The sequence below is a fragment of the Panthera uncia genome, chromosome B4, assembly GCF_023721935.1.
Source record: "Panthera uncia isolate 11264 chromosome B4, Puncia_PCG_1.0, whole genome shotgun sequence".
Lineage (NCBI taxonomy): Eukaryota > Metazoa > Chordata > Mammalia > Carnivora > Felidae > Panthera > Panthera uncia.
Window position 1 is genome coordinate 75581363 of NC_064809.1, and position 132524 is coordinate 75713886.

The 132524-nt window shown below is 44.3% G+C and overlaps 4 protein-coding genes across 19 annotated transcripts; 1 reads left to right on the forward strand and 3 right to left on the reverse strand.

Annotated features, from left to right (window-relative positions):
• Window positions 1–8794: 8794 nt before the first annotated feature.
• Window positions 8795–16980, forward strand: LETMD1 (LETM1 domain containing 1). Of its 10 annotated transcripts, none has more exons than XM_049625455.1 (9): window positions 8800–8971; window positions 9498–9670; window positions 11494–11609; window positions 12269–12351; window positions 13881–14067; window positions 14191–14292; window positions 14397–14549; window positions 14973–15069; window positions 16358–16980. In XM_049625455.1, the coding sequence occupies exons 1-9, from the start codon at window positions 8844–8846 to the stop codon at window positions 16426–16428; spliced, it is 1110 nt and encodes a 369-aa protein (XP_049481412.1). In that variant the 5' UTR covers window positions 8800–8843; the 3' UTR covers window positions 16429–16980. The 10 variants fall into 10 exon arrangements, with proteins under 10 accessions (XP_049481421.1, XP_049481416.1, XP_049481419.1 ...); XM_049625456.1 differs by having other exon boundaries at window positions 8801–8971; window positions 9519–9670; XM_049625462.1 differs by lacking the exon at window positions 14973–15069 and having other exon boundaries at window positions 8798–8971.
• A 3352-nt stretch (window positions 16981–20332) lies between these two features.
• CSRNP2 (cysteine and serine rich nuclear protein 2) lies at window positions 20333–34485 on the reverse strand. Of its 3 annotated transcripts, none has more exons than XM_049625451.1 (5): window positions 34194–34485; window positions 29164–29400; window positions 26931–27190; window positions 23145–23441; window positions 20333–21346 (listed from the first exon to the last, which is right to left on the reverse strand). In XM_049625451.1, exons 2-5 carry the CDS (start codon window positions 29312–29314, stop codon window positions 20423–20425), a joined length of 1632 nt encoding a protein of 543 aa, XP_049481408.1. In that variant the 5' UTR covers window positions 29315–29400; window positions 34194–34485; the 3' UTR covers window positions 20333–20422. The 3 variants fall into 3 exon arrangements, with proteins under 3 accessions (XP_049481408.1, XP_049481409.1, XP_049481410.1); XM_049625452.1 differs by having other exon boundaries at window positions 34085–34485; XM_049625453.1 differs by lacking the exon at window positions 34194–34485 and adding an exon at window positions 30130–33113.
• Window positions 34486–42649: 8164 nt separating this feature from the next.
• Window positions 42650–87078, reverse strand: TFCP2 (transcription factor CP2). 5 transcript variants are annotated; one of them, XM_049625477.1, is made up of 15 exons: window positions 86223–87078; window positions 60815–60966; window positions 60171–60247; window positions 57806–57911; window positions 54138–54244; window positions 52779–52931; window positions 51853–51963; window positions 51412–51500; window positions 49003–49051; window positions 48492–48585; window positions 47531–47621; window positions 45895–46013; window positions 45320–45462; window positions 43512–43563; window positions 42650–43088 (listed from the first exon to the last, which is right to left on the reverse strand). In XM_049625477.1, the coding sequence occupies exons 1-15, from the start codon at window positions 86342–86344 to the stop codon at window positions 43054–43056; spliced, it is 1500 nt and encodes a 499-aa protein (XP_049481434.1). In that variant the 5' UTR covers window positions 86345–87078; the 3' UTR covers window positions 42650–43053. The 5 variants fall into 5 exon arrangements, with proteins under 5 accessions (XP_049481434.1, XP_049481432.1, XP_049481431.1 ...); XM_049625475.1 differs by having other exon boundaries at window positions 48985–49051; XM_049625474.1 differs by having other exon boundaries at window positions 42650–43091; window positions 48985–49051.
• Window positions 87079–94940: 7862 nt separating this feature from the next.
• On the reverse strand, window positions 94941–115438 carry POU6F1 (POU class 6 homeobox 1). The gene is made up of 10 exons (XM_049625485.1): window positions 113441–115438; window positions 111008–111203; window positions 106777–106898; window positions 105648–105873; window positions 104858–105111; window positions 104060–104188; window positions 103245–103448; window positions 99964–100105; window positions 99243–99411; window positions 94941–98236 (listed from the first exon to the last, which is right to left on the reverse strand). The coding sequence occupies exons 1-10, from the start codon at window positions 113486–113488 to the stop codon at window positions 97891–97893; spliced, it is 1836 nt and encodes a 611-aa protein (XP_049481442.1). The 5' UTR covers window positions 113489–115438; the 3' UTR covers window positions 94941–97890.
• Between the last annotated feature and the right edge of the window lie 17086 nt (window positions 115439–132524).

A 132524-nucleotide genomic window follows, 5' to 3' on the forward strand; every position in this document is an offset into this window, starting at 1 on the left:
AAAAAAAAAAACTCATAAAAAAAAAAAAAAAATATTTATATATATAAATATATATAAATATATATATATATTTTTTTTTTTTTTTTTGGTAGGTTCCACACCCAATGTGGGGCTTCAACTCATGATCCTGAGATGAAGAGTGACATGCTCCACCAACTGAGCCAGCTGGCAGCCCCTCTAAAAGTATTTTAAACAAGGTCAAAATACAAGTAACGGATGGGGAGATAGGGAGAAGGTATCTGCAATGTACATGCATATCAGAAAAAGATTGGTATTTAGCATCTGTAAAGGCTTCCTATAAACCAATAACAATAAAAAAGAAGATAAACAACCCAGTGGGAAGATAGACATAAGGTATGAATAGACAATTACCAGAAGACATTCAAACAATGGTACATATAAAAATCTATTCTACCTCTCCAGTATCCAGGAAAATGCAAAGTAAACCGACAAAGAGTTTCATTGCACATCTACTGGATTAGCAATAATCTAAAAGTCTGACCATTTTAAGTGTTGGTGAGAAACTAGGACTTGCATATCCTGTAAAACTGATACAACCACTTTGGAGAGCAACAGGGCAATATTTACTCAAGTTGAAAATGCATATATCCTCCGATCCAGAAAGTCTACTGCCTTGGAACAGTGTTTTTCAGTCCATTAGTGGGTCATGAAATCGTTTTAGTTAGTCGTGTCCAGCATTTTACAAAAATGGAATAGAATAGTAAATAGAGTGCAGATAGCCTAAGTATTATTTCACTAAACTTTTATTTTGTATATTAAATGAGTCTTGTTATAAAATGCATTTTTTAAATTGTTCATTTATTTTTGAGACAGCATGTGCGCACTGTCAGCGCAGAGCCTGATGCAGGCTTGAACTCATGAGCTGTGAGATCATGACGTGAGCCGAAGTTCGATGCTTAACGGACTAAGTCACTCAGGCGCCTCATAAATTGTATTCTTACCATGAGTTATGGTTAAAAACAAAAAAAACCACTCTGAAAACACTGCTTAAGAGGAACTCTCATACATAAGAACAAGGAAGCCTGTTCAAGGATGTTCCCCTACAAGGCAGTGTTTGTAATAATGAAACATTGAAAACAACATAAATGTTTATCAGTAACAAACAGAATAACAAACTGGAGTGCATTCATGAGATGGAACACCACACAGCAGCTAAAATTAATGAACTTGGTCTACATGGATGAATTCTGAAAGCAAATTTGAGGGAAATAAAAATAAATGCCACTTGAAACCAATTACAGTTGACCTTTGAACAACACAGGGGTTGGGGTATTGATCCCTCACGTGGTCAAAAATCCATGTATATCGGGGCGCCTGGGTGGCTCAATCAGTTGAGCATCCGACTTCAGCTCAGGTCATGGTCTCGCGGTCTGTGAGTTCGAGCCCCGCATCGGGCTCTGTGCTGACAGCTCAGAGCCTGGAGCTTGCTTCGGATTCTGTGTCTCCCTCGCTCTCTGCCCCTCCCCCACTCATGCTCTGTCTCTCTCTCTCTGTCAAAAATAAATAAACATTAAAAAAAATTTAAAAAATCAATGTATAACTTTTGACTCCCTCCAGACTTAACTATTGACCAGAAGCCTTACCAATAACATAGTCAATTAATACATATTTTGTATGTTCTATGTATTATATCCTGTATTCTTACAATAAAGTGTGCTAGAGAGAAGAAAATGTTATTTGGAAAATCACAAAGAAGAGAAAATACATTTATAGTCCCGTACTGTATTTATTGAAAAAAATCTCCATATAAGTGGGAGTGGACCCGCATTGTGTCCCAGTTCACATTATAAATTAATTTACAAATATAGAATTATGTTAGAAACAATATTTATAAAATTCCATATGATTTTTCACATAGAAAAATATCATAGAAACGGTTTTTTGTACACACAGTCTGGGGGGGGGGTAGGTAGTCTGTTTGGTTGTCTTTCTTCATAATATTTAAAAAGTAACAGTGACGTTATTTATACCTCAATAAACTGAAAATAATTTTCTGTATTGTATATTTCAAAATAAAATTTTAAAGTAATGCTGTGAGTCTCAAAAAAGAATACACAGGGAAAAGTTAAAGTTTTTTTTACAATGTACTTGTGTTCCTTTCTCTAAAAAAAATTAAATCCCCAAACCAGCACTACTCCTATCAAAGACCCAACAACATGGTACAAAGGCAACTCAGGACATGATCTTGACCTTAATGGAATGCTGTTCCACTAAAATCAACAATTATCCACATTTTAATTAGCACTTTTTGAGTAAGTTCAAACAGGGGCTGTGCTGTGCAAACCCATGTTGTTCAAGGGTCAACTGTATATGAATATTGATTTATTAAGTAGGCTCCATGTCCAGCATGGAGCCCAACACAGGATTTGAACTCATGACCCCGAGATCAAGACCTGAGCTGAGATCAAGAGTCAGATGCTTAGGGGTGCCTGGGTGGCTCAGCTGGTTAAGCGTCCTACTTCGGCTCAAGTCATGATCTCACGGTTTGTGGGTTTGAGCCCCGCGTTGGGCTCTGTATGACAGCACAGAGACTGGAGTCTGCTACAGATTCTGTGTCTCCCTCTCTTTCTGCCCCTCCCCTGCTTGTGCTCTGCCTCTCTCTGTCTCTCTCGAAACTAAATAAACATTTAAAGAATCAGATGCTTAACCAGCTCAGCCACCCAGGTGACCCTGTATATGGATTTTTAAAACATTAAAAAAACTCATATAGTATATATTCATATGCATATATATTCAAATATATATATGTAATCCATATTGAATATACATATGCTCATATATAATTCATGTAATTTATATTCAATATATAATTATATATATTATAATATATATATTCAAAGTGTTAAAAGTGGACTGATACAAAGGGGATGCCCAGGAAGGGAGGGAAATGGGACTTGGGAAAAAGTAGGTATGATATTATTTATTCATTTTAGGTGGTGGATATGTAAGTGTACATTATAGTATTCCTTGTTCTCTTCCTTTTAAAATATTAATTTTTTTTTTTTTTTTAGTAATCCCCACCCAAGATGGGGCTCGAACCCATGACCCAGAGATCAAGAGGCACATGCTCTTTGACAGACAGCCAGGCTTCCCAACCTTTTTAACACACAAGAAAAAAATGCAATTAAAAAGTTTTCATCTTGTTCAGATTCTGAAAGAATATCATAAAATTGTATTAAGCACTGGTTATTAAAACTCTTTCATTCTGGGATATTTTTTTTAGTGCCTTGGGATGAATAACCTGCCAAAGGCAGCCTGTCAAACTTAATGAATTAGTATCTAAGATTGGCAAATCACTGCAGTATTTCCACTAGCAAAAGAGATTTCTCTTTTCCTGAAATTTCAATCTTTCCTATCTTTGGACATGCTGTTCCTTCTTTTCACAAAGCCCTTCCTTCCGGTGCTTGTCTGCCAGGCAATCTCCAATTTATCTTCCATGATCTAGTTCCAGCGTGACTTCTCTTCATCTGGATGCTCTGTCCCCCACCACCAGATTTTATCAATGATTACTCCTTCCTTTAACTCTCACTGTGCCCTGAACATATTTCTCTGTTACAGCACCTATCACATGATAGCACAGTAACTTTCAAATGCCAATCTTCACTGCTAAACTTTTGAACTTATTGAGGGAAAGGCCTACCTCTTATTTGCCCTTATTTTCCTAGAACCTAGCAGAATGGCTACAGAGTGGCCCCTCAAATGTTCATAAGATGAACGCCAAATTCTGATGACAAACCACATGATATATGGGTTTGGGGAGCTCAAATCTGATTCCCATTTATTGCACCACAAATCTGGACCGCTTTAAGGTGGTCCTTATTTTAGGGCATTCTATTGGTTCCTCACTATCTCTTGTCCAGGTCCTTATAATAACTCTTTTGTATCCTTAACCTTCAGTCTCTTCCCACTCTGATCCATCCTGGATGCCACCCCAGACTAATTTTTATAAAACATCATCTTTTCTTGTCATTCCTTTGGGCAAAATGCAGCAGGACTCTCTAATCCTTTCATATCAAATCCAAATCTCTAGTCTTCAGTCATGAGGCCTTCAGAAACCCAGCCTCACTTGAGTATTCCAAACCTATCTCCCAATCATTTTATTATGTGAACTATCCTAGGGCTGGAACTACCTGTCTCATCTCTGATTTATTCCGAGCAACAAGAAAATGGCTGGCCTGGGGGAGAGGCTTAATAATTGTGAGATCATTGAATAAATGAACTAATCCTAATATATAACCATTTGTTTCAGCCCAGCTAGTGTCTTCTTGTTTTGTATACATACCAAATTCATATCAGCCCATCTTTGTGTCTGCTAGTACCTAATAAACAACACTTAATAAAATGTATTGCAAAATAAGGCAGTGCCTTATTTTCCCAAAGAGAAGAACTAAAAAAATAGTTTTTGGTCAACCTCATATATATGAAATAGTCAACTGTCTACTTTAAGTAGTACTAATTTAGTGAACATACACTATCTAACATTATTTAGCAACACATTTAAAATCACATACGAAATAGAGATAATGCTTTTTCCCTCGAACTTTATAATACAATTTCATTCAAATTATCAGTGCTTTCATCATCATTCAAGCCAATTTTATCATCAGCTGGCCCAATTTACAGATCACACCATCCTCACATATATCCAAATTATTTGAGGACAGTTGGTTTTTTTAAATTCATGCTATGCTTATATATTCCTGATATCCACAATATAATCTTTCTGCTTTTTAATTTTTTTTTAACATTCATTTATTTTTGAGAGACAGAGTGAGAGCTGGGGAGGGGCAGAGAGAGAAAGAGAGAGAGAGACGAATCTGAAGCAGGCTCCAGGCTCTGAGCTGTCAGCACAGAGCCCGACACGGGGCTCGAGCCCACAACTGCGAGATCATGACCTAAGCTGAAGTCGGACGCTCAACCGACTGAGCCACCCAGGTGCCCCTCTGCTGCTTTTTAAAAGGCTTACTCCGGGACGTCTGGGTGGCTCAGTCGGTTAAGCGTCCGACTTCAGCTCAGGTCATGATCTTGTGATCTGTGGGTTTGAGCCCCGCGTCGGGCTCTGTGCTGACAGCTCAGAGCCTGGAGCCTGTTTCAGATTCTATGTCTCCCTCTTCCTCTGACCCTCCCCTGTTCATGCTCTCTCTCTCTCTCTGTCTCAAAAATAAATAAATGTTAAAAAAAAAATTAAAAAAATAAAAGGTTTACTCCAACAAGATCTAACACTTGAAACTGTGAGGTCCTAAAGCCAGAATAATTCCTTAAATCCGTGTTAACGTTTTTCACCTCCCTTTTAAGTAATTCCATACGGTGATCTCTGTAAGCTTGGAGAACCAGCATCGACTAAGGTCATTTCAGGCTGCATCTTCCCCAAACAGTATTTTGATTCAAAACGAAATATATAAAACAGGCACTGCGGGCTATAAGAGACTTCGTAAGAACACAAGATATAAGGCAACTTCTTTCCTGCAAAATTATTTTCAGAATAAAATAAAAAAATAAATAATAAATAAAACACTACCTTATATTCAGGTATATAAAATACTTATTAATGTAACAAATATTTAATGAGCATGTCTTGTGTCCCAGGTACTGTGCGAGGGACTATAAATACAGTGAGCTTAGAATTCCATGGAATTCATGAAATGCATAATGCCACAGCTGATTAATTATGATCATTTTAAGTACTATTAAGGACAAGTATACCTAGCTACAAGATAGATGAGCAACAGAGGAACCTAAATCTGTGGGATTAAAAAATAGTTTTCTCCAACAGTGCTGTTTATGTACAGTGCAGCAGTAATTCACGTGCCCAGTCTGGGTTCAAATCCTGACTCAAATCTTGAGCAGGTTACTTAACCTCCCTTTCCTCATTTATAAAGTGGAGCTGGGGCACCTGCGTGGCTGAGTCGGTTGAGCATCCGACTTCGGCTCAGGTCAAGATCTCACAATTCCGTGGGTTCCAGCCCGGCGTCGGGCTCTGTGCCGACAGCTCAGAGTCTGGAGCCCGCTTCCGATTCTGTGTCCCTCTTGTGCTCTGCCCCTCCCCCGCTCACTCTGTCACTCTCTCTCTCTCTCTCAAGAATAAATAAACACGAAAAAGAAAATAATAAATAAATAATAAAGTGGGGTTAACAACAGTATCTACCTCATGAAGTTATACTGAGGATTAAATGACATAATACACAGAAAGCATCAAGAACATTGCTGGCACATGGTAGTTGCTTAATAAACGCTAGCTATTATTACCATTTCAGCTGGAACTTGAAAGACAAACTGGGAGGGAGGGAAGACACTCCAAGCAAAGAGCAACATGCAAAAGCCCAGAGCATAAGGTTGCTTGGCCTAAAGTAGAACCGAAAGGCCAACGTTTCTTAGCATAGAAAGCTAAGGGGTTGAAAAGATACGATGCGGCATGAGAGGAGGCTGGGAAGACAGGATGAAGTCAATAATGCAAAGCCTTGTAGGCCGGGTTAAGGAGTCTGAACTTTATCGTAAGAGTCAGAGGAAACTTGAAAGGTTTTATAAAGCGGAGTGACAAGCTTAGATTTGCAATTTTCAAAGCTTTCTCTGGTTATGGAATACAAAACTGGTTGGAAGGAGGCCAAAATAGATGAAAGGGAAACCAGTAAGGAAGCGGATTCAGTCTTCTAGATCAAAGGCGGGTGGTGGCACAGGAGAGAGGAAACTGGATGACTGAAGAAATAGTTAGAAGGCTGAACCAGCAAGACTTATGCGTGTATGTTGTGGTGAGGGGGCATGGAGGGAGAGGCACTAAATAATAAACATGTATTTGAGGAAGGAAGGAAGGACGGAAGGAGGGAAGGAAGGAAGGAAGGAAGGAAGGAAGGAGGGAAAGAATTCCTGTGTTCCTGCCATACTGTTTTACTGCTCCCTCGACTCCATCTTTCCAGGCACAATACCTGCCTATTTCCTCCACAAAAGTGTCTCTGATTGATCTTGCCCCCTTCTTTCCATGAGTGTTCTAGAATTTTAGAGCTGAATATTTTTCTTTTTTTTAAGTAGGCTCCACACCCAGCATGGAGCCCAACATGGGGCTTGAACTCACAACCCTGAGATCAAGACCTGTAGAGCTAAATATTCTTGAGATACATAACAGTTGAGAGAACTTAGACACTGCCTGAAGACTGAAATCATGTTTTAGTCAACTTTCTATCCTGCCCACCTCATCTACCCAACAATTGTAGAGACCATCACTTACAGAACATTTTCTGACTTCATGAGCAGTAGTCATAAACAGTCTATGTTAATACGAAACTCTCTGACCCATTAAGGGTCATATGGAGTTTTCACAACCATTTTTTTCTTGGCTTTTCACAGAACTCTTATCAAATGAGTACTCTTACAGAAGAAATAGAGCTAAAGTAACTTGTCCAAGGTCACATACACTAAAGGAAATGGCAGTGCTAAGATTTGAACCTAGATCCTGTTTACCAATAGGATGCTTTTTACTACTCTCCATGTAGGGTAAATATTCATATGTACTCAAGACAGCAAACTAACTCTGGGCAGCAGCTAAGCACCACCTCTAAGAATCCTTCCCAGTTTCAGTAATTAGTTTAACTCAAAAATATTTATTGAACACCTACTACATCCCAGGCATGGCGCCTATTGTTAGGGGTAGGGTACAGCAGTGAACAAGGCAGGAAGGTGTCTGCCCTCAGTCTAGTTCAGGGAGCCGGCCAAACAAGGAAACAAATGTATAAACAATGTAAGTGGTAAGTTGATGGACGGAGGGAGGTGGGGGATGGGCTAGAAGGGTAAGGGGTACTAAAGAGGGCACTTGTGATGAGCACTGGATTTTGTATATAAGGCATAAATCACTGACTTCTCTTGAAACCAATATTGCACGTGCATGTTAACTACAATTTAAGTTAATGTGTATATATATACATTATACATTATACATATGTATATAATGTATATATGCATGTATACATGTATAACACATATGTATATATGTATAACACGTACGTTTACATGTATAATACATTATATATAACACATGTACGCATATATGTATAATACATGTATAATGTATTACATTATATATATACACATATACATACACACACAAGGTGATGGAAGAAAATGTGTACCCTTTTTGTTGGCATTACTTTGGATAAAGTGGACAGAGGAAGCGTCTCGGAAAAGTGACACTTCAGACCCGATCTTGGTCTTCAGGAGGCTTTTAAGGAAAGATACCTTCCCACAAACCTAGTTTGGAAAAAGCTGGCTAAAGTAAAAAGGTATTTAGTGCGCACAGGGGCCGCTCCCTCATCGCCTAGACTGACACTGGACAGTTCCCGGCCGCCGCCACTAGAGGGCGCCTCGGGCCCCAGCCCCCAGGAGGCGCCTTGGCCCCAGTCACTGCCACCGTGACACCTGGTACCGTCCCCGCCCCCCCAACCCCCCTCCACCGCCTCAAGGCCCCGAAGTCCGGAGTAAGGACAGAGGGCAAGGGAGGCGCTAGGAAGCCCTAGTGAATCGCGAGGGGTCAGCAGGTCCTCAGAGAGAGGACGTCCTCAAGATCGCAAAACCAACCACTGCCGTAAGTCCTCATTCCCTTCGGGACAACCCGCTTCCGGCGCTTTTAAACAAGGAAATACTGGCTGCATCCAATCCTGCTCCTTCTTTCGCCACCTAGTTAGCATCGGTTCCTCGCCAGGGGAGCCTCAGACAGGCCGTCTATGGATACCAATCAGCGCTCAGGAAAGACGCATGCGTTCTGGAACGAACGTGACGTACAGTGAACTTTGACCTGAAGACGACCTCTTTCCTTCTCTCCCGCCCTCGCTGTGAAGATGGCGCTCTCCAGGGTGTGCTGGGCTCGGGCTGGTCTGTGGGGTTCGGCGGTCACCCCCGGACCTTATGTCACCCGGAAGCTGCAACTTGCTCGCCCTCGCGCTGGCCTGGCCTGGGGGGCCCCTCGGTGAGGGACGTGGGAGAAAGGAAAGCGTTTCTGATGTTCAGGCCCTTCCAGTCTCTCAACCTTGTTTGCATGGCTTTTCTTAATTCTTAGCGTTACACGGCCTAGCCCCGGGTTTTTATTCTGCTCAGAATTCGCACCCCGATCCCTACTAGTCATATGGCTTCCTGACCCGCTTCAACTTTCAGGGCTCCATATTGTCCGAATCCCCCACGTATTCCGAGCTTTCAGCCTCCCTTTTTCTACTCCAGCTTTACGGCTGCTTGTCTGGATCCCATCTCTCTGGCCTTAGCCTGCTGTTCAAATGGTCCCTCAGGCCTTGCGCTCCCTGCAGACTCATACCCACACCCAACATTCCTTCCCGTCTGATCTTTCATCTGCCCGATCTGTTTTTCTTTTCTGATCGCTTATCTCTTCCTGAGCCCAAGATCTTCCTTGGATTTCAGAAGTTTCAGGCCTTAGCATACATTCCCTGAGACCTGGTGTTTTACATTAGTGTGAACGGACTCCAGGACTGATGCCCAGATAGTCTCTTTGATCTTCCTTGTAGGTCTTCAAACCTCCACCTTTCTCCAAAGGCAGATGTGAAGAGCTTGATTTCTTATGTGGTGACCAAGACCAAAGTGATTAATGGGAAATACCATCGTTTCTTGGGTCGTCATTTCCCCCGCTTCTATGTCCTGTACACAATCTTCATGAAAGGTAAAACCAGAACAGAAATCCCTTGAATCAGTTCATGAGCAATGTCAAAGAGTTAGAATGAGTAAGAGTGTTTGCATGTTCTGCTATGTGATGAGCTGCGGGGGGGGAGGTTTCTGTGTCATAAATGCTTGAGCGTGAAACGAATTCTTTTAAGTTAGCACTTCTGGAGAATGTTTCTAGAAAAGTATTATGACAACAACTTCTGAGAGCATCCGGAGGGGGATGCCTATAGGTATTTTTGCACTTTTCTTAACCATACGCAGCTGCCTATTATGGAAATTCTTTGACATGCACCAGGCCAGACGTCTATGGCTGCACAGACCTGCCCTGTGATTTATCAGTGGACTTGGCCCATAAGCAGATGTGGTTTAATGGTTATCACAAATCTATAGGTAGCGTATTGTGGAAATTGCACTACATATACTTGTTTTCTGGATGTTTTCATTAAAATCAAAGCTGAGCTAGTTACTAAGAGATGGTATAATGATACATGTCCACTCTGGTGCCAGACTGCCTGTGTTCAAATCCTAGCTTGTCACTGGCTATGTGATTGGACTAGTTACTTAACCTCTCTGTTCCTTGTTTTTTTCATCTGTAAAATACAGCAAATAATAATAGAACCTACCTATTGACCCACATGGTTGTGAAGATTAAATACATCAATATTTGTAAAGTACTCATGGCCTGATCATAGTATGTGCTCAATAAATGTACCTCTATTATTATACTCTGTACTTTTATCATAACACCAATTACAACAAAGTACCATGTTGTCAGCTGTGAATATTATCATGATTATTACTAGCTTCATGGAAAATCTGAAGTAGAAATAGAATGGCTACTTTCTCTGCTCCCGGTTTATAGCTATGATTAAATGAGAAAAAGGTCCGAAAAAATATTTTGGTTGGTTTGTTTTTAAGCTTTTGATTGTGTAAGGTTTTAAATGTACACAAAAGTAGAGAGAATAATGTAATGAATTTCCATATACTCAGTCTCACTTCAACAGCTACCAACTCATGGCTGCCGGTCTTACTTCATTTATACACTTGCCTTCTCCTGTATAATTTTGAAGCCAACCTACACATTATATCATTTCATTCATAAATATGAAAGCATTTTTAAGAACTAAAGCCCTAGATAAAATGTAAGAATAATCATCGAATGAAGAAAAAAATTGAACCATAGAAATCTGTTGAATTATACTATTTCTAAAAGTGTTCTAGAAAGAAGATAAGTTAATATCTGGTTGGGGAAAAGATAAGGTTAATTGAGCAAGACTTCCTGAAGTTAGGGAGCTTTTGAATTTTTTTTATTTCTAAATGTTTATCTCTTTTAAGAGAGAGAGAGGGTGCACACGCGTACAGCAGGTGAAGGGCAGAGAGAGACAGGGAGAGACAACCCCAAGCAGGCTCCACCCTGTCAGTGCAGAGCCTGATGCGAGGCTCAAGCCCATAAGCCGTGAGATCACGGCCTGAGCTGAGATCAAGAGTCGGACGCTCAACTGACAAAGCCACCCAGCACCCCTTGAATTTTCATTTTAAGGAGGGAGCGGGCAATGAACCAGAAGAGGGAGACCATTCTATAGTAGATCACAGAAGGCCGGCTTGGCTGGGAGATAGGTGTTGTGTTGCGGGGGAAAAGAATGAGAAAAGAGATACAAGTTGGCCTCACAAGAGTTTTAAGTGTCCTAGTTTAGAGCTCTGATTTAGAGTAATTTTGGGGAGCGACAAGTACGTGCATTGGGGTTAGACATGGAGTAGGGACCTGTGGTAAGATTCACACTGGGATAACATTACACTCTGTCCTCTACTTTAATGAGGCAGGATTGCAGATGTTTTGGGCTGATGCCAAAAAGGCTAGAAGAATAAAGACATATATGTGGAAGCACAATGTAAAGTTTCATCAACTTTCATACCGGGAGATGGAGCATTTGAGACAGGTATGGGCCAGGGGCAGATACCCAGAAGTTCATGGTGAGGTAATTAAAGTTAACTAAGATCTCAAGTGTTTTTTGTTTTGTTTTGTTTTTTTCCTTTCCTATCTTGTTCACCACTGATCAACCTTTCCCCTCTGCTGTGAGATCAAAGTATCGAACTAAGTAAGAACATCGGGTTATTGGTCAGAATTGGGTTTATTCGGAGTTGTAGCCCTCTATAACAGAGCTCCATAGAGATTCTGGCATCCTTGCTGAATGAAAGTTGTGGACACTAAAATCGAGTTCATTTCTGATACATAAAAATCTGCAAGGATCCCAAAGGCAGCAGGAAAGTAGTATTTGGTAGTGACTTGATGGCGTTCACTTTGGTGGTGACTTTGAAACTGAGAGCGAGAACCTGGGACCCATTTGGCACATCAGGAAGAATTTGTTGAGAGATTTGGTATAATGTCAGGCCCTGTACTAGACATTATTTGGGATACAAAAATGAACAAATCAGGGCTTCTGTCCTCAAGGAATTTACCAACTAGAGGTAGATAGAAATAAGCTTGATCCTTCTCTGGGCTGTAATAGAAATTTACTGCACAGTGTTGGGGAGGGATTGTCCATTGTATTAAGAACTTACTTGGGTTAAAACTGCGTCTGTGTTTATTTCTGCTTAGTTCCGCCGAGACGTCACCAAGTGTCTTTTCCTAGGTATTATTTCCATTCCACCCTTTGCCAACTACCTGGTCTTCTTGCTAATGTGAGTACAGACTTCTATCTTCCCAGCGTATTGAAGATATATAGATTTTTTTTTAATTCAAAATTATTTTAAGAAGAACTTTCCATTTCAGAAATAGGCAGAGATTATCACATTTCCTGCTCCAGTCTTCTAATTAGCCACACTTGGTAACACTTGGATTACTGGGTTAGCTGTAGGTGTAGGTAGCGTAGACTTTTCCTGCCTCTCAGCTGCCCCTGTGTGTTGTGAAATAAGATTATGACCTTTTCCATCATCCCTAGAGGCAGCAACCCACTCCCTGAGAGGCTTAGCAATTTGGGACAGTTTTTTTAGGAGAGAAACGCATTTCATATTCTGATCACATAAATCTTTACTTTGTATCCAAACACGACACTTTTGATGATTGATAGATTGATTTTTTTAAGTTTATTTATCTTGAGAGAGAGGAGAGAGAGAATCTCAAGCTGGCTCTGCACTGTCAGCACAGAGCCCAATGCAGGGCTAGAACTCACAAACTGTGAGCCGTGTGACCTGAGCTGAAGGCAAGAGTTGGATGCTTAATCGACTGAGCTACCCAGGCCCCCCCCGCCCCCCGCAAAGATGACACTTTTAAACTTTGATCTTGTGTGTTTTAGTTATCTGTTGCTACATAACAACCTCAAAGCTTAATAGCTTTTCATGGTTTCGTGGGTCAGGAAATTGGGCAGGGTTCAGGTGTGTGACTGATTTTTCTCTTCCGTGTGATGTTGACAGAAGTCTCTCAGTGATATTTAGCTGATGAATGGACTGGTCTGGATGATCTAAGATCACTCTTATGTCTGGTGCCTTAGCAGGGATGGCCGGAAGGCTGGGACTGTCAGAGTGCCTATATGTGGCCTCTTTAATATGGTGGCCTCAGAGTAATAGGACTTCTTACATGGCAGGCAGCTCAAGGCTCCAAGGGTGAGTGTTTCAGCAAATAAGAATCCAGGTGGCCTTTTATAACCTAGCCTTGGAAGTCACAAAGACTCACTTCTGCTCTGCTTTATTGGTTGAATCAGTCACCCAGATTTAAAAGTAAGGGGGACATAGACCTTCCTCCTCAATGAGAGGGATGCCAGAGAATTTGTGGCCGTGCTTTAAAACCACCACACATGCGGAAAATGAATTAAAAAACAAATTTGACTTTCACATTTTGTATACACATACGGACTGTGCAACAGCTTGAGGTTGTCACCATCACATATAATGACCAGCTCTGTCTGCATCTGTCTCCCGGTCTGTCCAGCATATGTTCTTCAGATGCTTTGGTTCAAAAGGAGTCATTTTATCCAATTACTGCATGCGAGGCTATTCCACCACTGCTTGCTTTCACAAACCTCAGTAATGTTGCTTGAAATTGTGCTTCCGTGTCTCTTAAACCTTGGTCTGAGACTCATTTACAGAACAGTGAGGTAGGGAGTAATGTCTCCATTTCTTCTTCCTAGTATTCATATCTGCCAAATGCTTTCTTAGATCGCTTTGAGGATGCCGGTTTCAGCAAGTGACATTGTGATTCCTTTTCCTTTCAGGTACCTGTTTCCTAGGCAGCTACTGATCCAACATTTCTGGACCCCAAAGCAACAAATTGATTTCTTAGATATCTATCATGCTCTCCGGAAGCAGTCCCACCCAGAAATCCTTGGCTATTTAGAAAGGGTTATCCCTCTCGTTTCTGATGCAGGACTCCGGTGGCATATGACAGAGCTGTGCACCAAGGTATTCCTCTAGCTAACCCTTCCTGCAAACTAGGACTCTTGTTAGATCCAGTTTGCACTAAAACTAGGAAAGAGAGCCAGTCAGGAGCTTCCTAACCTCTACCAATCTCTTGGCTCTCCCAAGATACAGCATGGTACCCACCCAGCAATACATGATATCCTGGCTCTGAGAGAGTGTTTCTCTAACCATCCTCTGGGCATGAACCAACTCCATGCTTTGCAAATGGTGAGCACTCCGAGGCTTTCTCTGTTCCGCAGCCTCGCCTTGCCTCAGATTCTGTGTATGGTAATGCCGTGCTGACTTTCTCCTCCTGTGTCGTTGCGTTACAGAAAGCCTTGAGTCGAGCCATGCTTCTCACACCTTATCTGCCTTCTTTCTTGTTGAGACACCGTTTAAAGACTCATACCACTGTAATTCACCAACTGGACAAAGCTTTGGCAAAGCTGGGGATTGGCCACCTGACCCCTCAGGAAGTGAAATCGGTAAGAATTTGATGGCAATATCAACCCTCAATCCTTGGTGGGCTTTTGAGCTCACAGGACTGGGAGCTTACAGAGACCTCCACCATGTTTTGGTTGTTAGAACAAAGCCCAAACTCTTTATTCTTTCACTTCGTTTCTGTGTCTTTTTTTCTCAGTGAACTCATGGGAGGGAATTGCCCAGAGTAGTTTTGGCTTATGGCCTTTCAAAAACCAGGGACACTGTTCTTTAGACCTACTATTTTTGGTTATATAGTCCTCTTTGCTTGTCTTCTTGTCCATAGTTCAGATTGCCACAGAGAAAGGTTTCTTGTGGGGATGAGATTGGAACTTACTTAGAGGTTTTGAATTATTAGTGGGTTTACAGTTCATGGCCATACTTGCTATGTGATTATTGAGGACTGTTTCTCTTCTGGGTGATAATAGGCTTGTTATCTTCGTGGCCTGAATTCTACCCATATCGCTGAAGAGAGGTGTCGAACTTGGCTGGGAGAATGGCTACAGATTTCCTGCAGCCTGAAAGGTAAGACCCATCCCTGTGGTTATGCCACTCAAATTCAAATAATTTTTATATTTTATTCTGAGATTACTTTGGAGTTGATGAGTGAGTACTGTGAGACCCTTATCCTGTGTATAAACTCATTTGCCTACAGGGGCTAAGCAGGTAGTGAAGTAGACTGTGCAAGACAAGAGGCAGTAGCGGGGACTTGGGGGAACCAAGACTACGTGCATGCCAGTCTGAAGCAGTTTCTCAGCCTCAGCACTACAGATGCTTCGTCCTGGGGGCTACCATGTGCATTAGAGGGTATCTAGCAGTATCCCTGCCGTCTACCCACTAGATGTCAGTAGCGCCCTCCACCCCAGTTCTGATCATCAAAAAACGTCTCCCAACATTGCTGGATGTCCTGTGGGGGAAGGGGGAATAGAATTATCCCGGGTGAGAAGTGCCAGTCTAAAGGCATTCAAACTCAAAACAGAAACACTTGGAGCACCTGGCTGGCTCAGTCGGTAGAGCATACAACTCTTGATCTCAGGGTTGTGAGTTCGAGCTCCACGTTGGGTGTAGAGATGACTTAAAAATAAATCTTGGGGCACCTGGGTGGCTCAGTCGGTTAGGCGTCCGACTTTGGCTCAGGTCACGATCTCATGGTTTGTGAGTTCAAGCCCCGCGTCGGGCTCTGTGCTGACAGCTCAGAGCCTGGAGCCTGTTTCAGATTCTGTGTCTCCCTCTCTCTCTGCCTCTCCCCTGCTCACACTCTGTCTCTGTCTCTCTCAAAAATAAAACGTTTTTTTTTAAGTTTAAAATAAAAACAAATCTTTAAAAAAAAACCCCACAAAATCAAAAACAATTGGCTAAATAAAAAGTATCTGAGGGTGGGTATTAGGCCTGTGAGTCACTTATTGGAACCTTTGGCTGGGCTTTGATGTTTTCTAAGCCTGTGAATAGCAGGGTAGGCCTACTAATCTCCTTGGAGCCAAGAAATGTTTCCAGAGCACCAGCTTCTAGCAGAAGAATCCCAAGGGTGACAATAGTTAGTGTTCACTACCATTAGCATCTCTGAGTTTTCTCCCACCAGCACATGAGAGGCAAGAAGTGAGGATGAGGAGAAAGGAATACCTGGTGGAAGGAAAGGACAGCATACGTGGCAGGGACTGGGGTGAAGCAGGGGACCTTCAAGAACAGTAGCCTCTCGATGTCACACCTCCCTGCACTTGGCTTCCCGACTCCAGGATCAAGCCCTGCCCCCCCCCCCCCCCCCCCCCAGGTGACTGTTCCCTGGCCAAACCATTAACATTGATGGTGTTTTCAGAAGCTGAGCTGTCCCTCTTGCTACACAACGTGGTCCTGCTTTCCATCAACTACACCGGCTCAAGGCGCTGAATGAACGTGGAGCGGGTGGCATCATCCTGCAGTCACACAGTACGGCAGCGTGGTACCAAACAGCACTGGCCGGCAAAGCATCTGTGTGCCCTGGCGGGGGTGTGCGGGAGGCAGAGGAGCAGGTACCCGCGGGCTTCCCAGCGTGGTACCCTCGAGGGAGGGAGCTGGAACCGAAACAGACCCTCTTACCAGAAGTGTCATCCCAACTTCCTCACCATCAGCCAGAGCCGGCAGCAGCCTCCGTACTGGGCTTTAATTGTGACGTTTTGAGTTCAGATCCTAGGAAGTGAGCTTTTGCCCCAGGTGGGGCAAGTCCTAGCAGCCTCGGACTTAACCACTGCCACATTCTTTACAGCTGGGTTTTTGTTTGTTTCCGGCTGGGGAGGGGGGCAGCCCTGTTGAAACTGGAGCATTTACATCTGTGCGTGTCCTTTGATGCTGCCCTCGATCCTTTTTGTGACCAAAAATAGGCTTTTTATTTTTATTTTTATTTTTGGTCCCCTCACTGGGTTAACCACTCCCTTTCCAAGTCCATGAAACATTTTTTTTTTTAAAGCAAATAGTTATTCATATATGGGAACATTCTGATGGCAACGATGCAAGGAAATACAAGTGCCACTTGACCCTTTCCGTGTTTATAGCCTTCACCCCACCCTTGTCTTAATTTCCGGGCTGTGGTGCAGCCTCCACAGATCTTAAACTCTGCTACCTCCGCTGAGTTGCGGCAGTCCGGCTGTAACTGCCAGTGGCCGCCTTTGGGCCCTGGATTAAGCCTCCAAGGCACTAACGACCACCCTGCTTGGGAGCCCGGGAGCGGTCTGCGTCGAGAGTACGTTGGGTTTAGCTTTTGTCCCTGTACACTAGTGACGTGTAATAACTTACTGTTAAATGCATGAAGCACTGTTTTAAAGCCAAGTAAAGACTGCCTGAAACCAGTTGCTGGAAGTGACTTCTGCATACTCGGATGATTTTGCTAAAACTCCTTTGACAAGACGGATGTAACCTAACTAATGGAGACGTAGTCGGTTGGGATAGAAGCTTCTGATGGGATGGAAGTTCTGAGGGAACGGATTTGACACTGATCCTCTGCTCGATTTTAATGCGATAACCAGGAACAGAGAATTTTATATATATTATAGATACATACATAATCTGTAAAAATTATATATATATGATTGTAAAGAAAACAGGATTAGCAGATGAGCCCCCAGGATACGGACTATAGACAGGGAAAAGCTTCAACAGGGGAGCATCAGGCGTGCTCCAGCTTGGGTGCATAAGGACATACGATGCACGTCAAGTTCTTGACGCTCCAAAGAGAATGTTCTGTTTTTCCATCGTAAAACATTTCTGTTGTTAACATTAATATCTAACTGACCTAATTGGTTTTATATACAATGCTGGAGAAGCACCCTTTGTCTAACAAGTAAGTTGTGGCCTGCCAGGATAAAGAATAACACACCATTCTTTGGAATATTTCTTTAATATTACATTTAAATATTCTCTTTAAATACAGCATTATCACAATGTAAAGGACCTAAAAGGCAAAAAAAAAAAAAAAAAAAATTGTTTTCAGAGAACCAGACAAGCTTTGGATTCACATTGAAAATACTACCTGTGTACAGTATATGAGAAAGGAAACTGGAAAATCTTAAGAGTTGCAGTAATAAGAGATTTCTTTTATCTAGGCCTAGACTGAGTGGGACTGAAGCCATACGGTCCTGTGATCAGAGGCCTAGGCTTAGCTTTTCTAGCAACCATGAGCGAGAACTGTGTCCAGCTCAGGTAGCACCAGAAACGAGATGGACTAGGTTGTAGAAAAGGCCCTTTGCTTAACAAGACAGTTAATGCTCAGTGTTAATATTTCAGCATTTAAAAACTTGGGATCGGCGGGAGTCAGAAGTGTTGTTCCTGGAGGGACGGACTTGGATTAAGAAACTAGTTTTTCAGAAAAATCAAATCTCTTGGGGGCTGGCAATGAGTTTAATAATGAGATTCCAATTCTTGGCTTGACCCCAAAGGCTAAAGGGTCTCTTACCAAGCAGGTGGAATCCACTTCCAAAGGTGAGGCTGGAGCCTTCCTAAGGAGGGAATGTTTAGAGCCCACGCTCCCCTCCCGATATAAGCTTTCAGGAAGAAAGTCAGTTTGCAGTTTAAGCTTCAGCCTTGTATTCAAGGGGATGGCCGATCGTGGGGGAGTGTGGCTTGGCTTGGGATAGTGTCTACATCTCGGGTGCTTAAGACTCTCTTGTTTTGTGAGGCTAGAGGATGGGGAGGGACAAGGTCTTGTACTGAAGAACTCCCCTCCAAATGTAAAACCAAGCAAAACCAGGAATGAACTGGAGAGGCAGACTGGGTTAAAAGACGTATCTGTTTAAGTACAAGGCCTCACAGGCTCAGTTTAGAGATTTTCTAGGTGAAATGTTGCTGTGACATACATAAAGAGTGCGTTCACGTCCCACAAGAAAAGGCTCTGTGAGCAAGGTAAGTAGGAAGAGTTCTCTCCCCACCAAAAGCAAACAGTTTTCCACTTGTTCTTTCTTGGTCAATAAACCATACCAGAAGTGAAGTGTGATGTAAAGGATGCTAGTGGAGAGTGTTTTTTGCTCCCTACTGACTCCATTTTAAAATGGACGCAAAGAGAACTAATAAGAATTCAGCGGTGTTTAGCAGAGCGCATCCTAGAACATGAGCTGGACATAAGAAGAACGGGAACCGTGTCCCCCCATGGAGGTAAGACCCGAATTTGAGTCCCACTCTATAGATCTCAAAAGTAACAGTCAGAAGTTGAACTCTTTGGAACCTGGGAGCTGTGTGTAGCAATTAAGAATTCGTTTGGCTTCCAATTTTTATGTATCAAGTTGGAGGGATCCAATAAACATTTGCAGTTGTCAGGGCGGGGGGGCTGGAATAGCAAAACTCTCTTAACCCTGTATATCCAAGGACCACAAGGGTAGTACAGAAAGAAAAGGACAAAAACTAGTTGGTGACTTTAGATTGCCACGTCCTGCATTCCTTTAAAGCTCAAACCTCCCAGAGCGGGGCGGGGGGACCGTGGGTGAAAAAGCAAGCATGGCACAGATCAAGTCCACTTCTTTGCAGACAGCAGCCTTTTCCTGCTGCCTCTTTCGGACACAGGCAATGCTCCATATATGCCTCCTGTGGGACGTGTGAGCCCCGGCCTGAAGCTGCCTGACGGAGCCGGCATTACACAGGCACAAGCCTCAGGCTCTTTAGACCACATCCCCAGCCAATCTAGCTTTTTCTTCAAGGGAAAAAGAAAGGGGGGTGGGGGAGACAAATAGGCAAGTTTAACTCTAGTACCTAAGAACATGTGAAAGAAAGAATTCAAGTTACAGACCAGGAATCCCCAGTGTGGGGAACAGGTCGGAGGACACCAAACGTGTCAAATATTAACTTATTTACCAAACGGGGGGCCAGGGAAGGCAGGTTAAGTTTTTCTAAATTCTGGAGGTTTTCTACAGAAGCAGAGACCCTTCTACCCGTTCCTCTCTAGATCTGGCCAGATGGTACTCCAACTGCGTTACGCACCAAAGCGGGGCATCAGGGTGACCGATGAGAAAACTTGAGCTGCTTCCCCACCTGGAGCTCAGGAAAGGAGAAGGGAGCTTTGCCACGCTGTTCAAATTATTGCGTTCTGGTCCCTACATAAAGAATAGCTGCTCGAATTACCCAGCTTCTCCTGTGAGATCCTCGTTCTTTGTTCCAACGGCCCAGAAAGCTCAGTATTCAGCACTGTGCGGCCTCCTCTGCCCCAAGACTCTCCCCACATCCAGTTGGGACTGGTCTCCTTGGTTCTGTTTACCCTTTAAAAAATACTCATACAAACGATTCTTTCCCACCCATCCCCCCAAGACCCCAATAAAATAACATGGGCGTAGCAGCTGCTTCTACAGTTTTGTTTTGAAACGGTGTTAGATAAAATAAGGGAATAAATAGAGAATGGGTCAGAGGCAGAATCTCCATCCCCGGGTCACACTGCCAGAGGGAGTTCTAGGGAAGAATCTTCGGGGGGCCTGTCCTCACTCTGCTGTGAGGTTTTCTCCACCACACGGCCCTCTTCATGGTCCGTGCGGAAGGGGAGGCTCGAGGGGGACCAAGAGGGGCGGAAGTCTTCGCTCTCAGGCTCGTCAGGGTTACAGCCTTCGGGCACTAGCGCCTCTAGGGTGGACGCTTTCCCCACTTCTGACTTACACAGGGCAGCTGGGTCTGTGGGGCTACAAGCCACCAGTGAGGTAACCGGGAGAGAGAAGACGTTCAGATCCTTCTCCTTGGGGAAAGAAGGCGGGACTTCTTCCGCGCTAGGCTCTCCTTTCACCCCCAGGACTGGCCTCTGCTCCACCTGATAGTAGACCAGGGGCCCACCGTTCAAGTAGGACGGGCTGTTCACTGCCGAGGCGGCCGGGTGGTCTGAGTTCTCGGCGAAACACAGGACCGAGGAGCCCGGGGGCAGCTGAGCCTGGATGAGGATGGGGGCTGTGAGGCCCGGGCACAGCTCTTCGGGCACGGCCAGCGGCTCCTCCAGGATGCACACGCCCAGGCTCTCGATGCTGGAGTCCAGGCTGGCGCTAGAGCCGCTGGAGTCTTCCTCTGCCTTGAGCCGCTCCAGTTCCTCTGCACTCTGCAGGTGCATGACCGCCGTCTCGTTCTCAGCAATGAACTCCTGGAAGTCCTGTGTCTCGGAGCCCTGGGCTCCCGTCAGGCTGCAACCGGCGGCGGGTGAGGGCTCCTCGTCCGGGGCTGGCGGGCGGCTCACCTGCCGCTTGCTCTCCAGCTCCAGCTTCATGATGGTGTGGAGGTAATGAGTCCGGACCCGGATCGGATTAAATTCAATGCGCCCCGCCATGTTCCCGCAGCCATCCCGGGAACAACCGCACGGAAAGGACATGCGATCCACCTGAGGAGGGGACAAGGAGGTTGAGGGAAGATGAGGCCAGCAGATTTAATAACGGAGATAGGAGACGTCAGCTGGCAAACACGGGCAGCTGGGATTTGAGGTCTTCTTACAAGAGGAACAACTAATTCAAAGCGTAACGTGCAACGTGGTGACCTAAGAGCATGAGGTGGTAGTTTTCAGACCACTCGCGTTCTGATTCCAGCACAGCCATTAGTTAGCAGTTGTGACCTCGGGAAGGTCCTGTATCTCTCCAAGGCTTTGTTTCCTCTTCCAAATAAAGTGTAGCCAAAAATCACGTCAAAGGGCCTTTCCAGTTAAAAAGTCCTGAGACCACCTCTCTGAATGCTGACAGTTCTCAGAGTGGAAGAAATTTTTGTGCCTCAGACTTTCCCAGAACTTACCTGGTGTGTCGAGAAGACAAAGGCTGGGGCCCAAGCCTAGTGCCTTCTGCAACGACAGGCGTGGGAAAGGAAGTAGATCTAGCTGGTCCAAAGCAATCATACATTCCAGGGAAACTAGCGAAAGTGCCTTAGTTTGCTAAGGTGCTATCGTGACAGTTCCAACAAAATAATGGCCAGCTTTTCACTGCCTGCTTCATTTTTCCCTGATGGTTGGCCAGTTTAGTTCTGAAACAGTTATAGACCAGGAATATGTAGAAAGGGGATCTACTCTACCTCCTTATTGGATCCCAAAAGGAAAAAAGCACCCCCCCCCCAAAATAAAATAACATCAGCAAATATGTGCAAACACACAATGTCTTCCTATGATACCAACTTCTAGAACTCTCCATTCCAGTCTTAAGAACAGTCCAATTCTTAGGACTATTCTCAGGACTATTCTCAGTATATTAGGGACTTCAGTCTGAAAAGCAGTATTTAGCCAGATCAGCTAGAGCTATTACCTGCCTAAAATTAAGAAACAAAAGGTTGGTTAGGAGCCATTCAACCAGAAGGACTCAGCACCCACATCCTACAAGTTCCAGGTAGATTTCATCCTCTGGGATGGTACTACTCTTTTCAGTTGGGCTAGGCCTTCTAACCTGTCCCTTGTCGGAAGGCCAGGTGGGGAATGAGGTCTTCTATCTTTTAAGATCCTGGACCTAAGGGGTGCCTGGGTGGCTCAGTTGGTTAAGCGTCTGACTTCATGATCTCACAGTTCTTGAGTTCAAACCCCACGTGGGGCTCTTGGCTGTCAGCACAGAGCCTGCTTTGGATCCTGTCCCCCTCTCTCTGCCCCTATCTCACTTGTTCTCTCTCTCAAAATAAATAATTTTTTTTTTTAATTTTAGAAACTTAAAAAAAAAAAAAAAAAACAAAAGATCCTGAACTTAAGATCCTGGACTTAACCTCTGCCAGGCCAAGTTTGATCCTAAATTACAGGATCCGAGAATTACTTTGAGTTTTATAAAATCGGGGTAGAGGTCCTGTGAGTGAAGATAAAATCTAAAGGCCTAACTCAGCTCTCTGCTTCCTTTTATCTCACGAAATCAATATTTAAGGAATAGCTACTAATGGTAAACTTACTAACCCGTTCCCTGTTCCCCCATTTGCGGACAGCTGCCTCTTCATCACCTCTGAGGTGAGAAACACAGAAAAGGTTAACTGCTATCTGTATAGCCTAGGAATCCTGCCATGCTTGGTTTTCTCCTTGGTGGAGGAGGGTTATGGAGCTATGGAGTGTTCACACTCACGGGGAATCCACCCACGGGTGACGGGCGGCCTCCCGTGTTCATGGGTACCCGCATCACGTCCCCCAGACTCTAGAGTAGATATGCTCTCTCAGGTCGACTTGGACTCACCTGGCATTTAATCCCAGCCTGACTACAGGCACAGGCTTCTGGGTCACAGTACAGGCGACAGTCGCAACCACACTCTTCCCGTGACAGGCGGATGGCTCTAAGCTCCTGTTTCTCTTCGGCATCGATGCGGTGGACCCCCGAAGCCCTCAGCAAGGCTCGGCGCCGCTTGGTGGGCAGGGGCTGCAGGAAGAAGTAATCATCCACCTCCACGTTTTCCACGTCAATATCTTCATCTGAAACATCATCCAGGGTCAGGCCGTCGGCCTCCACTGACTCCACCGTCCCATTCTTGGTCAGCTGCCAGGAGACAGGGAGGACAGGTTAGCCTCGAGTATTTGCAGGCACCTCCTCACAGTGGGTGTCTAGAGCAGCACAGTCCAACTGAACCTGGTGCGACGATGGAAATGGCCATGCTGCTCATAGCACGTGTGGCTACTGAGCACTGGAAATGCGGCTAGTGCAAATGAGAAGCTGAACGTTTTCATTTCCTTTCACTTTAATTGAGTGTAGTATAAAGAGCCACATGGGGCGCCTGGGTGGCACGGTCGGTTAAGCGGCCGACTCTTGGTCTCGGCTCAGGTCATGATCTCACAGTGCACGAGTTCAAGCCCCGCACTGAGCTCTGCGTCGATGGTGGGGGTGCTTGCTTGGGATTTTCGCTCTCCTTCTCTCTGCCCCTCCCCCACTTGTGCTCCTTATCTCTCTCCCAAAAATAAATAAACTTAAAAAAAAAAAAAATAGCCATGTGTGGCTAGCAGCTACCATATTGGATAATTTAAGAGAATAAACCTAGAGCAGGAAGGCAGGAAGCCTTATGTAGCTCTGTAGTTCTAACACCTTCCTGTTGACACCGGGTATCACCTTGGTAGATCAAAGTTTCTCAAAACCCGTGTCTCATCCTCCCTCCTAGAAGATAATATTCTTCCACGAATATATTCTCCATTCCCAGACTTGTGTCCCTTAACTTCAGCTAACTTGCCTTCTGACACAGGGAGGAGAAGGTCTATCAATGGCTAGATATTCCTTGGATGGATAGAGAACATTGCAAAACACCCTTCAATATGTACCCCCAAAGGACCCAAAACCACATTCTGGGAAGAAGACGACACTCAAGTGTAGTACAAGGCCACCGGGTCTTTGTCAATGAGCCTAAATCTTCACAGTGTCAACAATGATCTACATACACAGAAGAGCTTCGTTTCATTGGGAGGAGGAAAAAAAGGAGCAAGTTGTTAATGGCTACCCAAGAAAGCTCTCACTTCCGGCCCACGGTCTAGAACATATTCTTTCTCCTGATACTTTTTTGATTGCAAAGAAAAGCAGTATGTGAGGCAGGGTGGCTTATATAGCACTAAGGTACCATCTACAGGCAGAAATCTGGGTTCTCTGGGCTAAGAAGGATAGCCAGCCAGAAAAGGGAGTCTTAGTGGAAGGACAGTGTGAAGACAAGCTGGCTGAATGAGTTTTGAAAACTCACCAGAGAATTCGAGTGAAGAAAATGAGCCCTCATCATCTCCAGAGCTCTGGAAGCTACTAGCAAGCTACTGGAGGGGCTGGCTTACTTCATCAGACAGCCACAGATTGGTGCTGGTAAAGGAACAGCTCCTGGGGGACGTGATGCAATAGGCCTGGCTAATAAGCTCCACACCTGTTGTGTTTGTTTGTGGGAAGGTGGGACAGAGGAGACAAATACAGTGGTGCTTCTGGGGGTTTCCTGGTCTGTTATTTCTGTACCAGGCAGACCAACGATGAGGGGCCTTTCTGCAGACCTTGGGATTGCCCCTGCCTATTTCACTGGGGATGGCTTCCTCCTCATGGCCTCCTCCTCACCCTCCCTCTCGCTGTCCTCTCAAGGGAAAGAAGCTAGAGATGCAATAGAAAGAAACCCACACAAATGTAGGGATGTAACACGACAGAGGTGGCATTTCAAATCAAGTGAGAAGAGTCCTCTGGCATTAAATGGTATTGGGACAACTGGATACTCTTTTGGGGGAAGAAAAAAAAAAAGTTAGATTCCCAATTCATACTACCCATAATAAGGCACTCCAAAGGAACGAAAGGCCAAAATTAAAAAGAAAAATAACTGGGGCACCTGGGTGGCTCAGTTGGTTGAGCATCTGACTTTGGCTCAAGTCATGATCTGATGGTTTCATGGGTTCCAGCCCCATGTCGGGCTCTGTGCACCGACTTCATGGAGGCTGCTTGGGCCTCTCTCTCTGCCCCTTCCCCACGTGTGTGTGTGAGTGTGTGCGCGCGCGCGCACGCGTGCGTGCGCACTCTCAAAATAAATTTAAAATTTTTTAATGAAAATATTAGAAAAATTATATATAATCAAAGCTACAGAGCACCAGCAGTTTTTTTTTTTGTTGGCAGCCTAAAAGGAAAAAATACCAGATGGCACATGGGCCATGCAAAAGATGTATCTTTGAGATCAACAGGGTCTCCCCTGTAGAGCGCTAAATAAAGATAGGAAAACTTTCTAAGAGCAAACTGGACCTGGGGAGGGCAAAGGCAGGGTTTTCTCTTGACACAGAAAGATGTACCAGCTGCCACCAGTGCTGCTGTTCGCGAAGTCTGCTAATAAGGAGGAATCCTCGGCCAGCCTGGAGTTTGCTGAGCTCTGTCCCTAGACATCCTGCAAGGGGGGGCCACAGAACAGGATGGAATCCTGCTGTGACAGGCTATGCCTCTACCGGATTTAGGAGACGGGTTTCTTCCACGGAAAGGGAAGAAAGCCTTCGTCGCAAATGACGGGAACAGTGTTTATTTCCCCAGCTGTTGCTATAGCAGCAGGAAGGTGATAGGGTCAGTGACAGAATTCCTCAGACACAAGAAAGGGACGCCTCAATGTCATTCCAGTTAGACAGACAGGTGTAAGGCTTTGGGAGTCGACTGAGGGAAGGAGACACGGCTCTCACAGGAGGAAAGGGATATCATTAGTCCACATCCCCTGCCGTCAGTTCTCCGACCACACCACAATCTGGTGTGGCTCATCAGGGGGTCACCCGCAGCCCTGGAAATAACGCAGCCACCTGTCTTAATATGGGTCAGCAGGCTTCGGGCCCACAAGAAACTTGGCCGGGCCAGAAGCAGTGTTCTCCAAGTTTGGAACTAGGAACTCGGGGGGACCTTTTTGCGGCCTGGTGGAAAACACGGCTGTGGAGTGCCAGGCAGTGCTGAAAGCAAACGGGTAGCTGTGAAGAGCCATCCTGCGAGAGACGGGTCTTCTTCCAGCGCTGCTCTCCTACACTGCGAGAGCTGGCGTGGCCTCAGCGGCAGGCCCGGGACCATCCACAGTGAAAGAACTATTTGGCTACACTGTCATTTACACATAAAAGACTATCACCTCGAGGTGACGGGGGTTATAGAAACAGCAGGGTCTTATCAGAGAACGTAAAGGATCTAAAACCCATTCTGGGCATTGGGACAACAGACGATCATTTGACAAGAAACTGAAACACTGTGCTTCCTCAGATTCCAAGGGTGGCAGACTCGAATGTTTATAGATATTCACATTTTAAACTTTTAAAAAATCTGCTGAGGGTAGGGAATTCTAGGGCAGCCATTTTGCTACCCTGTGTAGACTCCCCGCCAGAGACCAGAACAATGGTGTCTCAGACTGAGATCGGATTCCAAATCTGGGATGTCTCGTTCAAAAGATCTGGAATTTCTACGTGCCGAGGGCAGCAAATTTAAAACAAATAAATAAAGAATCCAGAGACCCAGATGGTTTTCCATTTTATCTCGGAACGCAGTTAAATACCAGATCCCAGACCCCTTAGGCACCTTCATCTTCTTGGCATGGAGCTTCTCCTCCTTCAGGTGTTCACGAAGAATCTCCCGATGGTTCACCTCCTGCTCCTGAGCAAACTCACAGAGCGTGTAGCTGCGCACGGAGTTATGGCGCTGGGCCATGCCCAGAGAGCTCCCACCCTGGCTGGGCACACTCGTGAAGCCTTGGCGTCGGGCAAAGTAGTAAACGGTCACCTGGTCAAAGCGCACATTCTTCCTCCGCAGCTGCTTCTGCCGCTTGAGGATGGATGTGGCTGAGAAGGGAGCACAGAGCAGTGTTACTAACCCAGGAACGGCCTGCCTGGCGGTCTCGTTCTTTCTCATTCAACTAAGCTCTCAACTGTTGCCCAAAGTGCTCTCTGAACCTTGGGAAACTTCTGATCGTCACATCATAAATGCACGGTTGGGAGGGGCCTTGAACATCAGCTGGTCCGAACCACTGCCTCCAGACCGACTTTACCCACACAGATGACCACAACATCTAATTTTGGACATCAGCTGGGAAGAGGACATCTAGGCCATCTTTTCAGGATGTAACAATCTATATAGCTTCAGTCAGTATGGCAGCAAGTAACCACCTGTGGCGATTTAAATTTCAGTTACTCAAAATAAAATTTAAAATTCAGCTCTTCAATTACACTAATCACATTTCAAGTGCTCACAGCTACGTACGGCTGATGGCTATCATACTGGACAGTGCAGATGTAAAACATTTTTTTTTTTATTTTAAGAAAGAGAGAGTGTAAGTGGGGGAGAGGGGCAGAGGGAGAGAGAGAATCCCAAGCAGGCTCCACACTCAACATGGAGCCCAACATGGGGCTGGATCTCACAATGCCAGGATCATGACCTGAGCCAAAATCAAGAGTCAGACACTCAACGGGCTGAGACACCTAGTACCCCTAGACCATTTCTATCATAAGAGAAAATTCTATTGGACAGTGTGTATAATCTATAGCAGAGGATGCTGTATTTCTTTAAAGGGCCAGATAGTAAATACTTTAGGCTTTGCAACTCGGCCGCAACTACTCAACTCTGCCACTGTAGCATGAAATCAATTACAACGTGTGTGGCTGTATTCCAATAAAACTTTATTTACAAAAACAGGCAGCAGGCCAGATTTGGTCCATAGGCAACCTCTGATCTACAGAATCCGAAGTTCTGGGGCACCTGAGTGGCCCAGTCAGTTAAGTGTTGGACTCTTGATTTCTGCTCAGGTCATGACCAGATGGTTGTGAGATCGAGCCCAGCATGGGACTCTGCACTAGGCATGGAGCCTGCTTAGGATTCTCTCTCTCCCTCTTCCTCTATCCCTCTCCTGCTCTCATGTGGAAGTTCTTTCCAAGAAATTAATTGAGCTATAAGAATTAAGAAATGTGGGGATGCTTGGGTGGCTCAGTTAGTTAAGCGGCCGATTTCGGCTCAGGTCATGATCTCACGGTCCGTGGGTTCAAGTCCCACATCGGGCTCTGTGCTGACAGCTCAGAGCCTGTATCCTGTTTCGGATTCTGTGTCTCCCTCTCTCTCTGCCCCTCCCCCACTCTCTCTCTCTCTCTCTCTCTCTCTCTCAAAAACAAACATTTTAAACAACTAAAAAAAAAAAAAAGAATTAAGAAATCTGGAGTTTCCCCAGTTGTCCAGGCAGTAAGCATTTATGTCCTACTAGTGCTACAATTGTATGGAACTCGGGTGGGCAAGGGTAGTATCCTGGACTTCTTCAATTTATTTTTTTTTATTTTTTATTTAAAAAAAAAATTTTTTTTTTAACGTTTATTTTTGAGACAGAGAGAGACAGAGCATGAACGGGGGAGGGGCAGAGAGAGAGGGAGACACAGAATTGGAAGCAGGCTCCAGGCTCTGAGCCATCAGCCCAGAGCCCGACGCGGGGCTCGAACTCACGGACCGTGAGATCGTGACCTGAGCCGAAGTCGGACGTTTAACCGACTGAGCCACCCAGGCGCCCCTGGACTTATTCAATTTAATTCAGCCCATAGGTTCCTGGGAACCTATAAAACATGGCATAAGGAAAATCAGCTAGAGGAAGTCAGACCTAAGTCTATGATAATAGAGCAGTGAAGTCCTCCAAAGAGCGAGGTTGGGCTAAGGGTAGGAAGATTATGGTTAAGGGAAAATCCCCAAGCTGGACAGAAGAAGCAGTCGCAAGGACTGCAATGGGCTCTGATGCTTGGGGGGGTGTGGGTGCAGGTGGGGGGTAGAGGGGCTCACTCACGTGTGAAGCTGGCAGTTGTAGGAGGATTGAGACTGTCACAGCTGTCAGCACTGTCACTGCTGGAGATCTCATCATCGGAGTTGGAAACTGATGAGCCCACATCCACATCATCAAACTTCCTCTTGAGACCCGAGCCCGTGAATGCATCCATTGGTTTCAAAGGGGTTTCCTTGGGGAGCCCACGGCGTTGGCCCCAAAGCCCCTGCTCACCACCAGTTAGCCAGGCGCATTAGGATTCTGCCCAGAGGAAAAGAGGAATCAGCACTCCTGTCCTGAGACAGACCTCCCTCCCAAGTCTATACACGCGGCTCTCCAAATGAAGAAACAAAGTCCCTGAGCTAGCACTGATGTCTGGTCTCTTGCGACTAGGTCATTTCTCTACCTATTCTGGCCAACGTTCTCCTACTTATGTTTCCCTTCAGTCCCAGGCACTCTTAGAATAATGAGATGAGTAACAGCAGCACCCTTCCCAGCAGAGTGAAGGCCTTTGGTTCCACGCCAGCTGGGCTCTGGGTTTCACTAGCCCGGGGATAACGGTAGCTGCTCTTGCGCTCACACGGGAGAGCTCTCCCAAGGGGCCAGGAGGAGGGACTGGGGATCAAAGGCAGAATTAGGCTGTGCCTAAACCTAAACGAGAGCCAATTATTTCTCCTAGGGAAAATTTGGCCTGGCGTTTCCCAAAGTGTGTACATTAAATAAACTAGTTCCATGGATATTAATAGCCTTACGTGGAAATAGGACTGCCGTGTCCAAACAGTTTAGAAAAGCGCTATGAGAGGATAGCTTGAAGGCCTTGAATATGCCAACGAGCACGGTGAAGCGTGAGAGCCCACAGCTAGTGCAGTGTTCCACACACCCGATTATGGAAGAATCTCAGGGGGCAAATGAGCCTTGGATCGCACATTGGGAAACACTGCTCTCGGCCCCAAATTTCACAGTCTATCAGAAGCCAGGGAAACACTTTACCTAGATCTTCACAAGGGTGAAGATTCTCACCGGCCTCCTACAAAGATCAAATGTGGTTGTAAAGAATGGACTGAAGATTAGAATCTGCACTGCCTTCGAAACCCAGAAGCTTTTCCGATCTCATATATCTCCATAAAATAGGGCTCGGCTGGTCTGCCATCATCCCCTGTGCGAGGAAAACTTAGCTTTACAATCTTAGCCCCCTGTAAAGAAACCAGCGAGGGGAAAACAAATAGCAAAAGAAGTGACAATCGACTCTGGTAAAGTCAATACGGCAGGCAGTGTTCTCAACGTGCCACACAAGGGATAGTCCATTTCCCAGGTACAGATCTCTCTCCTTCTCCACCTTTGGACCTAAGTTCCCAAGAATATGAACCTGCTCGAAACAGAAATGCTGTCAGAGCCGGAGCCACATGTGACGATACGAAGCCTCCCTGCTTTGCCTCAGTAATGCCAGAATCTCCCCAGACTATGATCTCACTAGTTGCTAATTATGCAGCAGGAATAACAACACTGCCCAGAAAGACAGGGCTGCGTTACTGCAGAGCAGCCACCCAGAATATACTGTGGTGTCAAAAGCTGCCTGCTACAGAGCTGTTTTTCTGGACTGAGTCTCTCGGAAGCAATTTGCCTGCTCCTGGATCAGCTCTACTTAGTCAACCAGACCTAATGAGTACTTTAGCGAAGAGATTTCCTGATCTCTCTGTGCAGATCTCATCAAAATTCTGTATTCAAGTCACAAGATGTACCTAGGAAACCTCAGCCATCATAGGTCTAGACAAGCACATTCCTGAAATACACTTGGCCAGGAGGAAAAAAAAAAAATAACCAAGTGCTTGATAAGAATTGTAATGAAATTCAAAAAGGAGCCCAAAGTATCGATTCGGTTCTTCGGGCTACTGATCTTACCATCAGAGGTCACGTTCCTCGCACATATTAAGAACGGAGAGCGCCAAGGACTCTTTAATGGGCTAAGACTTCAGCTGGGTTTAAAGATACCTATTAACTAACAAATTTCTTCCTTGCATTCGACATGGGGAGGTAATCTTTCCGACTGAGAATTTATGTGGGTGATGTTTAAAAAAAAGAGAGAGAGAAAGAATACCGTTGACCACTGAACCGAGTTTTTTCTTCCCCACTTAAAAATCTTATCAACCACATAAAAACTCAGACTGAGCTGAAAGTCTGCTCTTTTGAGAAAGGGCCTCAGTCCAGCTTCAGTTTTAACTGGTATCTTTAGTGTTGCTACTGGGAAGGTGGCCTTTTCCTCAGCCTGGAAGCATGAGGGGGATCTCTGACCAGAAGCAAACTGTGCGCTCCTGGTCTTTCCTCCAGTGTCCCTTTGCTTCCAGTATTGTGGGCTCCCTTTGAATATTTCTCTTTATGCCCTGCACGAGTTTGGGTTTGGTCCAAAATCATCTTTATTATTAAAATTCTCGCTGTCTTAACCCAGCTGCCCTCAGGGGTAGCACTTCCTCTGGTGCAGCGAGGACTGCTGGCTACTTGTTCCATTCTCCTTCGCCCCTTTTTCTAGGTCTTCCCCACTTCCACTTCTGGAAGAGTGGCTTCTGGGCAATCGTAAGAGGCAGGTAAGAAAGAGGGGGGAAAAAAAAAGAAAGAAAGGATGTGAAACCTAGGAGAAAGATATTTTCCTTAAAACACCGGAGAATAATCTGAACCTATGGCTCTATGTGTAAATAATGTGCATACTGATTTAGCTCTCCTAACGCTACCCAGGATCTGTTTGTGTCACTTTTTCACTCCATTTTATACATATATTTATATATACAAATACATACATGTATGTATTTGTATACACACACACACACACACACATATATATACATATACATACACACAAAATCCATCAACTCTGTCCTGACAACCAATAGAAGTTTAAATTTCAACCCAGCCTTCCTTACCCAACTCTGGTGTGAACTCGACTTGTCAGGCAAAGATACTCCCTGGGCATCAAGAACAAACCTCCCATCCACTTCCCACAGTGGCCTGAAGAGACCTTTCTTTGCAACAGAAGCAACTAGAATAGGTTCCACACTTTCCAGTTCATCAAATCAACCTCTTTTCAAACCACAATTAGAAATCAGTCATGCCCACCTCTCTCAACCATTCATTGGCAAAGGATCAATGCCTGTGTATAAGAGAAACACTTGTAAGTTACACTTCAAGCACTTAAACCCAGACAGAAATAATGAAGGTGAGACTGGAAATGCAGGTCATAACTGACAGTTAACTGTCAAAATGACCAACTCAAACAACAAATGCTTTTGGAGAAAACAATGCAAACCTCTATAAAAGCTTTTTAATGACAGTGAAATGAAAGGTCAGCTGATACTTTCTGGCTACATACTTCTGCCTTATGGTCTTTTCTCAAGTGTGTCTGAGTATTTCTCAAAGGTATATGAAATAACTCATATCCAGAGTATATAGAAGATATTAGGCTAGCACCAAATCAAGATCTACAGCATATGTGCATTTTAGTACTAGATCTAAGCCTTTTCACGTCTGTAGGATTCCTATCACTCCCCCCAAAACCAAAACAGCTTATGAGACTAGCAAAAGAGGGACTGTCCAGAAATAATTTTGTGGGTTCAGAGTGTATTCGCCAAGTTTAGGTAACAAAGGCCTCTCTCTTAAATGAGTATAAAATGACGAGACAAGGTATATCTCATGGGAGAAAGCCTCCCCACTCCACTGGAACCCAACCTTCTACTAAAGGTCAAGAGACAAAAATCTCTGGTAAGATCGTCAGGGTTATCTTCCATAGCTGGGTTAGAGGAAGGAAGGCTTGCTGCTAATTGTTAGGATAAACCTGAATAAGACGACCGACCCTGTTTCTCCTTTTACAAGATATTGCAGCTGATTCTCAAATACTATCAATTCCTTGGATCCATGTGTCCTTGTGATTACCAGGATTATGAACATATAAAGTGCTTAAGTGCAAACATACTGTTTAAACTAGGTATTTTAAGGAAGCGTCCCTCCACCCCCCCCCCCATTCGCTGACACAAGGTTAGAATTTGGCTTTCCATGTCTAAACTACCATCGTATGGAGAACACAAGATCTTTGTGGGAGATGAAGAACGTGATGCTGCAGGAACCACTAACCCTCAAGGATATCCAGTCATTGATAACTCTGGCACACACCAACATCCTCCTGGCTTGGAAATTAGCAAGATGTAAAGTCAGTGAAGAAAATGAAAATGTGAATCAACTATGGGTTTCCCTTAAACTGAAAACTGCAGGACAAGAGGACACTGTGTCTCTCGGGGATAACTTCCAACATTTCATATTGAAGAACGGTTTGCGTGTCACGCTGCCACTCTAACCCCTTCAAAAAAAATAATAAATCAAGACCATGGCACTAAAAGGGATGGATGGCAGTCAGCTGCGTGTTTGGGCCTGTGAAAAAACGATCGAGCTAGCAACCAGGGCAAGTGATGCTTTCGTTTTCCCCCACAACGCCAGAAAAATGGGAGACATCAGGAACCAGAGCTGAAAAGGGCATGTCAAGGCATCAGTTCCCTTTAATGGACACCCCTGCTGAACCCTTCAGCTCCCAACCCATTTCTCTGATTCCTGCTAACCTTCCCGCTCATTCCAATCGTCTGCAGCCCCTGCCCAGCCTTCCTCATCCCTTCCTGCCTGCTACTCACAAATTCCCAACCACTCCTCCCACATTTTCCTCTATTCGCCCTCCCCTTCCTTCACTTCCCTCCATCCTACATCATCTCCACTCCATTCCGAACTCAACCCTCATCCGCAATCCTGCCAGCTTCCAAGCCGCCCATCGGTCTCCCCCGAGCTGCCCCCGCAGTTCGGGCCCGCGTCCTCCGTGCCCCTAGCTCCCACGCCTCTCCCGACTCTTTCCCTTCCCAGCGGCGCCCTGGCTCCCCGCCCCCCGACCGCTCCCGTCCGAGCCTCCCTCATTTCTGACCCCTCCATCCGCGCAGCTCTGGGTTGACCACTCCTCCACAGCCGCCCGAGGGCCGATCCCGAGAAAGGACGAGGCGGCACCCTCCGCCCCGCACCCCCAGGCCCATTACCGGCCCCGCCGCAGCTGCCTCCTCCCGTGATGGTCTCTGCCGCCCCCGCTGCCGCCGCCGCCGCCCTAGCCCGGGTGGGAAGGAGAGAGGAGATAGCGAGTCCCGGGCCCGCGGCGACGGTCGGGGAGTTCCCAGGGCGGCAGGGCTGGGAGGGAGGGCGGGTGGGCAGGTCGGCCGGCAGGCGGCGGAGGGCGGGCGGCTCCAGCAAACTCAGGCGCCCCCGGTAGCAGACGCCCAGAACCGCCCCGGCTCCGGCTAACAATAGGCTCCGGCCGCAGCGCTCTGGCTCTTATAGGCGCCGGCACGTCCTGACCGAGCCCCGGGGCATGCTGGGAAATGGAGTCTACGTGTCGGCCCCACTCCCGCGGCATGCCGGGAGTTGAAGGCGGCGACAGACACAGAGCCGAAAGTCGCCGGCAAACAGGCTTTGGAGGCGGTGTCTCTGCTGCAGTGGACCCTGGGAGAGCGAGTTGGGCGCCGCTGCAGCCTTTTAAACAGGAAGAGGGACAGCCTCAGCTACAGATCTTCAATGACTAAACGAATCTCCATCTAAAGCTCCGCTTTTTCTTTCTCCGGGACCACTCTCCTATGCCTAAAGAACATAATCCCCCTTATGCGCACTCATGGGAGCTTAGTCTTAAGCAGCATGACATGCTGCAGCTTACGCAAGGTATAGAGAAGAAAATGCAATGTATTGAGTACTGCAATACGTATTGACTGGTTGATTTAAGTGTTTTATGTCAAAAGTATTCCTACATGGTCTATGATCTTCACAACTTTGCAATTCATTTTTAAGATGGGGAAAACGAAGACCCAGAAGTCAAGTTATATGTCATTTGCCACGGACACTCTGGTTTCCGATCTCACTCAGAATAGACGTTATGTATGTCTCTTTGACTTCTAAGCCAACCTCCCCTCCATCCTGTCATCTTGTTTCCTTCTACGTTTCCCCTCCTGTACTCTGCTTTAACTACCCTGGACCACTGGTGTCCTTGCAGTTCCTTCAACAATCATGCTCTCAGCTCAGGGCCTTTTCCTTAAAACATGTTCGCTAGCAAGCCACATACATATTCCTCCACTTAATATTTGCGCAAATGTCCCCATATCAGACTTTGCTTAACCATTAAGAAAAAAAATGATGCTCGGGGCGCCTGGGTGGCGCAGTCGGTTAAGCGTCCGACTTCAGCCAGGTCACGATCTCGCGGTCCGTGAGTTCGAGTCCCGCGTCAGGCTCTGGGCTGATGGCTCGGAGCCTGGAGCCTGTTTCCGATTCTGTGTCTCCCTCTCTCTCTGCCCCTCCCCCGTTCATGCTCTGTCTCTCTCTGTCCCAAAAATAAATAAAAAACGTTGAAAAAAAATTTAAAAAGAAAAAAAATGATGCTTAGTCTCTATCCCCTTGACTTATATTTCTTCTTAGCATTCACCTCCTGATGTATATTTTTCAGTCTTCTCTCACTTGACTAAATTCCATGAGAGCAAGGAATTGCTTTGTTTACTGTATCCTGAGCACTCAGTACAAAGCCTGGTAGTTGACATTTAGGAACTCACTAGATATTTACTGCATATTTATTGGATATTTATGGCAGGATTTAAACTCAGGTTAGACTGGTTCCATAGCCTAGTGCAGTCTTCACTGCAACCAAAAACTATGGAGCCAGATGGTTACCAAGCCATCTCAGTCTTAGAACTGAGAAGTTGGCTGGTTTGGACAAAATGCCAAAAATTCCAGTCCTCTCACCTTGGTGACATCAGAGGCTCCATGAGGCTAGGAAACAACAGTGCAAGATGAAAGGGCAGATCATAAAAAAGCAGTCTTTAGTGTACCATGCACTGATCGGCTCCCTATCTGCTGAAATTTAGGTATGATATAACATGTGATCTAGAGCCAGGCTGCTTAGATACAAGCCCAACTCCTCCACTCAGTAGTGGTATGACCCTTGGCAAGGTACAGTAACTTCTCTTGCCTTAGCTTCTGTATCTGCAAAATGGGGCAAACAGTATGTATCTTAGAGGGTTTTGTGGAGATTAAAAGTTAATATAGTATAAATGTTTACAATGCAGTCAGTGCTATGTAAATGTTCATGATTCTGTCTTTCCTGGACACACAGGTAACAGGAGAAATCCCCAGACCACTCTGTAGAGTCAGTGAATACAAAGTTACAAAATAACAGCCATAAGGCCATGTTGGATAGGCTAAAATCGTGTCTCATATGCCTAAAGATCCACAGTTTGAATCATGGAAATTCATCAGGGTACCATCAGCCTCAATGCCCATGATTTATAGTTTATGATACCAAATCAGGAGTCAGCCAAGCCAAAGTCAGCACAGCCTTTGAGAAGATAGCAGAATTCAATTTGGCAATAAGCTCTATGTCAGTCAGAAGATCATCTGAACCTGTTATAAACATCACAACTCTATGATAAGTTATCACAGAGTCACTTATTTATCACATTTCATTGTCTTGATAGAATCACTAGAGAAGTTGCTACAATGGTGCCAGTTCACCCAGAATTGCAATTCTGCCTCCCACCTAAGCAGGGCCTATGGAGGGCAAATGGTAGCCAGGAAGCTCAAATGCAGAATAGAAACTACAAAGAAAAGTGAAAAGAAATGCTAATAGCATTCAATGTCTAATTCTAAGTGTTACTGCTTTGTTCCAAAACCACACTGCAACATACGTATGAACCAGCTCAGAAGGCACAAATCACAAATGGGTGGTTCGTTTGGGGGGCAAAAAGGTCAAAGCAAAACAGGAAGATATACAATCAGCAACAGCAGCTGCAGATAAAAACCAAAGGTCAGATTTCCCGTCCTGGGCAGTGTTTACCTATCTGTCTTGCCCGTTATGTCTACATGTAGAGGTGATCTTGTAATCAGTAGTATCCTAAGTTTATTGAGAAATTGGAAACGTGTACTAGATACAAAGTAAAACTTTTATACTCCTTATCCTTTTTTAATCTCCCAACAATCCTATCAATTAAGTATTATATCCTTTTTAAGATGAGAAGGTGGAGGTTTAAGAGAGTATTTTGTTCAAGGTCACATCCAGGAAAAGCAAGACCTAAGATTTGAACAGCCTTATCTGACACCAAAGTATACATGTATCAACTATTCTTTACCACCAAAAGAAAAATACATTCTCCAGGTGGGTTGAAAATTAATAGGTCTGAGGATACTAAGTGCTAAGCTTCTTAGAGAAAAAGAGTTAACCTGTAGATTTAGCCCTAAAGTTAACATTACTTTCCGAATTTACATTTAATTATAATCCAGATCTAGAAAGGCAGGTACCTCTTTGTGACTGATTGTACAAAGAGATCAGTACAGTAAGTAAATACTAAGTAATCAGTATAATAACAAAAAGAGATCAGTATGCACAAATCTGGGGGAAAGTGCCATGGCAATTTAAAACAATAAAACAACGGGGCGCCTGGGTGGCTCAGTCGGTTAAGCGGCCGACTTTGGCTCAGGTCATGATCTCGCGGTCCGTGAGTTCGAGCCCCGCGTCGGGCTCTGTGCTGACAGCTCAGAGCCTGGAGCCTGTTTCAGATTCTGTGTCTCCCTCCCGCTGACCCTTCCCTGTTCATGCTGTCTCTCTCTGTCTCAAAAATAAATAAAAACGTTAAAAAAAATTAAAAAATAAAACAATAAAACCAAAAAGCTGTATGATTCAGGAAGATTTCAAAATGGACACACACAAAATGACCTGTATATGTGCACAACACACATCCTCTTTAAAAAAGCAAACAATCAGGGGGTAGAGTGCAGGAGTGAGTTTAGAGAGGGCAAGCTTAACAAACCTAAAGTAAGTGAATGAAAGCCTGAGCAAAGTTATAAAGATGTGTATGGAAACATAAATGAAAAATCAGACATTAGAATTCATGCAGAAAACAGGAATCTGTAGCGATTAAAATGAGGAATGTTTACCTCATCTTACGAAATATATGAAAATACAGATTCCATGAGAGATAACTGGTTATAACTCATGCCCTTCAAGACCCCATACAGTACAAAACAGTGCAATAATATAAATACAACAGTATTTTTTAAATAGCAAGTTTCCGTCCAACTTCGGCTCAGGTTATGATCTCACGGTTCGTGAGTTCGAGCCCTGCGTCGGGCTCTGTGTTGACAGAGTGGAGCCTGGAGCCTGGAGCCTGCTTCGGCTTCTGGGTCTCCCTCTCTCTCTGCCCCTCTCCTGCTTGCACTCTGTATCTCTCAAAAATAAATAAACGTTAAAAGAAATTAAATAGCAAGTTTCCTTCTAATTCACATTAATCCAACTGAAAAATTTAATTCCGATAGAACTTTAAACCTCTGATTTTGAGAATGTAAATGCTAGACTTAGGTGCAATTTGTTCAGTAGACCCTTATACATAAGGAACAACACAGAGGAGATCTAGAAGTGAAAAGGAAAGATGAAGAAAAAGAAGAAGAAGTGGAAATAGATGGATGTTTAAGGTCAAAGTAAAATACAAGGTCATTAAATGAAGCAATAAAAGAAATCAAATATTAACGGTACAGAAAGAAACAGACGCTTATGGCATTAATCTTATGTCACATAGGGCATTTTTTTCTCCAGTTCATTCCATTTTGCAGTGGTAGTAAATTCTTCCCCATTTAAGCCCTGCAGCTTGTATAACAAAACAAATCGAATCGCAAACTAAAAATAAATATTCTGACTTTAGGAAGAGTGCAACTGAGAAAAGAGATCATTTTTAGGAGAAATAGAAGAATGATGGAAGGTACTGTGTGAATTAGTATACAAATGATGCAGCTAGGTGGGGCATTTGTGCCATTTCTGTTGAGATTGGAGTTCTCATAACAGACCAAGAGAGGCCACACAACAGATCAAATTCCTGTAGAGGAACCACCCATGACCAAGGAAGTCGAACAATTCAGTGAGATAATAAAACAGGTCAACTTCAGCCCTCTAATCATGCTATCTGAAATTGTTAGGTAATGGACAAAAGAAAAAAAAGCTACAGTGAAGAGGGGTAAGCTCAGTCTTGAGTTCAGATATTTGCACCCCAAATTTGTATTACTTTCAAAACCCAATGCCGAACCTTCATTCACTTCACAGTAGTTTACGAGACGGCCCAAATCTCTGCAGCAACGCTACACAAAAGACCCGCTGAGAATAAATATTTGGGGATACAAACGGTTTTCAGAACACTCCTCCATTAGGCATAAATTCAAAACAACGGGGTTGCTCTGTACGGTTAAGTGTCTGCAAGATCTCACGGTTCATGAGATCAAGCCCCACATTGTGCTCTGAGCTGACAGCGCAGAGCCTGCTTGGGATTCTCACTCCCTCTCTCTGCCCGTCCCCTGCTCATGTGCGCTCTCTCTCAAAATAAACAAATATTAAACAAGTATATTAAAACAGGAAAATAAAAGAAATGACTAGTTCTATTTTGCCAAGCCTTCTTTACTCACCAAGCTTCCCCATGCTCATTCGACCCAGTGGTGAGATCACGCTCTACCTTTCACAACATACCCAGTGCCTACCTGTGCCTGATGTCCAGGCATCAGAATGTCTGCCCCCTTGTGTGGACCTCACTTTCTCACGTCTCTGACTCTGGTTGTCTTGTGTTGGTTGTAGTGTAATCTCTTTCCAGATATTATGACCATCTCCATTTCCCCTCCCCATTTAAATAGCTTCCTGAATAAATAATTTGTGTAAACATTCTTATTAGGCCATAATATTGGGCAATCTTATTTAGTAGCTGTATTTATGTAGTGACTAGTCCTTAATCCTTGGAGAAGGGCAATGGCTCCCCCCGCCCCCCGCCTTTTATCTCCCACCAACTCCCTGTTAACTATCAAGTCTTTATACAGCTGATCCTTGTAGACAGAACCTATTACACTTCAAGGGAACAGTTCACACAATGCTAAATCAAATAGGATGCTACTCCACTTCTCAGGAGGGCCTAAAATCTAACCATTCTCCTCAAATACCCTCACTTTAATAAAAACATTAAACCATCTACTGCAGTTCATGTATTAACTGTCACATTATTCAAAAGATAAAATCCAGTAAATTTTACTTCTGGGAATATATCATAGAGGTACATGCAGAAAACTTACGAAGATGCATGTTCAAATGGACTTAACCTAAACAACATCCATAGGGAATGGCTATTTTTAAAACTGAATGATGCAGAATTATAAATTCTAATGATAGAAAGATGTTCAAGATATGTTAAATACAAAAAGCAAATTGCATACCATTAGTGTAACATGAGCCCATGTGTGTATTTGTGTGGGGAGTGGGGGAGAGAGAATGAGAGGGAGAAAGGGAGGGAGGACTGGGGGAGTACTTTTTGTAAGGATTACCTCCTTAGAGTGGGACTAGGAGGTAAGCAGAAAAAGTTATATGCCTTTATTGTTTGAATTTATCATTTTGTGTATTATTTTCATAATAAAAGCTAGTTTAGATTTTTCATTTAATTGAAAGGATCAATAGTAAACAGATGTGATTCTTAAAAGCAAGTTGAATCACAACATCCTAGCACTATACCATGTCTTACCAATGATATAGTATTGGCACTATAAATACTTTCTGGAGCTAAAGAAAGCCTAAGCAATTTTCTGGTTAATTCAAGGATCTCTGATTGCAAACCTATATAAACCCATTTCTTAAAAAAAATTTCATTTCTATAATAAATATGAAGACTACTCTAAAAAACTCTAACGCTAAGTAAATCAGTAAGTGTAATTTGTAGTAAATACATTAAAAGAATCCTATATATCATTTGCAGTAAAGAAGATTCACAGATTTAGAAGGGACCTTTCAAGGTCATCTAGTCCAAGTCTCCAGCCTAATATTCAGACAGAATAAAAAACACCACCACCACCAACCGGGGTGCCTGGGTGGCTCAGTCAGTTGAGCATCTGACTCTTGATTCCTTTCAGCTCAGGTCATGATCTCAGGGTTCATGGGTTCGAGTCCCACGTTGGGCTCTGTGCTGACAGTGTAGATCCTGCTTGGGATTCTCTCTTCCTCTCTCTGCCCCTCTCCCACTCACTCTCTCTCACACACACACATACACACACACACACACACACACACACACACACACACACACACACACACTTTCTCTCTCGCTCTCTCTCTCTCAAAAAGAAAACAACCAAAAAACAAAAATACTAGCAGCCTGCTGAGGAGGGAATGGACTTCTCTGAAATGAAGAACAGTCTCAGGAACATAACACAACCAGAAATGTCCCCCTGAAACAGGGACATCTGGTAATTCCACTAAAAAAATATTTTGGTCCAATGTCAAGTTGTTGCACAGGCCAGTTTAAAAAAGTCACTTGACCTCATTTTCCAGTTTCAAAGCTTTCAATTTGTTTAAAACCAAAAGAAATCAGACCATATTGCAGGTTGATTTTAATGAACAAAATTCTCTGTATAAAAACATTTAAACTTTATCAAATGCTTTAAAAACACACACGCACAGATCCAAATCCATTACAGAATCTTTGAACATTATCTTTTTTCACCTCAACATAATGTGTAAAGGGATAAAACTCTACATGTGAAAAAATTAAGACCCACAGCCTCACACATGTATGCACACACATGCACAGCACACACGCGCGCGCACACACACACACACGCTCACACGCTTTAAGAAGAACAAAAATATATGGGATGGGGTCGGAATGAATTTCTTATAAAGTTTCTATAAAAGAACACTACAGGAATAAAAGAACTTTCTCTACCAAGAAAAGATGCAGAGAGGGGAAAACAGAAAGCAGGGGTTAGCCAAACTCATTAATAAATAGTTTGAGAAGCTCATTCAAGAACAGTGAATTGGGGGAGTTACAGATGACCCCTCCTTTTCACCATCTCAATGTCTGTGAATCTGATAAGTGATGATGCTTAAAAAGCACCTGTGTTCTCATTTTTTGTAGGTCTTGACTTGTTCAGCATTATTTAGGTGTGGTTTGTCCCCTTCAGTGGTTGATTTCCTCAGTTCTCAATCGGTGTCATGTCCTACGCAGCAGAAGAGCCACGGTCAGAAACCGCGGCAAACACAGGGTATGGCAAGGGAGGCAGGAATGGCTGGCGGTTAAAAGGAGCCGGGTTGCCTGGGTTTGGATTTCGGCGACACTCCTGGCGAGCTGCCCGCCACTCAGCAAGCTCTTTAGCCCCTCTACTGGCTCCACTTCCTCAGCTTCAATTAGGGATCATTATTATCTACTTCAGCTAGGTCTATCAGAGAGGATTTAAACAAAGTAATCCACTTAAAGATTTTATCACACTAACAGGCACAAGTAAATGCTCAGTAAATGTTAGCTAAAACTATTAGTCTTGGCAGTACAGAGCAACCAAAAGAAAAGTTCGATTCTATCTTTGTCCTTCCCCTCGTCGGTGAGGTTTTCAGGGGCCAACTGTGGCAAAAGCCAGCATGTATGATGCAAAGAGACTGAGGATCCAGTCTTAGGAATATAGATGTTCACTTTTATATTAGAAAAAAATTACATGGCTCCGTATCACAAAATTTAACATCTTTCCATGAAACATCACACAACTCTCATCATCATTATGTCCTACAGACACCCTAAATGGTGTGGAGTTTCTAATGATATTCAACAACAACAGGGTCCATAAATTTTAAACTAAGAAACAGCTGCAGAAATGGGTGTTGGGCAATAATCTGTGTGTGCCACAAGAGCTTGGGCCGACAGATGGCTGGGGTTCTGCCTCCACGGCCTGGACTCCCCCACACACAGTCAGATGGGTCAGGCTCCTGCAGACCTTCAAATCTCCATTAGCGAGTGACTCCCTTCAGCGGGGAAGCTTCCAAGAGGTGAAGGAAGCAGCAGCCACTGAGGATGGAATGCCCCGCACCTACTTCAGTATGATATGATAGCTATCATTGGTTTCTGCTGTAAAAAAAAAAGAGAGAGAGAGAGAGAGAGAGAAGAGTCTTTAGTCACCTTTAAAACACAGCAGGAGAAAAAAAGATACACTAAGGCTCTTTTGAGAAGGGAGAAAAAAAAAACAGCAGGACAAAGGGCAGCATACTCGTTAATTATCACAAACTATTTACAATAAATATGCATTATGAAAACAGCATGCCTCAATCTCATTTGTCCATGGAAGGTGGAAGAGAAGGGCAGAGTCGTCACTTACACTCTTAGAGATGGTTCCTTTTGTATGAACTGGCTTCTTGCCAATCTCTAAGGACATCGCTTTTTCTACTTCAGATATGGTGGTCCATCCCTTCCCTCTCTCCTCAAAGGAGTAAACCATGAACAAAGCTCTTAAACTCCTTAGAGAGAGGCAGCTGCTTACTATTTTATTACCTTTCATTGTGTCCAGAATAAAACAGGCTTCCTCCTGAAAGTTCTGTATCATCTGAGGAAAGCAAGAAAATTTGCTAATTATTAAAAACTTGGGTTTGCTGCATTTATTTAGACTATATGGCTTTTTATTAGGTTAGGTTTAAGGGAGAATAATTCTTTGTTTTGCTTTCTCCCATTTAGTTCTTACATTTTAAAAGCTAAGCAGTCTAAAACAGTGATCTTAAAATTATAGTATGCGTTTTCCTGGGTTAACCCAAAGACGTTCCAAGGGGTGCACAGACCCTGACAGGCCCATTTGGGAGCACTGACTTCCTGGTCCTTATCTTCTACAGGTACTCTTTCCCAAAACCGCCTGAGCACCTCTTCAGCTTTCTCTACCCATTTTCCCTTCTCCCATTTTTCAAAATAAAGTCATAACTTTCACCCTCCTGGAATCCTACCAAGATGCATTATTGCCCCAGGGTACAAAATCTCCAGGATGCCAAAGTGTGACTGTTAATGCGAACTTTAATAATGGGGTAACAAACTCTTATGGGAGTCACGTGGTTTCTAATTCTTTCCTTTCACCAGAACTGAAGACTGACCTAATCACAAACTGTCAAACGATAGGCGATTCAAAATAATTCTTTGTAACATCACTATATAATTTTTGGCACCTAACTCAGTAGTTAAAAAAAAAAAAAAAAAAATCCAGTGATGCTGTTATAAAAAAACTCCTTCCATTCCTGTCTGACAATCTGTGTGAATCAGATTCCATAGCACTTATATCTAGAGAATAAAACAGAATGGAAGTGATGGTGAACTCTATTTCATGCTATAAATCAGTAGACGGTATTCATCAAAACATGAATTAATGTGGGTGGGGGTGGGGAATCAGACAATCCCATCCATCTCATTGACAGAGATACTTCTACATTTTTTTCTTGTTGTTTCAAATTTTTATCTAATACATATTTCTTAGTGGTTAATAATTTCTTATCAAGGGATGCCTGGGTGGCTCCGTCAGTTAAGCGTCCGACTTCGGCTCAGGTCATGATCTCGCAGTTCATGGGTTTGAGCCCCGCATCGGGCTCTGTGCTGACAGTTCAGAGCCTGGAGCCTGCTTTGGATTCTGTGTCTCCCTCTCTCTGTCTCTCCCCGGCTCATGCTCTCTCTCTCAGAAATAAACATTAAAAAATAATAATAATAAATTCTTATTCAAACATAATACATTTATGTTAATTGTATGATTATGGTGATAATTCTATTCAGAAGAAATAATTTTTAAATTTTTATTGAAACATTCTTTTGTTGAAACAGATTTGTTTCAAAGAAATATGGTAGGGTAATTAGTAAAGGATGCTTGAGCATAAAAATAGGTTATGATAAGATAAGATTCTATGGGGGAAGTGAGTGGAAATAGGAATTCAAGGCAATCAAGAAATGATATAAAACTCTGATAAAGAGAAGTATATTCATGTGTTTTTTAAGATGATGGTGCTGGTATTAAATCACTTCTATTTAGGTCACATGGAATATAGTTAGAATAGTGATGCAACCATTTCATTTTTAAAGTTTATATAATATGCCCAGGAATGACATATTCTGCAACTATTTAAACTTAAAGCAGAAAGTTTCAAGTCAACCTAAAAATGTGCAAGGGGATACATGGTATTTAGAAATTATTTTAGAAAGTAATAAGCAAGCACAAGATTTTGCAAAGCCCTGGACTGGAAAACAGAGTGCTGTGCCCCAGTAGAATTGCTCTTGCTCCTGTCACATGCCCTGACAACCTGTCATCTGGTGACTCAGCTCTACTGAAACTCTACCTCATCACTAATGAGCACATGGATTCCTGTCGGCCCCTGCTTGTAGATCTGGCTGATCTGGCGAGGGGAAATGCTGAAAAGCTGAGCGATTTTTTCGGTCAGTTCAACAGCGGTCAGTTCTTCTAGATAGATGGCGTGGTACACTGCAAAAGGGAGAGAGCGATGGCAGTCAATACAGGTCTCTCTGCTGTTAAAGGTAATCCGCTCACTCGGAACGCCCGCTTTCCTGAAGGGCTCGGAGTCAGACTGCCTGAGTTCAAATCTTGGCTCCGCCACTGGCTGGCTGTATGACGGGAGTGAGTTACTTAACATCTCTAAGCCTCATTTTCCTCACCCGAATGTTAGCAGTGACAATAAATCTACCGCAAAGAGGAGACACTGGTTGTAAAAATCAAGGCATGTAGAAGGGCCGAGAATAGTGCCTGGTATATACGAGGAACTCGATACACGTTACCGATGACCATTACTTCTAGCAAATGCTGCATCTGCTGTTTGCGGAATTCCCATCACACGTGCTCATAAGGCACCTCCCTCCCTTTCTTCGTGGGCGTCCTCGCCTGTCCAGAACCACCTACCGAAGAAAGTCCCATTTGAGTCTCCATCCTCACGCTTCTGCTGCTGCTGCTGCTGCTGCTGCTCCCTCAACTGCAGGGATTCCTGACAAACATAAATGGTTAGCCTTGGGCGCACCATCCTAAGGAGGAAAACAAGGCTGTTAGTCTTACAGTTTTCACGGGAAGCACATTTTAAGGGAGAGCTTGTGTATCTATGTTAACGCTATACAGTGGGGCCGAGAACTGGCAGCCCGCGGGCCAAGGGAGCTCATCTGCTGTTTTGTCAGCTCCCCACTGGGATGTGCGTGTGTCTGCGTGCGTGTGCGCGTGCATTTTAAATGAATTCGTTCCCACATCGTGTGTCGGGACATTTGGCTTTTCTTAAAAAACCGGATCTGGCAATCTGAGACCCTGACACTTACAAGAAAACAATCAGCTGTTCTCCTTGCGTGATTCATGCATTCTTCAGTACACCCACTGTCACTCATTTACATCTGGCCTCTGTAGTCATTTGAGTTTATGACCTTTGAGGTAAAGTTTAGAAATATTCAACATGTGTGAGCCACTGTTTCATGGGTCCAGGTCAACATATACCTTCTCCTTGGAAGCACCACGCTAATGAACTGGAGAATCTCACTTCCCTCATTACCTTCTCCTAAGTAGCCTAAGCCTCCTTTCTGTTCTTACTTCTTAGACAACAGCATTCAATTACCCCTTGATCCGATCATCTCATTCCTTCCTATGTTTAAATGCTCTTTAAGTAATATGCTAAAAAATAAAAGATCCATTCCTTTTTCTCCAAGTCCTCAACCTCTGAACTTTTCCTCTCTCTTTAAAATTTTCCAAGATTAGAGCCAAGCTGATTCCACAGTTCTTGTGATGTACCCAAACAAAATACTTCACGATCTGTTTCATTATTTAGTCACCGATTTGGTTCTGTGGCACTAACCTGTATGTTTTTTCCATTCATACCACTACCTGTTTGAAATTCTAAATTCCGTGTGGGGACTACAAATGACTCTGTATTACAATTCGTAAGCAGACACGTATTTCCTATCCAAGAATGACGTCTTCTTCAGTTAAAAGACTTCGAGCCTTCGCACCTGTTGTTCCTCCTGCCTAGAGTGTTCTTCCCTCCTCTGATTCCACAGCTTCCGTCCTTACCCTAATTCAGTTTAAGTGCCCCCACTTCAGAGAGGTCTTTCCTGACCAGATTCTGGGTGCTCTACAGGTGATAACCTTGTTTTTGTTTATTTGTTTGCTTTTCCCTCAAAGCACTTATCACTATCCAAAATACTGTTTACATTTTTCTCTCTCTCCCCGTTAGAAAGTGAACTCATGATAATGGGTACCTTGTGTGTTTTGCTCACCAACATATCCCTAGAGCCTACAATAGTACGTGGCTCACGATAGGGATAACGAATATTTATCGAATGAAAAAACTACCTGGAAAGGAAAAATGGGGTATCATGGGGCATTCCTTGAATCAACTGTAGGAAAGGATATTTTCATCTTTGCTTATTTGGTACAGAGCTGGCATTCGCAAAGAATGTTTTGACAAGACGCAGTTAGCTGTGCAAAGAGTACTGTGAAGAGTCCCTGAATCCAAATCCATTTGAAATCCAACCTCACGGGTATTTTAACACTAATTACATACCGGCCTTTTAATGCATTAAAAAGTCTGATTCCATCTGCAGGGCCACAGATTTGGATCACATCATCTCTAGTTAGTTTCAATAAATCTGCCCCTGGAATAAATATAAGAAAATGGGTGAAAAAGGCAAAGACTGTCTTTGTTAATGACCGTTAAAATGGGCTCTGTTATGTTCTAGCCCCTAATCTTCTGCATGGTACATAAGCCTCTCCATGACCTGGCCTCTGTTTCCTCTCCCACCTCAACTGCCACCCAACGAACTGGTCCACTTTACCCTATGCTTTCATCACACTGATGAAGTCTAATGAGCAAGTTGCTCCTCCTACCTGAAATAGCCTTCCACTGTCCCACCAACAGAGTCCTCAACATCTCCCAAGATTTACGTCACACATTACACATGTTCCCTAACTCCAGAAACTACTCCCCTCCCCTGCTTTGTACCACTTATCTACTACATTACAACTATTTTTTTTTTCAGGGTTTTATTTTGATTTGGGGTTTTTTTGATACTAGATGATGAATGATCAGAAAGTATGCCTTATCCATGTGTGTATCCCTACCATACCTGGTATACAGAAGGTGCTAAATAAGTGGAATATGCAAATAAAATACAATATGGTGATATCAAAAGGGAAATTTCAGACTATCTACAAATGCCCTTGATAAAAGTGTGTGGAGTATAGTTTTAAAAGCACTGTATCGAACAAATATTTTTAAACTGAAGTGAGTTTAAACGAAGAAGTCTTTCTTAAGTATTTCGCAGCACAGATGCACCTGCTGAGAAAGTCTGAAGGGTTCTATGAAATTCACTTCATCAGAAAAAAGCACGAAGACCCCCCCCCGCCACACACACACACCCCTGCACGTGCATGCACACAACACACCCTTACGTGGATGCCAAGAAGCCCTAGAATGTAAAGGAATATCTTGTGCTGGGGAAAACAAAAGGACAAATCAATTTAACCTGAGAAGTTTGTAAAAAGCCTTGTGAACGTAGAAAAACGATTTCGATGCAACCACTGCTGAGCTTCCTGAGGTGTGGTTGTTGGCAAGAGGTTCTGAAAGGAAAAGAAAGCAAGTGGGTTTTTTTTTTTTGGTAACTCAATAGATTTAGCTCTTACATCATTAGGTAACACAGAGCCAAACACACTCACACTCAGATGGGCCGCCTAGTTTGCCTGGAAGTTGTTTATACCTCATCAGTCTTCTGTCTCTAGCCAAGCAAGATGCCCACGGAATCCCATACCTGTCTTCCTTACTAGACTGTAAGCTCTTTAAATGCAAGCGTTCCTGCATTAACTTGTTCACATCTCAGTTCCCTAGCATTGTCAAAATTCAGAGTCAAAATTCAATATATGCCTATTTAATGAATGAATAAAAAGTACTCCTTAAAAGCTGGGCATTTCTGTGGAACTGCACAGTCATCAAAGTATTAGTAGACACTGCAAATCACTTACATTTAACTTTAGACTTACATCTGTGACTGGAGGGGGTGGCTCTGGCTGGTGGTTTGGTGAACCATTTCTGAAAACACATGTAAAATGAAAAGGATGAGACACATACTAGGGTTCATCATCTCATTCCTCACCCTCATAGTAAGTCTCAAACTAGACATTTTTTTTTTTTAAGTAATCTCCACATCCAACCTGTACCCGAACCCACAAACCCCGAGATTAAGAGTCGAGTGCTCTACTGACTGAGCCAGCCAGGGGCCCCTCAAGCTAGAGATTTAAAAGGAATCTGTGCTCTCTCATAAAGCAGTTTTAGTCTATAGTCAATACTTCTATCGTCTGTTAATTTAACATTAAGATCACAGGGGGAGGGTAAGAAACTGTCATTGCAACATTTTTTATTATTGGACAAATTGAAAAAAGATAAAAATTTCAGTAAATTGGGATTCATTAGATAAATTATGGCATAAAGAATATTTAACAGGGGCGCCTGGGTGGCGCAGTCGGTTAAGCGTCCGACTTCAGCCAGGTCACAATCTCACGGTCCGTGAGTTCGAGCCCCGCGTCAGGCTCTGGGCTGATGGCTCGGAGCCTGGAGCCTGTTTCCGATTCTGGGTCTCCCTCTCTCTCTGCCCCTCCCCCGTTCATGCTCTGTCTCTCTCTGTCCCAAAAACAAATAAAAAACGTTGAAAAAAAAAATTAAAAAAAAAAAAAAAGAATATTTAACATAAGCAGTTTATAAGAAACTAAAAATATCAGAACATAACAGCAATCAATAGATTACTATTTTAATAAATATATAGATATACACACAAACATATATATAGGAAAAAAATACCAGAAGAAACTTTATGTAATGCAATGTGATCCCATACTTTTTTTTTTTTTTTTTTTGAGAGAGAGAGAGAGAGAGAGAGAGAGAGAAAGAGCGAGAGAGCGAACGTGTGTGCGAGCAAGCTCGAACGGGAAAGGAGCAGAGAGAGAGGGAGAGATAATCCCAAGCAGGCTCTGTGCTGTCAGTGCAGAGTCTGACACGGGGCTCAGACTCACAAACTGTGAGATCATGACCTGAGCTGAAATCAAGAGTCGGACCCTTAACTGACTGAGCCACCCAGGTGCCCCCACATATTTTTATAATGACAACCAAAACCATTATTTTTAAAGCAGCTTCAAAAATGAGTGCTGCCTAATTTGCAATCCACAGGCTATCTCCATACTCTTCAGTTTTTCCCTATACCTCCTATACTCTAAGGACTGCCCCTATTCCCTAATACTCCTTTTATCAGAGAAAAATTTGAGCCTAATAACAAAGTAATGACAAAGAGAAGAGAGAAAATTTTAAAACACAACTCTTTAATCCCACATATTTACAATTGCCTACAGGCGCGTGGCTGGCTGAGTCAGGAGAGTGTGTGATTCTTGATCTCGGGGTTATAAGTTCAAGCTCCACATCGGGTGTGGAGATTACTAAAAAAAAATTAACCTTAAAAAACATTAAAAAATTGCCTATAAGTAGACTGTGTACTCCATATGGATGGTAAGAGATTTTTCTTTCAAAACAGACTTTCTTCTTTTTCTTTTTTTGCTTTAACTGCAAAATTCAAATTCGGTATTCAAACTTAGTAATTAAATTATCACCAGGCCTTAATTATCTATTCTCTCTACAACTTCTGCTTATTTTTATTCTTAATTGTTATATTTTGAATATTGAAGCTACTTTAATTTCTTATAAATGCAGACTGAACCAAAGCCTACGTAAATTCAAAAACAAACATTACAACCAAAACACATCACACATTTAGTAGCCTATTTCAAATTTCAATGTGGCCTAGGTGGAATATGTGTTAAATACTAAGACTAGTAAGACAACTTGTTTTAACTGGCATAGGCATCTGTACCAACTTTCAATGATCTCTGATGATAAAAGACTAATAAAAAGAGATTAAATGCACCCCACAGATCATTCTAAAACTTCATTTTAGCTTTCTTCAACCTTCTTTCCCAATTATCAAAGATCCATAATAATAAGGTATTAGGATCATTCTTAGTAAGTAACAAAACAGATTTTAGTGTTGTACAACTGTGTTTCAATTCCTAATGACCACTCTGGTGGAAAGTATGAGCAGGAAATGAAATAACCACAAGATAAGCAGTGACAGAAGTGAAAAGCCCAGAAAATCAGTCTCTGAAACACGAAAAACTGACCATAATGCTGTTTTTTTTTTTAATGCTGTTTTTTAATAGAAAGAAAAAAGAGGAGGAGAAAGGACTTTCAGTCACTTTTGAAGATAATCCAAACCTCAGTTAATCCATGAATCCATCAGAGACTGACCAAATAGGACTTACTGACTTATAAAGAACTTGTATATGAGAAGATAATGAAAGAAGACATATTTAGGACAAACACAACCTACTTTCATTTCCCAGACTTACCCTTCCCCAAGAGAAAAACTGCTGTGGGAACTGTTGAAGCCAGGTGATGGGGAATTATTGACATATGTGATCTCAGGCCATGGAGAACACTAAAAACAAAGAACAACTGAAATACGGAAAAAGTACATTTGACCCTAGTGTCCCACTAAAACATTATTACTTGAATAGCATATCTTGATTAGTAAGTCTTAACTACACAGAGGCCCCCATAATGAAGAGCAAATATACCCAGGACAACTAAATCTTGACCAGGCAAAAAGTTGTGGGGGGTTATTTCATTTTGTTTTTAAAAAACTGAGATACAACTGCCATACAACACAGTATTAGTTTTAAGGTGCACAACATAATGATTTGATACACATACACACTGAGAAATGGGGGGATTTTCTTTTAAGAATAAAGAGTATTGACTGAAATTGTCACCAAAAGAAATCCTTTTACCTCCGTGAGTATCGTTGTCTCATAGGAAGGCTGATACTTCTCCTTTTCATGAGGTGTTCGTTTCTCCATTTTCTCCCTATCTGTTTTTTGCTTTCTGTCTGCACCTTTGGGCTGAAATGAGAAATGTTTTGTCTTGACTCACCGACGGAATTTTGAGCCAACAATATTATTTCTAAGAGCTTAAATAGTCACATGTGAAACAAAGATGTACGCACAATAATGTAAACACAAGATGCAACCTTGCGTCTATGTCTGAAAATAGGAAACCTAACTGTCTGATGCAGTTAAAAAAGAATTTGCAGTCTATAGTTATAGACGTGGAAATATCTCTAAAGCACATAGCTAACTGAAAAAAGCAAGCCTCAAAACAACTCATCTAGTGCAATCCTGTTTATCCTTCAAAGAAAATACACGTGTATATAAAGCACAGAAGGGACTAAAAGGATACATGCTAAATTAGGACAGTGGTGACCCCTGAGAAAGATTGGGGAGTCGGGGTAAAAGTGGTAAAGAGGGACTTCGGTCTGAATACTTCATCTTCTGCAGTGAGAACATATTTATCCGTGTGATAAAAATAAAGACCAAAAGAAAAAAAGAAAGTCAAATACCAATGTAACCAAAACTATCAACTTTTCATAATTTTGTGAGCTTTTACAAGAGCTTATAATCTCAAAAGACTTTAAGAGTTTTCAGTGAAAATCCATGTTTTTGCCTCTAGCTCCCTTTGCAAATTCCCCTTCTCCCATGCCCATCCCCGTATAAATCCATTACCAGACATCTCAGTAATGACCTCAAGGACTCCAGCTCAGACTGAGTTTTCACAGTTGTTGAAAAACAGACAAGCGGACTTTCCCACTTGGTAACTAATGTTAAAATTGAAAGAGGAGGAAAAAGGATACAAGGGACAGCAAGCTGCCCAGGAATACCTTGAAGACTTTGATCTGGCAGCTGGCTGAGTGTAAGTGCTCAGTATATTCCCCGTTTTCATTTTCCTTGAAGGTATCAATTTGTACTCGGAATGGCACTCCCTTTTCTCCACCATGCTTCCTCATAGTGAACTCTGTGCTAATGCAGTGCACCTACAAAGAACACAACATCCAGGTTTCGGTACCTCTAGCCAGCCAAACCACTCAGCAATATTTTTGCAGCTCCTACTAAGAGCAAAACCTTTAGAAAACACTATGAACACCTATAAAAAACTTCTACTCTAGGGACACCTGGCTGGCTCGGTCGGAGAATATGCAACTCTTGATCTCTCAGGGTTCTAAGTTTGAGTCCCATGTTGGGCATAGAGCTTACTTAAAAGCATATATATGTAATCTTAAAAAAAAAAAAAAAACAAGAAAAAACTTTTACTCTCTTTTTGATCTTGAAGAACGTATATTCTAATGGAGGAAATAAAAAAAAACGTATTTACAAATGAAACAAAGTAAATGGACAGATCCAACGCTAACAAAAGTTACTTGGAGGAACTAAATTCATTAACTGCTTCAGAGAATACAGAGTTAATATAAAAGAAAAATGATTTCTATTAGTAAAAGTTTTCTAGACTTTAAGGTAGAGGTTAGAAAGCAGAGGCACCATCCATGCTGGCAAAATACCAACTATGAAAGCTCACGGGCAATAGTGGGGAAAAAAGGCTTTCAAGGCTTGCTTGGCTACTGCATAAAGTGAACGCCTTGGTGAATCTGAACTGTGAAACCCTGACTGGCCACTTATTAGCTTAGATAAATTGTTAATTTCTCTAAGCCTCAAAGACTATTCCTAGTCCACAGGATTACTGCTAAAAGTTTTAAATAAGATCATGTATACAAACTGTTTACTTAACATAGTGACCAATGGGACGTACTCCATAAACCCTAGTTTTCTTTATTACAAGTAAGAATTTTAAAGGAATCTACTCAACAGAAATAATCAGATATGTAAATCAAATTTTAAGCATAACGATGTTCAAAACAACTTCATGGAAAATAGGGCAAATTTAGAACAACCTAAATGCTAAATAATAAGGAAGTGATACTACATCCAAAGAATGGAACATTATGCAGCCGTTAGCAAGCATGTTTTTGTTTGTTTTTTTTTGTCATACAAATAAATAAATTGGGGAAATTAGAAGGGCAATTCAGACACTCCTCATCGCTCTCAGGCAAGTGTTGAGGAGTCTGGACTTGACAGCCAGGCTGGAACCCTGTAAAAATTTCAAATGCAACATGTTTTATCCTTTAAGAAACAAACTGGGAGTAAGAATGCTCTTCATCACCGGAAGGCCATCTGCAAGGCCCTACCTGAATAAACACAGATGTCCTCTTTGCCGGGTCCCACAGGAACTCCACTGTATTCAGTTGGGTTGGATTGGCCCTAGGATCGATTATACCCACAGACATTGGGATATCTGAGAAACAAAATGGTAATCATTGAACAATTCTGAGGGCTACTGGGTTTAAATAAGAAAGTACCATTGTTTTATTATTGGTCCTCGTTACCAAGATTTTTATGTATCACATCCTAAACCTCTTTTTGCCAATGAAAAGGGTTTGATTAGAGCTAAAATGGACCTAAGTACTTTCCCTCTGAGTATCTTTTTTCCACTTTGAAAGGTTTTTTAAATAAGACAATTTAAACGCAGTTTCCTTTTAATTTGCCAAAATTCTACTTAAAGATAGATGTAGTCTACACACTAGTTCTAAAATTGTAATATAATCTGCTTCACTTACAGTTTTAAGGTTAGTGTTACTGATAGAAGAACACTAAGAAGACTGCTACAGAAAGAGAAAGCAGAGTGTCTGAATAAAGGCAGAAGCATTGTATTACAGAAAGAAATGGGAAAAATTTAACAGAGATCGATGCTGGCCTTGAAGTCATCAAATAATCCTGTAACAGAGCAACAAATCTGATACTCAAGAGGGAAACAAAAATGAATGAGCCTTGGCAGAATTGCTTTCCATTCCACATAGCATATACTCACTCAAATATCATTTCCTGACTCCTATTAATATTCAAACTGGGGAGATAAAGCCAGGCTGATATTATCACAACTAATACTAACCATACTACTGTTTTACTGTCGATTCAAACAACAAAGCATTAAGTGGGTCCCACAATGTTAGTTGTGTTGGATTCATCCTAAGGTCAATTTATCAAATGGATATCAGGATGTCTGTATGAGAATCGGTATTTTCTTAGGTAAAGCTAGTAGGTACTTAGATTTGCTTAACAATTATGTTTCCCAGTAGGAGATAAGACCAGTAGGAGATCAAAGACACAGATGGCAGGATTAAAAGTACATTCATGAAAAGAGACTGCATGTATATTTGTAAAACAACTTCCCTTAAGCCCAATGATTTAAGAAAAATCAATTCTAGGGGCGATGGGTGGCTCAGCTGGTTAAACGTCCAACTTCAGCTAAGGTCATGATCTTGCGGCTCCTGATTTCAAGCCCCGCATGGGTTGGGCTCTGTGCTGACAGTTCAGAACCTGGAGCTTGCTTCCGATTCTGTGTCTCCCTCTCCCCCCACTTCCCTCCCTGTTCCCTCAAAAATAAATAAACATTAAAAATTCAAAAAAAAAAAAAAACAAAACAAGAGAAACATTCTACTCTGTAGTAGTAGGGGCAAAAATATAAACTACAAATCAAGAGACATAGATTCTAATCCCAGGTCTCTTACTGTAGGTAAAACAAACACTATCTGGCTCTCAAGTATTAGTAAAAAAAAGAACTTGCAGCATTTGGGGAACCCTTTTACATACACTCAAAATATCAGACCCTGAATAGCCAAGACAATCTTGAGAAATAAAGTTGGAGGTCTCACATTTCTAGATTTCAAAACTTACTACAAAGTTGCAGTTATCAAAGTTATGCCAGTGTGGTACTGGCATAAAGATGGAGACACGAACAAATGGAATACAAGAGAGAGCCCAGAAATGAATCCTCACATATGTGGTCAAATGACGTTGGACAAAGGTGCCAAGACCAACCAGTGGGGAAAGAATAGTTGTTTCAATAAATGGTTTTGGGAAAACGGAATATCCACATACAAAGAATGAAGATGAACTCTTACTTTATACCATATACAAAAATGTACTGAAAAATGTATCAAACACCTAAATGTAAGACCTAAAACTATAAAACATATCAGGAAAAGCTTCACTGGGTTTTGCAACGATTTCTTAGATGTGACACCAAAAGCACAGGCAAGGCAATAAAATTAAATACATAAACGGGACTACATCAAAATTTAAAACTTTTATACATCAAAGGACATTATCAACGCAGTGAAAAGACAATCCACACAGAATGGAAGAAAATATTGCAAAGCATGTATCTGATAGGGGGTTAATATCCAAAATATATAAAGAACTCCTACAACTCAACAACCAACAGCCACAAAACAACCAGAATCAAAAGCTAGGAAAGGACCTGAATATACATTTCTTCATAGAAGATACATATATAGCCAATAAGCATATGAAAAGATGCCCAACATCACAAATCATTACAGAAATGTAAATCAAAACCATGATGAGATACCAATTCACATCCATTAGGATGGGTACTATTTAAAAAAAAGGAAAATAGGGGTGCCTGGGTGGCTCAGTCAGTTGAGCCTCTGACTTCAGCTCAGGTCATGATCTTGCAGTTTGGGAGTTCAAGCGCTGCGTCAGGCTCTATGATGACAGCTCAGAGGTTGGAGCCTCCTTCGGATTTTGTCTCCCTCTCTGTCCCTCCCCCACTTGCATTCTGTCTCTCTCCCTCTCAAAAATAAATAAAACATCTGGCCACCTCAGTGGCTCAGTTGACTGAGCATCCGACTTCAGCTCAGGTCATGATCTCACGGTTTGTGGGTTTGAGCTCTGTATTGGGCTCTGTGCTGACAGCTCAGAGCTTGGAGCCTGCTTCAGATTCTGTGTCTCCCTCTCTCTGCCTCTCCCCTGCTTGTTCTCTCTCTCTCAAAAATAAATAAATGTTAAAAAAAATTATTAAAAATAAATAAATAAAACATTTTCAAATTTTAAAAAAAATAAAAATTAAAAAAGGAAAATAGCACATGTTGGTGAGGAGGTAGAATAATTAGAACCCTTGTTCACTTCTGACAGGAATGTAAAACGTGCAGCTGCTATGGAAACAGTACGGTGGTTCCTCAAAAAATTTAAAAATAGAATTATCACATATGATCTAGCAATTCCGTCTCTGGGCTTATACCCAAAAGAACTGAAAGCAGACTGAAATATCTGTATACCCATGGTCATAAGTTGCATTATTCACAATCACCAAAAGGTAGAATCAGCCCAAGTGTCTACTAAAGGATGAATGGATAAACAAAATGTGGTATTTACACACAATGGAATAGTATTCAGCCTTAAAAAGGAGGAAAATTCTGATGCATACCACTATGTGGATGAACCTTGAGGATTATGTTAACTGAACCAAGCCAATCACAAAGAGACAAATACTGGATGATTTCACTTATATGAGGCACTTAGAGTAGTCAAATTCATTCAAACAAAAAATAGAATGGTAGTTGCCAGGGTCTGGGGAGAAAAGGGGGTGGGGAGTCACTGTTGAATGGTTACAGAGTTTCAGTTTTGCAAGATGAAAAAAGTTCTGGAGATGGATGCAGTGAGGGCTGCACAACGTGAATGGGCACTGAATTATTTACTTTAAAATGTTTTGAAATACTAACTTTCATGTTCTATATATTTTACCATAACTACATTAAAAACACAAAAACAAACCCTAAAGTACTGGATGTAATTGTTACTGAACTGAAGTGTTCCAACTTCAATTTTGGTATTATCCCAGTAATTTTTTATGCTTATGGTCAATAACCCCTTCGGGGTTTTTGCTAATTGAGCCCCTGAAACATTCTGAATCAAGGTAAACATGAAGTAAAGAAAACTGATTCTCAGACCGTACTTATAAGCATTTCCTGGGCAAAAGATTCCCTTAACTCACCAATGTCAAGAATTCTATCTCCAGGTCGGTTCCACCTCCAGCCTTCCAGCTGCTGATGTTCAGTGTATTGTAGTCGTCTGTCATGGAACACTACACGGAATATACTCTAAAAGGGAGCAACACAATCAAATGATAATAGGATCCTTTAAAAGTCAGTGCTGACCAGTCAAAAACAATGAAATCTTGCCATGTGCAACAACGTGGATGGAGCTAGAGTATATCATGCTAAGCGAAACAAATCAGCCAGAGAAAGACAAAATACCATATGATTTTACTTGTATGTAGAATTTAAGAAACAAAACAGACGAACATATGGGAAAGGGAAAAAAAAGGAGGGAAGCAAACCATAAGAGACTCTTAAAGATAGAGAACAAACTTGAGAATGCAAGCTGGTGCAGCCGCTTTGGAAAACAGTATGGGGGTTCCTCAAAAAACTAAAAACAGAACTACCCTACGACCCAGCAATTGCACTACTAGGCATTTATCCAAGGGATACAGGTGTGCTGTTTCGAAGGTGCATGTGCACCCCAATGTTTATAGCAGCACTATCGACAATAGCCAAAGTATGGAAAGAGCCCAAATGTCCATCGATAGATGAATGAATAAAGATGTGCTGTGTGTGTGTGTGTGTGTGTGTGTGTGTGTGTGTGTGTAATGGAGTATTACTCGGCAATCAAAAAGAATGAAATCTTGCCATTTGCAACTACATGGATGGAACTGGAGGGTATTCTGCTAAGTGAAATTAGTCAGTCAGAGAAAGACAAAAATCATACGACTTCACTCATATGAGGACTTTAAGAGACAAAACAGATGAACGTAAGGGAAGGGAAACAAAAATAATATAAAAACAGGGAGGGGGACAAAAACAGAAGAGACTCATAAATATGGAGAACAGACTGAGGGTCACGGGAGGGGTTGTGGGAGGGGGGATGGGCTAAATGAGTAAGGGACACTAAGGAATCTACTCCTGAAATCATTGTTGCACCATATGCTAACTAATTTGGACGTAAATTTAAAAAAAAATTAAAAATTAAAAAAAAAAGGATTTAAACATGAAACAAACAAAGATAGAGAACAAACTCTGAGGGTTGGTGGAGGGAGGTGGGTGGGGGATGGGCTAAATGAGTGATAGGTATTACGGCAGGCACTTGTGATGAGCGCTGGGTATAATATGTAAGTGATAAATCACTAAATTCTACTCCTGAAACCAATATTACACTATATGGTAACTAACTAGAATTTAAATAAAAATTTGAAAAAAATAAATAAAAATAAAAATCAGTGCTGACAAAAGAAAACTAGCAGAAGTTACCTCCAGTTAGTTTTCTAGATATAACCTAAAATTATTTTTCCTAAGACCTGTTTCACCCTATGGGTGCCTGGGTCAGTTAAAGCATGACTCTTGCTTTTGGCTCAGGTCATGATCTCACGGCTTATAGGTTCGAGCCCCATGGTCGGGCTCTGTGCTGGCAGCACAAAGCTTGCTGGGGATTCTCTGTCTCCCTCTCTCTCTCTCTCTCTCTCTCTCTGCCCCTCCCCTGTGCTCTCACTCTATCTCTCAAAAATAAATTAAAAAAAAAAATCTGTTTCACCCTAAAACCCATCATACCATGCCAAATTCTACTTCGGGGTAAATTTTATAAGTGCTCAGATATAATCTTTATAGTTACTAGTACCATATTTAATACTTGGCTTAAACATCAGTCCTGATGGACTGGGTATAAAGCATTCCTATTAGAAGCATTTCTACAAGTTTCTACTCTTACCATGTAATATCCAGCTCAGGTCTTCAGATGTATATGAAAAACTCACCAAGCTCCCTCCTTGCTAACCCACCACACGACACTGAGGGTAAGCAGGGGCTGTATCAATCAACTTCCCTTTTGTTACTCTGGCTTTGTGGAGGTGCTTATTTATATCCCCCCACCAACTTTCACAGCGGCTGACCAAACTCTTCAGTCCCAAATGTGCTGTGAATTCATTGCTCGAAGTCTAGACTAAAATAACTGCTATTCATTAACAGCAGTTTCTGTTTTTCTTGTTACTAGACCAAGTATCCAAAGAGACACTGGAGCTTTTCTAAAAATTTCAAGGAGGTTACTCTATTCCACCCAAAACAACTTCACTGAGCCAGGAGACTACTTTGACATGGAGTAGTAAGCCTTCTGTTTCTGCAGCTGTGAAAAATCTAAGTGAATAAGGGGGCTCACTCTCACGCCAAAGGAATTCCAGCTTCCCACTCTGCCAGCAAATTGTAGTGGGTAAGAGATACCACCAAGCCCTTAATGGAAGCAAAAGAATATTACCCAAAAAGGGTCAGTAAAAGAATACTGCGCAGAGAAATGATTTACTCATTTTCCTTTACCTTTACCAACTTGCCATTAATTTCTGGAAGTTCTCCAAGTTTCCTATTGTCTAGCATACGAATTTCATAAGACTGTCCTAGAAGAAAAAGTAACTACATATTATATTAATCATAAATTAACTTTGCAAGATGCACAAAGAATAAAATCCAGCTGAATATACAAGAGTATAATATTATTAGTATTATTAACAAAACTATAATCCTTTACTATGTGCTAGGCACAGTGCTAAGTGTTTTCATACATTATATAATTAACTGATATAATTCTCAAAACTATTATCAATCCCATTTTTACAGATACAGGAATTGAAACGTGAAGAGTTTAAGTAACTTGTCCAAGGCCACGCAACTGGAAAACAGAGCTGGGTAAGGTAATACTTCTCGGTTGGTAACCAATGAATGGGGATGTCCAGGGACCATGGATTAGAAAGAAAGAGGGAGACAGGAACTAAAAATGGGCAAGTACACAAAAGAAGCCAGTAATATACATTAAACATGACATTAAAGTGAAAATCTCTGAAGTAAGGCTTCAACTCTGACAGGTCACGCTAGAAAGATGTACTTTTTACATATAAGTATACCTAGTAAAATATCATCAATCCAGCATATCTTCAATAATACTAACAAATAAGGAAGCATCTAACCTTGATTGAGATATGTCAGGGTTTCATCATGGAGTTTCACTGCTGGAGAGGTAGCAGCACAAAGCACATATTGAAAAGGTAGGATTTTATTCTCATTATCAGGGGGCAAACTTGACTCTTCTTGCTTAAAAATGGGCAATGCAAGGACATCACTGAAATAAAACAAATAACTTACATTAACACTGGACAGAAGTGCAAGAGTGGATTTATGCTGAAACAATTTAACTGCAATTTGCTTTGGAAAACTATAAACATTATTCACTTTGAAAAAAAAAACAAAAAACAAAAAACATTATTCACTTTGATGAAGTTTCTTCCCAACCACTCAGTTCAGATTACCTGCTGTGATAGTCCCCTCACCACAACAATGTGGGCAATGACAGATAGATATTCACTGCTAAGACCATCTAGACAGGGGTGCCTAAAAGGGCTCTGAAAATTATATGCAGAGTTCCAAAATGTCAATTTAGGATGCTCAGTAATGTGTTTGTTCTTAGAAAGGCACCAACTACAGTTATCTTTATAACCACATCAGCTGATCTGCTCTAAGGACTAAAACAAGACTCAGAATTCCTAGAAGCCACTTGAAAAGGACAAATCAATGACCAGTGTATATTTCAAGGTCAGCTTACATTCTGTGGAATACAGCTAACTAGAAGTGCTGTGTTTCAGTTCCTAAAAGCCTTACGCAAATCTTAGACAAGCTCTCTAGTCTTCGCTCCTTCATCTATAAAATGGGAACCGCATCTGCTCTCTAGAGTAAATATGTAAGAAAGTATTTTGGAATCCATAAGGGACTAAAATTGATGTCAAGGATTAACAGTAATCTTCCCTCATAAACTCTAGCCATGGATTAGTGGGAAAGAACATCCTGGGCCCTATCCTGGAGACCGACTGTTATGATCAACATTCGCTCCAAACTTTAAAAGAATCTTAATAGATGTACCAAATTAAAAAGTGTTTCCAATTATCTCAAGACATGCCACAAAATTAAATGTATTTTGTTTTACTTTAAAGAATTTGTACATGTAATCACTAGAACAGCTAAAATTAAAAAGAATGACAACCCAAATGTTGGCAAGGATGTGGAGCAACCAGAACTCTTATTCTTTGCCAGTAGGAGTGTAAAATAGCACAACCACTTTGGAAAAAGGTTTGACCATTTCTTATAAAAGGAAACATCTATCTGCCCTTTGATCCAGCAATTCTATTCATAGGTATTTATCCAAGAGAAATGAAAATATAAGTCCATGTAAAGCTTGTACATAAATGCTCATAGCACAAAAGCAAAAATGGGAAAGAATCCAAACGTTTATAATTAAGAGAAACGGATGCACAAACTGTGGTATATTCCATACAGTAGAATACCACTCAGCAAAACAAAGAAATGCAACAACATGGATGAATCTCGCAGACACGATACTGAACAAAAAGAAGCTACACAAAAAGAATATATAATGTATGATTCCATTTATATGGTGTTCTAAAACAGGCAAAACCAAGGAGAACAGTGGTTTCCTGGCAGGGCAGAGATTGCTTGGAAGACATACAAGAGAACTTTCCGGGGAGATAAAAATGGTCTACACAATGTTAAGTGTGTGGGCAACACGAAAATTCTTTAAATGTACCCTCAGCAGTGTACAAACATCCTCCCCAAACATTACAGAATCGTTACATTCAGGCAAAAACCACCATTGACAGAAAAATGGCTGAACTCAGGTAAATCTTAGAGACAACATTACAAATTTTCACTGGAAAGCAAAACAAGCAGAAAATGCTCTGATTATTGTCTTAATAATCCACACAGGAGTAATAAAAATTTAATGGTATTAATGCTAACAAACAAAACAAGCAGGGGGAAGGGAAGAGTAAAAGAAATTTCTCTTTTCTGCTGATGTCTAAACAGCAAGGTTACGTGTTATTAGTTGAATCCAGGCACTCGGGACGCAAACCAGCTTTTATGGAACACAAGTTTCTTGTTGCTAAGAAGTATCTCAAAGGCTAGAAAAACAAAACGTGCTTTCATCCCCTTAGGTCTGGAGGTGTGTGTGCTGTGCTCAAATGCATGGGGTTGGGTGGAGAAGGCAAGGACTCCCTCTTTCTGTCTGTATTAATTTGTCAGGTAAACATACTACCGATCCCTTGAGACTACTTAAAACTGTAGAAGCACAGGTTTTCTAGAAAAGTATTCCATGCCAGTTCCTCCACTTCTAAAGTCAGGAAGTTACCAATGCTCCCACCACAAACAGTACAGAACATAAAGCAAAACACTACAAAACTTCAGAAACATGATGGTAGTCTTTGGGAGACTTTATTACCATACCATTCCCAATACATATCATTCTCAAAAACATCACCTCTGATGATTCTTTGAAAGATTAGTGAAGATTATCAGGAATCAAGGCAAATCAGATTTTGCAACATAGCAACAACTCAACCTTTAGGAATGTAGGGTATTTTTTTCTTCTCAATGTTACTGCCTAGCAAAGTTAATATATAGCAATAGTCCCTAGTCATCTCAATATAATGTGGCTTTACACCTAATCCCTCATGACTAAGCAAAGGACTGTCATTTGATGCTTAAATTTTAAAACGGATTCTACAAGCTACCTCTAAAATTAAATAACTCAAAACAGCCAAACCAAATACACAAAGCTATATTTTCTCATCAGAGCTTTTAAGATCCCAAAACCTCAAACATATTTGAACTATTCATGTTCTTGCAATACTGCATTTCTTTTACTCTGCTGTGGATCAAAAATACCATTTGATTTCACGTTCCCAGAGGTGGAGGCTAAAGGTCATTGGTGAACACAGTTCTAGGCCCCTGTTTATAGCAAGACAGTAATGGATTAAGCAAGAAATCGTAACAGATTTGGAAATACAAAAGTCTGCTCCTCTGTCTCAGGGGTAAATGGACCATGGATTAGGGAAACCCACTCTGGTGGAGTCTTAAGTAGTTGGTACCAATGTATAATTTAGCATTTTATTACTTTATCTGATTGCTTCATGTATTTATTTTTTTTAAGATTTTATTTATTTTATTTTTCAAAAAAGATTTTTTTTTGTTAAGTAATCTCTACACCCAATGTGGGACTTGAATTCATGACCCAGAAATCAAGAGTCCCTTGTTCCACCAACTGAGCCAGCCAGGTGCTCCTGCTGCATATATTTAATTTATTCCAATGAAACATAAGCTGTTTGAAGGAGCAACTTCTGTTTTCTGTTCTTAGTAAATATTTGTTAATGTGATTTACATTTTTGTTTGCATTTTCCGGAATATTCAGCACTAATACACTGTGATCATTTTATTTTTTTAATGTTTATTATTTTTGAGGGAGAGACAGAGAGAAAGAGAGCAAGCAGGGGAGGGTCAGAGAGAGAGGGAGACACAGAATTGGAAGCAGCCTCCAGGCTCTAAGTTGTTAGCATGTGGGGCTCGAACTCACAGACTGAGATCATGACCTGAGCTGAAGTTGGCCGCTTAACCAACTGAGCCACCCAGGCGCCCCTCATTGCGATCATTTTAGAGTTTGACATCTCACCCTATCTGTGATCAAATGTAAGGATACAGAAATCTCACCTGCTAAAAAGATAACTTGAGTGTATGTTAAATACGTGCATCGCAAAGTGGAAATTCACACCTGAGAGTGAACACATAGCAGAAAGCATCTGAGTGGAAGCAACACAGGAACAGAAGCACGATTAGAAGTGATCTTGCCTATATGTAACCGGGATTCCATGAAGAGCTGCTTCACGGTCTTCTGAGGCATAAACTACTCTTTCCAGATAAGGCAGCCTCTGAATGGTCTGTACTAAATTCACAGCTATGGTTTACTTAACCTTCCCCCTCAGGCCTACTAGCTGCTGAATGCCCTCTTCTAGAGACAGCCTAGTGAAGAAAGAGGGAAAGGTTTGATGAGCTCTCCTTGAGTAAGAGAGGCAAGTAGACAGGTTGTCCATAGCATCAAGGGAAGTCACAAAAAAAGATGCGATCTTCCCATTTGTGACAACACGGATGGATCTGGAAGGTATTATGCTAAATGAAATAAGTCAGATTGAGAAAGACAAATACCATATGATTTCACTTCTGTCTGGAATCTAAAAAACAAATGAATAAACAAACAAAAAGCAGACCTATAGAGAACAAACTGATGGTTGCCAGAGGGAAGGGAGCGAGGGGAAAGGCAAAATGAGTAAAAGGGAATAGGAGACACAAGCTTCCAGTTATGGAATGAGTAGGTCACAGGAATAAAAGGCACAGCACAGGGAACACAGCTGATGATACTGTGTGCATTGCATGGTGACAGATGGCAGCTACACTTGTGGTGAGCACAGCATAACATATAGAGAAGGTGAATTATTGTGTTGTATACCTGAAACTAATGTAATACTGTATATGTCAGCTATACTCAAATTTTAAAGATCTAAATAAGAAATAAATAAAACAAATTAATGCTTATAAAAACTACACTGCCAACAAAACACACTTATTTTCATTCTTTCTGGTAAAGAAACAGCAGTGAAGAATTTAAACAATATGGTCAGATCCAAAGAATAAGCAGGTGGGTAAGAAACAAAACAAAACAAAAGAAAGTGGGAGAGATAAAGAGAGAAAAGACTCTGGCCCCATTAAGAGAATGATAGGACAACCACCTCTTTTCCTCCATCTTTTCACATGCTCTTGTCCTATGGCTTTCAAATTTTTCTGAATACCATTTACGTTAAGTACTTTTTTGAAAAAATTTTTAAAGTTTATTTACTTATTTTGAGAGAGAGAGAGAGCGCACGAGCAGGGGAGAGGTAGAGAGAGAGGGAGAGAGAATTCCAAGCAGGCAGGGCTCGATCCTATGCACCATGAGACCATGACCTAAGCCAAATTGAGAATCAGATGTTTTAACTGACTGAGTCACCCAGGCTCCCCTAAGTAAGTCGTTTTTATATTAAGACTCAGTGGATGTGTCCCCAGAACTGAAATAAGTTTCATAAAACAATACTTATTAATTTTGGTATTTTCTATAGCACTTCATTTTTGAAAACGTTGACCACAACCTGCAGTTTGAAGAACACTGCTCCTCTTTCCCTTAAAACTTTGCACTAAATTAAACCAAGTTTATTTACAATCCCTTTATCAGTATTCAAAACACAACACAATAAAAGACAAGTCTTCCAGATCAGACTGTCATTCAGCTACTCAAGAATAGGGAATATTATCTGCTTTAATAGACAAAGAAATACAGAGACTTACACAGAGAGTAAACACAGACAGTACTTCCTTAACTCATTATTAGCTCCCTTTTGGCTCTCTCATTTTTAAATTCATACAGCACATAACTCTCCATTGCAAAGGAACAAAGAAGGCTGCAAAATATAACAGCCAGCATATTCACACTGAAGACTGTCTTAAAAACTGCGATCCAAATCCTGCTTTTTTAAGTCAGAAAATATTTGGAAGTAAAATAGTTTTCAAGTAATCTTCTGCCGCAACTTGTAGACTGCATTACTAAATTAGAGTCAAATCCGTATGGAAGGCATATAAAGATCAGTGCTGTTAACCTTGGGTGCATATTAACAATTGATGGTGGGGTGGTGGTTAAAACTCCTTTCTGGGCCATATCCTGTGCCAATTAAATCAGAAGGGGGGGCAGATCGTGAGCTTAATTACTTAGTTCCATGTCTTAATAAGCCAACATAATGGGTATGATCTCCATGTCATCGAAGATGACCACCTCCCTATACCAAAATCTGATTTTACAGAGGTCCTCAATGAGCCATCTTGAAACACTACCTCTAATGGAAAGGGAGTTTCTTCAATCTACGCATATCTATCACCACTACTAGAGGGAAAACACTCAGCTTGACATTGAATCAGTAAATCTCTTTCCTTTTTTTTTCCCCCCATTTATTCAGCAAATAGTCTTTGAGCACCTACTATCTTCTGGGCCCTATTTTAGGTGGCAGGGATAGAATAATCAAGTACAGATAAGGTCCCCCTTAAAAGTATAGCATCATTGTCTAAATTCCTATCTGTGAACAGCAACAAATCATTCTACATTATTCTACAGATACCTATTTGTTTTCTTATTTCCAGTTCTTTGTCCTTACAGTATTACAGATACTCAAGCATAAATGAATCATTATAGAATACAGAGCAAAAATGATACAACTCAAAAAGGCTTAGTATATCTCTAGCAGGTGTTTTATATAACTCTGACCTGAGTATCTTAACTGCACTCCTCCTTTCCAACTGCAAACCTGGAATGCAGACTGTCCAGTGAGTAGGACGTGAGTAGGACATCAAAATGACAAGTGAGCAGTAGATAAAAACACCGTATCTGGATTTTATGCTGATGATGCCCCTGACAGAGATATTGGTCGTCTGACAAGTCTTTCTTGTCAGAAAGTATTTATGGAACTTTTTTCAAGATCTCAATACTGGGCTTAATGCTCTTTAAGCACTTTAAGAAGTACTTCTAGATATAAACCATTCTATTTCTTCCACAGTTATGAGAGACCAGCAGTTTGAACAGTTGTCATTCATTACATACTCAAAGTTTACCCAAAAATGAAGCTAATTCCTCTCCCTCTACCCCAGTCTCTGGATCTTCCTCATTCTACTCTGTTGAATTATTTGTCAACCACTATTTATTTACTGCTATAAGCAATGCACTTTTTATTTTTCCTTAGCTTAGAAAGTCAATAAAAACTTCTCACTTCAAACCTGTCTGCAAGCCTTATTTCTTTTCGAAGCTGAAAAGTATCTGACCCATTTCAGATACAAATTTACTTCCAGAAAACTTGCAAGATATTAAAAGTTTAATCAAAGAAATATGAATCAGCAAAGCCCTACCTCAGGAGATTTGCCAGATATAGGCCTGCTTTCTGTTTTTTTTTTCCTACATTACAGGATTAGCTCTGACCAGCCTATAAATCTCATTAAAACACTGCTAATTGAAAATATCACCTGTGGCATCATTAGTATCAGGCTCTTTTATTAAATTTGAAATTACTGACTCTTCCCCTTTAGGTGATAAACGGCAAACTGCAACAATATTCGTGTGTTATATATTCCAGGAATCTGACAATTTTGATAAAGGAAGTGGAACCCTCCCATTTCAGTATTCAAAATCTGATTATCTACCATCAGAGTAGGACCTAAAGGGGAAAACAAGATTGTTCTGTCTTCCTGCGACTAAGGGAAACCATACATAGACCCTAATGTGGTGCTGAGCCTCAAATCTTCTTTTCAGGTCCAAAATGTCTACCATTTCTTTTCTTTTTTCTTCTCCTTCCTCTCCTTCTTCTCCTTCTTCTTCTTCTTCTTCTTTGATGTAGTTCAGCTTCCTTCCCTCTTCGCAGACAAGCATCACTCACCACCTATCTGTTGGTGTTCTTCTGCTTTGCTCATTTCATCCCCACTACCAAGCCGATCTTCAAAGCCCCCAAATCTCCTTGGTCCCCCATTCCTCGCTGCAGTGAAATACAAGCATAGATTTTTTTTTTTAAGGCTTTAATTGCTAATGACTTTTGGGAAAATCCTAAAAGTACCAGAACATTAGTCCTATGAAATGGTAAAAAGGCCTTAGCGATCTCTCTTCCCTTTGTGCACCCAGTGGTAAGCCTTATGAAAATCGCTCCTCCTTCAAACCATACCTTTGATGAAAGCCTAGTCTTCTAAAATGGCCAACACATTCCCTGGAGATATTGCAAATTAGGCTGATGATGTAATCAGAGCAGAACTGTTATTTGCTCCCTTTCTTTTACAGTAGGTAGACAGAGGGAAGTAATCTGCATTTCTAAGAATATGCAGAGCAGAAGATACCTATGAAACTTCAACCCTTCTCAGGGACAATAACCATCTTTTTATCAATATCAGCCAATCTGCAGCCAGAGTAACCTTTAAAAATGTAAATTTGGTGCCCCTGGGTGGCTCAGTTAAGCCTCCTACTTCAGCTCAAGTCAAGATCTCACGGTTCCTGGGTTCGAGCCCCGTGTTGGGCTGTCAGCCCAGAGCCTGGAGCTGCTTTAGATTCTGTCTCTCCCTCTCTCTTCTTTTAAATAAAAATTTTTTAAAAATATAAATTTAAGGGACACCTGGGTGGCTCAGTTGATTAAGCGTCTGAATCGTGATTTCAGCTTAGGTCATGATCTCATGGTTTCCCGGGTTTGAGCCCTGCATCAGGCTCTGTGCACTGACTGTGAGGTTCCTGCTTACGATTTTCCCTCTCTCTGTGTCCATCCCTATTCACACTCTCTCAAAAATAAATAAACTTAAAAAAATAAAATTCCTATAAATTAATATGAAAAAGACCAACTCCCCTCCCTCCCCCCCAAAAAAAACCTTGAATAGTTACTTCTCAAGAGAAAACATGAATGGCTAGTAAACATGTTGAACAGGTGCTCAGACTCAAAAAAACAGGAAAACGCAAATAAAACCACAATGAAATCCACATCCACTAATTGACAAAAATTAAGACACTGACTAAATAAAACACTGGTTAGGATGTAGAACAACCAAAACTTTTAAACTCCTAAGTATACTGGGAAAAACAAGTTAGCATTATTTTGAATAAAGATACACAAACTTCGAGCTGCCTTGGTGGCTCAGATCTGGACTTCCTCTCAGATCATGAGCTCAGGTCATGATCTCGCAGTTCGTGGGTTTGAGCCCCCTGTCGGGCTCTATGCTGACAGCTGGGAGCCTGGAGCCTGATTCAGATTCTGCATCCCCCTCTCTCTCTGTCCCTTCCTGCTCTTGTGTTTTAAAACAAACATTTAAGGGGCGCCTGGGTGGCTCAGTCGGTTAAGCCGCCGACTTCGGCTCAGGTCATGATCTCGCGGTCTGTGAGTTCAAGCCCCACGTCGGGCTCTGTGCTGACAGCTCAGAGCCTGGAGCCTGTTTCGGATTCTGTGTCTCCCTCTCTCTGACCCTCCCCGTTCGTGCTTTGTTTCTCTCTGTCTCAAAAATAAATAAACGTTAAAAAAATTTTTTTTAAAAATTAAATAAAAATAAAACAAACATTTAAAAAAAAAAAAAAGGTACACAAACTTCATAATCCAGCAATTACATTAATCCTACAACCCCTCTGCCTGAAACATTTTCTTTCTCCATCTTTGCAGGCTCAAATCTTACTCTTCTTTCAGATACGCCTTCAGGAGGTAGAATTTAGTATTTCTATGCTCTAAACTCCTGTAGCACTTTATCTCTAAGTGCTCTGATGTATCGGTTTCTAGCTTGTATCATACCTATTTAAATACATGTCTTATCTTCTCTAGCAAATTATAAGCAACTAGAGGACAAAAAGTTGCTTGATTTTGTCTTTTAATCACCATGGCACCAGACACAGCACTACATACAGAAGTGTATGGTTAAGACTCAAAGCTACACAATCAAGCTGGAACACAAAACCTAGCATTCAGAAGGCACTCAAGTATTTGTTGAATGAATAAAAATCTGCTGAGGGACTGAATCAACCAGGACTTGATGTACACACAAAGCATGAAGTAGCCGTGAGAGAAAATCACAACATCAATTTGTGTATCCAAAGCCCCCAATCTATTTTTCTCCCAGATTCTGGTTTGATGTTGCATCAGGAGAGCCAGCTATCAGCTACAAATGGAAACCACTGCCAATCAGGCAGACAAAGAATGAGGGCAGGGCAGGAGGAGGTGGAAAAAAGAAAGAGAAGGTAACAAAGTAGAAGGAAGGAGTGGCAACGCTAGAGGTCAACTTCCATAAGTATTCCAAGAGAGCAAGAACCAGAAGGAAGCAAAGTTACAGACCTTTGGCAAAAAAGACAAGGAATGATAGGACAAGTTAAAAAGACGAGGAAAGCGAGCCAGCAATCGATTGTGTGCTAAACACTCTTGGACTTATATTATGCAGTATTTCAGACTTTACAAGAAGGTTAAACAAAAAAAAAAAAAAAAAAACTTAACAGATACCTGTGTACGCTCCACTCAGCTTAAGAAATAAAGCACTAACAGGGAGGGGTGCCTGGGTGGCTCAGTCAGTTAAGCGTCTGACTTCGGCTCAGGTCATGATCTCACGGCTCCTGAGTTCAAGCCCTGCGTGGGGCTCTGTGCTGACAGCTCAGAGCCTGGAGCCTGCTTCCAATTCTGTCTCTGTCTCTCTCTGCCTCCTCCGCTCACTCACTGTCTCTCTTTCAAATATAAAAAAACATTTAAAAAAAAAGAAAGAAAGAGCACTAACAGTTGAAGCCCTCTATACCCTTCCTCCATTGTATCCCCCTTTAACTTCCAGAGGCAACAGTAACATAAATTTGGAGTTAAACATTCTTACTCATTTCTTTGTATTTTTACAGTGGTGCCATCTTTTTAAAAAGTAGTGGTAAATTTTATGGTAAAGGGAGGAATCTCACCTAAATACACAGTCCATCATAAGACACTGAGAGTAACAGGGAAAGTAAAGGCACAGTCAGTAACAACTGACCAGCTCTAAGACCCAAAAAAATGGAAGATTTAGGAGATGGATGGGTAACAGTTGAAGGGGGAAAAGTGAAGGCAAACAGTAGTGAAAAAGACGCACAGCAAAAAAGAAAATTCAGGTTTTCGTAATAATTTTTTACTGCTTGTTTTTCAGAGAGAGAGACCGAGTATGAGCAGGGGAGGGGCAGAAAGAGAGGGAGACACAGAATCCGAAGCAGGCTTCAGGCTCCAAGCTGTCAGCACAGAGCCCGATGCGGGGCTCAAACTCACAGACTGTGAGATCATGACCTGAACTGAAGTCGGATGCTCAACCGACTGAGACACCCAGGTGTCAAAAATTCAGTTTTGATGAAGAGAAATAGTTGCCTCAGAAACTGCTATGCTAGTGGCCTTTGAAACAAAATAGAGTGAATTCAGTTCACATACCCAACAAATCAGCACGAACTATCTGTTAGACACCCTTCTCCTGGAGCATTTATTCTAATTGGGGAAAGAGTCAAACAAATGAATAAGATATCAGATGTTTGGAAAAAGATAAAGCAGAGTAGAGTAGGCAGAGTACTGGTGAGGACAAGGAGGTGTTTGCTATCATATGTGAAGGTGGTTACAGAACCTCTCTGACAAAGTGACATTGGAGCAGAAACCTAAAGCAAGTAGGGAATGCAGAAGACTGTTTCAGGAAGAGAGGCGCCTGGGTGGCTTAGTTGGTTAAGCATCTTTTGTTTTTTAGTGTTTATTTCTTTTTTTTATTAAAAAAAATTTTTTTAATGTTTATTTATTTATTTTTGAGAGAGAGAGTGAGAGAGAGAGACAGAGCACAAGCCGGGGAGGGGCAGAGAGAGAGGGAGACACAGACTCTGAAGCAGGCTCCAGGCTCCCAGCTGTCAGCACAGAGCCCAACACGGAGCTCGAACCCACAAACCGCAAGATCGTGACCTGAGCCGAAGTCAGCTGCTCAACCCACTGAGCCACCCAGGCGCTCCAAGGAACTCTACTCTTGATTTTGGCTCAGGTCCTGATCTTACAAACCATGAGCTGATATAGCATGGAGCCTGCTTAGGATTTTCTCTCCCTCTCTTTCTCTGCTCCCTGCCCACCCCCCTGGTGTGCATGCACACATGTGTGGGCTCTCTCTCAAAATAAATAAAAATTAAAAAAAAAAAAAAAGACTTCCAGTAAGAGTAACAGCAAATGCAAAGGCCCTGAGGCAGAAAGGTGCATAGGATTTGAGGGACCGTAAGACCATCAGATGTGGCTGGGGCAGAGCATGCTATAAAAAGAGTCTAGACAGAATGATCAGAAGGGCACCCTGTGTACATCAATGCCAGAACTGGGGCTTTAATTCAAAACAAGATGCAAAATGAATGGAGGGTTTCCAGGAGAAAAGTGAAATGGTCTGCTCTACATTTTAAATAAACTATCATATAATTTATCATTTAAATAGGGACACTTTGTGAGTGAACAAGGGTGCTATTAGCAGTTACCTCAGGACAACAGACATTAACAAGACCTTAATTTTAAAAGGCTTCTGTGCAGGGGTGCCTGGGTGGCTCAGTCAGTTAAGCGTCTGACTTCAGCTCAGGTCACGATCTCATAGTGAGTTTGAGCCCCATGTTGGGCTCTGAGCTGACAGCTTGGAGCCTGGAGCCTGCTTCAGATTCTGTGTCTCCCTCTCTCTCTTTGTCCCTCCCCTGCTTGTGCACATGTGCTCTCATGCTCTCTCTCAATAAACAAACATTTAACAATAAATAAATAAAAGGCTTCTGTGCAGAGCCAGTTTGAAGGGGTTCTTCTGGCCAAATCTGGAATAATTTAATCAAGATATATAATGGTAGTAAAAGATTACAACATATTGAATAAAGTAAAAATCTGAGACTACATTGTTAAAAATAAATCAATAAGAAGGGAAAGTTCCCTCTTACAGTAGACAGCCAACTAGTAAATGTAGAAGGAAAGACATAATTAGAAAGTCATCATTTGGGACGTCTGTGTGGCTTAGTCGGTTAAGCATCCCACTCTTGGTTTCAGCTCAGGTCATGATCTCAGGGTTTCATGAGTTCAAACCCTGCATCGGGCTCTGTGCTGACAGGGCAGAGCCTGCTTGGAATTCTCTCCCTCTCTCTCTCTCTGCCCCTCCCCTGTTCATGCAGTCTCTGTCTCTCTCAAAAATAAATACATAAAGCTAAAATATATACATACATATATATATATATATATATGAAAATCATCATTTAGCAATCATCATAAAGAAAACTGATTAGGGCAAGAATCATCAATAAATGCTAAAGCTGGTTGGTGAAAATTTGAAAATAGGATATTTACATGGTGTCAAAATGTCGCCCCTACAGAATACTAATTACAAAAGGCAAAGCAATAAATTTATAATGGAGAAAATTGGCATACCCCACCTTAACTAAGTGGTCAAAATTAACATTGCCAGCAATGGGACCAGTCAATAGCATGTGTACCCTAATATGATACACAGAGAACTCAGCATCCCTTCTTAGGTAGTACCACCCAAAGCGCATAACCTAAATCTACCATGAGGAAAACATCAGACAAACCCAAACTGAGGGATATTCTACAAAATAACTGACCTCTACCCATCAAATTGTTAATGTCATAAAAATACAAAGACTCGGGGCACCTGGGTGGCTCAGTCGGTTGGGCGTCCGACTTTGGCTCAGGTCACGATCTCGCGGTCCGTGGGTTCGAGCTCTGCGTCGGGCTCTGGGCTGATGGCTCAGAGCCTGGAGCCTGCTTCTGATTCTGTGTCTCCCTCTCTCTCTGCCCCTCCCCCGTTCATGCTCTGTCTCTCTCTGTCTCACAAATAAATAAACGTTAAAAAAAAAATACAAAGACTCATGATCTGCTCTAGATTAAAGGAGATAAAAGACATGACAACTGAATCAATACATGATCTTGGATATTTTTTTGCTATAAAGGACATTATTGGGACAATTGGCAAAATCTGAATAAGGTCCACAGATTAGACCATACACGGTATTGTGTGTTAAGCTCCTAATTTTGATCACTATATTATAGTTACGTAGGAGCATTTCATGTTTCTTTCCTGCCCCTCCACCAGAGAATTTCATGTTTTTTAAAAATACACACTGAAGTATTTGGGTGTTAAGGGACACTGCAACTGCAACTTAAACAGTTCAGATTAAAAAAATAATAATAATTCTAGGTGTTGGGGAGGAGCAGAAGAGAGGAAGATAAAACAAATATAGCAAAATGTTAACATGTGAGTAATCTTGGTGAAGGGTATTTACAATTTCTTTGCACTGTTTTTGCAAATCTTCTGCAAGTCTGAAATTGTTATTATTTTTTATGAACAGAATACACATAGACTTCTAAGTTTCTGTGTAGAGAACAGGCTATGGGGGTGATGAGTGCAGAGTTGGAAGCAGGGCTGGACCAGTTAAAAGGCTACTACAGATTAAGGACAGAGGTCATGAAAGACTGCACAGTAGGAAGCTCCAGGAATTGGTCCCTCCACCAAAATAACTATTGAGCCGGCACAAAATGCTTGAAGCAACTATTCTGGAACTCTGGAATCTAGTCAAATACTTGCAGCAAACAAGGGAATGCTTGATGAAGAAAGAGGCTGGTAAATTTTAGTGAATTTCAGCATCTGGCACACCATCTACCTTCCCCTAGCTCCCAGTCCCATGGCAGACAGCTGTGGGGACAGTAGCCTGGGATCCTGTTGCAGTCTGCTGGTGTCAGGGTGGGCAATAGGGACCTTGTCCTCCAAAAATCAGCATTATATATTCTGATTACTGCTTTTGATCGCTGAAGAGCTGGCACACAGGCTGGACATTGTTTCAACCACCATGGCTGAGGTGGCTTCCTTAGCAGAGTCAGACAAAGGGATTTAAAGAAACAGAACATTCTTTTTTTCCCCCATTTTTTCTTATTAGATCCAAGCATTTAAGAAAATTTCTGTCAAGTCATTGGCGGACCACGGAGCTCATAGAAGAGACTTCAGTGTTCACAAAAAAATAAGGAACGCATTCTTTACAAAAACACTTTGGGAAAGTCACTAAATAAATGGACAACTTCAGCTTTAATCAAGTAACAACAGTAATCTCCAGGGAGGGAGTAGAATCTGATTTCCAGAGCTACCATATTACAATACTCAAAATGTCCAGTTCTAAACGAAAAATTACAAAGCATACAAAGATTAAGGAAAGTATGGCCAATTCACACGAAAAGAGAAATTGACAGAAACTATCCTTGAGCAAGCCTAGACACTAGACTTAATATACAAAGACCTTAAATTAACTATCTTAAATATGCCCAAAGAGCTGAAGGAAACCATGGACAAATAACTAAAGGAAACCAGGAAAACAATGTATGAGCAACTAAAGAATAGCAACAAAAGATCAAAGTTATAAAAAGTAAACAAATAGAAATTCTGGACCCAAAAGTACAAGAGCTGGAATTAAAAATATACTAGAGGGACTCAACAGAAGATCAACAGAAGAAAGAATCAGCAAACTTGAAGATGGCAAATTGAGGTTACTCAGGCTGAAGAGCAAAAACAAAAATGAAGAAAACTAAATAGAACCTAAGAATACAATGGTACACCATCAAGTGTACCAATGTGCGTATTATGGGAGTCCCAGGAGAAGAAGGAGAGAAAAAGGGAGAAAAGTTTTTGAAGAAATAATGGTTAAAAACTTTCCAAATTGATGACACACGTGAATCTACACATTCAAGGAGCTCAACAAACTTCAAAAGAATAAATTCAAAGACAGCCACAGCAAGGTACACAATATTCAAACTGTTGAAAAGAGAGAATCTTCAAAGCAGCAAAAAGTGACTCATCACATTATGAGGGAAACTCAATGAAATTAATAGCCAATATCTCATCAGAAACCATGGAGGCCAGAGGCAGTGGGATGATATATGTAACGTGTTGAAAGTAAAAACTATCAACCAAGAATTCTAAGATGAAGGAGAAATTAAAATATTTCTCAACAAAAGGTAAGGAAGTTCATTGCTAATAAACCTGCCCTACAATAAATGCTAAAGGAAATCTTTCAGCCTGAAATGAAAGAACACTAGATGGTAACTCACAGTCATATGAAGAAATAAAGATCATTACACAGGTCACACAGGTAAAATACAAAAGCTAGCATACCATATTTTTGGTATGTAACCTCTTCTTTTTGTTTCCTATGTGACTTAAAAGACGAATACATAGGGGCACCTGGCTGGTGGAACGTGCAACTTTTGATCTTGGGGGTTGTGAATTTGAGATCCACATTGAGTGTAGAGCTTACTTAAAAATATTTTTAAAAAAGACAAATGCATTGGGGCGCCTGGGTGGCTCAGTCGGTTGAGCGTCCGACTTCGGCCCAGGTCATGATCTCGCGGTCTGTGGGTTCGAGCCCCGCACTGGGTTCTGTGCTGACAGCTCAGAGCCCGGAGCCTGTTTCGGATTCTGTGTCTCCCTCTCTCTCTGATCCTCCCCTGTTCATGCTCTGTCTCTCTCTGTCTCAAAAATAAATAAACATTAAAAAAAAAAAATTTTTTTAAAAAGACAAATGCAGGGGCGCCTGGGTGGCTCAGTTGGTTAAGCGTTCGACTTCGGCTCAGGTCACGATCTCACGGTATGTGAATTCGAGCCCCGCGTCGGGCTCTGTGCTGACTGCTCAGAGCCTGGAGCCTGTTTCAGATTCTGTGTCTCCCTCTCTCTCTGACCCTCCCCCGTTCATGCTCTGTCTCTCTCTGTCTCAAAAATAAATAAACGTTAAAAAAAAAAATTAAAAAAAAAAAGACAAATGCATAAAACAATAATTATAAATCTATTGTAACAAGCACACAGTGTATAAAGACATAATTTGTGACAATAACAACATAAAGAATGGAAACAGAACTGACAGGAACAGAGTTAATGTATGCTCTTTTTTTTAAGTTGTTATATAATTGGGGCGCCTGGGTGGCTCAGTTGTCAAGCATCCAACTTCGGTTCAGGTCATGATCTCCCAGCTCTTGAGTTTGAGCCCTGCATCAGGCTCTATGCTGACAGTTCAGAGCCTGGAGCCTGCTTCAGATTCTGTGTCTCCCTCTCTCTGCCCCTCCTCCCTTGGGCTCTGTCTCTGTCTCTCTCTCAAAAATAAACATTAAGGGGCGCCTGGGTGGCGCAGTCGGTTAAGCGTCCGACTTCAGCCAGGTCACGATCTCACGGTCCGTGAGTTCGAGCCCCGCGTCAGGCTCTGGGCTGATGGCTCGGAGCCTGGAGCCTGTTTCCGATTCTGTGTCTCCCTCTCTCTCTGACCCTCCCCCGTTTATGCTCTGTCTCTCTCTGTCCCAAAAATTAAAAAAAAAAAAAAAAAAAAAAAAAAAAAACATTAAAAAAATAATAAAAAAATAAATAAATTTGTGATATAATTGACATATAACATTATATTAATTTCAGGTGTACAACATAATGATTTGATTTTTATAGATATTGCAAAATGATCATCATAAGAAGTCTAGTTTAATGTATGCTCTTGAAGCTAAATTGTTATCAATTCAAATTAGATTCCTATACACTTAGGATATTAACTGTAATCCCCACGGTAACCACTAAGAAAATAACTTTAAAAATATACAAAAAAAAAAAGGAAGTAAAGAAGAAATGAAAATGATACATTAGAAAAAATCAAACACGGGGCGCCTGGGTGGCTCAGTCGGTTGAGCGTCCGACTTCAGCTCAGGTCATGATCTCGTGGTCCGTGAGTTCGAGCCCCGCGTCGGGCTCTGTGCTGACTGCTCAGAGCCTGGAGCCTGCTTCCGATTCTGTGTCTCCCTCTCTCTCTGTCCCTCCCCCATTCATGCTCTATCTCTGTCTCAAAAATAAATAAACGTTTAAAAAAAAAAAAAAGAAAAAGAAAAAATCAAACACAAAAGAAGACATATTGGAGTAATTGAGGAACAAAAGAATATGACATATAGAAAACAAATAGCACAATGGCAGAAATTAGTTCTTCATTGTCAGTAATCACTTTAAGTACAAATGGATTAACTCACCGATTAAAGACACAGATTGGGGAAAAAGATATTTGTTCTTGTGGTCAACATGTGACCAACCACATGTTGCTTATAGAAGACTCACTTCAGATACAACACACAAATAGGTTAAAAGGAAAACAGTGAAAGAGGATATTCTATGAAAACAGTAACCAAAAGAGAACTGAAGTGACTAGTCAAATATCAAACAAGAGGCTCCTGGGTGGCTCAGTTAGTTCAGCTACCAACTTTTGACTGCCGCTTGGGTCATGGTCTCACAGTTTGTGAAATCGAGCCCTGCGTTGGGCCCTGTGCTGACAGTGTGGATCCTGCTTGGGATTCTCTCTCTCCTCTCTCTCTGCCCCTCTCCAGCACTCTGTCTCCCTCTCTCTCTCTCAAAATAAATGGGATAAACATTTTTTAAAAATATATCAAATAGGGGCGCCTGGGTGGCTCAGTCGGTTAAGCATCTGACTTTGGCTCAGGTCATGATCTCACGGTTCCTGAGTTTGAGCCCAACATAGAGCTCTGTGCTGACAGCTTGAAGCCTGGAGTCGGCTTCAGATGCTGTGTCTTCCTCTCTCCCTGCCCCTCCCCTGCTCACACTCTCTCTCTCAAAAATAAACAAACAGTAAAAAAATTTAAAAACATATATATCAAACAAAATAGAACTTAAGTCAAAAGTTGTTACAAGAGGGGTACCTGGGTAGCTCATTTGGTTAAGCAACCCGCTCATGATTTCAGCTCAGGTCATGATCTCAGGGTCATGAGATCAAGCCCTACATTGGGTTCTGTGTCTCCCTCTCTCTCTGCTCCTACCCCCACTCTCTCTCTCTCTCTCTCTCTCAAAAATAATAAACATTTAAAAAATGTGTAAAAAAACATCACAGGAAAAGCAGACCAATATCCCTTATGAATAAAGACACAAAAATCCTCAACAAAATACTGTACTAGCAAACTGAATCCAATGATCATACACTATAACCAAGTAGGATTTTTCCCAGAAATATAAGGGTGGTTCAACAGAAAGAAATCAACGTAATATACCACATGATCATCTCAACAGACACAGAAAATGCACTGGACAAAATTCAGCACCTGTCACAATAAAAACACTCAGCAAAACCTTGAAGACATTATGCTAAGTGAAATAAGATAAGGACAAATTTGTATGATTCCACTTACATGAGATTCCTAGAGTAGTCAAATTCATAGAGACAGAAAGTAAAATGGGGGTTGTCAGGAACTAGGCGAGTTAGTGATTAATGGGTAGAGAGTTTCTGTTTGGGAAACTAAAAATATTCTGGAGATGGATGGTGGTAATATTTGCACAACAAATTCACAACAATGTGAATGTACTTAATGCCACTGAACTATACACTTAAAAATAGCTAAAATGGTAAATTTTATGTGTATTTTACCATAATAATACACACGGACATTCGTACAGACACACACACACGTACATACACACACAACAACCTAGGAATAGAAACTTCCTCAAAATTAAAAAGGCATTTATGAAAAATTCACAGCTCAGTGGTGAAAAACTGAAAGCTTTCCCTCTAAAATCAGGAATAAGCTAAAGATGCCCACTTTCACTACTACTATTCAACATTGTACTGGAAGTCCTTGCAAGACCAATTAAGCAAGAAAAACAAATAAAAAGCATACAAACAGGAAAAGAAAAAGTGAAGCTATATCTATTTGCATATGACATGACTCTACATACAGAAAATCCCATAAGTCCAGGAAAATGTTACCAAAGCTAAAAAAAGAATTCAGCAAAGTTACAGGATATGAGATCAACATAAAAAATCAGTAGTTTCTAAATAATCAGTAGTTATTGCCAGCAATAAACAATTCAAAGAGGAAATTAAGAAAACAATTCCATGTATAATAGTATCCAAAAGAGTAAAATACACAGGAATAAATTTAGCCAATGGTATGAAAGACTTGTACAGCTTTTCCTTGACTTACAACGGGGTTACATCCCAATAAACCCATCGTAAGCTGAAAATACTGTCAGTCAAAAATGTATTTAATACATCTAACCTACCAAACATCATAGCTTAACCTAGCCAAATGTACTCAGAACACTTACATCAACCTACTGTTGGGTAAAATCATCTTACACAAAGCGTATATTATAACGAAGTGTTGAATATCATGTAGTTTATTGAGTACTGTACTGAAGGTAAAAAATGGAATGGTTGTATGGATACTGTACAGTTATAAGCATATCATTTGCAACCCTCATGATCACCTGGCCAACTGGGAGCTGTGGCTCACTGCCACTGCCCAGCATCATGAAAAAGTATTGGACTTCATACCACCAGCCCAGTTAAAGTTCAAAATTCAAAACTGGAAGTATGGTTTCTACCATGTGTATCACTTTTGCACCACTGTAAAGTCAAAAAAATCATAAGTTGAACCATCGTAAGCGGGGGACCATATGTCGGTTGATGGGGTGCCTGGCTGGCTCAGTTGGTACAGCATGTAACTCTTGATCTCGGGGTTGTAAGTTTGAGCCCCAAGTTGGGTGTGGAGATTTAAAAATGAAATCTTTAAAAAAAAGAAGACTTGAAAAGACACTTCCCCAAAGAAGATCTACAAATGGCCAGCAAGTACGTGAAAAGATGTTCAACTTCATGGTCAAGGAATAGCAAAACACGATCACAATGACATACTACTTCACACTCATTAGGATGGGTTTAATTAAAAAAACAAAAGAAAATAGGAAGTAAAAAGTCCTGACAAGAGTGTAGAGAAACAGGAACCCTCATACATTGCTGATGGAACATAAAGCAGTTCAGATGTTATGTAAAATAGCTTGAGAGTTCTTGAAAAAGTTTAGTATATACTATACATCTACCAGAATGGCCAAAATCCGGAACACTGACAACACCAAATACTGATAAGGATGTGGAGCAAAGGGAACTCTCACCAATTTGTAGTAAGAATGCAAAATGGTACAGCCACTTTGGAGGACAGTTTGGCCTTTTCTTAACAACACTAAATATATTCTTACCATATAATCCCGAGTTGCATTCCTTGTATTTACCCAAAGGAGTTGAAAATTATCTCTATACGAAAACCTACACATGGATGTTTATAACAGCTTTATTCATAATTGCCAAAACTTGGAAGGAATCAAGATGTCCTCCAGTAGGTGAATGAATAAACTGTGGTACATCCAGACAATAGAATATTATTGAGTACTAAAAAGAAATGAGCTATCAAGCTATGAAAAGACATAGAGGAATATTAAATGCATATTTCTAAGTGAAAGAAGCTAATCTGAAAAGGCAACATATTGTAGGATTCCAATTTTATGACATTCTAGAAAGGCAAAACTGGAAACATTAAAAAAAAAATCAGTGGTTGTCAGGGTTGGGGTGGAGGAATGAATAGGCAGAACACAGAGGGCTTTTTTTTTTTTTCAAGTTGATCTTTTTTTTTTTTTTTTTTAAACATTTATTTAGTTTTGAGAGACAGAGAGAGACAGAGCACAAGCAGGGGAGGGGCAGAAAGAGGGAAACACAGAACTCGAAGCAGGCTCCAGGCTCTGAGTCATCAGCACAGAGTCGGACGTGGGGCTGGAACCCACAAACCGTGAGATCATGACCTGAGATGCTCAACCGACTGAGCCACCCAGAACACACAGGACTTTTAAAGCAGAGAAAATCCTCTGTATGATACTCTATGATGGGTATGTGTCATTCTATATTGGCCCAAAACCACAGAATGTATACCACCAAGAGGGAACTCTCAGGTAAACTACAGACTTTGGGTGATTATGATACATCAATTTAGGTTCATCAATGTAGGCACAGAGTGGGTACCACTCTGGTAAATGATGTTGATAAAAGGGGAGGCTATGCATGTGTGGAGGCAAGAGGGTATATGGGAAAATTCTGTACCTTCCTCTCAGTATTTCTGTGAGCCTAAACTGCTCTAAAAAGTCTTTAGATTTAAAAACAAAAAAGTTAAGCATAGAATTACCATATGAGCCAGCAATTCCACGCCTAGATATATATACCCAAGAGAAATGGAAACATATGTCTAGTACAGCATCGTGACTATAGTTAATAATACTGTAATGCAGATTTGAAACTTGCTAAGAGAGTAGCTCTTAAAAGTTCTCATAAGACTCAAATACAGAGAACAAACTGAGGGTTGATGGGGGGTGAGGGAGAGGGGAAAGTGCATGATGGGCATTGAGGAGGGCACTTGCTGGGATGAGCACTGGGTGTTGTATGGAAGCCAATTTGACAATAAATTATATTAAAAATAAATTAATTTTTAAAAGTTCTCATAAGAAAAAAATTGTTTTGTACAGTGAAACATGTTAACTAGACATTGTGATCATTTTGCAATATATACAAATACATAATCATTATGTTGTACACCTTAAACTAATACAATGTTATATATCATTATACCTCAATTAAAAGAAATCTACACAGAAAAAAACAGAAAAATAGAAATCTACACAGAAACTTGTATACGAACGTTTATAAACATTGCAGGTCAGGGCATCTGGGTGGCTCAGTCAGTTAAGTATATGACTTTGGCTCAGGTCATGATCTCACAGCTTGGCTCATGAGTTCGAGCCTGTGTCGGGCTCTGTGCTGACAGCCCAGAGCCTGGAGCCTGCTTCGGGTTCTTTGTCTCCCTCTCTCTGCCCCTCCACTGCTCTCTCTTTCTCTCCCTCTCAAAAATAAGTAAACATTTAAAAAATTTAAAAACAAAATGTCATGGTCATCTCCTTTATAAACAACCCCTACAGTCTACCAATTGATGAATGGATAAACAAGCTGCGTTATATACATAGAAAGGGTTATTCAGCCATAAAAAGGAGTGAGATACTGAACTACTGATACATGCTACCTGTGAATGGACCCTGAAAACATGATGCTGAGTGAAAGAAGCCAGACACTAAAGGACACGTTACACGATTCCATTTATATGAAATATCCAAAATAGGCAAATCCATGCACACAGACTACAGAGGGGGAGGGGGAAATGGGGAGCAACTGCATTAAGAGGTACAGGGTTTTCTTTTGGACTGATGGAATTGGTGGGTGGTCGCACAACATTGCGAATGTACCAAATAACACTGAATTGTTCACTTTAAAATGGTTAATTTTACATGATGCGAATTCCACCTCAACCTTAAAAAAAAATGAAAGACATAAAATTCTTTTCAATATACAGAATTTGATCCTCTTTCCTTTTTTTTTTTTATAACAGCACTATTTTGACACAATTCCTGTACTATACAATTCACCCATCTAAGGTGTACAGTTCAGTTGTCTTTAGTGTAGTCACAGAATTGCCCAACTATCAAAATTAATTTGCAGGTATGTATATATGTATGTATGTATGTATGTATGTATGTATTTTAATTAATTGCCACACCCAACATGGGGTTCAAACCCCAACATCAAGAGTTACATGCTCTACCGACAACCAGGCAGATGCCCCGGACCACAATTTTAGAACACTTATCAACCACCCCCCAAAAAACCCAGTACCATCAGCAGTCACTCCCCCATTACCTCTTTCCCCAAGCTCTAGCCAACCACTATTCTACTTTCTGTCTCTACAGATTTGCCTATTCTGGACATTTCATAGAAGTGGAATCGTATATTGTGTGATCTTTTGTGACTAGCTCCTTTCGCTTAGCATTTTTTTCAGGGGATTTCCTTTATTTTAACAATAAAAGTGTGTACCAAGTATTAAAGTGTAAGGGGAAAAGTAAGAAAGATATTAAAGAACCATTTAGAAAATGGTTCTTATATACCTTATAATATACCTTATATTACTGAATATAAGGGCAGATCAAGTCCAAAACAGAAATCCAGTTAAGGTGAATCTTTATAAAATCTAAATCAATAGATCTGAAGTGAAACCATTATAAGATGCAGCAGAAAATAAGAAAATTAGGTTAGAATGAATACATCAGAGAATGTATTTTACAAAACAAATAGCTTGACAAAGAGAACATTTTCCCTAATAAAGGTGTAGGAAAATCGATTAGAAGGTTTAATTATAGAGAGAAACACAAAGAGCAAAGAATCATGGTCTTTGTGTATAAAAACTCCTCCAGTCAGTGCTTCTCAACATGTGGTCGCTGGATTACCTGCATCAAAATCACCTAAGAACTTGTTTAAAAAATCAGATTTCTGGCCTGTGCCCCAGAAAAATCAGTGAAGATGAGGCCCTGGGAACTATTTTTAAATAAGCACTCTAGAGGACTCTCATGAACACAAACGTTTGAGAACTAATATCTAATTAACACAAATTAATGCAAATGATTAAACGTGTATCAAAGTCAGGAGAAGAGTGACAAGAGCAAAATGCAGGAAAAAGAGGAAGGTGAAAAAAAAGAAAGAAAAAATACTTGACATTTTGGCACATCGTGCTCTGGGGAAAACAGAAAGTGATGTTTGGAAAACTCTTGCAGAATTGATGTTAGAAAAAAATTCTAAAGGTGTGAATTTGCAAACCATTCTACTAATACCAGCGTAGACCATTCGGGGTATGACACCGGAAAGCAGTTTTAAATGTAAGGTTATATGGTACGGAAAGCACATGACACACGCACAGAATGTTGACGATGTTAACTATTTTTATAACAAGTATGGCTATAGTTAATTACCTCCATCTTCTGACAAACTAGACAAAACCAAACTTTTTGCTGTGGTAGTCTTTACATGAACAACAGTATGAATTATCAACTATTATGTCAGACACTGAGTATAATAAGCTCAGGGTTAGGGCATTTATTTTCAGACCAAGTTAATCTCTATTTTTCGGGCCAGACTTATGTAAACAAGGACAGACAAAACTAGAGTTAAATTTCTTAACACTAAGAGCATTGCATGATAGCACTTAAACTTCCCTGAAAATCACTTAAGTATGTATACAAGATAGCCTTTATTATTCTAGCTGTAAGCACAGATTCCTGAAGGTGAAGTACTAAGTTCTAACTCATTATTTTACTTGAGAAAAATCCATTTTGGGTTAGCAGAGATAAAGACAAGAAGTTTACATTACATAACTCTCAAAGTATCTCGTGATCAAAACACAAAATTTGTCCGCTTTCACCATAAAAAACATCTTTCTCCTATAAACTCAAACTGTTAAGTTCTGAAGTCTCTTCTAACTCACTTATTTAGATTGAGCCTTATAATGCATTTGGAAACCCAATTATATTCCATCTAACCCTCACGTGCAGGTGTTTCAACATTTCCAGACCTGATTCTCGTACATCTCATAAACGAAACAAACTATACTGGGGAAATGAAATAACTAATGCATGCAAATAAATTACACGGGAGGTTATGCTTCTTTCATAGGAGATTTTTATTTCTGATCAATATTTGACTTGATACACTAAGATCTAGAAGTATCTAAAAGTTCTCTGACACTTTTTCTTTTCATAGCTTATGTTTCAAAAGGCAGACATCCTAGAATTAATCCTTAAAGCAAGCTAAGGTACAGATGTGTGGGCTTCTTCACCAAGGTTTCCTTCCAAGAAGCAGTCAACCAATATTCATCAATAAACCCCAGCTCCCAACTCCCCAGATGTGGCCCCTTCACACACCTCCAGCCCAACCTGACCACATATACACATACACACTATAGGTCTCCAATCTCTCACACTGGCACAACGGCCTCTCAACATTCATCTGGTTGCTAGCCAAGGGCCATTCCTGCTTCTTCCACTGATCCTGCACAGACCTGACACTGCCTTCTTCTTCCATTTCTTCCACAGTAGTCACTACTCCAAGTAACAAAGAAAAAAGTCAATTTTCCCTAACCGCAGACAGCTTATTTAACTCTAAATACCTCCCTCCCACACCCCTCCAACCTTATTTATTCCCTTCCCTGCTTTTGTTATTCAGAAGGTGCAGGGTCAGGTAAAAATCTCACTCACCTCATGCTATAGGCACCAGCACCCAGTTCCTGGCCGATCCCGGACAGACTAGCATCAAAGTCCTGCACCAGCCCAGATTCAATCACTTCATCGGCCAGAGGCAGCTTCAGAGCCCAGGCCATGCTGGCTCCTTCCTTGCCCCAGGAGACACCGTTTCTTGTACAAAGGCAAGTAGTGTGATTCTACCCAATGGGGGCAAGACTGGAAAACTCCAAACCAAGATCTCCCACGCCGTCCCCACCGACCACCCCCAAGCCCGAACCGCACTTCCCGCACAACTAATCTGCCGTACCCTCAGCTCCTGGCTCCTGCCTCGACTTCCAAAATCCCTCCCACCCAGTTCTTTGGAGCCGTGCGAGGGCCCCTGTGCTTAGCTATTCCAGATTCCGCTGAGGCAGCCCTAGGCTCCCGCACTCCCACTGCTTGGGCTCTCCCCTCGAGCTCGTGGTGGTCACTTGCTGCCTCCCAAACAGACCAGCAGCAGCGACCCACTCCCTACCCGGCACTCCCACGGCGCTTTCGCACCTTTCTCCCCCGTCCCCTTCTGCTGGAAGCCCCCCTCCCTCCCGGGACCCGCTCTCCCTTTCCCCTCCAGGCCTCGCTTCCGGTCAGTCCCAAGATCACTTCCGGTCACCCCTTCTCAACCCCACGGCTCTTAGAACCCAATCCAGGTCTCCGCCGAGCCGACTCCCCGCCCTCTGCAGTCCCCCAGAGCCTCGGAACATGGAAGGGGAAAGTCCAGCACCGGCTGGAAACCTAGACTCGCCAGGGTCCTCCACCGCCCGCCGCCCCGGCGCCAACCAATCATGGCGCCCTCTTCCTTTGCGGGTCCGCCGAACATGACGTCACCCCGGAGGTCGCCAATGAGGAAGAGAGTTCGCGGGCTTCGGCAGTGATGATAGGCTAGCTGCGCGACGGCCCCTCCCCGCCCCCGGAGATGGGCTGGGCGGTCTGGGAGAGGACCCCGCGTGCGTCGGGTGTCTGCCGTTTAAATGGCTCTTTCTGAGGCTACCTGAGTCCTGCCTAGGGTCGTGTGTACCAAGTCGACACTCTAGGGCGTGGATGGAGCCTTCACTCTAGTCTTACCGAACTCACCCCGGCCCCTGGAGGACTCCGGACCGTTTCCCCAGAGCTCCCTGTAGGGGTTCCTTTGCTCCTGGAATGCTCGCTCTCCTTAAACTCACCTCTCCGAAGGTCAAGGCTCGGCTTCTACTCATCTTCCGCATTCCCCCTGATGCGTTAGAACAGGCATGAGATAGGTGAAAGTTGTCGTTTTCAAAAGGTCGTGGTCTGAAGATCACGATTTGGGTTGGCGTCTTCACTTGCTAGTTTGGTGACTTTTCGAATAATCACTTATCTCACCGAGATTTCGTTTCCTCATTTGAAAAGCAAGGATAACCATCCCTGCTCCCCCTTCGTCCTATTAGGATTAAATAGTAATGTCCATTGTTTATCAAGCATCAACTATATGCCAGGAACTTTATTACGTTGTTAGTAATCCTCAAGACAATCTTGCAATTAGAATTATAATTCTAAGGGTAAATATTTATGACCCTCATTTTACTAGTAAGGAAAGAAGGCTAATGGGGCTAAATTGCCCACAACTAAGTTACCGTGCCAACTTCAGAGCTGATTCCAAAGTCTGATGATATTTTTCACTATAAAACACCGCCTATATGTGAAAGTATTGGCTCATTGTTGTATTTCATTATTTAACTTTTTACAGTTCGTCCTGAATTGTATATATTTGCCTGTTTCGCTAGACTGCGATTTCCTAAATAATAGGAAAGAAATCTTTCTCAGGCTTGTGTTCTACATATCTCCTAGTATAGTTTCTGCATTCAATAGGACTTTTTAAAAATGCTTATTGAGGGGTGCCTAGATACCTCAGTCATGATCTCATGTTTGCTGAGTTTGAGCCCTGCATGTGGCTAGCACTGACAGTGCAGAGCCTGCTTGGGATTCCCTCTCTCTCCCTCTGCCCCTCCTGCTCTCTCACTCTCTCTCAAAATAAATAAACTTTAAAAATAAATAAGGGCACCTGGGTGGCTCAGTCAGTTAAGCGTCCAACTTTGACTCAGGTCATGATCTCGCGTTTCGTGGGTTCAGGCCCCTGGGTCGGGCTCTGTGCTGACGGCTCAGAGCCTGGAGCCTGCTTCAGATTCTGTGTCTCCCTCTCTCTCTCTGCCCCTCCCCTGCTCGCACTGCCTCTCTGTCTCTCTCAAAAATAAATAAACATTAAAAAAAATTTTTTTTTTAAACGTGCCTATGAGTAAAGCAACTGGAACTGGGCTCAGAAGCCAAAAGAGAGATGCCATAATCAAAATTCTTTGTAAACGAACATTAGATCCATGGTAGTATTTTTACATGCCTTTTAGGTGGAACCATGCCTCCTTGAATGACAACTCCATCTCGACATGCATCATCTGGGCAAGTAACTTTAAATCTCTGATGTAATAATGAGAGGCTCATATTTACTGAGCCTTTCCTAAGTGCCAACCCCTGACTAGGTGTTTTATGTACATAATCTCATTTAATTCTCACATCACTCCTGTAAGAAAGGTACCATTATTAGATGCATTTCATAGATCAAGAAACTGAGGCTCAGAAAAATTAATTGACTTGTCCAGGGTCACTCAGCTTGTGAGTGGTGAAGCCTGACTGATCTCACAGTCTGGACATGTAATCATCATGCCACTGTGTCCCTGTAGATGGTTTTAACCTAAAAAAACATCTGCTTCCTACCTAGCCTTCTTTTCAGAGATGCATTTTGAAGCCTGTGGAGGTGAGAACATAAATTTTCAAAAACTGGTCATGTGAAGATAGCTTGAATGAAGCATTTTTTAAAAGTTGATTTATTCATCTTAGAGAGAGAGGAGGAGGAGGAGGGACAGAGAGAGAATTGTAAGCGGGCTCTGCACTGCCAGCACGGAGCCTGACATGGGACTCAAACCCACAAACCATGAGATCATGACCTGAGTTGACATCAAGAGTCAGACACTTAACCGACTAAGCCACCCAGGTGCTCTGAAGCATTTTTTTTTAATCTGCAGAAAAATAGGGGCGCCTGGCTGGCTCAGTCAGTAGAGCATGTGACTCTTGATCTTGGGATTGGGGGTTCATGCCCCACGTTGGGTGTGGATATTACTTAAAATCTTAGGGGCACGTGGGTGGCTCAGTCAGTTGAGTGGCCAACTCTTGATTTCTGCTCAGGTCATGATCTCACAGTTCGTGAGTTTGAGCCCCATGTCTGGCTGTGTGCTGACCGCTTGGAGCCTGTTTGCGATTCTCTGTCTCCCTTTCTCTCTGCCCCTCTCCTGCTCATGCTCTGTCTCTCTCTTCTGAAAATAAATAAATAAACATTTAAAAATGAAATCTTAAAAACATGCAGAAAAAGAGCACAAAGTGAATAACTTTAAAATAAAGCAAGGAATATTCATATTAGATGTTTGGAAGAGATCATTGCCATATCCAAGAATCTCATAGAGCCCTGTCCTCTGGAAAATATTTAGAAAAAGACAGACATGTTCTTCTCAGAAATGCTTCAGCTCAAGTTTAAATTCTGAACCAAAATAAAGACTTCACAAAAGTCCTCCTTGCCACTTATTAATTCTAAAATAAACTGGGTAAGATGGAAAATAATTCCTAAGCTTCCCTCCCAATTGGAATGCAGATCAGCCTTGAGATTTATGTCTGTGAGCCCAGATCCCTCTGTGGGGAAAAGATTTGATTGTTTACCCCTGGAATTCTGTGCCTGGGGGAAATGGACTTTTTCCTTCCTCTCCCTTTCCCAGTGCAACTCAGAGTGAAATTGGAGTGCCAGGGCTAGAAACAGGGATTCCAGGGATAGCCCTGGGAACTCTGCTTCCAAGAAAAGATCACCAGGCATTCCCCTGGAAATCCAGCACCGCCTATCAATAAACCAAAGTTTGTATGCGTAAATTCATCCCACAACGCAAATCACGGCTCTTACTAGAGATAATAAGTATGACTAACTAGAATACCTGTGGCACAGAGTTCCAAATTCAGTATTCTGGACCATTTGGGTGGCGTTAAGGCTTATCTGCAAAGGGCTCATTTCTCTAGATTAGGTCCCGAAACAGACACTGTTTAGATGGAACTGAAGAGGTTCAGAATGAGCCTCCCCAAAATGTGCCGCTTTGGCACGTGGACTGCTTCGAGCTGAAGTCAGTCAAGGCCCAAAAGACTCAGGAGACGCTTTTACTTTACTTTTAACTGCCTAAAATACTTGAGATGGAGTGCCTAGTCCAGGAAGAGAACTATCATCAGAGATAACTACAGAGAATATGAGCTAAGTATGGTAGCTGTGGGAAGCTCAACAGGGCCTGTTTGTTCCGATTCCTTTTTGGCTCCGTTGTCTCTGCATCCCGCGGCAAACATTTACTTACCGACTACTTGCTCTTCCCATCTTCCTGTAAATTATCTTCCTCCCCTGTGAAGTCTCAGACCTCTACCCTCATCCCCATAGCTCAGGAGGCCATATAAACCTCAGTTGCCTGACCACCTGGGGGTCTCATGTTCTTATGGGCCTTCTGTACGTATGCAATTAGATTTCTTTCTCTCCTCTTGGTGTGTTTTGTCGATTTAATTAAGTGACCCACCAAAAGAACCTAAAAGGGTAAAGGAAAAGTTCTTCCTCCTCTACAGAACACGGTAGAGCTTACCCTGGATGGTAAAAACATGTGGAAATCCTACAAAAATGATCAGGACAGAAAAGCAATTCCCAGGTCCCATCCTGTATAGCATAAGGTTAAGCACACAGGCTTTAGAAACAGCCTACCTGGGTTCAAGACTTGGTTCTGCAGCACACAAAGCAACCCTAGGTAGGTTCCTCATCTTGTCTGCACTTCAACTCCTTACCTATAAAATGGGTATAGGAATCAGCTTGGGTGGCTCAGTTGGTTAAGCATCCGACTTTGGCTCAGGTGAGTTCGAGCCCGGCATCAGGCTCTGCGCTGAGAGCTCGGAGTCTGGAGCCTGCTCTGGATTCGGTGTCTCCCTCTCTCTGCCCCTCCCCTGCTTGTGCACGCTCTCTCTCTCTCTCTCAAAAATTAAATAAACATTTAAAAAATAAATAATATGGGCATAGTTACTGCTTTACAGAATTATGGTGAGAATTAACTGACAAAATGCATGTTAAGTACTTAGAAGAGTACCTAGCACATAGTGATCAGTATTATTATGACTGATAAAAAGGGAGTACCTAGCACATAGTGATCAGTATTATGACTGATAAAAAGGGGACCCTAGCACCTGTCCTGCCTACTTCTCAAGACAAAACAATTCTCTCAGAGGCTTGAGGGCTCAAGCTTCTGGATCAGCACCTGTCCATCCCCTAGTCTTCCCTTCTCATTCATTTACTGAAGTCAGAGTCTCTATTGCTGGGTTCCCCAGGCAATTATTGGGTATTTTCCTTTAGATAACAGGAAGAAACCATTATCCGGGCAGGCTTTGTTGAGGGACTGGCCACCTAGGTTTAACTCTTCACATCTTCCCACATCCCACCCCGACAAGCCCGTGAGCTCCAGTCTGGCTTCTTTGAAGGAGTGTAGTTGAGAGAAAAAGAAATCAAAAGCTTTCACAGCCATGCAGCTCCCAACAACTTCAGGTTGTGATCTGTATCCAGAAACCAGCGCAATCTTCTCCAGTCCATAAAAGACCAGTTCTCCCTTCACAGCAGTCCTTAGCATTGTGGACAGCTGCAATATGATGATTTATAAGAAATTTACATACACACACACACACACACACATATATATATATATATATCCAAAATATATTTCTCATACATATTTGGTCTTCATCCATAGTTCCTGGCTCACAGGCCCCAAAACCCTTGGAATTTCCTGAGCAATAGGGCTATGGGAGCACAGTATCTTTTGCGATATTTGGTCTGTCTTCAGTTCCTGAAAATGCTTCAGAGCCATGAAGGTAAAATGAGTGTCTTGTTGTTCATAACAACCTCCTTTTCACCACAACTGGGTTTGTTAACAAAGGTGGCTTTGGGGGCGTCTGGGTGGCTCGGTCGGTTAAGTGTCTGACTTCCGCTCAGGTCATGATCTCGCAGTTTGTGAGTTCGAGCCCCGTGTCGGGCTCTGTGCTGACAGCTCAGAGCCTGAAACTCACTTCAGATTCTGTGGCTCCCTCTCTCTCTGTGCCTCCCCCACTCACACTCTGTCTCTTTCTCTCTCAAAAATAAATAAACGTTAAAAAAAATAAAAAATAAAATAAAAAACAAAGTTGGCTTTGGGAAAGCACTTACGGATGGGGGCTGCTTCCCAGGGTAACTAAGCATGAATAGTGGGTTGGAACTTTCAGTCCCACCTCCTGATTCAGGGAAAGGGAGAGGGGCTACAGTTTGAATCAATCACCAATGGCCAATGAGTTAATCAACCATGTCTATGTAATGAAGCCTCCATAAAAACCCCAAAGGAAGGAGTTCAGAGAGTTTCCAGGTTGGGGAACAGAACTCTTCCATGTGCCACCGTGCCAGGGTCCCAAGCTCCAAGAACACAAAAGCTCCTTTGTTCAGGACATCACCATGTGTATCTCTTCACAGGGCTGTTGATTTGTATCACTTATTCTAGTGAGTAAATGGGTTTCCCTGAGTTCTATGAGCCATTCAAGTAAATTCATTGAACTCAAAGAGAGGGTCATGGGAACGTCTAATTTACAGCCAGTTGGTCAGAAGTGTAGGTAACAACCTATACTCACAGTTGGCATCCCGAGCTGGAAGGGGGTTGTTGGAGCCTCCGATTTATAGCTGGTCTTTCAGAAGCACAGGTAACAGCCTGGGCTGGTGATGGTGGTTGAAGTGGAGGGTGGTCTTGTGGGATAGGGCCTTTTACCTGTGGAATCTGATGCTATTTTCAGGTGGATGAATTCTTGAGTTGAATTCTCGGATACCTTGTTGGTGTCCGAGATTGCTCGTTGGTGTGGGGAAGCCTCCACACACACATCAGAACTGGGTCCAGGAGGGGCGCCTGGGTGGCTCAGTCGGTTGAGCGACTGACTTCGGTTCAGGTCATGATCTCACGGTTTGTGAGTTCAAGCCCCGCGTCGGGCTCTGTGCTGACAGCTCGGAGCCTGGAGCCTGCTTCGGATTCTGTGTCTCCCTCTCTCTCTGCCCCTTCCCCACTAATGCTCTGTCTCTCTCTGTCTCAGAAATAAACGTAAAAAAAAATTAAAAAAAAAAAAAAAAAGAACTGGGTCCAGGGACCCAAAAGAACATCCCAGGAATAGAAACTCCAGTCCCTCCACAAACCCACCCCTCTTCCTTGTAGGCTGTCCTGGGCCAACTGTCCGGAACCACATTCGGCTGGTTTAAGCCAGAGATATCAGCTTCCATTAACTGTTCTGGTGGTAGCTGCCTTTCCCAGGTCAAGGCCAGTTGTTGGCCAGATTCCATTCACTCCCCCATAGCACAGTCTAAACCCTGCATGGCTAAGCAGAATCCTCTGTACCTGCTTTCTCCCAGTTGCATGAAGTCAATGACTTAGCTCTTACTATTTCTTGAAGGAGAGGACAGGAAATACATTCAGTCATCTATCAGACATTTGTCAAGGACCTGTTGTGTGCTATCCTGACCTGGATACTGAGGAATCTCAGCCTAGTGTGGACAGCTAATATTAGGGTTATGACATCTATGCAGAAGTAAGTGTTGGCTTCTATTTGACTTTTCTGCCCCATCGTTTCAGAGTGCTGTAAAGCTTCTCTGGCCCCTGAGCCTTACATCAGAATATTGGACAACTATTGTCCCTTGGGTGGGGGTAGGGTGGTAGAACACAATCTAGAATGAAGCACACTGCCCGGCTCGGGGATGTTAATTAGGTGGAATCAAAGGTGATGCCTTGCTCTCACCTGTTTCGATTATGGAGCCCAGACCTTATCCATACCAGGTAGGTGAAAGAGGAAGGAGGGAGGGCTGCAGGGGTGCATGGCATGAAGCCAACTCCTAGGAGGTAGACAAGTAAAGAGGGGGGCCCTTATTATAGCCGTGCTCTCCTTGCTCTAAGCTCAAGTGGCAGGCCCTAACATTTGTAGGCCTGAGCAACAACACAAATGAAGATCCACTTACCATGTAGCTAAATTTGTGTTAAGACAAGCTAATTGCGGATGATCTAGCCTTCTATCACGACAAGCATACCTTCATCATCACCTGGAAGGCCACGTTTGAATTTAGACTTCTAGCACTCCTTGAAGTGCTAGACTTCAAGTTCTGTGCTAGAATGTTCCCCAGTCTTGGTCCCCAGCCCACTACCTGCCTTCTCTCCCCGGGTGGCAGACGCACCTCACACTGCAAAGGGCTTTGTATATACTTATCAACACTCCAGCTTGCATATCCAAACTCCATCCCCCCAGCTCTCCAACAGAGAGCTGTCCCTTGGTCATCTCTTGGGGCTAGGAATGTGCACAGTCTATCGGGACTCAGAGAAGAGGGGAGGGAAAGTGGGCTTTGCAGGGAATTCTGGGGTCCTACTCGGAAAAAGGGCGCATCCCCTTGACCTGCATTCTGTGGGGAGGGTCATGGCAGGGCCTTCTGAAGTGATAGTCCTGGGCACTGGGTCTCGCCCTCTTGCAGTGGGATTTTCCAGGCTCTGAGCTCTGATAGCAAAGGCAGCTCCCAGATCCTTCTCTGGCCTCTCCCTATCAGCCCCACCCTGAGAGGCGAAGGATAAACGAACAGACCAGTACAAAAGAAAAATACTGTTTATTCCACACAACTACATCCCCATTTTCCCCTCCCCACCCCTCACTCCAGCCCTCAGCAGGCTTTGCCCCATGTCAGGGAATAGTCAGAACCTCAGCGTCAGAGCCTGGCTTATGAGACAGGAAGCGAATCTAGGCATAGGAAGGTGATTGGGTTTCCAAGGACACAAAAACGTCAGGGACTCTCATTCCAAATTCAAGTGTGTTCCTCAGTCCATTTGGCCAAATTCTTTCCCGGGCCCCCGCTAGATAAAATGCTATGGATAGTGCAGGGTCACAGACCCCAGCTGACTCACCAGGCCATAGAAATTTTGGTCTTCTCTCATTTTAAAACAAAACAAACAATGCCACACACAGACAGTTAAATCACTTCTGCCCTTTCTCCTGCCTTTCCATGGCAAAGGAGCCACTAAGCTCTGGGTTATGTCCAGAAAGGTGCTTTCAAAACAAAATTCATATCGACACCCCTCAGAACCTGATGCTATCAGAAGCAAAACAGAAAACCCACCTCGGGTGGAAATGGCTGTTCCCCAAGGGCTCTACAGTGGGGGGGGGGGGGAGCTCGAGCAGAGACAGCAGGCCTGTGAGCTCTGCCTTGGGTACACTTCAGGGACACTCTGCACCCCGTGCCTGGGGACTTCAGCCTGCAAAAATTCTGCCCCTGGTATCCTTCCTCCGAAAGACCTACTCATCCTTCCCACAGAGGAGAAAATGGTGTCGTTCTAACCCAGCCCCGGGAAGACAGATTTAGACAAGGGAGGAGCTGAGAAAGCGTGGCCAGGCCTGATTTAGACCAGGACTTCATTATCTTCTTTTCACAGACCAGGACAGATGGTATTCTCCTGCATATCTACTGCCACGGACACACCCTGGATTATATGCTACTCCCAGGGCTCCAGCTGTGACCCACTTGTCTCTCTCAAAAAAAGAAAGCCTATCTGAACACAAGTGTTTGTGGGTGCAAGCCTACCTCTCTCATTTATTGACGTGTAAGTCACTGAATCCTTCACAGACGCCAGCACCCTGGGTCTTCTTACTGAAAACTTGTTTACGATGCCCGCCCGAGTGAGCCCCTCATCTCGTTGACACAGGCGGATAACCCTAAACTTGAACGTGAAGCCTCCCCCTTGGAGATGTATCCTCTCCCAGGAGGCTTGGGGCAGGCAGGGTGCCCGCCTGCTTCCTCGTTCCCACCACACTCTGGAAAGTTGGGGCAGTCCGAACGCACTGGGGCAGGAGTGTGTGCGTACGTAGGGGTTTTGGGGAAAATCTGACACACGACCGTCCTCTCACTGGCAGGGCCGCCAAGAGGGTGGCCACTCTGGCATTGTAGGGCCTGACAGGGACCAGCTGTAGGCAGGAAAGGGAACACCACAAGCCAGAGGAAGCTAGACCAGGAGGGGACTCTGTGCCGGTGACCAGTGGGGTAGGGCTGTGCCCTTGCCTGGCAGCCATTTTGTCAGGGTAGATCCTGTGAGGTGCCGTGGAGGGCAGCTGCTGATCTGCCTCTGTGACTTGTGGCCCTTGGACACGGTCTACACGGTGAGTCTAGGTTCACCTAAGCACACCTCTTAGTGCTCGCCCGACCTCCTGGAGTAACATACTGAGTTCCAGGGGCCGTCCAGCCACAGCGAGGCTGGGAAACTCACTGAGCAGCTTGGATGGGGTGCCCGTCTTCAGTGTGCCATTTTTGTCCTCTCTGTAGGCAAGACCCGTCCTGCTTCGGGGGTATTCTTGACTCAGAGGAGCTCCAGCAGGCAGGGGTGGGGAGGACTGTTTGCACAAACACATGGTGTAAGACTCCAGACAAAACAAGATTTCTCCTCCAGTATCCAAGGCTCAAAGTCACCAAGAAAATTAGAGTTAAGTCACCTTCCACAAGAGACTTTCTTGGGCTGCCATCCATTCTTCCTGGATGGTGGCCTTTTCCCCAGGGCCTTGCTGTCTGGTTTAGGGTTTTGTGTGCCCCTCTGACAAGGCCCAGCACTGGGTTAGGGGTGAGTGGGAGGACAAGAGAAAGAGAGAGTCAGCATTCCTTTCATTTCTCTTCGGGGTGCTGCGAGCTTGGGCAGTGGGATTTTCCAGACTGCCGGTTCTTTAACCCTCACTGTCTAGTGAGGGAGAGAGCCACAGGCAGAGTTTAGATTAAAATCTGGAAGGATGGGTTCATCTATTAAGTTCCCAACCTGCCGTAGACCCAGGTCAACTCCAGGACGGCCAGAGTTCAAAGCTGCTTCCTTCCAACCTGGGTCACAAATGAACAGGTTCTGCTTTAGTGCAATTTCCCCCCAAAGGAAGCAGGGATCACATGTTCTGGCCCCAGGGCTGCGAGAGCCTTCTGACCTCGAGGGCAAGGCAGACACTGAGCCTGACCTGCTGAGCAGCTCGTCACACTTTTCGGAACTGTGCCCCTTGGGTCCTTTCGGGGACAGGGTGCCTGCAGGCAAAGGGCGGGAGTTGAGGCTGTGGTTCCGCACGAGCTGCTACACCTGCGACACTTCCACAGAGGAGCACAGGGGAAGGGAGGGTGGAGAGAGAATGCCATCAAAGACAAGAGCTAAGGGTCAGTGGTACTTAGGGGCTGCCGCAGCCCTGCCCCAAAGACGGGGAGCTTCTGGTTCCCAACCAGAATTCACCCTTCGAAAACCACCTTCGCAAAGTGCTTCTTTAAGTGACACCACTTAATGGAAGGGTCCCTTGGCGTGACCGGCCCGGAGCCTGGAGCTCTCAGGTGGGCCCCCTCTGCCCTCCCCGTGATGTAAGCTACGTGGAGGAGAGGAGGGAGGCAGTGAACGCACATGCACACAGTGGAGTCTCACGACCCCAGGACAAGCGCAGCCGCACGTGGCAGAACGACAGGTGCCGTCACGGCAGTGGCTGCAGCCAGGGGCCAAGGGAAAAGTACAAAGTGCTGGAACACAGGGCTGGGGGCGGAGCCCTAAGGGATCTGAAAGACATTCAGCTTGCTGGTGTTCTTGAGCGTCTGGCGCCGATTGCAGAACCAGACGCGCACGACCTCCCGGTCGTAGTTGAGCTCCTTAGCAATCTCGGTGATCTCCTGGCCTGTGGGCAGCGGGTTCTTCTCGAAGTAGGCATTCAGAGCCTCTATGGCCTGGGGGGTGAAGGAGGTGCGACGTTTGCGTTTCTTGGAGGGCTCACCTCCCACGAACTCCATCAGGTTCTGCTGCCCTTCCTGGTTCCGGAGTTCGGCTTCATTCAGCCACTTTTCCAGCACTGGCTTCAGCTTCTGGGCACTCTTGGGTGTGATATCCAGCTTCTCAAACCTGTGGGTGACCCAAGCCCGGGAAGGGACAGTGAGAATGCCTTACTCCCCACCCTGGGGTGTGAGTACTCTCCACGAGGGGTTGCCCCTCTGAGGACTGGTGGGACCGTACTAAATGGTCCCCTCACCGCCCCCATCGAGACCACCCTGGCTCAGCCAAGCCCAGACCCCGCAGACTATCCCGTAAGCCAGGTCACAAAGCCTCAGTTCAGTGGCACAACGATAACAGTGCAGCTGCTGTCTGAACAACTCTTCTAAAACGTTCACACCCAAATGAGTGAGGTCCTTTGAGGAGTTATCTTAAGAGGACTTCAGAGATGGCACATGGATGTCACAAGTGCCATCTCCTCCGATTTCGTCTCACAGTAGTGACACTGAGTCAGACCGCTCTTCCTGGCCGAGCCCGGATGCGACTACAGAACTGCCAGCGTGACACCTGGTCTAGCGGTCACTCTTGTCTAATCTGGGAGCTGGCAGGCACCTTTCGGCCAACCCTGAGCCATGCACTCATTCCTGTTTGCAACGCTTTGCCCTCCTTTGATACTGGCGTCAGAACCAGTCTGAACGCCGCACATAGAAAAATCAGCTACATCGCTTTAAAGTCATGCCTTGGGAGGAGGGGGGATGGGAGCATAACAGCGGGGAGGGTGGGTTGCGGTGGACAGCTAAGTCAGAACGGAAGTTCCCACTTTTGTGACCAACGGCATAAGCTGTACCCTTTCCCTGTAGGGTTCCTGAATGGATTAGGGTCTTAGGTTCCCCCCAACGAAAGACCACATATATGCTCAGGATTGAAGAATAAACTTGAGAGGGCCCTCAGACGGACTGGATCAGCCTCTGGCCACTCTAGGTGTTCCCGTCTACCCTTGGAACAACCTTCCTGGTCTGGAAGGAGGCAGGAGCAAGAGAGAATATGGAAAGGAGCCATGCACCTGGGTCCCAATGAGTGCTTAGTGCCATCAAATGCCTGAGCCGGCCTTGACCTTGTCCAGAACAGCCTTACTCACCGGCAGATGGCTGACTGGCTGTAGGCTGGGCCTTCCGTTGCAGTCAGAGCCTGGCCCACCTGAGTCTGTGTGAGGCCCAGGGACAGCCGCCGGATCTTAAAGTTCTTGGCAAACTCCCGGATCTCTTCCAAGTTGATTCCGTCCTCATCCAGACTTGGGGTATGCGGCTCTAGGTCAGAGGAAGGGACCAGGGGTGAGTGTGTAAGACGGATGATAGCCCTCCTTATCTAGCTTATTGGCCTGGCCTGGTGAAGCAGTGAGGGATGAGGACATTTGACAAAAGGCCCATATACCCTTAACACCTTCACCACCCCTGTTCCCAAAGCAAACAAAACTTGAGGAAAAGGGGCCTGGACTAACCTGTCTGGAAGTAGGGGTCTCTTTTCTAGTTCTTCCAGCTCCGGTGGCTGACCCTCCCCCATTCTCCCCACTCCTGGCCCCAAGCAGAGCTGAGCCACCCACATTCCTCAAATGCTGGGTGAGAGACCAAGCGAGAGACAGCCCATGGATTGGCTTCTTGAGGAAGTGGCCTCCACTGTCATCATGCCTAGAATCCAGCTCAGCAGGAATGGGAATAAGAAAGCCAGTGCCTGGTAGCGGGCCTTTGCCCTTCCCCTTTGGACGCTAGAAAGTTTATTAAGGAGAGCAGCATCTAAAGGGGCTGGGGAATCCGAATACATGCCTCTCCTCCTCTCTACAACCTTTTTCAGGAGTCACTTACTGGATACCAACTGGCTGACAGTCGGGGTCTCAGAGCAGGTGATTGGAATGGGAGCAGAGGCAGATGGCTTGGCCGCCGGGGCTGGGCTGGTGATGACCACCGCTGGCTGCGGCACGGCTGGCGTGGGCTGGATGGGCTGGACCTGGGAGAAGAGAGCCAACGAGACGCTACTGCCCACCTGCCTGGCTCAGGGGGTGGGAGTCCCTGCACGGGCCACATGAAAATGGGCATGAAATCCTCACTCCCCCAGCACACTCCTACCCGTGCCCCATCACAAGGCAAGACTAGAAGCTACTTAATTACACCCACCCAACGACAGTGACCTCTGAAGTAAGGACAGCAACATGCCCCACCAAGTTGGAGCCTCGCAGCCACCCGTGACACAGGCAGGTCAGAGGCTCCGAAAGGTTCAGTACAGGTGTTCAAAGCCCAACAGGTGTCCACCCTTGAGATAACTGCTCTCAAATCTCTTCCCTCAGAACAGAAACCTATACTTGATTCTAGAGGCTCCCAGGCCCCAAATGTCCATTAACAGGGAACTGGCAAATGACTCTGGGGACCTTTTTACAAGGAGATTCTGTGCAGCTACTAAAAAGAATACAGTGGGGCGCCCGGGTGGTTTAGTCGGTTGAGTGTCCGTGATTTCAGCTCAGGTCATGATCTCAGGGTCCATGAGTTCGAGCCCCGCGTTGGGCTCTGTGCTGACAGCTCAGGGCCTGCAGCCTGCTTCAGATTCTTTGTCTCCCTCTCTCTCTGCTCTTCTCTGCTCACGCACTGTCTCTCTTTCTCACATATAAATAAATATTAAAAAAAAAAAGTACACAGTTAATCTCTTAATTAACCGACATGGAAGGAGCTCTGGGTCACAGTGCTAAGTGGAAGAAAAGATAAAGTGAAAACAATTTTTATAGAGTAACTCCTATAAAAAATACATGTGAATTTCCAGGAAAAACAAAATCTTGAGACATATAAAGCAAGTTGTCTACATCAGCTATCTCTGGGGGTGGACTTGTAAGAGATTTTTGCTTTTTTCCATTACACATAATATTGGAATTTTTATAAAAAGTGTGTGTCAGGGCGCCTGAGTGGTTCAGTCAGTTAAGTGTCCGACTTCGGCTCAGGTCGTGATCTCAAGGCCCGTGAGTTCAAGCCCCACGTCGGGCTCTGTGCTGACAGCTCAGAGCCTGGAGCCTGCCTCGGATTGTGTCTTCCTCTCTCTGCTCCTTTCCTGCTTATGCTGTTTCTCAGCCTCTCAAAAATAAATAAACATTAAAAAAAAATTTTTTTTAAGTGTGTATCATATTTGTCATCAGGAGAAACTATAAATATATCAAATCAGTATTTTTAGTATGAATTTTTAAAGTAAACTCAACCCACAGTGTGGGGCTAGAACTCAAAACCCCGAGATCAAGAGTCGCATGCTCGACTTACTGACTGAGCCAGCCAGGCAGCCCAGGATGATTGTTTTTAAAAGCTTCCTGAGGGGCGCCTGGGTGGCTCAGTCGGTGGAGCGTTTGGCTCTTGGTTTGGGCTTAGGTCATGGTCTCAAAGTTTCATGAGTTCAAGCCCCGCGGCCAGCTCCATGCTGGCAGTGTGGAGCCTGCTTGGGTTTCTCTCTCTCCCTCTCTCTCTCTTCCCCCTTCTCTCTGCCCCTCCCCCACACACACTGTCCCCGTCTCTCTCAAAATATATAAATAAATAAGTGTTAAATAATAACAATAAAAAAATAAAACAACTTCCTGGAAAGTGCACATTTCTCTAGGATGGGTCCTATTCCCTGGATTCTACCCTTTGGTAGCTCTCAAGCCCAGACCCTCTTCCTCCCCAGGGACTTAGCCTTAGTTCAGGGCTCCCGGTTTCTTGGTAGAACTGTTTCAGCTGCCTCCTAACAGGTGACAAGGACTCAAGTCTCGCCACAGTTCACTTCTTGGCTCCACCTGGATAACAGGTAATTTTTTTTATTTTTTTTTTTAACGTTTATTTATTTTTGAGACAGAGAGAGACAGAGCATGAACAGGGGAGGGGCAGAGAGAGAGAGGGAGACACAGAATCTGAAACGGGCTCCAGGCTCTGAGCTGTCAGCACAGAGCCCGACGCGGGGCTCGAACTCACAGATCGTGAGATCATGACCTGAGCCGAAGTCGGACGCTTAACCGACCGAGCCACCCAGGCGCCCCGGTAATTTTTTTTTGATACGCATCTAATTAGCCACTTCCCTTCCATGACTCTCTGCTCCATAATAACAGTGATAAAATAAAAGCACCGGTTTTTTCCAGTGCTCCCTGCGTACCAGAGTGTTACCTGTCTTACGCGTGATATATCCATTAACGTTCATAACCTTCTGAGGTTGGTACTCTGATAATCTCCATTTTACAGATGAGGCTAGGAGGTTATTCACAAAGCCTGGAAGCAGCATGCTGCATTTGAGAGCCAAGGCCTCAACCTCGCCCGAGAACTTGCTAGAAATGCAAATTCCGGAGCGCCACTCCAGAACTTCTGAACAAGAAACTCCAAGGGTGGGGGGACGTGTGTGCGTCGGGACTCTGCATTCCAGCTGTTCTGCAGGTGCTTCTGACACACAACTCTGGGAACCCCTGCTCTGACACCTTCTAATTCCTGCCATTACAGTAAACGGGGGGACCCACTCTCCCGCCCACTGCATCCCTTTAGATTAGTGCCGCGTCCCTTCTCTACGAAGCTTTGCTGAATTCCCCAGTCGGTCCAGAGCTCCCTTCTCGGGGTCCCTACAGCAGCTTGTCACGTCCCTGGCATAGTCTTTGTCACTCTGGCTTGCGACTGTCTCCAGCAGTGGGCCACCTAAGGCTAGGAAAGGCATCTTACTCGTCCCTGGATCTACAGCACCTGGAGTATAGCAGGCACTCAAAAACTGCTCCTGGAATGAACAAATAAGGGAATAATCAAAGCCACAGTGCAAGTGAAGGGGTGAGGCGGAGGGGATGCCGAGTCACCTCCCTGGGCTTTCCTGGCAATCGGTTCACCCTGGAGCCGATCAAGGCTCAGTTTGCTTTGACTACCTCCCTGGCCCTTTCAGCATGGCACTGGCCTCTGAGGGCACATACACTTGTTTCTGGGGTGGGGGGTGGGGGGGGAGTGCTCTGTCCCTGAACAGAGTATGTGGGGCCTTCTACTCTGGGATTTCCCCTCACTTTGGGGAGGTACTCTGTGTGCCAGGGGCTTCGGAAAATAGCCTTGTCCTGCCCTGCAGTCTTGAGGGAGGCACCCCCCCCACCCCTGCCCTCATCCCAGCCCAGCCCTTGTACCTCACTCTTAGCAGGGGACTCAGGCGTGCTTGCCTTCCGGACAGCCACGGGCGGAGGCAGGGGGCTGCTGGCCAGGGTCGCGATCACCTGGCCCTGGGCATTCAACAACAGCTGGGGTGTCACAGCCTGGACCTGCAGGCTTTGGGCTGGTGCTGGGGCTGCCACACTAGCCGAGTTCACTACCCATGGAAGTGCTCCAATAACCTGGAGGAAACAAGGCAGGGACCCCAGGTGTGAGGCCAGCGTCCAGTTCTACCCCCAACCCAAATCCCCACGTGGGCAGGGGAAGGGACCTCAACAAATCGTTGAACCCTTCCGACCTCAGTTCCCCTCATCGATAAAGCGGTTTCCTTTATTCTATCCCCGGAGCCGAGGTGCAGGAAGAATAGGTCTGCATGTGATTCACACAGCCCTGGATGTGAAGCCCTGCCCTGCCCTGCCCTGCCACATTTTATTGGGTGGCTTACTTTCTCTGAACCGCGGCCTTCTCCCCCTGGAAAAATGGGAATGAAAATCTCCACCTAACAGACCTGTACTCAACATGAGGTGAGATAATGTGAGAGACCACCTAACACAGAGCCTGGTCACAAAGTGGGTGCTCCACGAAGGAAAACCCCAGACTAGAGTGAGCACCTATAGGCTGGGGTGGAGGTGAGGCCCCTGCCCGGGGCTCAGCATCAGCAGAGAGCTGCCACACAAGAGATGAATGGCAGCGTGGCACCCTGTCCGGGTTTCTAGGACCCTCAGCCCAAGTCCCGCCCCCCAGACAGCCTCACCGCAGCCCTCAACCCTCAGCCCTGGCTTCGACCACTTGCCTGTCCCTGAGCGTTGGTGAGGATCTGACTGCTGATCCCTGGCATGCTGGGAATGGCGTTGGCAATGACCGGAGTGGTAGTGAGGGAGCCTAGGATCTGGGTCTGTCCCCCGAGGGAAGCAGCACTGATCTGTGGGTGGAGAAAGAGCCTTGCTCAGAGGCCACGGGGTGAGAAAGAGCCCAAGGCAGAGAGGAAAAGGCTGAGTGCTTTGGGGTGGGGAGATATGGATGCTGGGCAGGTGTGAATGTGGGCTGCAGGCCTATGTCCACCAGCTGAATAGCATCGAGGGCCAGGGGCTGCGGGGAAGGGGGAGGGGCACCACCACGGAAGAGTAACTCCGGCTAATCTTTCAGGCCAGGCCCAGGAGGACAGAAGGCCAGACTGGAGGGGCCGATGTGAATCTAGTCACATCCAACAGCTCCACTGCCCGAGCCGGGAGCCACACCGGACAGACATGGGCACGGGGCTGTGAGCCTCCAGCTCCACCTTAGTTACAGCTCACGAGTTTGCAATCCCCCGACATCATCCCACCCTCCAAGGCCAGTCCAGTGGTTCAGGTTCTGGAGAATTTGCCCAGCCCTCTTGGCGGAGATTGTCTGCTCTTGTCTGGGATGGATGGGCTGGCAGATGCAAGGAGAAGGCCTCAGAGGGAGCCATCTCTGCGGATGTGTTGGAAAAGAGCCGTTTTCGGGGGGCTGGTCCTCCACCTCCTTCCTCCCCTGTGGGAAGGGCCAGTTCCACCCTTGGCCCGAGATTCGGTCCATCCCTGGTCAGCCCTGGGTGAGGGCAGCAGCTTACAATTCCTGGACTCAGTGCGAAGCCTGCAGGCTGGACGGTGATCTGTGGGGGGGTGTCCACTGGCTTGGGGACGGGGGCAGTAGCGGTGGCAGCGGTGGGCTGCGGTAGAATGGCCGGCGTGGTCTGCAGCAGCGGCTGGGTCTGGAACAGCGTCTGGGGCTGGGCCGCTGGCCGGGGCTGCGTGGGCGAGGAGGCCTGTACCGGCGGGACAGCTTGTACGGGTGTCGGGAGAGCGGCGTTCAGCACGGCAGCTGCTACGGAGCAAGGCAGAGACAGAGGCGCTCAAATGCCTAGCCGCAGCCCAGAGCGGCTCCAATCCCAAGGGATCTGGCCCAAGAATGAGAGGGGGGTTGGGACAGCGGGGCAGAGGGGACAGGCAGCCGTGATTCCCTTGATCCTTGCAGGGGCAGCGCGTGGCAGCATCTCTCATCCCCCCCTCCCTCGGGCCTGCTGGAGACGCGTAGGTTCCAAAGCAGAAGCTGAATCTTCTTGCGGTGGTCCTTCTTAGGAGGCTGGTCGTGGGGCGAACTCTGGCGTGAGGGGGGGGAGGGGGGCAGTCTCGGTTGGCTGGAGTGAGAGAGGCCCGCTGGGCCGGCACGGTGTCATGGCCTAGAGTCCCAAGGTGGTGCAGCAGCTCTGTGGCTGGGTGCCTGGGACACCGGATCCGGACTCCAGGGCTGTTGCCCCGGTGGGCCGCGTGTTCTGAGTCCAGCATGGCAAGCACACGTGCAGGGACAGTAGTGTAGGGTGGTGGGGGGCCTGGTGCAGTCCTGGGGAGAGTTGCCGTTACCTTGCAGACCGGCTAAAGGTGGCTTGAAAATTCCCCCCGTAGGAGAAGCAGCTGTCAGTCCTGGGAGGGCAGCCACGGTTGCTGTAGGAATTGTCCACACGGCCAGCCCCTGCTGACCAGCCACTTGACCTGCAATACTGATGGGGATAAGAAGAGGTTGAGTAACTGCCCCTGCTGGAACCATAACTCCTGTCAGAACTGTGGCTAAGTTTTCCTGAGTCAAGACCTGCAAAAGCAAACAAGATTTCAAAAAGAAAAGAAAAAATAAAAAATCAACATTGACAGCGCAAACACCAGGTCTCTCAGACCCAGTTGAGCACAAACAAAGCATTCTGAGGGTGGTGGGGAAAAGGCCGGTGAGGGTGGGGAAGAGACCAGCCCTAGCCGGAGGCCTGACCCCGAGGGGGTGCCTGGACCAGACTATCCTGCCTTCAGAGAAGCTGCCTGAACCGGAGACGGGGCCTGGCCCCACTCACAGGACAGCAGAGGGTGTGCCGGCCTCCTCCACCACAGTCTGCTGCCTCCCAGGCCTTCCCTGGGCCCTGGCCCACCAATGCTTCGTGGCCGTCGGGAAGCAGGGGGCGGGGGCTGGTGGAACCAGGAGATCAAGGGCCTACAGAGGCTTCTGGGAAGCTCTGACGGAGGATACCCCGCTGGATGCCTTGCAGATCTGTGCGTGTAGCAAAAGGTCACAGGGAACTCAGCACAGCCGGGGACCCGGGAGGCAGCTTCTCGTGGTGCTGGGGCGGCCCCCTGGCTCTAAATGAGGACTCTGAACGATCCATTAACTCTTCCAGGCATCTCCTGGAGGGGCTAACAAGGCTATTCACTCATTTAGTCATTAGATAAACAGAGATGCCTGTGGCACGAAAGAGTTAACGTTATCTCTACAATCTTTGCTGGACCCAAGAATATTAGTTGGCAAAGACAGATCTAATCTTCCCAGTGGGCCTGATCTGGGGTAGGGGAGAGGCCAGGGGTGCCCAGGAAGGGATTCCCTCCTTCAAGCCACAGCCCCTTCCCTGTTCTGCCCTGAGAAATCCCCAGATCCCATGGCCACCCCACACTGGCTGCCCCATGCTTTGCTCCCGCCCAGGGCCCTCTGTTCAGCTCCCCGGGGGGCCCTTACCTGGGGGGCAGCTTGTACAGCCAGTGGTGTCAGGGTCTGCGATGCCTGAGGCTGGCTTGGGGCTTGGCTGAAGGTGGCAACCGCAGGGGCAGGGCTCGGAGGGATCCCCGGGAGAGACTTCACTTCATGTGGCATTGAGAGAAAGGACAAGGAGTGAGCCCGGTGTGAGTGGAGGGGTCACTGGAGTAGAACCTCTGGTTGCAGTTTGGAGTGCTAAATTCTCAGGCCTACATTGTTTTTCTGCATAACCCAAGGCCAATCACCAGCCTTCCCTGGCCCAGGAGGCAGCTTCCCAAATGCTACCGGTAGTGAGAATGGAAGGATGGGGGACCCTGTGCCAGACCTGAAAGGTGGGCTACCCTCTTCCCACATCTAGTTGAAGAAGATGCAGGCCTATGCACAGTTGCCTATCAAGTCTCCCATTTCCTGGCTCCATAGGACATGGTGACCTATCACATAATCAGTAAAGGGGCCCTAAGCAAACGTGTGTCAGGGAAGGAAGGAGCTAGAATTGATGGGAGCAACTTCCCTTGACTCATCCAGCAATTGAATCATTGTTACACCACCCGCAGGTGACTTTGTGGATGCAGGTGCTAGCCTGGGGAAGGGGCAAAGATTCCTGTTGGGTGAGGTCCTTGAAGTGACAGTCCCTGAAAACTGGACAGGTCTTTGCCACACTCCAGAACACAGGGGCATTCCAGGCCAGGCAGCTTTTCTCTGCCAGGGCCTGCGGTCCGAAGTCCAGCTGAGAAGCCTCACTGAGCTTCCAAAAGAACTTCTTTCCTGTGAAAGGGTGCTTTTCACCCAGCTGATAGCTTCCTCTTGCTACCTTGATTTAGTCCGGTATTGGAGAACCCCACCAGGAAACCTCTTCAAAGCCACACAACAATGAGGAGAAGGGTTATTATTTAATACACAGTAAAACTTGAAAAGGAATCTACATATTGGGTGATGGACGTTAGACCAGATTGGTGGCCTCTTAATATTGGCTGGGTGTAGATTTCCAGGCACTTATCTAAGCCTACTGAATTGGATGTCTGGGAATGGAGGTCAGTAACCTCTCCTCTCTCTCTTTTTCCTTTTAAACCCACTTGTGATACATCATGCAGCCAGAGGAGGAACCACGGAATTAGACAGCCTTTCCACCTTGCATTCCCAGCCCACATTTTCATCTGGAAAGGCAGTAACCTAACTCAGGACTATAAAGTTCACAGTATATAATGAAAAAAAAAAAAATCCAACTCTTTAAGGAATCAAAGAGAAAACAGGCAACAACAAAAGTCTTCTAAAATACAAACAGAAAACAAAACGGCAGGTTCATGTCCACTGTGGAAGGGAAATACAGGTCTAGCTACTGAAAAAAAAAATCAGAAAACATCACGATATTCTGAACCCACAAAAACTTAAAAAATATTTTGCTTGACAAAATGTTATGAAATATAAAAAAAAAAGCAAAGTGGGAAAATGGGAATGTGATAAACATGAATGAGAAAAGCTTATCATCTAAAGAAACGGAATGTTCATTTTATTAGGATTTATTTTCAAAGTAGGACTAAGGGTCCAAGGGTTTGCATACATTTAGGGCTTTTATCACTTCCTGCTAGAGTGCTTTTCAGAAAGACTGAACCAATTCACAGAACCATCAATAATGTGCCCATTTCTCCACAGTGCCACCCAACCTAGGTTTTATCACTGTTTATTTATTTTTCTGGCTTAACAGCCATGTGGTACCTTGTAGCCAATTACTGGTCCTCTCATTGATAGATTTTGTACTTTTCCAGGTGATAACTTCCTCCTAGGTACACAACTGATTTCTTTTCGAGAAAGGAATTTGAGGGGCGCCTGGGTGGCTCAGCCGGTTAGGCGTCCAACTCTTGATTTAGGCTCCGTCATGATCTCACGGTATGTGGGTTTGAGCCCCACCTCCGGTTCTGCATTGATAGCACAGAGCCTGCTTGGGCTTCTCGCTCTCGCTCTTGCTCTCTTTCTGTCCCTCCCCCATTCTCCCTCAAAAAATTAATTAATTTTTTAAAAAAGGAGTTTGAGGGGCGCCTGGGTGGCTCGGTCGGTTGCGCGTCCGACTTCCGCTCAGGTCATGATCTCTCAGTTTGTGAGTTTGAGCCCCGCGTTGGGCTCTGTGCTGACAGCTCAGAGCCTGGAACCTGCTTCAGATTCTGTGTCTCCCCCTCTCTGCCCCTCCCTCACTCAGGCTCAGTCTCTCTCTGTCTCTCAATAATAAATAGACGTTAAAATTTTTTTTAATAAAAAAAATTTTAAAAATACACACATGGACAAGGACTGGGTAGTAATTTAGAGTGATATAAATCACTAGATTTTTCTCATCCTGAAAGTTTCCCATTACTTAGTTTCATTTTAAGAGGAAACTGGTTTTTTTGTTTGTTTGTTTGTTTGTTTTTTTTTACTTTTTTAATGTTGATTCATTTTTGAGAGAGAGACAGAGCATAAGTGGGGGAGGACAGAGAGAGGATGACACAGAATCTGAAGCAGCCTCCAGGCTCTGAGCTGTCAGCACAGAGCCCGACGCGGGGCTCGAACTCGCGAGCAGTGAGATCATAACCCGAGCTGAAGTCATATGCTTAACCGACTGAGCCACCCAGGCGCCCAAGAGGAAACTCTTTTTAGCCTCTGCTCTGCAATAGCATTATCAAGAAAGGCTCCATCAAGGCCACAGTCTAAGTTGGCGGCTTCTTGGTAGGTACCATCAAAATACCTCCCTTACCTACCCGATGATCACTAAAATGCCTTTACAGAGAAGAGGACTTTCGTGAAGAGGCTTAAATGTACAAACCCCTGGAAGAAGATGCACAGTACCATAAACACTGATGCTAAGGTATAAATAGTTGACTTAGGATCCATTTCCGAGAGCAGGTTTGAACAAGAAACAGAATTAAGGCACCAGACGAAATGAGATATGGAAGATGGTTAAAAGAATAAAAAGGGAAATTGCCGACCCTGTGGGTAAACCTGGGAAATCTCCTGAATTTTCTGGAAAAGGGCCCCATCCCCACCATGGAAAGGAGTGGAAGATCGGTCAGACGTAGAATCCTGGTCTTTGCTGCCTGCTCTCTGGGGCGCTGCCCTGCGGAGCACGTGACACCCCACCCTGGTCTCAACATGGAGCAGAGCATTTCCAGGCTAGGGGAAAACGGTCAAGCCTCTTGCCGTTCCTTTATTCAAAAGGAGAAAAAATAACCTAGGTCACTAGGGTGCCAACTGAATCTGCGTGCTGATTTGCAGGCAGAGTGAGGGATGTGAGGTCTCACAGTTTTCTTATTAAGGAGTTGCTATTTCCCTAAAGCCTGTCTGTTCTCATTTGCTCTCTTGGCTCCTCTTCTTGGCCCACCCCCACCAGCCCAGATCTCCAATCCGGGGAAGGGAAGATAAGCAGAAGGCTAGGGGAGATGAATCGTGGAGTTCTGGGGGTACTAACTGGGGATCCCCAGGTTTCCAGCAAAAGACGTCTACTCTGAAAGGTGTCAATGAGGGAAGTCCATGAAAGGGTGCCCCACAACCAGACAGCCATGCCTGGCACCTCAGTCCCAGCCTCTAGAACAGCCCTGGCTGTCTCGCAGCTATACTGCAGGGTAATTAGGAGAGATGGTGTGGGTGGATCGTCCCTATCCATTCCCCTTACCGGGGAATCAAGCTCTTGCCCAAAAGTCGTCTCTGGAGACAGCATGAATAAGACACCAGGCTTGACTCACGCCAGCCCAGCTAGGAGTAAGGAGCTGGGATTCTGCAAGGTCCTACCTAACCTACATCTTTAGTGTGGGGTAGGTAACATGCCCTCCTGTCCCCAGCCGCTGGAACCTCCCAGATTCACCACAGAAGGTACTGGGTTAGAAAGGCTGTCGGGATCCTGAAGGTCTAGTCCTTTCTGCACTCAGCCTTTCTGGCTTGGACGTACAGCCCTCTCGGAGGTTAATTCAATCCCCTCAACTGAGCCCAGCTGCTCTCCTCCCACCTCACCCGGACCCATCCCAGTTTAGATGTGGAAGTGAATGAAACCAGAACTAAAGTTCCAGGGACATGGAGGGCAGGACGGCCCTAGCAGCTGAGCAGAAGTACAGCTGTGGCCAGAGGTCGTCCAGTGGACCGGAAGACAAGACCCCGAGGCCACCCTGGCCCTAGGGACTCACGCTGGCTCTCCAAGGAGCCAGAAAGAGGGACTCGGGTGGACCAATGCCAAATGGGAGCAATGGCCTCGTACCAGTTGCCTCTGCAGAGGAGTCTGGGTTGTCTGGCCCAGCTTCACCAGCGGGTTCACTGGCTTCGGCCGGGCCTCTGCTCTGGGAGCCCTCGGCAGCGACACCCTCCAGTCCTTTGCCCTCCTCCTCAGCAGAGATCTGGGCATCCACTCCAACTTCCAGCACGCGGATGGTCTCGTGGCCTGACATCACGATGACCTGAAAACACAGGACAGGGGACGTTGCTGGTGGGGAGTGGCCAGTAGGCTTCTGGCTGGGGGAGAGAGGAGAGGGCACTTGGAGATGCAGACCGCTTGCCTGAGGGCTGTGTGCTGTGACAATTCCACAGCCTGGGGCAGGCTGCAGCTCCCCAACCCCAGGAAAGAAACTGGGGCCTGGTGACACGGGAAGGGCTTGACACACGCTAGTAAAAGCCCCACAGAGCCAAACCACTTGGAGATATTTCTATTTGCTCCCCGTCCTGGACTCAGTTCAGGGAGTGGTTAAGTGGCCTATCCCACAGCCCTGCAAGGGCGTCCTCTTAGCTGCTAGGATACTGGAGGCCCCTAACTAACACAGCATCCAGCCTTAGGCTGGGCCAAGAAGCAGATCCCTCTTCACTTCTCTTGAAACCTTACAGGAGTTTCCTCAAAGACAAAGGGATGGACATGAATGCTCCACAATGCTGAGTAACTTTTTAGGCTCATGATTCCAAAACTCTGGGGTACAGGCCAAGGTTTCCAGGCAAGCTAACTTCCTGAAATGCAGGTCAGGAATACTGAAGAAGCAGCCACTGGCCCCACCTCCCGGGACTGGAGCCCCACCTCTCCAACTGGAGCCCCACCTCCCAAGACTAAAGCCCCACCTCTCTGGACTGGAGCCCCACCTCTCCAACTGGAGCCCCACCTCTCCGACTGGAGCCCCACCTCCCAAGACTGAAGCCCCACCTCTCCGGACTGGAGCCCCACCTCCCAAGACTAAAGCCCCACCTCTCCGACTGGAGCCCCACCTCCCAAGACTAAAGCCCCACCTCTCCGGACTGGAGCCCCACCTCCCCAGACTGGAGCCTTGCACCCAGTAGAGCGGTGGGGCCAGCCCTGCCATCTGCAGGCATGCTCCGACCTCGAGGGGGCCTTCCATGTCCTCAGAACACTTGGTCTTCTTCCCCTGCTCAAACAGCCAGCCCTCAGCTCTTCACCTCCAGCACTGGCATGCTTTGAATTAGACCAATCAAGAATCAGGGACACGCTGTATGTTCAAAATCTGTGTCGAGCCTCCCCTGCACTTGGCCTGTACCCGAAGGCACTCCCACAACACAGTCCTCAAAATTGAACCCAGCCAGAGATTGCTGGAAAAAGTGACAATGTGACCTCTCAGGGGAGTATGAGTGAAATACACCTCCAAAAGCAGTTCCTTTTCAGATTTAAATTTGATATGAGGGACTTCAGTCCAATTACCTTTTAAGAAATGTTAACCTTTTTTTTTCCTTAAAAAAATTATGTAATGAATGTTCACTGCAAAAAATTATAAAATATATTTAGGAAAAAACAGAGTAAATTACCTGATGTCCAAATCTTTTCCTTATGTAAACTTATACATATTTGTATATATATTTAAACTTTTTATTATTTTTTTAAGTAAACTCTACCCCCAATGTGGGGCTTGAACTCATGACCCTGATATCAAGTGTCACATGCTCTACTAAGTCAGCTAGGCATCCCATACAATTTTTTATATTTTAATTTCACTTCTTTTTTTAAGTTTATTTGAGAGAGAGAGAGAGCATGAATAGGGTAGGGGCTGAGAGAGAGAGGGAGAGAGAGAAACCGAGGCAGGCTCTGCACTGTCAGCACAGAGCCCAACAAGGGGCTTGATCCCATGAACTTCGAGATCATGACCTGAGCCAGAACCAAGAGTCAACTGCTGAACCGACTAAGCCACTCAGGTGCCCCTAAGCTGTGACTTTAAAAAGTGAAATTAAGGGGTGTCTGGGTGGCTCAGTCGGTTAAGTATCTGACTCTTGATTTCAGGTCAGGTCATGATCTCGTGGTTTGTGAGTTCGAGCCCCAAGTCAGGGTGTCTGTGCTGATGGCATGGAGCCTGCTTGGGATTCATTCTCTCTCTCTCTCTCTCTCTCTCTCTTTCTCTCTCACTCTCTCTCTCTCTCTCTGCCCCTCCCTTGCTTGGGCATGCATGCCCGTGCACCTCTGTTCTCTCTCTCTCTCTAAAAATAAATAAGATAAACTTAAAATAAATAAATAAATAATGAAGTCACAGCTTAAATCCCCGATCTCAGCCCCTGAGAAATCCTAGCTGGTAACTACATCTGGATGGGTGAAATCGCATGAATTTTGGTGAAGAAACAGATACTGACAGGCTCTGTGGAGTGTTCCTCCTGGCCACGCCCCAGGGTCCATCACCCTCACTCCCCCACCTCTTCCTGCCCCAGAACATACCTGCTCATTGACGGTCAGTGATGACTCTGGCCCGGCTCCAGGATCCATGGTCACTTAGGGTGGGGTGGGGGCCGGCCCACACCTAGCACAGCCTGTGGGATGACATGGGATGGGAAAAGCAAAGGCTGATGTGACACAGTAATACAATTTCTATACCATCTTGGAGAGTCAGGAGTAGAATGGTAGGAAGGGAAAAAAATCTAAATTCTCCCAAGTATCCGTAAAAGTAAAGGAAACAGGATTCAAAGGACCTGAAAACGGAAGTGTCTTGCTTCCTACAGCACCCCAAGAGATCCTACACTCAGGAAGAACCAGGGTGACAAGAGGAAAGAGAGGGCCAGGCATCCGTCCCTGGGCGTTCCCCAGTCTGCAGGGAGAGAGCAGACCCAGCAGAACCCAAGCTGACTTTGACCCAGACATTCAGAGCCTCCAGAGCCTCAGACACAGGAAAGGAGCACTCTGGCTATCAGAGGGCTTCTCAGGGGAGGAGTCTGAACAGACTTCCTGGAAGAGATGGTAAAGACCCGAATAAATTGAAACAGTAGTCCCAAATCTGAATGTGCGTGATCACCACTTGGAGCGCTTATTAAAAATGCAGACCCCAGGGGTGCCTGGGTGGCTCAGTTGGTTGGGCGACTGACTTCGGCTCAGGTCATGATCTCGCAGTTTGTGAGTTTGAGCCCCACATCGGGCTCTGTGCTGACAGCTCAGATCCTGGAGCCTACTTCAAATTCTATGTCTCCCCCTCTCTCTACCCCTCCCCTGCTCACGCTCTGTGTCTCTCTGTCTCTCAATAATAAATAAACATTTAAAAAATAAATAAATAAAAATGCAGACCCCAGATTCCCCTGAGAGTCTGATTCAGCCGACGGGTCCCACAGAAGCAGCTCTTAAGTGATTCTGTGGCAGTGGCCTAAGGACCATCCTGGCCTTTAACACGGGAGCCAGGACAACATCCCAGATGGCTCATGTCATGATCTCCCTGCCAAATGCAGGGAGAGGGAGTGGGAGGAGCCCTCATGAAGAACAGATTCACAGACCATAGAGTCGTAAGAAATAAAGGTATAAAGCGGACAAATAGGTTTAGATACTTATACAGAAAAGAAGGCAATTAACATTTACGTTGAGCGCCTATAAGTGCTAAGTATTTCTATAACACTTACTCAAGCTCATTACTCATGCCCACTGGGGGATGGGAGAATTACCACCACCATGGTCCAGATGAGGGACCTAAGCTCAGAGAAATGCGCTAGCTTCCCCCTCTTTCGACTTCCTCCTCCTCTTTCAACCCTGGGTTGGCTGACAGGTTCTCCTTCTTCGGTTATTTTATTGATTGAGGTAAAATCCACGTAACATAAAATTCACCATTTTAACCATTTTAAAGCGCAAAACTCCGCGGAATTGAATGCATTTATAATGTTGTGCAACCACCACCACTGTTTAGTTCCAGAACATTTTCATCATCCCCAAAGGGAACCCCATACCCATTAGCAATTCCTCCCTTTCTCTGCCACCACCGGCCCCTGGCAGCCGCCAGTCGGCCTTTTCTTTATGGATGTGTCTATTCTCCATATTTCATAAAAACAGATGCATACAGTAAGTGGCCTTTGTGTCTGGCTTCTTTTAGCAAAACGTTGTCAAGGCACGCATCAGGACTTTGATCCTTTTTATAGCTATGGAATAATGAATAATATCGGGTGGGCTTTCTCTCTGGGGAGGGCTGAGAGAGAGGCAAACTGAGGTTCCATTTCCAAGATGGAAAGCTCATCACACTCAGCTGTGACTCGACCAGCCCTCCACAGGTGTGTGCCAATCCACCACCTCCCCACACAAGCGGTTCAAGAAAAAACCCTGTATGGGGCGCCTGGGTGGCTCAGTCGGTTAAGCATCCGACTTGGGCTCAGGTCATGATCTCACGGTTCGTGGGTTCGAGCCCCATGTTGGGGTCTGTGCTGACAGCTCGGAGCCCAGAGCCTGTTTCAGATTCTGTGTCTCCCTCTCTCTGCCCCTCCCCTGCTCATGCTCTGTCTCTCCCTGTCTCAAAAATAAACATTAAAAAAAAAAAGATGGGGCGCCTGGGTGGCTCAGTCGGTTAAGCATCCAACTTCGGCTCATGTCATAATCTCTCGGTCCGTGAGTTCGAGCCCCGCGTCGGGCTCTGTGCTGACAGCTCAGAGCCTAGAGCCTGTTTCAGATTCTGTGTCTCCCTCTCTCTGCCCCTCCCCTGCTCATGCTCTGTCTCTCCCTGTCTCAAAAATAAATAAAACGTTAAAAAAATTTTTTTTTAATAAAAATAAAAAAATAAAAAACCCTGTAAGTGCAACACTTAGACAATGACTGAGGAACGGAAGATTTTCATGTAATCCCTGTTACAGCATGGTAAAACACCTCAAAGCAGAGAATGAAGAAAACTATCGAACCTTTTCAAAGAAACCGGCATCTTCTCCAGAAGAAAACTGTTTGGAATCTCAGAACTTTTTTTTTTTTTTTTTTGGAAGGTTACTTATTTATTAATCTCTACACCCAACACAGGGCTTGAACGCATGACCTCAAGACCAAGAGTCACGCGCACTACTGACGGAGCCCGCCAGGTGGCCCTGGAACTTTTGAGACCATTTTAAACACACAGATGGTAAAGCTGAAGGAAGGAAGCATTTGGAAAATACCTTCAAGAATTATCAGCGCATGTGAATCTAATGACTTGATACTGTGTCGTGCAATGGTCTTCAAAAACTATTTGGCGAATGAGAATTCCCAAAGGAGGATCTGGGGGATGAAACTAGCAGAACGTATAGATCAAAGAATGATTTGTGTTAGTTACGGTTGTCTGAAAAAGAGGCGGAGAAGCCTGTAGTCAGTTGCTTTACGAGGTGCAGTCAGCTGCATCTGAGAACAAGACTCAGCCTTGCTCAGCTGATAGACCACCATGGGTTAGAGGACCAATTGCTACACTGCAACAGAAATGAAGAACTGGGGCACCTGGGTGGCTCAGCCGGTTAAGCTTCTGACTCTTGATTTCCACTTGGGTCATGACCTCACGGTTCACGGGTTTGAGCCCAGCATTGGTCTCTGCACTGGCAGTGCAGAGCCTGCTTGGGATTCTCATTCTCTCTCTCTGCCCCTACGCTGCTTGTTCTCTTTCTCTCAACATAAATAAATAAACTTAATTTTTTAAAAAAGCATCTGACTCTTGATCTCGGCTCAGGTCACAATCTCACAGTTCATGAGTTCAAGCCCCAAGTTGGGCTCTGTGCTGACAGTGGGAAGCCTGCTTAGGATTCTCTCTCTCTCTCTCTCTCTCTCTCTCTCTCTCTCTGTGCCCCTCCCCTGCTTGTGCTCTCTGGGTCTCTCTTTCTCTCAAAATAAATAAACTTAAAAAAAAAAATGAAGAACTTACAGGTGTTTAATTCATGTTTTCTCTAGACTATCTTTGAAAATGATAAAATAATTAAAAGATACACATTTTTTTGATACTTACACACTTTAAAGGGAAGATATAAGCCATTAGGGCTTAGAGAATGGTATTCTGATGAACATCAATTTAGGGCACCCTGTTATATAAATATAAACTAAATTATACAATGAAAATTTATGTTTTTGGATAAATTTGCCAAAGAAAACTTGACATTTAAAGAAATGTGGAAAAAAATTAATCATGATTAAAAAATCATTTGGACAATTCTGGAATTCCGTTTTAGTATATTGTTTTTTCACTGTGGTAAAAAATTTTATTTTAAGAGGTGCCCTGCTGGCTCAATTGGTGGAGCATGTGACTTTTAATTTCAGCGTTATGAGTTCAAGTCCCATGCTGGGTGTAGAGACTACTTAAAAATAAAATCTTAAGAAAGTATTTGTTTTAAATGTTTTTTTTTTTTTAAAAGCCCAACCTGATGAACATCTAAACCTAAACTGCTCTAAAAATGCCTGCCTTTCTCCTAATTTTATGACCCTTGTTTCCATTCATTTACCACATATTTCCATCTGGATGGTCTAGTAGGTAATTAAACTCGTAGGTCTTGGAAAAAAATCCATTGTATGGATATACCGCATTTTGTCTCTCCATTCCTCGGCGGATAGATGTTTGGGTTGTTTCTCCCTTTTGACCATGTGAATAGTGCTTCAATGAATTTTTGTGTACAAGTTTTTGTTTGAATATTTGTTTTCAGTTCTTTGGTATATATGCCTAAGAGTGTTGTTGCTGGCTCACCTAAGAGGTTTTAGGGTCTTCACCCTTTGGTAGAATATTCCCTGGCCAAAGAGGCAAGGAGAACCATGAGGTTCCCTCTCTCCATTTCCTTCCCTAACCACCTACAGTAGGAATGAAAGTGAGGGCAAGAAATTCAAGACACCTAGCAATTTGAAAAAAGAGGAAATGAGGCCTCTCTTTTTAGGTACAAGGGGGTACAGGAGGGGCAGAGGAATTTGCTGGAAGAGGTAGTAGGCATCTTCCAACCTCACTGGGACTCTAGCCTCATTCCTGGGTAATGTCCTCCTCCAGATTTTGTACATGGGGGCCTTCTATGAGTTTTGCCAAGAACTTGACAGTTTACCACCACTTCTGGATGGGAACTGGGATGAGCCATGGAATTTGTTACATAAAGAAGTCTGGGGCACTTGGGTGGCTCAGTCGGTTAAGCGTCCGACTCTTGACCTCAGCTTAGGTCATGATCTCATGGTTCATGGGTGTGAGCCTCGAGTTGGGCTCTATACTGACAGTGCAGAGGCTGCTGGGGATTCTCGCTCTTCCCCCCAAAATAAGTAAATAAACTTAAAAAAAGAATGTCAATTAGCAAGTCATTTGCAAATTCAAATAAAAGGCAGACACCAAACTGAGAGGAAAGGTATGCAAGGTAAATCTGGGTCCATTATAGCTTGATATGTACATTTCATGGAGGAAGAATTTCCCAATCCCAAAGGCCTTTAGGTGGGAGGCATTGGTAGCCAGTCATTGTGGGGCAAGGGGCATCTGCTCAAGAGGGGCTCAAAGTCTGCTCATAGTCTTGTTGTGGTCACTGGCTCCTTTCGGCCAACCATGGCCACTCACAGGGAGTTGTTAGGTAACTATCCAGTTTTGTGGCTGTGTTACTAGGGAGATTCAAGTAGTAGAGAAGGCTCAGGTGATTCTAAGATCCCTTCTGCCCTTGAGATTCTATGAGCTTATGTGGGGTGGGCCTGGTTTCTCAACGTCTAGTCCTTTGTGTCAAGGGCAAAGTCAGTCCTGGCCCAGAGCCTCTGGCCACACACAGGCCCACTCTAACCCACCAACCAGGCTTCAGCACACCAGAAATACAGGCAGAACAGAGACAAAGGCCTCCCTCATTTCAGACCCTAGAACACCCTTGGCTTTACACTTGGCCTTACATGACTCCTTAGCCTTGGCTCTACAGGACGCCTATCAGAGATATGCATGGGGCACAAACACATCGCTGAGAAGTAGACACTCAGCATTTTGACTCTGAGCTGTGTCCTGTGTGTTCCCCTAGTTCAGCATCTGTGCAGACTTACTCCTGGACCTAGCCCCACCCCCTTGCCAGGAACTTTCCACATTCCTCAAGCCTTAGGCTGTGGCTTGGTCTCACTGACCAGACCGCCATCTTTAGTTTGCTTTTTGACCAGTTCCCTAATGACTGGGGTACATACATTTGAATGGCCTCCTTTGAGCTCATGATGCCATGCAGGGTCCACAGCCTGACAGCCAGGGAGGAGAGATGATCCACAGTCTGCTTTAAGAGAAGGGACTCCTGTGATCACTTTGGCAGTAGAACACTACACACACAGATCACGGCAGAGCTGCTCTGGGTAAAGCTGGGACGGGAGCCAGCGCCCACCCAGAGCCTCCTCCTTTGTCTTCTTTCTCCAGTGAGTGGAGTGAAAAACACCTGAATCAAACCTGGCAAAGCACCACGGCTGCTTACCAGATGGCTCATTTATCCCTCACTTTCCTGTGCTAACATCTAAAAACACAGGTAGCCTCGGGGAGAGAATGAACTGTGTGTGCTCAAGCATTTGCTCACAATCCGAAAATCCAGAGCTCCAGGACCATCAAGGAGTTCCCGGGGAGGGGAATGAGTTAGGGGACCAGGTTCTATGTATCATTCTCCTTTGGCAACTGCTCTGGGCTCGCTTAGGGCAACATTCTAAGACACCGGGGAGGAACGTTAGGAAATCTCAGACAAATCCGAACCCCCTAGAGTAGCCGGAGATCCTATTGGGAAAAATTCTGAAATGTTTCATCCCTTATTTATTCAACAAATATTTCAGTGGCTACTATGTGCTGGGTGTTGGGGCTACAACGAGGGAAAAAAACATTTGCCAGCTTTGTTGAGAAGCCTTCATTCTGACGTGGGAGTCAAGGAAATAAAAAGATAACTACGTTACAGTATGTTTAAAGGTCATGGTGGATAAATAGAAGGTAGTAGAGGATCCACAGAAGGGAAACCTAATGCAATCTGGTGTGGTCCTTTTCCCCTTGTTCCACGAGAGCGTGTGTTTCAGACACGAAATTTTATGTATGAAGATGGGGTGCCTGGGTGGCTCAGTCTGCTGAGTGGCCGACTCTTGATATCGGCTCAGGTCATGATCTTGTGGTCACGGGATCGAGCCCCACATCGGGGACCCCCTCCAACCCCCCACCCCCCCCTCCTCCACTGGGCATGGAGCCTGCTTAAGATTCTCTCCCTCTGCCCCCTCCCCCACTAGTGCTCTCTCTCTCTCTCAAAAATAAACTTGAAAAAAAAATATTACACCATATAGAGGAAAATGGAAGTTCTTATATGGGGTTCAGACTTTTAACTCAGACGCATTTCTGTGTTTTGTTGTTGTTGTCATTGTTGTTTTAGAGAGAGAGACAGAGTGTGCGTGCATGTGAATTTTAAGCAGGCTCCACGCTGAGTAGGGAGGCTGACATGGGGCTTGATCCCATGACCCTCAGATCATTGTCTGAGCTGAAATCAAGAGTCAGATGCCTCACCAAGTGAGCCACCCAGGCGCCCCTTCATTTCTGTGGGTTTAATCCCTCCCTTAACACTTAATGTGGTTGAGGTTTTCTTTTTTTTTTTTTTTAATTTTTTTAACGTTTTTAATTTATTTTTGAGACAGAGAGAGACAGAGCATGAGCAGGGGAGGGGCAGAGAGAGAGGGAGACACAGAATCGGAAGCAGGCTCCAGGCTCTGAGCTGTCAGCACAGAGCCTGACGCGGGGCTCGAACTCACGGACCGCGAGATCGTGACCTGAGCCGAAGTCGGACGCTCAACCGACTGAGCCACCCAGGCGCCCCGTGGGTGAGGTTTTCAAGGTGTAAAATGCCTTCTCATTATCCAGTCATTTGGAGGGGCAGGATACGCTGCGTGAAGTTACTGGACTCTGAGGAATGGTCGATTAAGCTGAAATTAGTTTTATGTATTCAATGGAAAGAAAGTCACATTTGTTGTGACACAGGGCGCCTGGGTGGCTCAGTTGGTTAAGCATCCAACTCTTGATTTCGGCTCACGTCGTGATCTCACGGTTCATGGGATCGAGCCTTGAGTCCAGCCCCGTGCTGACAGCACAGAGCTTGGGATTCTCTCTCTCCTTCTCCCTCTGACCCTCTCCCACTCTCTCTCTCTCTCTCTCTCTCAAAATAAGCAAATAAACTTAAAAAAGTGTTTTTGACGTAATTCCCTCAGGCTAGGTTGTTTGTGGGCATTCTACACTACTTTTATGTTTCAGCTGTATACCCACTTACCTCTTGCAAAGCTGCCATTCAAAAAGGCCACAATGACAGGAAGCAGGGGATTGGCAGATTAGCCAAGACTGGTAACTGGGGCCGAGCTGAATGGTGCCATGAACTCCTCACTTCCTCCCCAGGTGCGCTCACTCGGCCACACAAGGACCAAATCTCAATCTCTGGCCGGGACCTCCTCAGGGAACTTCAGCCTCATATATCCAAATGCCTACTGATTGTTCATATCCTCTCATATTCCACCTGTTCAAAACCAAACTCTAGATTTCCACCTCAAACCTGTTCCACCTGCATGCAGCCTTCCCCACGCCAGCCAATGGGCAACTACCTCGTTCCACAGATGCTCAGGCCAAAAACCTTGCCATCATCCTTGCCTTCTCTCTTACTGGTCACATTCACTCCTTCACCGAATCCCATTGGCTCTCCCTTCCAATATGGGTTGGGTTCACAATCTCAGCCTTGATATTTACTAGCTGTGGGCCTCAGGACAAATGGTTTAACTTTTGTGCCTCAGTTTCTTCATCTGAAAAAAAAATGAGAGAAACAGCACCTACTTCATAGGGTTATAGTGAGGACTGAATAAATTAACGCGTGTAAAAAGTTTAGGTCGATGCCTGGCACATAGTAAGGGCTCAGAAAATGGTAGTTATTATAAAAATTTACATACATTATCTCATGCCACTTTAGTGTAGCAGTTGAGAGCCTAGATTCACCTCTCAGTTTTAAGAGTTCTTCACTGTGATGGGGTGCGCCCCGGTGGCTCAGTCGGTTAAGCGTCGAATTTCAGTTTTGGCTCAGGTCATGATCTCATGGCTTCAGGGGTTTGAGCCCCGCATCGGGCTCTGCGCTGACAGTGTGGAGCCTGTTTGGGATTCTCTCTCTTCCTCTCGCTCTCTGCCCCTCCCCCACTTGCACTGTCTCTGTCTCTCTCGAAACAAATTTTAAAAAAAATTATAAAAGATTTCTTCACCGTGAGAACCTTGGACAAGGACCTAACCTCTCTGTGCCTCAGTTACCATATTTGAAACAGGGCTAGGGTTGTAGTAAATTGCAAAAGGGTTCAATATATATTAACTATTATTATTCAATTCTGACGCCAGCCCCCCCCAGGCCATAGAGCAAATACACACCGAAGCCTGACCAATTGTGTGACCTTCCACAGAGGGGCAGGTTACTTCTCTGTTTTCTCAGGGATAAATAATAAGAGACCTCACCTTGGACTTACTGTGTAAAACACTAAGAACAGTTAGCTATTATTGCTCTCACTTTTACAGATAGAAAGTTGAGGGTTAAAGAGAAGTAGGCGTATAGGCTTTGGGAGGAAACCTAGACTCAAATCCCAGCTTGGCCGTGAAATAGCTGTGTGATCTTGGACAACTGACTTACTCTCTCTGAAACTCAAGTTCCTTATCTTTAACATGGTGATTAAATGGAAAGGCCTTACGGGGGTTGTTATAACGGTGATATGAGATCATGTAAGTAAAATGCTTAGTATGGTGCTCTTATTACGATTCTCGGTTTTATTGACAGGGAAATGGAGATAGAGAAAAGTCCGGTGATTTGCCCAAGGGCACAGGAAAGTCCATGGAAGGTTCGAAATTGAAGTCAGTGTCCACCTGCCCCAGATCCCTATCCTCCTAACACAATACCAAGCCTCCTCTCCGGAAATGGAAAGGGCCTGTTCTGGTCCCAAAGGATCAGGACACATTGGAAAATGGAAGCTCTCAGTTCTCCTCCAGAGCCACGCCCCCCCCCACCCCAATGTCATGAGCAGAGATAAATGGCTTGGCAAGCCATTGGTAAACCAGCTAGGTATACACATGGGCCAGAAGAAAGGGAAGAGTAAAAAGATAGGAAAGTAGTGAATGACTTTAATTCCCCTTTTCCAAATTACCATTTATAATCTTAGACATATATAAGCGAACAGTAAACCTAGTTTATAAGGACACATTTAGATTTAGTTTCTTCTCCTGTATCCCTTCCTTTGTGCCCAAACATGATTCATCCTAGGCAGGGTGAAAGGAGGGGGCAAATGAAATGTGAAAAATAAAAAGTAACTATATTCCCCCACCAGACTGTAAGCTCCAAGACCTGGCCACTTATTAACATACCCCAGTGCCTAGTACAATACCTCATACATAACAGGGGATCAATAAGTCAAAAACATAAACTAAGAAATCAGGTCATATCATTTGGCTTCCTCATATTTCCTTCTCCCTCAAAACACAGATCCTATTTCAAATTTTTCTAGCCCCCCATTTGCAGTACTAGGACTACTTAAAAATTATTTCAAAGAAGTAGCAACAGGGGCACCTGGGTGGCTCAGTCGGTTAAGCAGCAGCCTTCGCCTCAGGTCATGACCTCGCAGTTCATAGGTTCGAGCCCCACATCAGGCTCTCTGCTGTCTCGCTTCAGATCCTCTGTCCCCCTTTCTCTCTGCCCCTTCCCCGCTTGTTCTCTCTCTCTCTTTCAAAAATAAATAAAAATTAAAAAAAAAAAAAAAGAGAGAGAAGTAGCAATAAGTTCTGGAGAACCCTGACCACACCAACTCTTTCCTACTGTGGCAATCCAGTTTCCCTCCCATTCCCTCTGTGGCCTCACTGACCCACCTTTTGACACAGAAAGAGCTTGGGGCTTAAAGGCAGAAGACCCAGGTTGAGTACTGCTTCTCCTCAAGTAATCTCTCTAAGCCTCAGTTTTCTTATCTGTAAAATGGGGCTAAATTACAGTACCCACCTCACGGGTCATTGTAAGGATTAAACTGATAACACTTAGGTAAGGCATTTAGAACAGGGCCTGGCACACAGCCAACACTATGTAACTGTTTGTGACTATTATTTTTATTTTTCATCGAACTAAAGCACGATATAAAAATGTTTTCAATTGCAAAGTGTTAAAAAATGTAAAAGATTACTATTAAGATTTTATAGCCAGCAAACTGAAATGAAAACTCCATGACAAGGTCAATTCTGTCTGTACTGTTCAGAACTTGGCACATACTGGGTATTTTTGTTGGACCAATAAACAAAATGAAGTTCTATGGCACATATGCAAAACAACAACAACAACAACAAACCAGGTCACAGAAATATCACCCTGAGCCCAGGACTTCAATCAAAAGGGAATATATGGAATTATTCCTCATTAGGCCCTGCTCGTCGATGTTGGCTGCCTTAAAATACCAAGATAAGGAGAGGAGGGATAGATGTCTATGAACAATTGAAGATCAACCTCTACTTTTGGAACAAGGAATCGGGAAAAGTAGATGAGGCTCAAATCTTTGCAAAGAACTTCTTTTCGTTTGCCCAGAAAGGCTTCCTGACAGTGTTTTATTTCTCCTTGCCCTGCAGCCAAGGCTATTCTGTGGTTTCAGGCTTCCAATTATAGCTGAGTGGGGGATCCCAACGCTAAAGTGGGGATTAGAAGACACCCTGGGACTCCCTTGGCCTGGCCAGGTGAGAATGGCCAGGAAGCACCTAACGGGCCCATTATTATGACTATTTATTAATAATAATATTGTTATTAAATATTTATGAAGCGCTCATGCTCTGCTCGATGGTGACCCTCCCACATTCCCCCACCCTTCCAGCAACGCCTGGGTTCCTAACCCTGAGTCCCACCAGTGTACTGCGGCTGGGGAGAATTATGACAGGTCGCCTAGGCCGCCTCAGTTGACCTTAACCGCCAGGAACCCAGGCGTCCAGGTGCTCCTGCGGGGCAAGAATCGGCTTCTGGTCGCCACCGGGTCTGTGTACGTAACGTCCGCTCTGGTCCGTACCCCACCAGGGCTCCAGGGGCAGAAACGGGGAGGGGCCAGGTCCAAGCACCCCACGGGGTCCACCTGGCGGCCGCCCCCTCCCCTCCCCGGGTCCCCGCCGGCCCGCGGGCGGACCAGGGCGCGGCCCCGGGGTCTCCGGCCCCAGGCAGGCGGCCGCGCGCTGTCCCACTCCCGGAGCTCCCCGCCGCCCCGGCCCGGCATCCCGGCACCCCGGCCCCGCGGCATTTTTTCTCTTTATCATAAATATATAAATTATGCTAATTACGGGCATTGCATATTAACCAAACCCGAAACCTCCCCTGCCCGGCCCCCTCCCCGTCCGTGCAAACCCCTCCCCGCCCCGGACCCCGCTACTTACCGGAGCCCGAGCCCGAGCCGCCTCCGCCCCGGGTGCCCGGCGGCCACCGATTACAGATTCATCTCACAGCCCGGGCCAGGGGGCCGGGGCCGGGGCCGGGGCCAGGCGGCCGCCGCCCGCAGACAAAGAAGCCAGTGCGGCTTGGCTGGGCTCGGCTCGGCCCGGGAGCCGGTCGGGACCCGCCGCCGCCCCCGGGCCCCCAGGCCGGGCTGGGCAGAGCCGAAGGGGACTCCGCGGGCTGCGCTGGGCAGAGGGGGGGCGGCCGGGAAGCGGGGTGGGGGAGCTGGGGGGGGGGGCGGGCAGGTATATATATTTTTCTTCTTTTACCCCTTCCACGGCCCCCCCTCTCCCTCCCCCCCCTTTTTTTCCCTCCTTCTGCTACTTGGATTTTTTTAGCTGCTGCGTCATGAGCATAATTTATGCAAAGAGCTTTGCCGCATGCTGCACCGCGCGCGCCAGCCGCCGGGGGCGGCGGGCTGGGCGGGTGGTGGAGGAAGGGAGGGGATCTGGGGAGCGGGGAACGAGGGGTGGGGGTGGGGAGGGCAGCACCCTTAGCCCCTGGCCACGCCAGGAGGCCCCAAGGGCTCCCTTCCTGGACTGGAATGGAGGGTCCGTGGGGCGGGTCACGCAGCCCCCTCGGAGGTGCTGCTCGAGGTGCTTTCATTTTGGAAGGTGCGAGAGGGGGAGCACGGGAGTCTGAAGTGGAGACTCTGTGCCACGGTCCCTTCAGCCTGGGGTTGGGGCGGTGACTCCCCGTCGCCGCCGCCTTTCCACTCTAGGTTAGTCAGCTGTGCCCCTCCTCGTCCGGAAAGTCAAGTTCAGGTCCATTCCCAAGCCCCAGGCCGGAACCCCACCGCGACAGAGGAGGGGGAACTCGTGGGCGCTCAGCCAGCTCCATTTCAGGGAGGGAACCCAGGTCCTGAATGCACCCTCCACCCTCACCCCAGTGGCGGTTTGTTGTGGGCTGTCTTGTCTAAAGACGACTTCCCTGTCTTCTTGTCCAAGTGGACAAGAAATGTAAAAAAAAAAAAAAAAAAAAAAAAAAAGACAAAGTTCGGTAAAATGGAGACAAACAACGTTGTGCTTTGCTGGTGATGGTGGTGTGGAGGATTTGGTTTCCTAGGGGCTTTTGAAGGTAGGGGAAGGGATTGGAAAAGGCAGAGTTGGGGGCTGAGGGAAAGCAGGTTGGAGAAGTAGTTGCAAGTGGAAGAGGAAGGAGTTGGAAGTCCCAAGAGGGAAGAGAAGGAATGAGGGGAGAATAATTTAGGGAGGCTCTAAATTCAGCGAATATGGATCCCTCAATGTAGGCGGCCTGTTGTTGGCCCGGATTGCACACCCACTGCCCGCCCCACCCCCAATTTGGTGGATTTCGGGGAGAGCGGGAGATAGAGGAGTGACAGGTAGCACGGGGAGAATCTGTGGAGTCCTCAGCCCTCCCCCGACCGTTCTTTAAGCCCCTTAGGGGAAGACCCTGCAGGGGAGGAGTATAGAAGGGAAGCCGCACCAGTGGCTCCACAGGCTTTTCCAGAATGTCACCGGGAGCCTGCTCGCACCCAGAGGTCCTGCTCACAGAAGCTTCCCCCTTGAGGCCTGACGTCATCATCTGCTGGGCCAGCCGGGCTCAGGTGCTGCCCGTTTGCTGTTTCCGTGTGGGGGTGAGGAGTTCCTGCTGGTGGATTAGGAGTCAGATCGTTGAGGTTTTAGTCCCAACTCTTCCACTTGCAGTCCAGGCAAGTAGTTGAACTTCTTCATTACTTAGAAAATGAGGGTACTATCTATAGGCACTACTGCCTAGGGTTAAGAAGTTTAATAGTGGGGCTGTGTGTGAAAAAACTTAAAAAACTATAAGCTCTATACAGATGTATCATTACCTGTACAATAGTCTTATATCCACTTTAATGGCCTTGTGAAACTCATACATATCATGGTATTCTATCTCTTGGGAGTTCAAAAAAAATTTTTTTTAAGTTTATTTATTTTTGAGAGAGAGAGAGAGAGAGAGAGAGAGTAGAGGAGGGGCAGAGACAGAGGGAGAGAGGGAATCCCACGCAGGCTCTGCACTGTCAGTGTGGAGCCGGATGTGGGGCTTGAACGCACAAACCACGAGATCATGACCTGAGCTGAAACCAAGAGTGGGATGTTTAACCAACTGAGCCACCCAAGTGCCCCTCTTGGGAGTTTTGTTTGGTCTGTAGTCTCTGTGGTCTTTCCCCTCTGACTGTAAATTCCTTGAGAGCACAGGCTGTGACTTACTCATTTTTGTATTTCCCATCACTCTGTGAAGAAGGGGCACATTCTTACTCTTGAACGTTATCACACGAAGGCAGAAACCCTTAGTCTATGCGACTTGGTTTGGTACTAGACACAGATCAAATGTTTTGAATGTAAATATGAAGGATAGTTTGAAGAAAGAAATGGACGTGATGGAAGGGGTTGGGGGGAGAGATACATCAAAATGTTAATTGTGGTTTTCTCTGGAAAAAGGAAACCTCTAATTTGTATTGTGTATGCTTCTGCATTGCTTAAATTTTTGATGATGAGCATATATTACTTCTTTGTGTGCTTAATTTTTTTTAAATTCAGGTTTGACATGTGCACCCAGTAAAGTACCTAAGTCTTAAATGTACAACTTGAAGTTTTACATAATTATCATCACCATCCCAAACGAGATATAGAGCATTTCCGGGACACCTGGCTGGCTCAGTCAGTAGAGCATGCAATTCTTGATTTCCGGGTTTTGAGTTCAAGCCCCACGTTGGGCATGGAGCCTACTTTAAAAAAAAAAAAAAAAAAAAAAAAAAAAAGAGCACTTCCAACACCCAAGAAGACTCAACTGTTACCACTATTCTGAATTCTATCACCATAGATTAGCTTTGCTGGTTCTTGAACGTCATATAAATGGAATCAAGACAGTATGTGCTCTTGGGTCTGCCTTCTGTCACTGAACATATGTTCCTGAGATTCATCCATGTTGTTGTGCCTAGCAGTATTGTTTGCTCTTTTTTTGTTGCTGTATATATATTCCATTGCATAATTATGCCACAATATATCCATTCTACTACGGATGGGCATTCGGGTTATTCTTGTTTTTGTCCCTTATGGATAAAGCTGCTGTGAACAGGGGCACCTGGGTGGCTCAGTTTGGTTAGGGGTCCGACTCCTGATTTTGGCTCAGGTCATGATCTTGCAGTTTGGGAGTTTGAGCCCCACATCAGGCTCTGCACGGACAGTGCAGACAGAGCCTGCTTGGGATTCACTCTCTCTCTCCCTCTCTCTCTGCCCCTCCCCTGCTCATGCTCTTTCTCTCTCTCAAAATAAATAAATAAATAAATAAATAAATAGAAAGAAAGAAGGAAAACTACGTGATGTGAAAGAGAATAACACTGGGGGGCAGGGCAGGGGAGACCTTTCTGAAGAAGTGAAATGTAAGACAAACTTTAAAAGACAGGATAGGCAGGAGGCAGAAGGAACAGCAGAGGCAGAGGCCGGGCAGAGGCCATCTGGCAGGAAAGAACTTGGCATTCAAGACACTGAAAGAGGATCAACATGGCTGGAGCACAGCAGTGAAAATTGCACAAAATGGGGCTGGGAAGATTGGCAGGGCCCACATCAGGAAGGCCTGGCCATATATACCTCTAATCTTTCAGTTTAATTGGGTCTTTCTTCCTTTGTAAACTCCACTCAAGGTTTATCTCCTGCAAAAAGCTTTCTTGAATAATATCATGTTGTTCTAATTAGTATTATTTTAGCTACATCATTGTTCCAATAACTTCATTATCTAATTTGTAGTTTATAGGCCATTCGTTCTTTTTCTGGAGAACATATTGGTTTCCCCACCAGATGTGGGGCAGGGCCTTCTGTTTCCTTTTTTGTCTGGTCTCCACCAAGCACTCAGCACATCAGGGGGATAGCAAGAGTCTGTTGACGGCTCCCTTGGCTTGGTACTCCATTCCTAGAAAGCTCTGGGAATCGAAGCAGATAGTCCCTGGTGTCCTATCTTCCCTGGCTTGAGAACTCACCCAGTTTCAGGTTTTCAGAATTGTGGTAGAACAACCAAATTTCCCCAGGATCCATGCCTGTTTTCCCAAACACCTTCCTCGTGTCCATAGTTGATCTTGCCCCTCCCCCCATCACCAGATTAAAGGCATCACTGTTGTTGCTAAGGGAATGAGGTTTGGGCAGGTGGGAGTGAGTTGGAGGATGATACAGCAGGGAGTCAGGTTGGTCAGCAGGAAAAAAAAACAACCCTCAATTGGGAGGAGACAAAAGACAGCAATGCATTTCCAAGTGCTTCTCCACCAGTTTTTCCCCTCTGTGTGCTACCTGTTTGTTCTCTCTGAAAGCTTTTAGAATTTTTTAAAAAAACATCTCTGGAATCTTAGATTTTGCCATGTTATGGCCTGTCGCGGTTGGCCAGTTTTCACGAAACCAGGAAGCTGCCGTCCATCTTGACTGGTCATGTGGAAGCCCTTGGGAAGAGAATAGGTGGGAGAGGGGAAGGTCGCTGAGTACTGTTAACAATGCAGGGATATTTTAAGGTGAGAAGCCAGAGGTATTTTGCTGTCGTTTGCTTGTTTTCTGAGAAGCCAGAGTTTTTGAAAACTTGTATGTGAGACAGAGTGTGGCTTGCAAACTCCAGTTTTTACAGACCTCCCACCCTGAAATGCATATATTTTATTCTATTTACTGTAATCTTAGCAATGATGTAGGACTGTATTACTAAGCTGCTGTCACTCTGACGGATCACCCTACCAGCTCAAAGGGTAAATATGTTTTTTTTCCCATAATTTTTGTACAGTAACAAGGTGAGGAACATTTTAGCTCATAAATTATTTACCAAACCTCACAGGCATAATAGGCTGTGTGCATATTCATCAGGCCATCATCCATTATTCATAAGAAGTTCACTTCAACTGTTAGAAGAAAATGAGGTTGTTGATTGAAATGCGGAAGAAATGTGGTCTTTTGTTCTCTTCGCCCCCCTTCTCCCATCTGAGTAAGTCTAGAAGTTTCCATCAAAAAAATGATATTGTAGGAAACAGAAATTTATTTCTGACATGCAGATGCGTAGATAAGAGGGAAAGAAAGCCTGGAGTAGGAAATAAATTGGCAGAATCAACCACCATTCATTTAACTTGGCTAAAGGCCCCTGATTCCTGCTTACACAGAGATTGTGCCCAGGAAGTGGCCAGAGGGGGGTATCCTTCCTTGCAATTAAAGAGCAGCTTCGGTAAATCTGATAGAGTTAATACTTAGATTAACTAAGATACAGGCTGATTTCTATAGCTCCAGAAGTATTCATCATTTATCTTCTTATTTGACCTTCACACCAAATCTGTGAGGTAGGAATAATATTCAAGATGAGGAAAACTGAGGCTCAGAGAGGTCAAGTGACTTGTCTAAGGCCAAATAGCTGGTAAGGAGCAGACCAGGAGTAGAGCCTAAATTTTCTTTTGTGTTTCATGTTCTTTATATTCTGTCTTCCTAAGTCCTCTGGGTGATAAAGACCACCAGTCCCAAGATAGAGGCATTTTACAATGTTTTCCGCAAACCATTGATTTGATTATGCCCCCCCCCTTTTAAAATATTTTTATTATTTCTGTGAACTACAGAAGCAATATAGGTTTGAAAGCATCGAATAATACAAAATTCTATAGAACAGAGAATAACGAATGTCTCTGGGGCATGGACAGGCGGCCAACCCCCATTGCCACAGGAACAAGTAGGAGACATTATAATCCAATCAGATGCATAGATTTGTGTTCAGATGTGACCATGGTCACTTACTAGCTGTGTAACCTTGGACAGGTCTTTAAACCATAGCTTCCCATTTGTAAAATGGGAATAACATTCACTCCTAGGGTTTTTTTAAGTGTTAGAGGAGATAATGTATATAAATCCAAGTGTCAGCATTTTCCTCCTCCCCCCCCCCCCCATATCCTTCCATTTTAAGGGTTACCTGTCTCTCTCTAGTGTATTTGGGGAAGTGGAATGAAAGGCAAGGTTTGTCTCATGCCCGTCTCCCAAGTCTTCTGCTTGACCTTCTGTTCCATTCGGTCCTGGGCCCTTCACCTGGCTGCTGGCCATGGTCTAAAACTCCTGGTGTGGTTCCTCTGGATGAAATGCAACTATATTCACAGTGGAGCAGAGCTGTAAGTTCTCCTCAACATGACTGTACAAAGTGTTCTTTGCCGAAGGGTTGGGGGAAGACTAAAGAGAATTGCAATGAATAAGGGAAAACACTAAAAATTTGCCTTTGGGGGGGGGTACCTGGGTGGCTCAGTTGGTTGAGTATATGACTCTTGATTTCGGCTCAGGTCATGATCTCATGGTTTATGGGATCGAGTCCTGTGTTGGGCTCTGTGCTGATGGTGCAGAGCCTGCTTAGAATTCTCTCTCCCTCTCTCTGTGCTCTTCCCCAACTCCTGCTCTCTCTTGCGTGCTCTCTCTCAAAATAAAAATAAACTTTAAAAAAAATTTTGCTTTCGGGTGCCTGGGTGGCTCAGTCGGTTGAATGTCCAACTCTTGATTTTGGCTCAGGTCATGATCCCAGAGTCTTGGGATTGAGCCCCACATCAGGCTCTGAGCTGAGCGTGGAGCTTTCTTAAGGTTCTCTCTCTCTCCCTCTGCCCCTGTCCCCCGCTCACACTCTCTCTCTAAAATAAAATAAAATAAAATAAAATAAAATAAAATAAAATAAAGTAAAGTAAAATAAATAAGTTTGCCTTTAACTTTCCCTATAATCCAAGTGAAAAACAGCTAAGAAATTCAATCTTTATTAAAGGGTCTGTACCTTTCATGGATGTACCCCAGACACTAACCTGGCTCCCTGTCCTCAGGTCTGCTTCCCTCCCTAGAAACTCTTTCAAACCTGCACTTCTGGGGCGCCTGGGTGGCTCAGTAGGGTAAGCATCCGGCTCTTGGTTTCAGTTCAGGTTGTGATCTCGTGGTTTTCATGAGTTCGAGTCCCGCTTCGCGTCGGGCTCTGTGCTGACAGCACAGAGTTGCTTGGGATTCTTGGTCTCCCTGTCTCTCTGCCCCTCCCCCACTCAAGCTGTCTCTGTCTCTCTCAAAATAAATAAAGTTAAAAAAAAATTTTTTTTTAAAAACCTCCACTTCTTTCTGGGAAGCCCCAGGGCCTTCCTCCCTCATGTTCCTCAGCTACTGCCAGCAAATTTCCCTAAATCTGACAAATCCAGTCTGGAAGAGGTGAGTGTTGCGGGGGGG

What these genes read in the sequence shown, in the direction of transcription:
- LETMD1 (XM_049625454.1), top strand. Translation starts at nt 8,844, where the DNA reads ATGGCGCTCTCCAGGGTGTGCTGGGCTCGGGCTGGTCTGTGGGGTTCG. An exon ending in AGATGGAGCATTTGAGACAG is followed by an intron (nt 11,610 to 12,268) that starts GTATGGGCCAGG and finishes ATTTCTGCTTAG; the next exon opens with TTCCGCCGAGACGTCACCAA. An exon ending in CCCCTCAGGAAGTGAAATCG is followed by an intron (nt 14,550 to 14,972) that starts GTAAGAATTTGA and finishes GGGTGATAATAG; the next exon opens with GCTTGTTATCTTCGTGGCCT.
- POU6F1 (XM_049625485.1), bottom strand. Translation starts at nt 113,488, where the DNA reads ATGGATCCTGGAGCCGGGCCAGAGTCATCACTGACCGTCAATGAGCAG. An exon ending in CTCCTCTGCAGAGGCAACTG is followed by an intron (nt 106,899 to 111,007) that starts GTACGAGGCCAT and finishes TGCCACATGAAG; the next exon opens with TGAAGTCTCTCCCGGGGATC. An exon ending in TCACCAACGCTCAGGGACAG is followed by an intron (nt 103,449 to 104,059) that starts GCAAGTGGTCGA and finishes TGTTTCCTCCAG; the next exon opens with GTTATTGGAGCACTTCCATG.
- TFCP2 (XM_049625474.1), bottom strand. Translation starts at nt 86,344, where the DNA reads ATGGCCTGGGCTCTGAAGCTGCCTCTGGCCGATGAAGTGATTGAATCT. An exon ending in TTTAATGCATTAAAAGGCCG is followed by an intron (nt 46,014 to 47,530) that starts GTATGTAATTAG and finishes TTTCCTCCTTAG; the next exon opens with GATGGTGCGCCCAAGGCTAA. An exon ending in TATTCTGGACACAATGAAAG is followed by an intron (nt 43,092 to 43,511) that starts GTAATAAAATAG and finishes TTTTTTTTACAG; the next exon opens with CAGAAACCAATGATAGCTAT.
- CSRNP2 (XM_049625451.1), bottom strand. Translation starts at nt 29,314, where the DNA reads ATGGATGCATTCACGGGCTCGGGTCTCAAGAGGAAGTTTGATGATGTG. An exon ending in TACAACTGCCAGCTTCACAC is followed by an intron (nt 27,191 to 29,163) that starts GTGAGTGAGCCC and finishes CTCCCTTCTCAG; the next exon opens with CCACATCCATCCTCAAGCGG. An exon ending in AGGCTGGGATTAAATGCCAG is followed by an intron (nt 21,347 to 23,144) that starts GTGAGTCCAAGT and finishes TCCCCTCCTCAG; the next exon opens with GTGGATCGCATGTCCTTTCC.